Genomic DNA, 144,179 nt, shown 5'->3' with positions numbered 1-144,179 from the left:
ACAAGAACAATCTCATCGAAAGCCGGGCATAGCAGTTTACCTCCCTGGTGATCGTAACCCTAATCAATACCACCTCAACTGGACGTAGGCTTTTACCTTCACCGTAAGGGGCCGAACCAGTATAAACCCTCGTGTTCCTTGTCCCGCATTAACCCCTTCAAGCTTCCTAGTTGCGATGGCTCCACGACTAAGTCCTAGCTCGAGGACATCTGCCGTGACAATTCCACGACAGTTGGCGCCCACCGTGGGGCCAGCGCACGGTGGATTTGAGTTCTTGAAGGGCAGCTTCGAAGGGCTCAAGGGATACGCTGTGGGCCGGATGACCAAGAGTCGTCGCGGCAAGCTCTACATCGACGATGCAAACTGGGGCCCCGACGCCGGCTCAATTGAGTACGGGTACCGGGTCCCCTTCGGCGGAATTCATGTTTTCATTGGCAAGATTGGTGAGCCGGGCCCTGAGCCGGGTCTCTGCGCCGATCTCATCGAGACGGCTCAGCGTGCGCGACCCGCCCGGGCCCGGCCTGCCTTAAGGCATGCTTTTGTGGGGTGTATCCATGGAGGACTCTCTGATCGATCTGGATCTGGTGATGAGACGGCCGCCGGCTCTGACGGCGAGTCGGCCACCGATGAGTCAAACTCGTTATACCAACTTCAAGATGGCAAGCTCATGGGTTGTTCCGATGGTGACAGTATTCCGGACCTATTTGAGCCGCCAAGTCAGGTTGGAGTTTTTATGGCTGGTGCGCAGCCTGTTCAGAACCCCGCTGCTGGAGCGGGAAACCCGGTGCCTTCTCCGGCTCAGGTGCTGATGGATCTCACGGACAAGATGACGGCCCTGCTAACCGCCACGGTTGACCCGGCAGATCAAGCTCAGCATGATGCAGAGGTGGCACAGTTAAAATTGGATCTAATGAAAGCTAAAGAGGATCTTGCAGCGGAAGGGATCAGGCTGGCTGCGGAGAGGGCGGCTCTCGATGCCCAAACTCAGCTGATCCAGGCGCAGTCCTTCCAACTCACGATGGATCAGAACGCGGCCAATGAGGTCATGAGAAGGAGGCATCAAAAGACCCAATCTCGACTCCCTCCGGTTTACGATCCACGCAACCTCTTCAACACGCCAGGTGCAGGGTCTAGTAACCCGCCAGGGGTCATAGCGCCCGGGTCTGGACCCCTTATTCAGCCACGAGTGATGGGGCCTCCCCAGGTGCCCCCTGCCCCGCCTCAGTACGTGCCAATACCCCCGGGTCATTATAATAACCCGCTGGAGAACATGGTCGCTGCGGCAGCACGGCTGGCGGCTCTCCCAGTTGACGGCGACTCTCCGACGGCTATTGAAACCCGCCGGGTCAGGGAACTCCTTCAGACAGCACTGGCGCAGCAAGAGGCGTACTCCTACAGCCGGGACAGGATCCACTCGACCCCTCGTCCAGGCCAGAGCCCGAGTTACAGCCGGCACATGGTCTCAGCAACCGGCTCAAGTAACGTCCGACGCCATGACCCGCCCCCTGGCCATGGCCCGGCTCATAATGGAGCCTTTTACGCAGCAGACCAGGACAAAGCGCGGCAAGAGGCGGAGCAAGTGCCTCAATTGACGGCTTACCAGACCTCCCCCGGCTTATCCGACGACTTCCGTCGACGTGGGTATCCCTACCAGGACCGGGGTGTCCCTTGTTTAGTGCCAGCTATCCGTAATGAACGTCTACCTAAGGACTTCAAGGGCCCTAGGAAGGTGCCTAATTACACAGCTGACTTACAACCCGCAGCCTGGATCGAGAGTTATGAGATGGCTATGGAACTGCTGGAGGTCAGTGAGGCGGCCATGGCCAAGTATTTCACCATGATGTTAGATGGGACTGCCCGCACTTGGTTGAAAGGGCTACCACCGAATTCCATTGGGTCTTGGGCTGAGCTGAAAGCCCGGTTCATCCAAAACTTCAAAGATACCTGTAGGCAGTCTATGTCAATTGTGGATTTGACTAACTGTAAGCAGCAGGAGGGTGAGTCTACGACACATTGGGTTCGCCGGGTTAAGGAGATCATACACTCGTCAGACAAGATGGATGCCGGCTCAGCGGTTTAATGCTGGAGCAGAATTGTCGTTTTGTGCCCCTGAAGATGAAACTCGGGCGGCTTAAACGCGACTGCAGTGATATGGGTACACTAATGGCAGCTCTTGTCAAGTACGCCGATTCTGATGGTACCAAGGATCCCCCTTCAGATGATGAAAGGACAGGGAAGGGAAAGAAGAACGGCAATGGCAAGGGTCCTCAATTTAACCCGGGGAACCAAGGAGGAGGCAAGCGCAAGGCCGATGGTAGCCTAGAGTTTGTAGCCAACGCCAGCTCACAAGGTAATAACCAGCGACGCAAGGGGAGGCCCCCTCCCCGAGGCGGCGGGTCAGGTCCGACGCTGGAGCAGCTGTTGAATGAACCTTGTCCAAGGCATGGCTCTAGAGAGAAGCCAGCGACTCATCTGTGGAAGGATTGTGCGATCATGAAGGCCTTTAAGAATTACAATGGCCCGGGCGGCGGCTCAGGCGCCAGCGGCTTTCATGGCCCGGGCGGCGGCTCAAATTCCGGTCCTCAGAACGGTCAAGGGGGCTTTAATCAGCAGTCTGGCCAGGGTCATCAAGCAGCAGCAGGGGGGTTATCAGACCAATCCAAAGCAGCTCAGCGGTGGACAGTATCATGTGTTTACCACCAGCCTGTGTAAGCGAGATCAGAAGCTTCATAAGAGGGCAGTGAATGCTGTTGAGCCGGCGGTCCCACGCTACTTGCGGTGGTCTGAGCAGCCTATAGTGTGGAGTAGGGAGGATCACCCTCCCCGGGTGGATAACCCGGGCCACTTGGCCTTAGTGGTGGCTCCTCAAGTGGGAGGATATAAGTTCACAAAGGTGCTCATGGATGGAGGCAGCAGCATCAACATCCTTTATTACGAGACTTTTCGCCGTATGGGGTTGGTTGATAAGAACCTTAGCCAGTCAAACACTATCTTCCATGGTGTGGTACCTGGTAAATCGGCTTATCCAGTCGGCAAGATCGAATTGGAAGTGGCCTTTGGTGATGAGAACAACTACAGGGTGGAGAAATTGACCTTTGAGGTGGTCAAGATAAGAAGTCCATACCATGCTATATTTGGACGGCCGGCTTACGCCAAGTTCATGGCACGGCCGTGTTATGTGTACTTGCAGCTCAAGATGCCGGGTCACAATGGGACCATTACGGTTCACGGCAGCCGGAAAGTGGCTCTGGAGTGTGAGGAAGGCGATGCGGCTTATGCAGAATCTGTGTGTGCTACAGAGGAGTTGAAGTTTTACAAAGACAATGTTGACCCAACAGATATGACCTCTCTGAAAAAGCCAACTACAGAACAAGAGCCGGCAATGAAATTTAAATCGGCTGATGAAACTAAACTTGTTGATTTTGTTCCAGGTGACTCATCTCAGCAGTTTAGCATCAGTGCAAATCTGGATCCAAAATAGGAAAGCGCGCTCATCGAGTTCATCCGTGAGAATAGGGACATCTTCGCATGGAAACCTTCTGACATGCCAGGTGTACCTAGAGAACTCGCTGAGCATACTCTCAATGTTGATCCGAAATTTAAGCCGGTCAGGCAGTTTCTTCGGCGGTTTAATGAAGAGAGGCGGAAAGCTATTGGTGAAGAGGTGGCCTGGCTCTTGGCGGCCGGGTTTATCGTTGAAGTCTTTCACCCAGAGTGGTTAGCTAACCCGGTGCTCGTACTCAAGAAGAACGACACTTGGCGGATGTGTGTGGACTACACGGACTTAAACAAGGCGTGTCCGGCTGATCCTTTTGCCCTCCCCCGTATTGATCAAATAATTGATGCTACGGCAGGTTGTGCACGCTTAAGTTTCTTGGATGCTTATTCCGGATATCATCAGATTAAGATGGCAGTTAAGGACCAGGAGAAGACGACGTTCATCACTCCCTTTGGAGCCTTCTGCTATGTGGCTATGCCTTTTGGACTGAAGTGTGCACAGGCGACTTACCAGCGTTGTGTACAGAACTGTCTTCATAAACAGATTGGGCGCAATGTTCACGCTTACGTGGACGATATTGTGGTTAAGTACATAAAAGAGGAAACCCTGATAGATGATTTAAGGGAAACCTTTGATAATCTCCGGGTCTACAAGATGATGCTTAACCCAGCCAAATGTGTCTTGGGTGTTCCTGCAGGCAAACTCTTGGGTTTTTTGGTTTTTGACAGAGGCATTGAAGCTAACCCGAAGAAGATCAAGGCCATCACCTCCCTGACTAAGCCGGCGTGTATAAATGACGTTCAGCGTTTGGCGGGTCGCATCGCTGCTTTAAGCCGGTTTATAAGCCGTTTGGGTGAGAAGGCCATGCCATTATATCAGTTGATGAAGAAAACTGATAACTTTGTCTGGGATGATGCAGCTAATACCGCTTTTGAGGATTTGAAGAAGCAGCTGGCAGAGCCCCCAGTCCTTGCTGCTCCGGTTGATAAGGAGCCCTTATTACTGTATGTGGCGGCAAACGCACGAGCCGTCAGTGTGGCTATTGTGGTGGAGCGCAAGGAGGAGGGTAAGGAACATCCGGTTCAACGGCCGGTTTATTATGTCAGCGAAGTGCTCATTGAGTCCAAGCAGCGGTACCCGCATTGGCAGAAGCTTGTGTATGGTGTGTTCATGGCGAGCCGGAAACTTAAGCATTATTTTCAGGGTCACCCCATCACTGTGGTCAGTTCTGCCCCTCTTGGTGATATCATTCAAAACAGAGAGGCCACAGGGAGAATTGCTAAGTGGGCTATAGAACTTGGACCTCATGGTCTCAAATATGTGCCACGCACTGCTGTTAAGTCTCAGGCCTTGGTGGATTTCATCAATGATTGGACAGAGTCACAAGTGCCCGAGCAAAAGCCGGATAACACGTATTGGACTATTCACTTCGATGGGTCCAGACAGTTGGAGGGCTCGGGGGCTGGCGTTGTATTGGCTTCCCCTAAAGGTGACAAGTTCCATTATGTGCTACAGTTGATGTTTCCTTGCACTAACAATGCGGCTGAGTACGAGGCCTTGCTCCACGGTCTTCGGATGGCTAAGGAGATGAGCTTGAGCCGGGTAAGGTGCTTCGGTGACTCAGACATGGTGGCTCAACAAGTATCAGGCAAATGGGATTCTAAGGACCCTCTCATGGTGGCTTATCGCCGCGAAGTTGATGCGATTGTTGGGCACTTTCAGGGCTACCAAGTAGAGCACATTGATCGCAGGAAGAACGAGGCGGCTGATGCTCTAAGCCGACTAGGCTCTCAGCGAAAGCCGGTGCCGCCTAACACTTTCCTGGACGTCCTGTATAGCCCTTCGGTTACGTTGCCTACGGAGGAAGACTTGGCTGTCCCTGACCCGGAGGCACGACTGGTGGCGGCTCTCCATATTATACCAGACTGGACAATGCCATATCTGGCTTACATGACCCGGGGCGAGTTGCCTGAGGATGAAACTTTGGCCAGGCAAATAACCCGGCGGGCTAAGTCAATGATTGTTATCGATGGTGAGTTGCATCATCGCAGTGTTACAGGAGCATTTCAGCGTTGTGTCTCCCCTGAGGAAGGTCAAGAGATCTTGCGTGAGATCCATGAAGGGGATTGTGGCCATCACACCGGCTCAAAGTCCCTTGTGGCCAAGGCTTTTCGTCATGGTTTTTATTGGTTGACGGCTCATGCTGATGCAGAGGGCTTGGTCAGTAAATGTGATGGTTGCCAGAGGTTCTCACGACGGGCTCATGTGCTGGCTCAGGAGCTGAGGATGATCCCAATCACTTGGCCCTTTGCGGTCTGGGGGCTTGATATGGTTGGGCCTTTTAAAAGGTCCAAGGATAAGAAGACCCACCTCTTGGTGGCAGTTGATAAATTCACAAAGTGGGTGGAAGCTGAGCCAGTTAGCAAGTGCGATGCAGCCATGGCGGTTCAATTTATGAAAAAGGTGATTTTCCGCTTTGGCTTTCCGCACAGCATTATAACTGACAATGGCACCAATCTCTCCAAAGGCGCCATGGAAGAGTTTTGTCAACGCGAGCATATCCGACTTGATGTTTCCTCAGTGGCTCATCCTCAATCCAACGGTCAAGCTGAGTGAGCTAATCAGGAGATTCTGAAAGGTATCAAGCCCCGGCTTTTGGTCCCTTTGCAACGGACGCCGGGTTGTTGGGTGGAGGAGTTGCCCTCCGTGTTATGGAGCATCAACACTACTCCTAACAGGTCTACAGGCTTCACGCCTTTCTTCATGGTTTATGGAGCAGAAGCAGTCCTCCCCAGTGACATCCGTCATGACTCACGTCGAGTGGCGGCTTATGTTGAGGCGGATAATGAACTGGCGCGACAAGATGCTCTTGACCTATTGGACGAACAGCGTGATGTGGCAGCAGCTCGATCAGCGATTTACCAGCAAGACCTGCGCCGTTACCATAGCCGCCGGGTTAAATCTCGGGTCTTCCAGGAAGGCGATCTCGTGCTCCGGCTCATCCAGGATCAAACAGATGCACACAAGTTATCCCCGCCTTGGGAAGGGCCCTTTGTGGTCAGCAAGAACTTGCACAACGGGTCATATTACCTCATTGACATTCGGGAGCACAAAGATTCACGTAAGTCGGAGGAGGAGACCCGTCGGCCGTGGAACAGAGCTCAGCTTCGGCCTTACTACACTTGAGCCACCGGCTCTCGTGGTGTACATATTTCTCTCAGCCATGTATGTATTATGATAAGCAATAAAGCAGGACCTCTGTCCTTTTTTCTCCTCCAAATATGCACGTGTTGTTCTTATTGCAAGATTACATGGTGACTTAAAGGAGGATCCGGTTTATGATCGTATTCGAATCTAGCCGTAAGCAGTAAAGTCACTTGGGGGCTTCCTGTTCAAACATGGGTCGTATTCGAACCAAAGAGAACATAGCTGTCGATACCCATTTGATTGGCAAAGCGCCGAGCTCATTGGGAGGTTACCTTTGGTCATATTTGAATCATAGTTTAACCCCTCTGAGAACCGACGTGGATCGTATTCGAATCAGCGTGGTTAAACAATTCTTAAAATCACTTGGGGGCTTCCTGTTCAAACATGGGTCGTATTCGAACCAAAGAGAACATAGCTGTCGGTACCCTCTTGATTGGCATCGCCACACCCACTGGGGGCCATATGATCATATCCGAATCTTAGCTTAACCCCTTTGGGCCGGGTCTCTGGTCATATTCGAACCGGAAGCCCCTAAGTTCTTCTGCTTTATCACAAGTTTACTCTGATTATGTTAAGATGTGTACGGTCGGGTCTCGCTTTGCCGGCTTAACTTTGGTTTACAGTGTTAGTTGAACACCATGGGTGTTATTAAGACAAGTAAATCGGAGTTAAGATACCAACCTTGTGACCCGGGTTATCTAAACCGGAAGTATGCTTACTGGCCGCTAAGTGTGTTATTACGGCTGTGTTAAGGATATAATTGAGGACCAGTCTTTTTTGATTCATATTCCGGGTTATCTATCCAAAACACCTGATTCTCAGGGCGGTAAGCCGCCTCGAGACTTGTGATTTGCCTTTCTATGCAGGTTACCTAAAGGCACCTCTTTGAGGTTGAGAAAAACAAAGGGATGATTATGACCCGGAGAAACATCAAAGAGACAACTTCAAAAGACCTTGGCATTCAATACGTGCACGATGGCACGACAGAGATAAACTGTTGCACCTACTCTATTACAAAACTCATCAAGTCTAAAAAGGGTGGAGCATTGTTTGGTAAACCGTCAGCCGAGTTACGATGCCCGCTGAGTTGAAGTCTCCGGCTCGTTCCTATCCTCTCCTCCGGCTGATCCCAAGACCTGGAAGGTTGATGACTTCCAGTCGATGCCGCTGAGAGCTTCGAATTGGGCTTCCTCGTCAATTAACCCGGCCGAGTCAATCTCTGGGGCGAAAGTGTGCTGACGAGCCGGCGGGATCAAGTTGAGGGCTTCATAGCGAGGGGTTGGAATCCTCTGATTCTCCGCATCATAACCCGGCTGGTACTTGGTCAAATCTGTGTCGTTCCCGATAAGGGTGGCCACCGGGCGTACCGCCTTCACGCAAGCCGCGAAGTCCTTCTGATCGAAAGCTGAGCCGTCTTCCTTCAGGCTTGGATAGCCAAGGGCGATGTCCGTCGGGTCTAACTCCGGCAGGAATGCCTTGGCCCGGCTCAGCGCGGTGATCGCTCCGGCCCTCGCAGAGGCCCGTCGCAGCTCTTGGATCCGCTGAGGCAGAACGGCGAGCCGGCGCAGGACTTCTGCCAAGTGAGTCGGCACCTCGTTGGATAGGGCCACCACAGCTAAGGCACGCTGTGACCCGGTGTAGAGCTGCTCCACCAGGGTATACACGGCCTTTAGCTTGGTGACCACGCTCTGGTTGAGGTTGGCACTTCTGGGACCTGTTTAACAGAATCAGATAAGCCGGCGACAAGGATGAATCATGAGATATAAACATTCTAAACTTGATGAAAGCCGGTGAGGCGACTTACCGAAGATGGCGGCCACCATTTGGGAAACCTGGCGCTTTAGGCCAGAGAGCTCGGCGGTCTTCTCAGAGAGAGCCTTCTCCGCCTGTTCCGCCCGGGTCACCAGTGCGGCCTTCTCTTCGGCCCAGGCTTTCCGCTCAGCATCAAATTCTGTCTTCAGCTTCTCTTGAGCGGCGATGCTGGATACAAACTTGGCGTTTGCCTTCCGGGTCTCCATCTCCTGCGTCTTCAGCCGGCTCTTGAGATCCGCAAGGTCCGCCTCTAGCTTCTTGCCAACAGCCTGCATACATTTTCGGGTTATTAACATTCATTATATAAGTCCCAAGCGTTTTCCAAGCAAAGACACTTGGCACTTGGGGGCTAATGCATATTGAACGTATCTATCTACATACTGCCGGCTCAATTGAGTAAGCCGGAACCTAAGTCTACAACATATTCACTCATAAGTCGTCGACTTGGGGGCTATCATGGCAAAGGTAACTATGCAGTAAGTAAGAGGACAGCAGAATGATACCTCAGATTTTTGCTGGATCTGGTTCACCATGGCGACCTCTGCGTCCCGGCTCTTGTGCACTTGGCTGATGTAGCCAGAGACGAGCTCTCTAATGCTCAAGTTGGTGTAGTCGGAGAGGTCCAGGTTCACCCGGTGGGGCGGCAGCAACTCCCCCTTAGCGGAGCACTTGGCCAGCACGGTAGGTCTCCCCGGCTCAACGAACTCCGTCCGGGTGATTACCACGTCCGGGTCGTCTGCTGGTGGAGCCGAGCCGGAGGCCTCCGGGTTAATAGAAGCTTCGGTCGTTGCCTTGGTAGTCGGGGCAGTGGCCTCAGGTGCCGTGTCCATTGGAGTGGTGGCTTCGGGGGCGGAGGCAGCTGACGGTTCTTGAGCCGTCACCTCCGGTTCAGGCAAATCCGGCACTCCGGCTGACTTGGTCTTCTTCGCTCTTTTGGTGAGCTTTGCCTGGGCGCTGAAAGGACAGAAACGTTAAGCGCAAAAAGATTAAGTACAGACAAATATAATATGAGATGGTTACCCGGGCGCGGTCTTGAAAATCGGAAGACTCGACTGCATAGAGTCGCCCGAAGAGGGGGAGGTCTCCTGATAATTGGAGTGAGAGGAATTGAGTGGCTGACGGATAACACCCGCCAACGGATGAAAAGGGTACAAGTGGGAAATAACCTCAGTTCGGCGCTTCCTTGTTGCGTCGGGTAACCCGGCGGAGAAGCCGGATAACATTTTTGTTCTAGACTCAACAACGCCAGCGATTCGATCAAGCAGGGGGCTCCTAAGTCGGGGATGGCTCTGATTACCAACTTGTAACGCCCACGATGCGGCTATATCTCCCACGTGTCAAGGCACGACTTAGAGGCATAACCGCATTGTAGGTACTGTCGCAAGAAGGGTCATCTTCACACAATCCCATGTAATGAACAAGAATGGATAACGAGAGTTGGCTTACAATCGCCACTTCACACAATACATAAATTAATTCATACATCATCCAAAATCCACACATAGACCGACTACGGTCAAATCCAAATGAAAATAAGATAACCCCAAATGCTAGATCCCCGATCGTCCCAACTGGGCTCCACTACTGATCATCAGGAAACGAAACATAGTAACGACCACGTTCCTCGTCGAACTCCCACTTGACCTCGGTTGCGTCATCTGCACTGGTATCGTCGGCACCTGCAACTGTTTTGGGAGAATCTGTGAGTCACGAGGACTCAGCAATCTCACACCCGCGAGATCAAGACTATTTAAGCTTATAGGAAAGGATGGTGTAATGAGGTGGAGCTGCAGCAAGCACTAAGCATATATGGTGGCTAACATACGCAAAAGAGAGCGAGAAGAGAAGCAACGCAACGGTCGCGAAGCTAGAAATGATCAAGAAGTGATCCTGAAACTACTTACGTTCATGCATAACTCAAACCGTGTTCACTTCCCGGACTCCGCCGAGAAGAGACCATCACGGCTACACACACGGTTGATGTATTTTAATTAAGTCAAGTGTCAAGTTCTCTACAACCGGACATTAACAAATTCCCATCAGCCTCATAACTGCGGGCACGGCTTTCGAAAGATAATACCCTGCAGGGGTGTCCCAACTTAGCCCATTATAAGCTCTCACGGTCAACGAATGATAAACCTTCTCCCGGGAAGGCCCGATCAGTCTCGGAATCCCGGTTTACAAGATATTTCGACAATGGTAAAACAAGACCAGCAAAGCCGCCCGATGTGCCGACAAATCCCGATAGGAGCTGCACATATCTCGTTCTCAGGGCACACCGGATGAACACTACGTACAACTAAAACCAGCCCTCGAGTTTCCCCGAGGTGGCGCTGCAAGTGGCTCTAGTTTGGACCAGCACTCAGAGGAGCACTGGCCCGGGGGTTTAAATAAGATGACCCTCGGGCTCGCGAAAACCCGAGGGAAGAAGGCTTAGGTGGCAAATGGAAAAACCAAGGTTGGGCCTTGCTGGAGGAGTTTTTTTCAAGGCGAACTGTCAAGGGGGTCCCATAAATCACCCAACCGCGTAAGGAACACAAACTCAAGGAACATAACCCCGGTATGACGGAAACTAGGGCGGCAAGAGTGGAACAAAACACCAGGCATAAGGCCGAGCCTTCCACCCTTTGCCAAATATATAGATGCATTAATTAAATAAGAGATATTGTGATATGCCAAAATATCCAGGTTCCAACATGGAACCAACTCCAACTTCACCTGCAACTAACAACGCTATAAGAAGGGCTGAGCAAAAGCGGTAACTTAGCCAAACAACGGTTTGCTAGGAGAGGATGGTTAGAGGCTTGACATGGCAATATGGGAGGCATGATATAGCAAGTGGTAGGTAGCGCAGCATAGCAATAGAGCGAACAACTAGCAAAGCAAAGATAGAAGTGATTTCGAGGGTATGGTCATCTTGCCTGCAAGGTTCTCAGAGTTGTCGAAAGCTTGATCCTCGTAAGCGTACTCAACATGTTCCTCGTTCACGAACTCGTCTCCCGGCTCTACCCACAGCAAGAACACAAGCAATGGAACCACAATCAATCACTGGAAATAAACAAGCAACATGATGCAATACATGCATGATATACGAGATGTGATATGCAATGCATATGCGTGCTCCGGAAGAAAAAGGATGAACAGGGAATCAAATTGGCTAACCAAGTATGCCACTTGAAAGATGAGATGATTGCGGTCGAAATCGATATAAATATCACCGGAAACGGATGCACGGTTTGCAAATGGCAAGCAAAACAAGAATGACATAAATGTGCGATTAACAGCAGGATAGCACTTAGAATGCATCAAGTAACTATGCTACAGCGCCCCAACATAGCAACAAAGCATATGGCAGTAATCTACAAGAGATGCTTGACAAAACATGAACACTGAGCTACGGCTAGATCACAAAATAACAGATTCAAACAAACATGGCAAAAATGCAAAAGTTATCAGCTTCATAGACTTGGTGAAAATACTGAACATGGCTGAAACAGCATCAGGTAGCAATGTTCAGAGCAAGCAAAACACATGCTACAGGAACTTATCATAGCAAAACAAGGCATGGCATGAATCTACTAAATGCATAGAACAAAAGTCCCTTACTGACCATGAGCCAAAAAGGATCAGAGATATGACGGCACCCATGTAAACATAGCAAGTTTCGTTAACAGGTTTCAGACTTAGCAGAAAACAGAGCATGGCATTAACAGAAATATGAAGGCATCTTTGTGAGCTCGATTCACTCATCACAAAGCAATGCATGACAAAACAAGCATACCTACGGCAAGATGGCATGTTTATGAAGCTATCCATGGCAAGAGCAAGTTCATAGCATGTATGGATCAACTAGAACAACCTTGGAAAAATTGAATATCACGTTAACATTCTGCCAGGAACATTTTATAGCAAAAGTAGAGCAAGATTAAAACATACTAGGGCACTCCATAATTACAAATAGGGGAATGTATGGATAGAGCACAACTATATCTACAAAACATCCTTACTGAACATACCCAAAAGAAGCATGGACCTCACTGTAGACACATGGATACATGGCAACCAAATAACAGCAGTATCAGACTTGGGAAAATTCCAAGTCCTTGAAAATTGAAACATCACGAAGCCTAGTTTGCATGCTTGTCCTAGTCACCACATAGATCACAAAAATACATGGCATACACCCCTATAAAGATGGCATGGCATAGATCAAAACACCTGTAGAGCTCATGCCAATAAGATGCACACATCAAATGCAACAAAAATAACAAACATCAAGTTCTGATAAGTAACAGCAGTAAACATCATATAGCACTCTTGCACCAGAGATTTGGGCATCAAGACGGACTCAAACAAGCATGTCACAATGAAACAAAATGAAGAGCATCTCGTGACGAACATTTCGATATATCATGCACGTAAAACGAAGCGGTATGCAATGAGATATGCCATGATGAACAGAGCAACATAATGTGATAACTTCGGGACTTGAAGGATAATACGGGGACAACCTCGATCTAGGGTTTCGCGGGCATGGATGCCGAGGCAGCGGCGGCTCGCCGGAGATCTGGGCGGATCCTGGCCGGGACGAGGCGGCGGAGGCGGCGGTGGTCGGCGACGGCGCGGACGGAGGCGATGGCGGCAGACGACGACCGGGCGGCGGCGAGCGGAGGCGAGGCGCGGGCGGCGCGGGAACGGAGAGGCGGCGACTCAGGCGGCGCGCGGAGGCTGGTGGCGGCGGACAGCGCCGGCGGCGGGCGGCGCGCGGATGCAGACGGGCGCGGAGGAGGAGCTCGGGCGCGGGAGGCGCCGGGGGGCCCCGCACGGGCCTGGCGGGCCGACGGCGGCACGCGGTGGCTGGGGCCACGTGGCGGCGTACGGTTGGCTCTGGGCGGCGGCGGCGATTTGTCCGGCCGGACCGGACACGTCCGGCTGCGGAGAGGGGAAGGGGTTAGGGTTTGATCTCCGCGAAAATTCCGGGAGGATCACCTATTTATAGGTAGAGGGAGCTAAGAGACTCCAAATGGAGTGCGGTTTTCGCTCACACGATCGTGATCGAACGACCGAGAGCATGGAGGGGGCTTAGATGGGTTAGTGGGCTGTTTGGAGGGGTGTTTGGCTGCAACACACAAAAGGCCTTTGCGGTTACCCGGTTAACCGTTGGAGCGTCAAACGACCTCCAAATGGAACGAAACTTGACAGGTGGTCTACCGGTGGTATACCAAGGCCACTTGGCAAACCTCGGTCCATTCCGAGAATGTTTAACACCCGCTCACGAAAAGAAATAAAAGGGGTGCGCCGGTGCACGTGGGAGTGTCGGATTGCAAAACGGACAACGGGGAAAATGCTCGGATGCATGAGACGAACACGTATGCAAATGCGATGCACATGATGACATGATATGAAATGCGTGACATGGACAAAATGCAAAAACAAAGACAAAACCCAACGACGGAGGGAATATCATAACACATAGCCGAAAATGGCAAGAGTTGGAGTTACAAATATGGAAAGTTATATCCGGGGTGTTACAAGGCATCAACAAAACTGACATAATAGTTGTGACCACTAACAGATATTTGTGCCGGACCCCACACATCAGAAAACACAATTTCAAGAGGGTTCTTTACTTCTCTAGTAGATGAAACAAAAGGTAGCCGATGACTCTTGCCTTGCTGACAGGCATCACACACGGACATCTCTTTATTGCTAGACACTAATGGCAGCTCATGATGGTGGATTATGTGGCGAACGATGGGTGTGGCGGGGTGACCAAAGCGAGAGTGCCACTGGGAAGGCGACACACGAACACCGCTGAAGACGCACGGGGCGGATGGATCCTCTAAACGGTACAAGCCTTGGCTCCACCGGCCACTAAGCAGAACGTCCCGAGTTGCTCAATCCTTAATAAAAAGATTAAAAGGGTGAAATTCACGTAGGACATGATTATCAAGGGTGAAGTTAGGGACAGATAAAAGATTACGAGTTACCGAGGGTACCCGTAAAACATTACGAAGATGGAGCTTCCTAGAGGGATGACTAGTTAAAAGAGATGCTTGGCCAATATGAGATATGGGCATACCTACACCATTGGCGGTGTGAACCTGATCGTGCCCGTAGTAGGGCTGGTAGGTGGAGAGTTTGTTGAGCTCGTTCGTCATGTGATCCATGGCGCCGGTGTCCATGTATCAGGGTGGATCAACAGGTAGGATGGTGCGTATCCCTGCTCGACGCGCGGGTCCTTGCCCTTGGCGGCGATGTGGGCAGACGGGGCGGCAGCGATGTGGGCAGCCGGGGCGGCGGCGGGAGGACCAAAGTCTGCCATGGCAAACTGGCACTCGTTGCCCTTGCCGTCGTTGCTGATGCCAAGGAAACTCCTCTGAAAGCGGCGCTGACACTTGGAGGCGACATGGCGTTCACGACCACATAGCTGGCACACCACCCTAGTGTTAGGGCCCCCACCCAGGGTCGATGCAGGGGGCGGGGCTGCCTTGCCAGGTGACGGGGCAGGTGGGCGCTGGCCACGAGAGGCCCAGAAGGCCGCCGACTGGGCGGTGATGGTGGCGGAGGAGTGACGAGCCTCGACGCGTTGCTCGGTGAAGAGGAAGCGTGAGTAAAGCTCGTGAGGAGGCATCGCTGGCTTGGCGTTGTGGACGGCCTCGGCGAGATTGTCGTAGTCGGCGTCGAGGCCTTTGATGACGAAGCCGGCGAACTCCTCGTCGCTAAGCGGCCGACCAATAGAGGTGAGCGTGTCCGCCAGAACCTTCATCTTGTTGAAGTAGGTTGTAGCGGAGGAGTCCAGCTTCTTGATGTCGGCGAGTTCGCTGCGAAGGGCCATCGAGCGGGAGGTAGAGACCTGGGCAAAGGCGTGCTCCAGGGTCGTCCAGGCGTCCATGGAGATGGTGGCGAAGAGACAAAGGCCAGCGACCCCGTCGCCGAGGGAACCCTGGATGGCAGAGAGAATCGCCTGGTCCTGCTGCACCCACATACGGTGTTCCGGGTTGATGGCTGGGCCGTGGACGGTAGGGATGACCTGCGGAGGGCACGGTAGTGAACCATCAACAAACCCGAGGAGAGACCGGCTGCGTAGCAGCGGTAGGACCTTGGCACGCCAGAACAAGTAGTTGTCCGGCGTGAGTCGGATGGCGATCAAGTTGTCGAAGTGGAACGGCCCGGTGGGCGTGATTGCGCCAGCAGCAGGGACGATTGGCGGCGGAGCCGCGACAGGATCCACGACCGCGACCGATGCCGCGGGTGGCGGCGCGGGGACTATCGGGATCACGGCCGCGGGTGGCTCCGCGGGCAGCGTCTCCCCCGAGGTCGTTGGGATGACGACGAGTGTCGAGGAGGATCCAGAGGAGGCCATCGCGGGTGGCGGCGGCGCGACTGGTGCTGAGCCTGTCGCGGGCGGTGACGGTGGGATCGGCGCTGAAAACAGGGAGCCGACGGCGGTGGTGCCGAAGAACTGAGGCACTAACGGAGCCAGGGGGCGAGGTGGGAGGTTGAGGAGGGCGGCAAGCGTCGCGGGGATAGACCCGGAGCTGGCAGCGCCCGAAGCGGAAGCGGTCATGGCGCCGGCGGCGGCAGCCCTAGGGTTTCGGGTTTTGCTGCGGCGGCGGCGGCGGGTGGGGTGGAGGTGGAGGACCTAGGTTAGACTCGATGCCATGTAAAACGTAGGTTTTAGAAGAACTGGCTCAACCCTCAAAAGAGTGGTCTATCACATATATATAATGATGACATACAAATCCAATACCAATAAGGTATGATTTATAAAGTAGGGCTACAATATGAAGTCTAACAGTACAAGTACCCAACCGAAGTGCGACTTCAACTACTGTACTAGTATACCTTCGTAAATCTGAGAATTAGGCAAATTCCTGGCTCCATCGTGGATTAATCGGCTTACCAGCAGAGCTCAAAGGCGAAGCTCCTCGATCAGGCTTTACGAAGAAAGCTAGCTGCAGCAACGTAATTAGGGCTTTGCATGGGATTGGTTGGGCGGCTGTCATGCCCTCCCACGTGCCGCCACCCACCAACCATGGATCGCCGCCCCTTTCGCAATCTCGCGAGATGCCAATCAGCTCCCCCCGCATGCACGTGCCACGGTTGGCGCCAAAGATGTCTTGCGTTTGTCACCACGGCACCACGTACGCACGTAATCTAGCTAGCCTGACGGGCCGTCATGTACGTACGCGTACGTACGTCGCATGCAGATCAGCCGTAGCTGCAGGCCTGAACTCTGGACTTATTGTGTTCCAAAAAATAAAAACTCTCGACTTATGGCCGGTGTCACGTGCAGATAAAAAAAATTCTGTCATGTCAGTATGCTGTCAGAAAATTTAAGAAGAACACGACCCGGCAGGGCTAACAGGCTTGCAGCATGATGTGGCAAGGACGTTTATGTGTACAGTTGGCCCGGCCTTAACGATCTATAGCTAGCTTCTGATTTTGTGTCTCAAAATCCTTGCGTGCTTTTCTTTTTTCATCTCCCACATCATCTGGACCTGCAAATTTACTCTCGCATTTGTCCACAGACACGATGTAGTTGCCGGCCATCTAACGCTATTATGTATATGTCCGCGTAATTTTAAATTCAAATAATGTCTAATCCATAGAGCGTGTCGGCTCACACCAACGTTGGATCACAACAACTAAAAAGAGGCAAGTATCCTTAAGTTTTTACATGCCTGAACACAAAAGAATATCAGCCCAGCAGTCCATGCAAGAAATTCAGACTTTCTGCCCTATCGAACCGGTAATCTGAGCTTTCGTGCTCAAGGTTTCGTCGCCGTCACGTAGGCAGCCTCTGCCTCCGCCTCCTTGTCCGCCGCGTCCAACTCATCTTTCTGCCGTTTGCATCCAAAGAGTCCAAACTCAATGACAACATCTTGGTGTCTTCCGTATCGGCTGCGATCTTCACCCATTTTTTCCTCGAGCATCGTCTTCTTCTCCTTGAGCACGGCCTTCTTCTCTTCGATCATGGTCCTCTTCTCTTCGAGCTTGGGCTTCTTCTCGACCGCCTCCATCAATACTTTGAACCTCTTCTCCTTTTTTTCCTCCTTGTTGTCCGAGCGCTTGACGTATGCCTCCTTATTATTTGTCAAGATGTCCTCGAACATGTCCGTCGTCTTAGCCGCCGTACCTTCTTGCTTTGCCCTCTCCTCCTCCAACTTCTTTCCCCGAAAACCTCTTTTAACCTTCTTGGCGGTTCTTTTTGTTAGGTCGGTTGGGTCACCGGTTTCCTCTTTGGTGGATTGGGCGGCAGTCTTGGCTATGAATATGTTCCACTTCGGTTGTGCATTCAAATTCAACCAACAATGCATGACAGCGAAGTTTTTCTTCTCCAACCTCTTGAACACTGTAGACGCAAGAGAAGGCTACAAATTAAAACATTGTCAACAATGCATATCCGACAAGTGATCAACAAAATTATGCATATCCGGCTACAAAACTATGCATATACGACTGCCGATCAACAAAACTATGCATATCCTGCTACAAAATTTGCATATCCGGCTACTAATCAGCAAAACTATGCATATCCGGCTACAAAACTTTGCATATCCAGTGAGTGATCAATACACTATGCATATCCGACTAGTGATCAACAAAATTATGCATATCCGACCAAATGAAGTTACTTGCTCGGTGATTTGTGCACCACTAGTGATGCGACACCGTCTTCGGAGAAGAAGGTGTACATAGGGAGGTCCGATCTTCACGGTGTAGGATCGATAAATGGATGGGGATAACTAGCTGCAAGCAGTCGGAAAATGGAAAATAAGAGATTATGACCCGACAAGGAGGAGGCTCACCGAAGCTTGCAATCCGAACATTCGCCGATCCACAACCCCCAATACTACCCCACACAACCACGCTCAATTCGTGGAGCACGGGATAGGTGCAATTCGCAAGGGAAACCACGAACTCTAACCCACACAACACGATCTAGTCGTGGAGCACGAATTAGGAGCAATTTCTCAAGGAATCACGAGAATAAGGATAATAAGAGCTCTCCAATCTCGGGAGGAGTCTATGTCTTTAGTCTTTGATAGAAATGGCAAAAGTCCCCAACGAAGGGAAGAGCTAGCCTATTTATAATCGGGACAACCCCCTGGATAGGTGTGAAAGAGAATTAGCTTCTGGAACCAGCTTAGGTGTGAAAGTGAATCAGCTTTGTTTGACTAAATGGCTTCAAGACTTAATGAGGTAGCTTCTGGAAAACTCTCGTTGGAGGTGGTTGGCAGTTGCCGACCAAACATTATTCACTGGGGTCGAACAATGTTTCCTTCAGCACAAGACGCGAGTTTTGGGAACCTTTCGCAAGTTGGGATATCTAAACTCGTGCAAAACATTGTTTCATCATAATCGAAACAATGTTTCTTCAGCAGACAACTCATTTCTTCATAAACTCCTAACTTTGTTTCTTCGCCATAAAACATTGTTTTTCACGAACTGTTATGTGTTTGGCCTTCTTCGATATTGCACCTGAATTCAACCAACAACAAAGGAGGTGAAGGCACAACCATGTTTTCAAGGTCAAATGATAAACTTAAGTTAGCGTTCACCTGATCATGTATTTGCATTGCGCGACTTCTTCTGATTGGACCGTTGATGATTGTTGGTGTGGTATCCATGGTTGGGATATCCTCATCACCCCCCCCTCTTGAAAAGGAGTCGTCCTCGACTCTAAGGGTTGAATGGTTTTCATGTCCTTATCATCCTCCCTCTCTTGAAAAGGATTCGTCCTCGACTCTAGCTGGTCATCGCACAAAAGAAAATTGGCTAGTACAAATGTAACATCCCAAATTTTCAATTTGGAATGTTATACATAGATCATCCATGCATATCATATTTTACTGCTTTTCGTTTCGCGATCCTCGAAATCCTAAGCAACTCAAGAACCCTCGGAGAGAGTTGGGGATTTCATTGTTTTCATATTTGAATTTTATCAAATATTGAAACGAGGATTTTGATTTTAATTAGTTTTCTCTCCAAAAATATTTCATATTAAAATATATGAGAGGAGATAATATGACTTCTCCAAAATAATTGAAATATTGGAGGAAAAATATTAAAATCAAATATTTGATTTTATTCGGATTTTATTGCTATTTTATTTGCATTAGAAAAATTGCACGTTTTTCAAAATTGCATTTTAGGGCCAAGAAAATGTTCATCTCGTTCTAAATATTTTATTCAGATGGCGAAAATTTGTGTTTGGCATTTTTTGATTTTTGATTTATTTTCTAGGATTTATTTTAGTTCCGGCGAATTTATTTAAAAAAAATCTCAGCGCCCGACTGGGCCGAAGCCCAGCCGAGCCGGCCTGCTAGCCCCGCGCCGCCGTGTCCTTCCAGGAGACCGGGAGGCCGCTGCCGCCGCGACGCCGAGTCCGGCCAGGACTCCCGCGCCGCCTTGCCCCCTCCCCCAAGCAAGCACCCCCTCCTTTAAATACCCCGCCCCGGACCCCCACCACCACCAACCCCGCCGCCTGCCTCGCCCCGCCCCGCACCGCACGCCGCTGCCTAGCCGCGCCGCGCCGCCGCCCCTTGCCGCGCGCCGCCGCTCGCCGCTGCCGCCTGCCGCCGCCCCGCGCCGCCCACCGCCGCAGCCCCACCTCGCCGGAGCCGCCGGAGCCTCGCCGGAGTATACGCCGCCGCCGCCGCTCGGTTTATTCTAAAACCGATCCGGTTTTTTTTGAAAACCCTAGTTCGTTTTTTAGATCGGTTCGCCGGTTTTCGCGGTTTAGTCTATTTAGCGGACGTTCGTCCGTACGTTCGTTTTAGCGAACGGTTTTCGCTCGTTATTTATAGACAACAAACGTTCGTTCGTTAGCCTGTTCGTCAGTTTTATTTTTCTTAGATTTTCCGCGATTATTTCGATCGCGATTTCTGATCCGATTTTCGTTTTAGTTTATCTTTTCGCTCGTTTATCGGAATCAGGCGATTCAAGCGCCTAGATCTTCGTCTCGAAACCCTCTTTCTGTTTAACCAACTTAAACAAGATTTTGGTACTGTAAAATTTGACTTTAGTTCAGATTAGTAAACATATCTTGTTTCTTTCGCAGTTTGAGTTTCGTTGCTCCGTTTGATTTGATTCTTTTTGCAAACCGGAGTTCTTAAGTTGAACTTTCTGGTCAATTCTTCTTATTTGAATTTTGACCATGCATCTTTGCTTGATTGCTTATGTATGCTATTGTTTGTTTGCGATAGAATTCCCGGAGTGCGAAGCGTGCTACTACGAGTCCCTAGGTTTTGCGGATCGTCAGCAAGGCAAGTAACACATTGATCATACTCCTTTCATACCCAGTTTTTATGCATTAGTTCCAATCCTCAAACATTGCATGATTAGGATGTGATTAACATGTGGGTTGGGAAGTAGTTGATGAGGTAGAACCTATTGCCCTGTTATATTCAAACCCTTGGGAGTTACTTCTACGTATTGCTTATATTGCTATGCTATGCTCGTAGACGTGGTTTGGGTGAGTGAATCCATGACAGATGTGAGATTGTTAATTAATGGTTCAACTTAAGGTGGCAACTTTAATACACATCTGGGTGGATTGCTTGTCGGGCACCTGGAGAATCCAGTGTTGTCCTAGGATATCCCGGAGTACCCGTGTGATCATCCTAAGGTCCGCCACCCAGGCTCAAAGGGAACTGAGATATTTTCATGCTAGAAACTTCCGTGTGCAGCCACAAGCTATTATGGGCTCTAGCATAGTTGAGTAAGTTGCATGAGCTCTTGAAGAGGTGGATCAGCAGGTAGAGGGATGTAGGTTTGGTATGGTCTGCCCGGAGTAAAGAGTTAATGTTTCTGAAAGACTGTGTCTCGGTCATCCGTTTCTCAAACACCATGTAGTGCGAGAAATCCAACGGAGGAGATCGAGTCTTGTGGGGAAAAGTGCGCAAACCTCTGCAGAGTGTACAATCTAATCATGGTTAGCCGTGTCCCCGGTTATGGACAATCTTGAGTATCTAGTACTTGGAGTATCCTAAGTATCTCATCACTCTTAATTAATATTGTTGGGTTGATAATTACTTTAATTGGGATTGAGTTGGAGGAACCTTCTCAATGATGTTTCAACTACCATGATAGTTAAATAAAACTTATTCCTTTGTTGTAGGGAAAAATTGGCTTTTCGCAAAAACTATAACCATAGAGCTTTCCACCAGCCAAATATGCATGTAGTGATAGCATTATTCTGTTCTTGCTCTACTGTGTTATATTGCCAGCATATTCCATGTGCTGACCCGTTTTCGGGCTGCAACGTATTATGTTGCAGACTTTTCAGACGAGGAGTAAGGTTCGTTAGGTCGTTGCCGTGCAGCTCAGCTATGCCGTTGGAGTTGATGGACTCACTTTATCTTCCAAGCCTTCCGCTGTTATCGTATTAGATGGCCTTAAGCCATATTTATTGTAATAAGTTCTCTTTTGAGACATTCGATGTAATAAGTGTGTGATTGCTACTCTGTTATAAATCCTTCGAGTACTGTGTGTGTCAGCATTACCGATCCAGGGATGACACTGAAGCACAGAGACTTGACCGTTTGAGGTCGGGTCGCTACAAGATGGTATCAGAGCACACGCTGAGTGTAGGACACGACCACTAAGATAAGCCATAGGTCACTCTTCTCTACTCATTTCTGACTCCTCTCCATTTTCTACTCTTAGGATGGCGGATTTGAAGAACAAGTTTGCACAACCGGATGAAGACACACCCTTTGGACGCCACTTGAAGGAAGTCACTAGGTACCTGAACATCGGAATACCAAGCTTCACCGGGACTTACAACGCCACCTTACCAGAAGAGGAGCGCTGGATGATTCAAGTTCAAGTTCCAGGAAGGACGTTCTCGCCAACCACTAAGCCCATAGAATTTTCTTTTGAAGCACCCACCTGGAGTCTAGGCAAGAGCATGGCAGCCCACATTACCATGGGACGCATTGGAGAAGTCTACAACAAGGATCTCAAGGACACTATCTATCAGATATGTGGGCGCCGAGATGAGCAATGGGAGATGATCAGCACCAAGAAGGACAGATCCATTGCAGCTTTCATCCAGGAGTTAAACCAGCACATTCGACGCCAGGAGAATCAGATGTGCGCAGACATGATAGATTTGAAGAAGGCGAAGACAAGGATCATCGAGCTGGAAGAAGAACTTAAGTCTACACGCGATGGATATGAGGAGGAAATTGCAACACTATTGGAGAAGAATGACGACCTGATAAAGAAGATCGGAGTATTCATGGGAGATCCCGCGCCAGGAGGAGAGGACGACGATTCCACTTGCCCGGAGAACTACATCATCATCGACGACACCGACTCCGACCCCAGTGATGATGACTTTGAAGACGAAGCTGGAGCAGACATCATGGAGTCTTCCACCGATCAAAATTTCTAGATGACCACCAAATGATAGTAGTATTCCCCCATGTATATAGTAGTAGTTGAGCACTTTTACGATAGTTCTAGACCGTTTGTATGCCCTTGCTTGATTGATTGAGTGAAATGATTGTGTTTGTCTCATGTGCATATGGGTAGTGCTTTCTCACTAGACCCCTTTTCTATTCTAATCTCTCCCCTCTAAACCCGCCAGATGCCTCCGAGACGTGACACCGGATTTGCCTTCCCGCCAGAGCTTACTCAGTTGATCCAGCAGCAGAATGCCTTGATGCAATTGTTAGTCCAGAACCAAGGCAACAACAACAACAACAACAACCCGCCTCCAGTTGACAACTTAGCTCGCTTTCTGAGGTTGCAGCCGCCGGTGTTTTCCAGTAGCACCGAGCCTATAGTTGCTGATGATTGGCTACGCCGTATTGGAAGGGAGTTGACCACCGCAGGTTGCACAGATGCTGAGAAGGTGCGCTTTGCCGCACATCAATTGGATGGACCAGCAGCCTCATGGTGGGAGAATTATACGGCCACTTTCCCCATAGCCAACGTCACTTGGGATCAGTTTCAGCAAGCTTTCCGCACAGCCCATGTCTCAACTGGAGCTATGAATATGAAGAAGCGTGAGTTTCGCAACTTACGCCAGGGGAACCGTACTGTGGCTCAGTACGTGGATGAGTTTAGCAAGTTATCTCGCTATGCCCCTGATGATGTGGCCACAGATGCCGCGAAGCAGGAGAAGTTTATGGAAGGGCTGAATGATGAGATGAGCATGCAGTTGATGGTGGCAACATTCAACAACTACCAGGAGTTGGTAGATAAGGCTCTTATGATTGAAGGGAAGCAGCAGCAAATTGAGAGCCGTAAGAGGAAGTATGGGCAAGGGAGGTATAACTCAGGAGCTCAGCAGAAGCCTCGCCTAACCCCGAACTCGGGAGGACTTGTTCATAACCATGGAGGTCATAACCACACCGGAGGAAGTTCGCATAACCACAATGGTTCTAAGAATGGGACTGGGAACGGAACAAACAACAATCAGAACCGCCCCAATCCAGCCACACCCGCCAAGAGAGATCTAAGTCACATTACTTGCTTTAAGTGCGGGAAGACTGGACACTATGCCACGGAGTGCCCTGAAGCGAAGAATGGAAACGGCAATGGGAGCGCTGGGAAGAAGCCCAATCCATTCAACAAAGGACAAGTGAACCACGTTAACGTGGAGGAGGTTGAAGAGCAGCCAGACGCGGTTATAGGTAAGTTTTTGGTTAAGTCTTTTACCGCCCTTGTTCTTTTTGATACTGGTGCATCGCATTCATACATATCAAGGGGATTCGTGGATAAGTTTAAACTACCAACCCAAACCCTTAGGACCCCTCTGTTAGTGAGTTCACCTGGAGCAGAGTATATGGCTAGTCGATGGTGCGACCAGATACCCTTAACCATTGGTAGCCATGTTTTTCCGTCCGACCTAATAATCTTGGAGTCACAAGGATTGGATGTGATATTAGGCATGGACTGGATGTCAAAGTATGGAGGAAGCATTGACTGTGCTAGTAAGTCGATTTATCTCACCACCCCGGAGGGAAAAAGGATTAAGTATGTATCTAGGCATGCGCCTAGGAGGAGCCAAGTAAATACCCTCACGGGAGTTGTTCAGGAGGAAGTGCCTGTAGTGAAGGATTACCCGGATGTTTTTCCAGAGGAGTTACCAGGCATGCCACCGGATCGAGACATCGAGTTTTTGATAGAGCTATTGCCAGGTACAGGGCCAATATCAAAGAGACCCTATCGGATGCCCGCAAATGATCTGGAGGAGATTAAGAAGCAGATCAAGGAGTTATTGGAGAAAGGTTACATTCGACGGAGTTCATCACCATGGGGAGCCCCAGTGCTTTTGGTTGAGAAGAAGGATAAGTCTCTAAGAATGGTTGTTGATTATCGTGCGTTAAATGAGGTGACGATCAAGAACAAATACCCACTGCCGATGATCAATGATTTGTTTGACCAACTGCAAGGAGCTAAGGTGTTTTCAAAGATCGATCTGCGATCAGGATATCACCAGCTGAAGATTCGAGAGAAGGATATACCAAAGACAGCATTCACCACACGGTACGGGTTGTATGAATATACGGTCATGTCATTTGGACTGACTAACGCCCCTGCCTACTTCATGAGCATGATGAACAAAGTGTTCATGGAATATTTGGATAAGTTTGTTGTGGTGTTCATTGATGATATAATGGTATACTCGAAGAATGAGGAGGAGCACAAGAGCATTTGCGTTTAGTTCTCGAGAAACTCAGGGAACACCAGTTGTATGCCAAGTTCAGCAAATGCGAGTTTTGGTTGAAGGAAGTCGGATTCCTTGGACATGTTATATCAGGAGAAGGTATAGCGGTAGACCCCACCAAGGTTCAGTCAGTCACTGAATGGTTGGCACCCACTTCAGTTAGCGAGATCCGCAGTTTTCTTGGACTCGCGGGATACTATCGAAGATTCATTGAGAATTTTTCCAAGATTGCGAAGCCAATGACGGAGTTATTGAAGAAGGATACCAAATTTAAATGGACGGAAGAATGTGAGGCAAGTTTTCAGGAGTTAAAGAAACGTTTGACTACAGCCCCAGTGCTGATTCTGCCGGATATACGCAAGGATTTCCAAGTGTATTGCGACGCCTCTCGCCTAGGACTTGGAAGTGTGCTTATGCAGGACGGAAGAGTTGTTTCGTATGCCTCACGACAACTAAAACCGCACGAATTGAATTATGCCACGCATGATTTGGAGTTAGCAGCAGTAGTGCATGCGCTCAAGACTTGGAGACATTACCTTATTGGAAACCGTTGTGATGTGTACACGGATCATAAGAGTTTGAAGTACATTTTCACACAGAAGGAGCTGAACCTTAGGCAGAGGAGATGGTTGGAGCTTATAAAGGATTATGACATGAAGCTTCACTATCATCCAGGCAAGGCCAATGTCGTAGCAGACGCTTTGAGTCGGAAGAGTTATGCTAACACCCTAGTGAGCACGGGATTGCCAAAGGAGTTAGCAGAGGATCTCAGGGAACTTCGATTGGAGATTGTTCCTAGAGGTTTTGTTGCAACAATGGAGGTTCAGTCTACATTGTTAGGAAAGATTCGAGAAGCTCAGAAGGATGACAAAGAGATTGCCGAGATAAAAGAGAGAATGAGCAAAGGAAAGGCCAAAGGTTTTCGTGAGGATGAGCACGACACCTTATGGTTTGAGGACCGTGTTTATGTGCCCAATAACACAGAGATCAGGAAGTTAATACTTCAGGAGGCTCATGACTCACCATACTCGATACACCCCGGAAACACCAAGATGTATTTGGATTTGAAGGAACGTTTCTGGTGGACTGGTATGAAGAAGGATATTGCCGAGTATGTAGCCGTATGTGATGTATGTCAGAGAGTGAAGGCAGAACATCAAAAGCCAGCAGGATTGTTACAGCCTATGCCGATACCCGAATGGAAGTGGGATAAACTTGGCATGGATTTTATCACCGGATTGCCCAGGACCAAATCAGGATATGATTCTATATGGGTAGTAGTTGATCGCTTGACCAAAGTAGCTCACTTTATCCCAGTGAAAACAACCTATACAAGTGCGAAGTTGGCCAAGATATATATGACCAGGATCGTATGTCTGCATGGAGTTCCGAGGACCATCGTATCAGATAGAGGAACACAGTTTACCTCAAAGTTTTGGCATCAACTGCACCAGACTTTGGGAACGAGATTGGAGTTCAGTACAACATTTCACCCGCAGACGGATGGACAGACCGAGAGAGTCAACCAGATTCTGGAGGACATGTTGAGGGCTTGTGCGCTAGATTATGGATCTAGTTGGGATGACAATTTGCCCTACGCAGAGTTCTCATACAACAATAGCTACCAAGCCAGTTTGAAGATGGCACCGTTCGAAGCCCTGTATGGACGAAGGTGCAGAACACCGTTGATGTGGGATGAAGTTGGAGACCGACAGTTGTTTGGACCAGACTTGATCAAGGAGTCTGAAGAGAAAGTTAAGTTGATCCGAGATAGACTGAAGGTAGCTCAGTCCAGGCAGAAGAGTTATGCAGATTCGAAACGCAAGGAGGTAACCTATGAAATTGGAGACAGAGCATATCTGCGAGTATCACCCTTGCGAGGAGTGAAACGTTTTGGAGTTAAGGGAAAGTTAGCCCCGAGATTTGTAGGACCGTATCGTGTTTTGGAACGTATGGGAGAAGTTGCCTACAAGTTGGAGTTACCTGAAGGACTGTCAGGAGTTCATGATGTATTTCATGTTTCACAGCTGAAGAAGTGTCATGCTGAGATGGCCGATATACCGTTAAGAGATACAGTACCCTTGGAGGCGATTCAGTTGGACAGTGATCTGACCTATGAGGAGAAGCCAGTCAGGATTCTTGAATTTGCCAGCCGAGTCACCCGCAGCAAGGTTATCAAGTTTTGCAAAGTTCAGTGGAGCCACCATACCGAGGATGAAGCCACCTGGGAACGAGAGGATGATCTTCGCAAAGACCACCCACACCTATTTTCTAGCCAACCCGAATCTCGAGGGCGAGATTCATCTTAAGGGGGGTAGGTTTGTAACATCCCAAATTTTCAATTTGGAATGTTATACATAGATCATCCATGCATATCATATTTTACTGCTTTTCGTTTCGCGATCCTCGAAATCCTAAGCAACTCAAGGACCCTCGGAGAGAGTTGGGGATTTCATTGTTTCCATATTTGAATTTTATCGAATATTGAAACGAGGATTTTGATTTTAATTATTTTTCTCTCCAAAAATATTTCATATTAAAATATATGAGAGGAGATAATATGACTTCTCCAAAATAATTGAAATATTGGAGGAAAAAATATTAAAATCAAATATTTGATTTTATTCGGATTTTATTGCTATTTTATTTGCATTAGAAAAATTGCACGTTTTTCAAACTTGCATTTTAGGGCCAAGAAAATGTTCATCTCGTTCTAAATATTTTATTTAGACGGTGAAAATTTGTTTTGGCATTTTTAGATTTTTATTTTATTTTCTAGGATTTATTTTAGTTCCGGCGAAATTATTTAAAAAAAATCTCAGCGCCCGACTGGGCCGAAGCCCAACCAAGCCGGCCCGCTAGCCCCGCGTCGCCGTCTCCTTCCAGGAGACCGGGAGGCCGCCACCGCCGCGACGCCGAGTCCGGCTAGGACTCCCGCGCCGCCTTGCCCTCTCCCCCAAGCAAGCCCCCTCCTTTAAATACCCCGCCCCCGGACCACCACCACCACCAACCCCGCCGCCTGCCTCGCCCCGCCCCGCACGCCGCATGCCGCCGCCTAGCCGCGCCGCGCCGCCGCCCCTTGCCGCGCGCCGCCGCTCGCAGTTGCCGCCTGTCGCCGCCTCGCGCCGCCCACCGTCGCAGCCCCACCTCGCCGGAGCCGCCCCGCCTCGCCGGAGCCTTGCCGGAGTATACGCCGCCGCCGCCGCTCGGTTCACCGGTTTTCACGGTTTAGTCTATTTAGCGGACGTTCGTCCGTACGTTCGTTTTAACGAACGGTTTTCGCTCGTTATTAACAGACAACGAACGTTCGTTCGTTAGCCTGTTCGTCAGTTTTCTTTTTCTCAGATTTTCCGTGATTATTTTCGATCGCGATTTCTGATCCGATTTTCGTTTTAGTTTATCTTTTCGCTCGTTTATCGGAATCAGGCGATTCAAGCGCCTAGATCTTCGTCTCGAAACCCTCTTTCTGTTTAACCAACTTGAACAAGATTTTGGTACTGTAAAATTTGACTTTAGTTCAGATTAGTAAACAGATCTTGTTTCTTTCGTAGTTTGAGTTTCGTTGCTCCGTTTTATTTGATTCTTTTTGCAAACCGGAGTTCTTAAGTTGAACTTTCTGGTCAATTCTTCTTATTTGAGTTTTACCCGTGCTTCTTTGCTTGATTGCTTATGTATGCTATTGTTTGTTTGCGATAGAATTCCCGGAGTGCGAAGCGTGCTACTACGAGTCCCTAGGTTTTGCGGATCGTCAGCAAGGCAAGTAACACATTGATCATACTCTTTCATACCCAGTTTTTATGCATTAGTTCCAATCCTCAAACATTGCATGATTAGGATGTGATTAACATGTGGGTTGGGAAGTAGTTGATGAGGTAGAACCTATTGCCCTGTTATATTCAAACCTTGGGAGTTACTTCTACGTATTGCTTATATTGCTATGCTATGCTCGTAGACGTGGATTGGGTGAGTGAATCCATGACAGATGTGAGATTGTTAATTAATGGTTCAACTTAAGGTGGCAACTTTAATACACATCTGGGTGGATTGCTTGTCGGGCACCTGGAGAATCCAGTGTTGTCCTAGGATATCCCGGAGTACCCGTGTGATCATCCTAAGGTCCGCCACCCAGGCTCAAAGGGAACTGAGATATTTTCATGCTAGAAACTTCCGTGTGCAGCCACAAGCTATTATGGGCTCTAGCATAGTTGAGTAAGTTGCATGAGCTCTTGAAGAGGTGGATCAGCAGGTAGAGGGATGTAGGTTTGGTATGGTCTGCCCGGAGTAAAGAGTTAATGTTTCTGAAAGACTGTGTCTCGGTCATCCGTTTCTCAAACACCATGTAGTGCGAGAAATCCAACGGAGGAGATCGAGTCTTGTGGGGAAAAGTGCGCAAACCTCTGCAGAGTGTACAATCTAATCATGGTTAGCCGTGTCCCCGGTTATGGACAATCTTGAGTATCTAGTACTTGGAGTATCCTAAGTATCTCATCACTCTTAATTAACATTGTTGGGTTGATAATTACTTTAATTGGGATTGAGTTGGAGGAACCTTCTCAATGATGTTTCAACTACCATGATAGTTAAAATAAAACTTATTCCTTTGTTGTAGGAAAAAATTGGCTTTTCGCAAAAACTATAACCATAGAGCTTTCCACCAGCCAAATATGCATGTAGTGATAGCATTATTCTGTTTTCGCTCTACTGTGTTATATTGCCAGCATATTCCATGTGCTGACCCATTTTTGGGCTGCAACATATTATGTTGCAGACTTTTCAGACGAGGAGTAAGGTTCGTTAGGTCGTTGCCGTGCAGCTCAGCTATGCCGTTGGAGTTGATGGACTCACTTTATCTTCCAAGCCTTCCGCTGTTATCGTATTAGATGGCCTTAAGCCATATTTATAGTAATAAGTTCTCTTTTGAGACATTCGATGTAATAAGTGTGTGATTGCTACTCTGTTATAAATCCTTCGAGTACTCTGTGTGTCAGCATTACCGATCCATGGATGACACTAAGCACAGAGACTTGACCGTTTGAGGTCGGGTCGGTACAACAAAGAAACAATTCAAAGATTTTATCAAATGCTTAAGTTTAGCTTTCACCTTTGCGAACTTCAAATGTTCTATTCGACTCAACAATTATTTCCAGCTAACATTTGCATGGAGTACAAACTTGTAATCAGGCACATCCATGTTTGTATCATCCTCCCTCTCTTGAAGAAAAGTCGCCCTCGACTTCCTTCGATCTACAAAATAATAGCACAAGGCAAATACAAAATATCTTGGCCAAGTAAAAGTCGAATAAGCATAGTCAGTTTTTAGTTTTATTGGCTCCTTGATGGTTTCGTTATGATTAACAAAAGGATATTGTTTGATGGATGACATAGCAATCATATTTTCTCTAATTTCATCGCTCCAATGCTTCAAGAATTCATAAGTGCATACCTCTGGGTGCTTCAAGATGAATGATCTCTTTTCTTTTACCTCACTGAGTACCTCCATGCCTTTTTGAAGACCACTTACCACACATGATGTTTCTTTGATGGTGCTCCACGTGCGCCATAATTGTTCATGGATCTCATCCTCCCATCGCTGTAGAAGGGCAACTAGTATGATTTTTGCATCTGCGCATACTTCAAGGAAAGAGAGCTTTGTGAATGGTTAGTAGTTGAATAGTCTTCTCTCCTTTCATTTGGTGGATCACTCATCTCTTTGATATTGTGTGTAAACACCTCAAGCTTAGATTTGGTGGACTCACACAACTCGCTACTCCTCTCACTTTCATGGTGTGGTATAATATGTTGTGGTTCACTCATTTCTCTAATCTTGTGGCGGATTACCTCACCCTCATATTTGGTGGACTCACACAACTCACTTATCATCTCTCGCTGAATGTGAGGTATACATGGGTGGAGATATTCCATCTCTCTAATCTCATTTCGAACAATCTGATCCTCACATTTGGTGGACTCACTCACCTCAGGTCTCTTATCACTCTGATTATGTGGACTTTTGGGAAGTGAACACTCTTCCTCACATCTGGTGGAGTCACTCATCTCACATCTCTTATCATTCTCAATATGTGGATGTTTGGAAAATAGACATTCTTCCTCACATTTGGTGGAGTCACTCAACTCACCCCTCTTAGCACTCTCAATATGTGGAATTTTTGGAAGCGGGGCGCCCGAAACTAAGTGGATTTGGTGTTCAATGCCTCGCTTCAGTGGCAATCTGGGTGGCACCTCCTTGTGAAGCACATCCCCATACTCCTGCAAAAGATCCAATACAACACTAGGAAGAGTTGAGGGTAAGTCGTTAGTAGCCAATAAAGTTTCCTTGTACATGGGTACAAAGAATGGAGCATTAGGTTCTCTCAATTCCCGCATATCCCTTTTCCTAGCCATCATAATTAATCCCTGTTTTTCCCGGGGCTTGGTCATATTTGGCTGTGGAGCTTTTGGCTATGGAAACACTCCCTCACTATGTTGGTGGCTCACTCTTTGTGTATGATCACTCTCTCCCCTTTTCTTTCCTTTTCTTTTCATCTCATCAAGATAGACTTCCTCGGGTGTCATGGGCAACCAAGTGAACTTTTCTCCTTTATGGACAAAATATAAGCGATTCGCACGCCTGCTGATTTGCACATCACGGTCATGCAACAACGGTCGCCCAAGAAGCAAGTGACAAGCGTGCATCGACACCACATCACACTCAACATCATCCTGATATGTCCCTACTGAAATTGGTATTTGCACGCTGCTAATCACCTTAATTGCGCCGCAATCATTCAGCCATTGCATGCAATATGAGTGTGGGTGACGTTTTGTTTGCAATTGAAGCTTCTCGACCATCTCCAGACCTGCAATATTGTTGCAGCTGCCACTATCAATAGTCACTTGACATATCTTTGAGTTGATAAGGCAACAGGTGTGGAAAAGATTATGCCGCTGCCCCTTTTCCTCCTCCACAACCTGGGCGTTAAGTGAACGACATACAACCAAAGCTTCTCCATCAAGTTCCTCATGAGATAAAATAGTTCCTCCTACTTCCCAACCTTGCTCCTCTTCCACTTCATCATTGCCACCTTCAGGGTCACTTTCAGACTCCCATTCACCTTGTTCATTGATAATCATAGTTCTTTTGCTTGGACATTCCGAGGAAATATGACCTCTTCCTTTGCACTTGTGGCATTGAATGTCGCTGCTGCATCTAGAACTCTTTTCTGGAGGTGGAGCAGAGGATACTCCTGCTGTAGCTGATGACCTCTTATCTTGATTGCGAATAGTAGGTGAGGAAGCCGTCAAGGCATGTGGGTGTCTAGGTGGTGCACCCTCAAACTGAGAACCATATGGCTGTTGTGCTCGCTGCCATGAGCGTGTGGTGGTGCAGCCTTGGAAAGCACGAGTACGACAGTTATGCATATTCTTCTTCTCAACTCTTATAGCTTGATGTACCACATCTTGTAATGTATCATAAGAAAACACCTCCACAAAATCTGATATTTCATCATTCAGCCCATGTAAAAATCTTGCCATCTTCACCTCATCACTTTCACGGGGTCTTGTCCGAATTAGCAGCACCTCCATCTCTTTATAGTACTCCTCAACAGTGCGGGAACCTTGAGTGAGCCCCTGCAACCTCTTGTACAAATGCCTCTCATAGTATGACGGAACAAAATGGCGCCTCATGACTTCCTTCATCAAAGTCCAGCTGCGGATATGATTATTGCCTGACATCAACCGATCGCCTTGCAGCTAACTCCACCATGTAAGAGCATAACCAGAGAACTCCATAATAGCAAGATCAACTCTCTTGGATTCAGAAAAACCTTGGATGTGAAAGATTTGATCACACTTATCTTCCCACTCAATATATGCATCTGGGTCCTCTTTTCCCGTGAATGATGGCACATGTAGCTTCACTCTCGCTTGGTTGTCACGGTCATCCTGAGCACGACGGTTGTAATGATGACCATTGTGACCAAAAACAACACCACGGCGAGGCGGGGAGTAGGGTTCATAGTCCCCCATGCCTTCATCTCCGTCACCATGCTCGGAGAGATCTTCAAGGAAGATGGCATCACCATCATGTGCCGCTCGTCGCCGGTGATCAGTAGCAAACCCGCGGGGGTCATGGCCCTGCTCGCGAGCTTCTCCTCCTAGTAGCCCACCCTCGCGGGGGGCAGCAAAGTCGCCACGCCACCGTTCAGCACCAACAGCAGGAGCGTCGTGGGCAACAGCTCCTGCCGCTCTTCCATGACCAACATGGCGATCGTCGTTTCCTTGACGTTGCCGGTTGTCGGCGGCCAGCGAGGCTGCGGAGCTGTGTTGATGTTGATCCCCATTACCCGCGATAGGAAGACGACCACCGAACATCCTTCGCATGGCTGCAACTATACTCTCCTCAATCATATCACCAAGTGCTGGGCGAGTTTTTGGGAGATCATCTTCCACATGTTGATGTCCATGTACACTCGAGTTGGATCCTGTCATGTTAACTCTCGGAAACAAGTGGACAAAAGGAAAAATATATGTGGAAAACACTCAGCTCACCTTCTTGCCTACCCAAATTCTAATGATTCCTTGGCAGCTGTGCGGAAGTAGCAAATCAGGAGTGGACGAGCGAATGAAAGGAAGGAAGCTGATGGTTTCTAGGTGGATCTGGGTGGGGTAAAAGGGGAGGGCTAGTGCTGAGACCCAATCGATTCAAACCAAATGAACAAGAAAAATTTGTAGATCCTTGCACCATGTTTGAGCTACAACACTTGCCACTTCAACTTTCTGAAATTTCTCACCAAACTGAATATGATTCAGCAGTTGCTCAACACTTTCTCTCTCATTTTTTGCTCCTTTTCCCTCTCTCTTTTTTTGCTCTTTTTTTTGCAACACAATAGATCCAACAACAACACTCAAAGAAAAACAGTAGCAACTTTGGATAGAACTTGGTGCAAACACAAAGAAGAAAGCAAACAACTATATCTTAGCAACAAAGGCTTGGATTTTTTTGTGGCTTTTTGGCTTTGGACTCTAGGACGAGGAAAACCAAACTAAAAAGGATAGATCTAGCAACAAAGATACAGATCCTATCGTGTAAACCTTGCTCTGATACCAGATGATGCGACACCGTCTTCGGAGAAGAAGGTGTACAAGGGGAGGTCCGATCTTCACGGCGTAGGATCGATAAATGGATGGGGATAACTAGCTGCAAGCAGCCGAAAAATGGAAAATAAGAGATTATGACCCGACGAGGAGGAGGCTCATCGAAGCTTGCAATCCGAACATTCGCCGATCCACAACCTGCAATACTACCCCACACAACCACGCTCAGTCGTGGAGCACGAGATAGGTGCAATCTGCAATGGAAACCATGAACTCTAACCCACACAGCACGATCTAGTCGTGGAGCACGAATTAGGAGCAATTTCTCAAGGAATCACGAGAATAAGGATAACAAGAGCTCTCCAATCTTAGGAGGAGTCTATGTCTTTGGTCTTTGATAGAAATGGCAAAAGTCCCCAATGAAGGGAAGAGCTAGCCTATTTATAATCGGGACAACCCCCTGGATAGGTGTGAAAGAGAATTAGCTTCTGGAACCAGCTTAGGTGTGAAAGTGAATCAGCTCTGTTTGACTAAATGGCTTCAAGACTTAATGAGGTAGCTTCTGGAAAACTCTCATTGGAGGTGGTTGGCAGTTCCCGACCAAACATTGTTCACTGGGGTCGAACAATGTTTCTTTCAGTAGAAGACTCAAGTTTTGGGAACCTTTCGCAAGCTGGGATATCCAAACTCGTGCAAAACATTGTTTCGTCAGAATCGAAATAATGTTTCTTCAGCAGACAACTCATTTCTTCATGAACTCCTAACTTTGTTTCTTCACCATAAAACATTGTTTTGCACAAACTGTTATGTGTTTGGCCTTCTTCGATATTGCACCTAATTCAACCAACAACAAAGGAGGTGAAGGCACAACCATGTTTTCAAGGTCAAATAATAAACTTAAGTTAGCGTTCACCTGATCATGTATTTGCATTGTGCGACTTCTTGTGATTGGACCGTTGATGATTGTTGGTGTGGTATCCATGGTTGGGATGTCCTCATAAACTAGGCCACCGTCCGAGGAGATGCACCAAGTGGCTGCAATACATGGACACGGCCTCTTGGATGGTGTACCATTGATGGTTGAGGGACTTCGATTCACGGTTTCGGATGACCGCATCGAAGTAGGGCGTGAAATGCTTGTGTTCATGGAACCATATGTGAATGTTGGACCAAAATGTTGTGCCTTTGCTCCATGCCATGGATCGGATCGAGACTAGTGGCCAACCATGCATCGCACATCAGCTCATCTTCCCACATGTTCAAGCTTTGTCCTCTACCTTTCTTCTTCGGATCACCGGCAAAATCATCCGGATCATCATCCGCGTCATCCTCCTCGTCGTCCACTTCCTCCTGCTGCCCGGGGCCCCAATATTCCTGCTGTGTTCCCGTACCGGTCTAGGTGTACGACTGTTGCATGCCCACCTGGGTGTAGCCCTCATGCATGTGAGTGTAGTTTGTCGGACTGGGTGGGACCCAACTCTTCCACCTGCCCGTCCTCATAGCCACCTCCTCCTCCGCCTCCATCATGGATGCATGATGTCGAACATCTCCCTCTCCCCATCGTTATATGCCTTCTCCCTTGCTTTAGGCATAGCACCGAACAACGTGCAGGAACCCATCTGCTCCCCGCCTGTCGTCTGCGCCAGGATGAGCTGTGGCGAAGAACTCTCTGAGAAGAGCAACCACATCGCATTTTACGTCGATGATGTCTTGCTCGGTGGCGGTTGTCGTGGACTGCCTACCGAGCTGCTTGGCGGCATAGAAGTACAAATCCTTGTAATGCTCTAAAAAAATGGCTGTGGCTGTACAGTGGGAGATACCATCGGGCCATCGCGGCTCAGGCCGCGACCTCCACCACGTCCACGACCAGCACGTCCACCATCCCATCCGCCACCAGCACGCCCTCCGCTGGCATTCTGCTTCTTAAGTTTTTTCTCCTTTGCATTCTTCTGTTTCTTAAGTGTTTCCTCCTTTGCGACCTTCGCTTTGACGCGATGATTTTGCCATGTCACCGAGTTGATCTTGTAGGCAAGCGTGCTGCTTGAATCCTCCTGCACCTCCATCTCCGGTAGGTTCTCCTCCGGTTCCATGCATCGACAGCAGGAGTGAAGAAGAGAGTGGGGAAAAAGGGTAGGAATTGGGTGGAGAACAATAGGATGGAAGAAGAGAATGGAGGATTTTGGTGCGGAAACTGTGCTAGGAGCTAAGAAAGTGCGGGCTCGGCCTTCCTTTTGCGTGCGCCATGGGCGTCAGAGTCCACATGTCTCGTGTCCGAACTCCTCCAGAGCACCCAACACTACAAAAAAAAGACAGATCCGTGACATTTTGGGCCGAACGAATTTTTTTCAGTCATACTTATGACACTTCTATGACGATAATTGTGAAAAAACCCGGTATCATCATAGATGTGGTGGGCTACTACTTCTATGACAAAAAAGCATGACAGAAAATGGGCTTTTCGTCCTGGGCGGGCCGGAGAAGCAGCTGATGAAGCTATGTACCTAGGGCAGGGTTATAGGCCTGACCTAGACACCCTCTCCAAGGGCATCACCCTAAAGTCAGAAGCATTCGAAGGGTACCATCATTCACTCGACCAGAAACATTCCACTCGACCATAACAAAAACCACTCGACATACAGAAGATCTAAAGTCACTCTGCACAGCAACGGTCGGGCGTTTACTCATAGACTTAATGATCATTTATATCACTTTATTGTGGACGTTACCTGTAACGCTTCCTCTTTATGTACATTGAACTACTTGTAACATGGGCTGGCTGGGGTCCTGGCGCACTCTATATAAGCCACCCTCCTCCACAGGCACAAGGGTTCGCACCCCCTGTAACACACACACGCATAATTCAGTCGACCGCCTCCGGGCACCGAGACGTAGGCTATTACTTCCTACGCGAAGGGCCCGAACTCGTAAAACTCGTGTGTACAACTTCGCCATAGCTAGGATTTTGCCTCCTCATACCTACCACCATTCTACTGTCAGTCTTAGATCCATGACAGTTGGCGCCCACCTTGGGGCAGGTGCCTTAGCGACTTTTTGGTGAAGTTGCGTTTTCTCCGATTCCCATCATCATGGTTTCCCGCGGTGGATTAGCCGAGGGCCACGAGATACGTCTCGGCGCGCTCGTCTTCGTCGCCGACGACTCCGCCTTGCTTCAGGAGGCTCCACTTGACGTCGAGGCGTTCCCCGTCTGCGGGGCGACACACTTTCACGCGTGCGTCCGCGGCGTCCTTCTCCGGTAGCCGTCGACCCAGTATCAGTCGGCTCCTGTGGTGTCCTCGCTCCCGGCTGTTCGCCGGCGCAAGCGTTCCGGTCGGTCGCGGCTCCAGCGGTGTGTGAGACACGCGGTGGCCCGTCAGTTAGCCACCCCACAAGTCGCGGCAATCGAGCCCGACAAAACTCTCTACGGCCTGTTCGACTGGCTCCATCGAGACCGCGTCCGAGTGTGACAGCAGTGACCCCGCGGCGGAAGTCTTGATGGTCAATGGACCACGCAGTTCTCCTGGCGTCCCCCGCAACGACGGTGGTGATGGCGGTGGCGATCCGTCGCGCGCTCACGAGGAGTACTGCCCCGAGCCTCTTTCTTCGCAGCAGAGGGAAGAGCTCCGCCGCCGCAATATGGATGCACTTCACACTCCTATCGTTGGAGAAACCCCCGATGCCCGAGCCTTGGAGGAGGTGCGCCTGGCCAACTTGGCTGAGCGCACTCGACTGGAGAACCTCCAGCACGCACTCGACGAGCATGCTCGGCAGCGGATTCCTGAGTCCAGTCGGCGACAGCTTTTTCCGCCTCCAACTCAGCTATACCGAACTCCGATTCAGAATCTCACAACTGTAGCCCGAATAGCAGAGTCGATTCAGCCTTCCCAGTCAGAAGCTGGCAGAGGTTTGATGCAGATCCGGGCTTTACTCCGGGCAGCGGGAGAGCAGAACACAGTAGTATCTCAGTCGCGGAATAGGATTCATAGAAGATCTGTGATGGCAGACACAGTTCAGTCAGCCCACAGCCCAAGATCGCCCCCGCGGCGTGAGGGACGTGGAGACCGGCAAGATCAGTACAGAAACCGTGAGCAGTATGATCATCGACTCGACCACGATGACCGTCGTCGAGTGCCCATGCCTCCCCCGAGGAGTGGGTCATATGTGCCTTGGCAGCACGATGACAGACGCCCTCATAGTGGCGGGTGAAGAATTCCAGTCGACCCCAGAGAGCCGGGCTTTGATGTGAGATCTATTCTCGTTCAAGGTCTGGTTGACAGGAACAGAGCACACAGAGAAGGCCATGACAGAGATTATCCGACTGGCAGCAGAGTGCATGTTTCAGGTCCAGAGTGTTTCAGCAGAGCCATCAGGGCTGCAGTGATTCCTCCCAACTTCAGGTTGGCGACTGGAGTCAGCAAGTTCACTGGTGAGTCCAAGCCTGACACTTGGCTTGAGGACTACCGAGTGGCAGTACAGATTGGTGGCGGCAATGATGAAGTGGCCATGAAGCACCTTCCTCTGATGTTGGAAGGCTCGGCCAGAGCATGGTTGAATCAGTTAGCACCTGGCAGCATATATAGTTGGGAGGAACTTGCCCGAGTGTTTGTTAGAACCTTTGAAGGTACATGCAAACGACCAGCGGGGTTAACAGAATTACAGTCCTGCGTGCAAAAACCGAATGCGACCTTGAGAGATTATATCCAGAGATGGATCACATTGCACCATACAGTGGAGAATGTGTCAGATCACCAAGCAGTTTGTGCCTTCAAGGAGGGTGTTAAGTATCGAGAGTTGAATCTGAAATTCGGTCAGACAGGGGATATGTCCCTGACTCGGATGACGGAGATTTCCACCAAGTATGCTAATGGTGAAGAGGAAGACCGACTACGGAGTGGCAAACACAAAACAGTCGCCCGGGAAACCGGAGGAGGGAATTCTAGTCGGAAACAGAAACGCAAGGCCGAACCAGCGGCCCCTGGTGAGGCTTTAGTTGTGGCTCAAGGAAAGTTCAAGGGGAAGCCCAAAGGGCCGTGGAACCCCAAGAAAGTGAAAGATCAATATGGAAATGATGTGTTGGATTTACCATGCCACATTCATACCAAAAAAGATGAAGAGGGTAATCTCATTTACCCTAAACACACCACTCGACAGTGTCGGCTCCTGATCCAACAGTTCCGAGAGAAACAACCCAAGGAGAAGGAAAAGGAGTCGGACAAGGGTGAGGATAGGGAAGAAGATGATGATGGTTTTTCCCAACGTCAATTCCACTCCGATGATTTTTGCTGATGTTGAAAGCAAAAGTCGACTGAAAGTTATCAACACAGAGGTGAACATGGTTGCTCCGGCAACACCAAGTTATTTGAAGTGGTGCCAGACTGCCATCACATTCGACCAGTCCGACCGTCCTGCGCGTATAGCCATCCCTGGGAGGCAAGTGCTGGTGGTCGACCCAGTTGTTGAAGGCACTCGACTAACTAAAGTGCCGATGGATGGTGGTAGTGGCCTGAATATCCTGTACGCTGAGACCTTGAAGGGAATGGGCATTCCGATGTCCAAGCTTAGTGAAAGCAATATGAGTTTCCATGGCATTATACCTGGCAAGAAGGCTGAATCACTCGGCCAGATCACCCTTGATGTGGTTTTCGGTGATTCCAAGAATTACCGCAAAGAGAAGTTGACATTTGAAGTAGTGGATTTCCAGAGTGCTTATCATGCTATTCTGGGTAGGCCTTCCTATGCACATTTCATGGCTCGACCATGTTACGTGTACCTCAAGTTGAAAATGCCTGGTCCCAGAGGAGTGATCACTATCACTGGCAATCGACAGAAGGCAGAAGAGTGCTTCCAGAAGGGCTCAAAAATCGCCGATGCACAAATGGCAGCAGTCGAAATGCAAGAATACCGGAAGGGCGCATATCCGAGTGATTTGTTGCGCTCCAAGAAGCCTGCCACTGATTCTGCATTTCAGTCGTCCGGTGAAACCAAGCCGATTCATATTCACCCGACCGATCCTAGTGCTGCTCCTACTCATATTTCAACTTCACTCGACAGCAAATAGGAAGAAGCGCTCATCCAGTTCCTCCGTGAGAACTGGGACATCTTTGCATGGAAGCCTTCTGACATGCCGGGTGTACCCAGGGGACTGGCTGAGCTTCGTTTGCGAGTCGACCCGAAAGTAAAAGCAGTCAAGGAACATCTTCAACGGTCCGCCGTACAGAAGAGAAAAGCAATTGGTGGGGAAGTGGCTCGGCTCCTGGCAGCTAAGTTCATCTGAGAAATTTACCACTCCGAGTGGCTCGCCAATGTTGTCATGGTCCCCAAGAAGAACGACTCACTTCGCATGTGCATTGACTTTCAGCATATCAACCGGGCCTGCCCGAAAGATCATTTTCCTCTCCCCCGCATCGACCAAATTGTCGACTCGACTGCGGGGTGTGAGCGATTGTCTTTTCTGGACGCCTATTTTGGGTATCATCAGATCCGACTGTATGGACCCGATGAGATAAAAACGGCTTTCATCACTCCATTCGGATGCTTCTGTTATGTCACCATGCCATTCGGCCTGAAGAACGCCGGAGCCACATTCATGAGGATGATTCAGAAGTGTCTGCTCACTCAAATCAGTCGGAATGTGGAAGCATACATGGATGACATTGTGGTCAAGTCACGTAAAGGTTCCGACCTACTGGCTGACCTTGCTGAAACCTTTGCCAACCTCAGAAGGTATGATATCAAGCTTAATCCATCAAAGTGCACATTCGGGGTTCCTGGTGGAAAGTTACTCGGATTCCTCGTTTCTGAACAAGGGATCGATGGAAATTCAGAGAAAGTTGGTGCCATACTCCGGATGAAACGCCCTGTGCGTGTGCACGATGTCCAGAAGTGTCATGGAATTGTCACGGCAGATGTCCTCGTGCAAGGACTTAGTCGTGGAGCCATCGCAGCTTGGGAGCTTAAAGGGGTTAAGCGGGACAAGGAACACGAGGGTTATACTGGTTCGGCCCCTTATGGTGAAGGTAAAAGCCTACGTCCAGTTGAGGTGGTATTTCTTAGGGTTTCGATGACCAGGGAGCTTAATCGCTATGCCTGGCTCTCGATCTGTTGTGTCTCGTCCTGAACCACCACCGGGTCATCCCTTTATATAGAGAGGTTGACGCCCTGCGGCTCTCAAAGTCCCGGCCGGCTTATAACAGTATCCGGCTCGGACTCTTAACTACTCTTGCCTTACATTACAAGTCTTGCCATAACGGCGGGTTATCACTACGGGCCTTAAGCCGCCTCCGGGTCTTAAGCCCATTATTGATCCGCCATCCTCAAGCTTGGTACTGGGCTTCACGTGATGATCATTATGACGTAACCCGGCCCCTCCTGGGCGGGTGACTCTAATGGTCATATCCTCAACAAGAAGCTTACTGGTTGTTTGGCCGCCTTGAGTCGATTCATCTCTCGTCTCAGTGAAAAGGCCTTGCCTCTTTACCGACTGATGAAGAAATCTAACAAGTTCGAGTGGACTGGTGAAGCTGACGCAGCGTTTGTAGAGCTCAAAGCCCTGCTTTCCACCCAGCCGGTGCTTGCTGCCCCAATCAGCAAAGAGCCTTTACTGCTTTATATTGCAGCCACTGGACAAGTTGTCGGTACAGTGCTCACGGTCGAGCGGGAAGAAGAAGGAAAAGCTTATAAAGTTCAGCGCCCAGTATACTATGTTTCTAAAGTTCTGACTCCATCCAAGCAAAGATATCCACATTATCAGAAGCTTGTTTATGGGATTTACATGACCACGAAGAAGGTTGCACACTATTTCTCTGATCACTCCATCACAGTCGTTAGCGATGCACCATTGTCAGAAATCCTGAATAATAGAGATGCAACTAGTCGAGTGGCTAAATGGGCGATTGAACTCCTTCCATTGGATATCAAGTTCGAGGCAAAGAAAGCTATCAAGTCCCAGGCAATTGCAGATTTCCTTGCCGAGTGGATTGAGCAACAACTGCCGAATCAGATTCACTCGGAGCATTGGACCATGTTCTTTGATGGCTCCAAGATGCTGAATGGTTCAGTGCTGGGGTAGTATTGGTATCCCCCTGAGGAGACAAGCTCAGTTATGTCCTCCAGATTCATTTTGACTCCTCCAACAACGAAGCTGAATATGAAGCACTTCTGTACGGGTTGCGTATGGCCATTTCACTTGGCGTCTGTCGCCTCATGGTCTATGGAGACCCGGATTTAGTGGTTAATCAAGTGATGAAGGAGTGGGACGTCAGAAGCCCAGCTATGACTAGCTATTGTAATGAAGTGAGAAAGTTAGAGAAGAAGTTTGAGGGGTTAGAGCTCCATCACATACCCCGACTGAAAAATCAAGCAGCCGATGATTTGGCAAAGATAGGTTCCAAGAGAGAGGCCATTCCCAGCAATGTGTTTTGGAACATACTCATACACCTTCAGTTCAGGAAGATCCTTTCACTGAAGAGCCCCCACAACCAAAGAGTGCCACCGATCCGACTGAAGTTGAAGTCCCAGCTGTGGTCGACCTAATCATGGAGGTTTTGGTCATCACTCCCGACTGGACAGTGCCATACATTGCATACATTCTCAGGAAGGAACTCCCAGAGGATGAATAAGAGGCTCGACAGATCGTCCGTCGATCCAAAGCCTTTACTGTGATAAGAGGACAGCTGTTCAGAGAAAGTGTAACTGGAGTCTGCCAAAAATGCATAACACCAGAAGAAGGTCGAGTGATCCTCAACGACATCCACTCGGGGACCTGTGGTCACCATGCGTCCTCTCGGACCATTGTGGCCAAAGCATACCGAGCGGGATTTTATTGGCCACGAGCAAATGAAATGGCAAAAGAAATAGTCGACAAATGTGAAGGTTGCCAGTTTTACTCCAACATGTCTCACAAGCCTGCATCAGCCCTGAAGACCATTCCACTCGTCTGGCCCTTTGCTGTTTGGGGGTTTGATATGGTTGGACCTCTGAGGACTGGTAGAAGCGGTTTCACTCATGTGCTCGTGGCAGTTGACAAGTTCACCAAATGGATTGAAGCCAAGCCTATCAAAAATCTTGAAGCCAGTACTGCGGTCAGTTTCATCAGAGAGTTAACATTCAGATATGGTGTTCCGCACAACATCATCACTGAAAATGGGTGGAACTTCGATTCTGATGAGTTCAGAGCCTTCTGCGCTTCCCAGGGCACTCGAGTCAACTATGCTTCAGTCCCCCACCCCCAGTCAAATGGACAAGCTGAAAGAGCAAACGGATTGATTCTCAAAGGGCTGAAACCCCGGTTGATGCGTGATCTCAAGCACGCAGCAGGCGCCTGGGTCGATGAACTTCTATCAGTGCTTTGGGGATTGAGGACAACTCCCAATCGGTCGACTGGCCGAACTCCATTCTTCTTGGTTTATGGAGCTGAAGCTATACTTCCGAGTGACTTGCTTCACAATGCACCCCGAGTCGAGCTTTTCTCAGAAGATGAAGCAGAACAGGCACGGCAGGATGTAGGTTATCTCCAGAAAGAAGAAAGAGAGATGGCCCTGATCCGGTCGAGCATCTATCAGCAAGACCTGCGTCGATTCCACGCCAGAAACGTGAGGGGTCGAGCATTTCAAGAGGGAGATTTAGTTCTTCGAGTGGATCAGCAGAAACCACACAAGCTTGCTCCTGCTTGGGAAGGCCCCTTCATTGTCACTAGAGTGCTCCACAACGGAGGATACCACCTTTACAACGTCGAGCACAAGAAAGACGAGCCACGCGCTTGGAATGCGGAGCTGCTCCGCCCCTATTACACTTAAGCATTCAGACTGTTGAGATGTAATAAGAGATACATCTAGTTTGATTATCAAAGACACAATTTTACAGTCTCCTAAATGTTTGCTGTTTCTTTTTTATATGTTTCAAATCCCCCAGTGGGTGCCTTAGTTGCGAATCCGTTTCGCCTAAGTTTGAAAAAAATCATGTCGGGTGAAGAGCAAGCCTCTCACTCGGAGGCTTAGCTACGAATCCGTTTCGCCTAAGTTTAAAAAATCATGTCGGGTGAAGATTAAGCCTCTCACTCAGAGGCTTAGCAGCGAATCCGTTTCGCCTAAGTTTAAAAAATCCTACCGAGTGGTGAGCAAGCCTCTCACTCGGGGGCTTAGCTGCACTCCAGTACTCGCCTAAGTTTAAAAAATCCTACCGAGTGGTGAGCAAGCCTCTCACTCGGGGGCTTAGCTGCAGTCCAGTACTCGCCTAAGTTTAAAAAATCCTACCGAGTGGTGAGCAAGCCTCTCACTCGGGGGCTTAGCTGCATTCTAGTACTCGCCTAAGTTTAAAAAATCCTACCGAGTGGTGAGCAAGCCACTCACTCGGGGGCTTAGCTGCAGTCCAGTATTCGCCTAAGTTTAAAAAATCCTACCGAGTGGTGAGCAAGCCTCTCACTTGGGGGCGCAAGCCTCTCACTTGGGGGCTTAGCTGCAGTCCAGTACTCGCCTAAGTTTAAAAAATCCTACCGAGTGGTGAGCAAGCCTCTCACTTGGGGGCTTAGCTGCAGTCCAGTACTCGCCTAAGTTTTAAAAATCCTACCGAGTGGTGAGCAACCCTTCCACTCGGGGGCTTAGCTGCAGTCCAGTACTCGCCTAAGTTTTAAAAATCCTACCGAGTGGTGAGCAACCCTTCCACTCGGGGGCTTAGCTGCAGTCCAGTACTCGCCTAAGTTTGAAAAATCCTACCGAGTGGTGAGCAACCCACCCACTCGGAGGCTTAGCTGCAGTCCATTACTCGCCTTGCTACCTCTTGAGCACTGCGTTGGTTTTCCCTTGAAGAGGAAAGGGTGATGCAGCAAAGTAGCGTAAGTATTTCCCTCAGTTTTTGAGAACCAAGGTATCAATCCAGTAGGAGGTTACGCGCGAGTCCCTCGCACCTACACAAAACAAATAAATCCTCGCAACCAACGCGATAAGGGGTTGTCAATCCCTTCACGGTCACTTACGAGAGTGAGATCTGATAGATATGATAGGATAATATTTTTGGTAATTTTGTGACAAAGATGCAAAGTAAAATAAAAGCAAAGTAAAAAAGCAAAGGAAATAACTAAGTATTGGAAGATTAATATGATGAAGATAGACCCAGGGGCCATAGATTGCACTAGTGGCTTCTCTCAAGAGCATAAGTATTTTACGGTGGGTGAACGAATTACTATTGAGCAATTGACAGAATTGAGCATAGCTATGAGAATATCTAGGTATGATCATGTATATAGGCATCACGTCCGAGACAAGTAGACCGACTCCTGCCTGCTTCTACTACTATTACTCCACTCATCGACCGCTATCCAGCATGCATCTAGAGTATTAAGTTCATGAAAACAGAGTAACGCCTTAAGCAAGATGACATGATGTAGAGGGATAAATTCATGCAAAATGATAAAAAAACCCATCTTGTTATCCTCGATGGCAACAATACAATACGTGCCTTGCTGCCCCTACTGTCACTGGGAAAGGACACCGCAAGATTGAACCCAAAGCTAAGCACTTCTCCCATTGCAAGAAAGATCAATCTAGTAGGCCAAACCAAACTGATAATTCGAAGAGACTTGCAAAGATAACCAATCACACATAAAAGAATTCAGAGAAGATTCAAATATTGTTCATAGATAATCTTGATCATAAACCCACAATTCATCGGTCTCAACAAACACACCGCAAAAATAAGATTACATCGAATAGATCTCCACGAGAGAGGGGGAGAACATTGTATTGAGATCCAAAAAGAGAGAAGAAGCCATCTAGCTACTAACTATGGACCCGAAGGTCTGAAAAACTACTCACACTTCATCGGAGAGGCTATGGTGTTGATGTAGAAGCCCTCCGTGATGGATGCCCTCTCCGGCGGAGCTCCGGAACAGGCCCCAAGATGGGATCTCGTGGGTACAGAAGGTTGCGGTGGTGGAATTAGGTTTTTGGCTCCGATCTGATCGTTTGGGGGTACGTAGGTATATATAGGAGGAAGGAGTACGTCGGTGGAGCAACAGGGGGCCCACGAGGGTGGAGGGCGTGCCCTGGGGGGTAGGCGCGCCCCCTACCTCATGGCCTCCTCTTTTGTTTCTTGACGTAGGGTCCATGTCTCCCGGATCATAATCTTCCCGAAGGTTTCATTCCGTTTGGACTCCGTTTTATATTCATTTTCTGCGAAACTCTGAAATAGGCAAAAAAACAGCAATTCTGGGCTGGGCCTCCGGTTAATAGGTTAGTCCCAAAAATAATATAAAAGTGAATAATAAAGCCCAATAATGTCCAAAACAGTAGATAATATAGCATGGAGCAATCAAAAATTATAGATACGTTGGAGACGTATCACGCCTAAGTTTTAAAAATCCTACCGAGTGGTGAGCAACCCTTCCACTCGGGGGCTTAGCTGCAGTCCAGTACTCGCCTAAGTTTGGAAAATCCTACCGAGTGGTGAGCAATCCTCCCACTCGGGGGCTTAGCTGCAGTCCAGTACTCGCCTAAGTTCGAAAAATCCTACCGAGTGGTGAGCAACCCTGACACTCAGGGGCTTAGCTGCAGTCCCGTACTCGCCTAAGTTTTTTAAAAAATCCTACCGAGTGGTGAGGAACCCTCACACTCGGAGGCTTAGCTGCAGTCCAGCACTCGCCTAAGTTTGAAAAATCCTACCGAGTGGTGGGCAACCCTCACACTCGGAGGCTTAGCTGCAGTCCAGCACTCGCCTAAGTTTGAAGCACATCCCTATCCGCAAGGACGACGAGGTGCAGGTCGACTGCAACCTTCTCCTCGGAGCTGCGCCACAAGTATAACGTGCGCCCCGTCCTGATCCGCAAGGACGACGAGGCGCAGGTCGACTTCAACCTTCTCTTCGGAGCTACGCCAAAAATACAATGTGCGCTCCATCCCTGTCCGCAAGGACGACGAGGTGCAGGTCGACTGCAACCTTCTCTTCAGAGCTACGCCACAAATACAACGTGCGCTCCATCCCTATCCGCAAGGACGACGAGGTGCAGGTCGACTGCAACCTTCTCCTCGGAGCTGCGCCACAAGTATAACATGCGCCCCGTCCTGATCCGCAAGGTCGACGAGGTGCAGGTCGACTGGAATCTCCTCCTCAGAGCTGCATCTCAAGTACAAAGATTATTCCGAGTGAAAAACAAGTTCCACTCGAAGGCAAACACAAGCATATTCAGAGATAAACCAAGTTTAGATAAATCCTAAGGTTCCGGACCATGGATTAAAGTACTCGGGCATCAAGCCGGAAGGAGTTTAACAGTTACAAAATCACTCGGCATTCCGAGGCAAATTTAAGGTGAGGCATAAAAAGTTTGTTCACTCGGCAGGAGGAGGGCTAGCAGGCTCGACGAACTCGTCCAGGTCGATTCCATCAACAATTCGAGTGGCAGCAGCGATAAAGGTTTCCATGAAAGATTGGAAGTCATGCCTCTTGGTGTTGGCAACCTTGATCGCCGCCAGCTTCTCTTCTCGCGCTTCCTTGCAGTGGACAGAGCCACATCAGCGCCGCACTGAGCAGAAGACTTTTTCCATTCTTGCACTCGACCAGGAACCTCGTTGAGTTGAGTCATCAAAGACTCGAGGTCATTCTGGAGCGTCGCCCTTGGACAGAGTGCTGTGTCGATCCGCGACATTGCGAGTTTTAGTCGAGCAAGATAGTCGACAACACCAACAACGCGAGACTCCAGTCGGAGTACGTTCATGGCAGCTTCGTCCTTCATTGGAGAATGGATGGGGTCCAAGCTTGTCTCAACTCGCCCAGTCTCTTCCTCAAAGTTCTGGCAAAATTCTGCACGAACAATTCAAAGATGAGTCAGTGGTTGTGTGTCGAGTCGACAATAACAAGTCAGTCGGGCCGAAGAAAATACCTTCAAGCATGACGAACAGCTTCTTGGCAAGACCTCCCAGATAGTTCTCCAGATCGTCCCTCTTGCGAGCAATGCCTTCCATCTTGTCGGTCAGATTATTCTTGTCCTTCTTCAGGCGAGTCGCTTCCTTATTGGCTTCATCAAGGGCAGTTTTCAGCTTGGCATTTTCTTCTTCCAGTTTGCCGACTGAAGCTAGCTTCTGTTTAGCGAGTGCAATTTTCTCATCAGCTGCTTTCTGCGCGACTGCAAGGTCCTGATCCTTTTCAGCCAGAGCCTGGTTCAGAGTCTCTGAAAGAAATAACGTTCAGTTCAGAGAAAGCAAATAACATCCGGTTCAAAAACAAATCAGTCGACAAGGCTTTTCATACCAGCGGCTTCGTCCTTGGCCTTCTGCAAGTTTGTCTTGGCCAGCTCCAGGTCGAGGTTGAGCTGAATTTGCTGCTTCTCCAGGTCAGCAAAACGAGCTCCAAGTTCACAGGATTTCTATGATCAAAAGACAGTCAATCGACAGATTGAAAGATTGGTTACTTCAGAGCAATGATCTGATAAATTCAACAAGTTCTAAGACTACTGCCGAATCAAACATCCAACAGTAGTCTCGGGGACTACACCCAGTGGGTGCACTTAGCGTGCCCCCACTGGTTCAGGTTCCACTCGACGTGGTCTGTCCAGGCCGAGTGAGAAAATTCCAATTCTAAGACCACAGTCGACTGCCCGCAGTCAACTATAGTCTCAGGGACTACACCCTGTGGGTGCACTTAGCGTGCCCCCACTGGTCCAGTTTTCACTCGACATGGTCTGTCTAGCCCGAGTGCAAAAACAAAAGAGAGAGTTCTCAGACCATCGTCGATTGCCCGCAGTCAACCACGGTCTCGGGGACTACACCCAATGGGTGCACTTAGCGTGCCCCCACTTGTTCAGGTTCCACTCGACATGGTCCGACCAGGCCGAGTGAGGAAATTCCGATTCTAAGACTACAATCGACTGCCTGCAGTCAACTATAGTCTCGGGGACTACACCCCGTGGGTGCACTCAGCGTGCCCCCACTAGTTCAAAGATCCAACCGACACACTCTAGTCGACTCAAGATAAAAATTTGCTCAGTGGCAAGTCAAAACACCCAGTGGGTGTACGAATGCGAAACACAGACAGATGCAAAAATTCTTCAAGGAAAGTTTTCAGGTAGCATATCCTAACAGAACAAGCAACAAGCTAAAAGAGTCAGTCGGCAATCTGCTAACCTGGAAGTTGCTCTGGAGAGTGGAGCTGGCGTCATAAGCAGCTTGGCTGGCTTCCCAAACCATCTTCATCTGCTCCATCATAATGCCCGCCTGGCGTATAGCCTCTTTGGCAGCACCCACCTGGTCCTCTGGGACGTGATGTGCCGCAAAAAGTGAAGGTGGATCGGCTGGAGTCTGCGCGGCCGACGCTGAAGGCTGAGCACTCGACAGTGGTATCGCGAAGGTGACAGAAGTCCGATTGGCATCGCCGGCCTCCTGGGTTACCGGTTCCGCCAACGGTGTCGACTGAGGCGTCTTGCCAGTGGACGTTTTCCTGCTTCTTCTTCCCAAGGGCCTCAGTGGCTCGTCCTCGTCTGGGAGATTAATGACGTTGGGAGGAGCTGCAAAAAGATCAGTCGCCAAAAATTCATCCTCGTTGGTTATACCGCAGTTCAATCAACAAAACAAAGACAAGATCATGAAGGTTATACCTGGGTTGGAGGTGCCGCATCTTCTATGTCCTCATCCTAGTTTTTGTAAGCAGAAGTCCCAGAGGTAGCGGCACTGCTAAGTTTGAAGATTCATCCGGTCAAACCAAGGAAATAGTAGACAACACAGAACCTCGGGTAAAAATGAAGACAGAACACTCACGCAGAGGCAACAGGGATGTTGATTTTGATTTTGGGGAGCGCCTTCCGAGTCTTCTGCACTACAACCTTGGACTGCATCGGGGCCTTTTCAGTCGGCGCTGGAGAAGATGTCCGGGGGCGCTTTGACGACTGCCCGGTCTGCGCGGTCGCTTTGCCGCGGACGCTTGCCGGATCGTGAGTGAGCTTGGATCGCCTTTCCCTACGGGGAGGTGAGTCGACCTCTTCTTCATAACTCGGGTCGTCGCTCTCCTCGTCCTCTTCACCATCAGAATGCCACTCGCCGCTCTCGCCTCCGCTCGCCTCCCCCTCTGGGTCCTGCTCCAGCTCTCCGTTGGGCATCGAATACATCTCAGTAAGAGCTTAGAAGACAACAAGCAAGACAAAAGTCAGTCGGTTGACTACAAGCAGTTACATGATAAATCAAGATAACACTCGGCAATTCAGAGTTGGACCTTGTCTGTTTCGTACGAGTTGTCGAGTGGAGGAACTCTCCTGCCCCCTGGGGTTATCTTTGTTGCTAGTGATACCCCTCAACCACTTCTCCACCGTATCCTCGTCGTCTTCTTCTGGATGGACCCGAGTGGAATCGTCAATGCCCGAATACATCCACATCGGATGGTCACGGGCTTGAAGCGGCTGAATGCGTTGTCTGAGGAAGACTTCCAACAGATCCATGCCGGTCACGCCATCACGGATGAGCTGGACCACTCGCTCAACCAGCACCTTCACCTCCGCTTTCTCCCCCGGGGTCACTTTCAAGGCGGAGGGCTTCTCTACTCGAGCCATGGAGAAGGGGGGAAGTCCAGTCGACTGACCTGGAGTCGGCTGGTCTTTGCAGTAAAACCAGGTCGACTGCCACCCTTGGACTGACTCGGGAAGGATTATGGCTGGGAAAGATCTCTTACCCCTCATTTGAATCCCAAGACCGCCACACATCTGGATCACTTTTGTCTTCTCATCACCCGGATTAGATTTTTTGACCGACTGAGAGCGACACGTGAAAATGTGCTTGAAGAGGCCCCAGTGTGGTCGACAACCCAAGAAATTCTCGCACATAGGCACGAAAGCGGCAAGATACACGATGGTGTTGGGGGAAAAGTGATGAAGTTGTGCTCCAAAGAAGTTCAAGAAAGCTCGGAAAAAAGGATAAGGGGCAAAGAAAACTCGCGGTCGACGTGAGTGGCAAGGAGGACGCACTCACCCTCCTGCGGTCGGAGCTCAGTCTCGTCCTTCGGGAGCCATGCGGATTCGTGGGGGATCATCCCTCCTCGGCCAGATCGTCGATGTCGTCCTGACGAATCGTTGATCAGATCCAATCGCCCTGGATCCAGCCGCGTGGCACACCGGACCTCGACGAAGATCCACCCCGGCTAGACTTCTTCCCCTTCGCCTTCGCTGTCGCCTTCTTCACGCGCTCCAAAGCCACCGTCTTCTCCTTCCCCATCGCAGTGGATGGAGCTCGAACAGAGCGGCGGCGCCGGGCCGGGAGCGGATGCGGTGGAGAAAACGGAGAAGGAAGAGGAAGAATGGGAACGCACTGTTCAAAAACCCCAGTCCGATGCCTTATATGAGGTTGCTTCCGAGTGACTGACCTGTGGACCCGGGCGATCCAATCAAATCCCGCAATAGTCGCGCGTGCGATACGTGGCGAAAAAGGTGGTGCCGAAATCGAGGTGGCCCTGCCTAATCCAACCCAGTTACTGCAGCCTCCTCTGCCCCACGCGCTTCCCAAAATTTGAATCCCGCAAGATCCGCGGGCAACAGAGCAACTTGTCAGACGGAAGATTTTCTCCATATCAACGCTCGAAGCTTTTTAGTAAAAGTTCACTCAACAAAACCAAGAATGGATCAAGGCGACTGAAAAAGAAGTTGGTGTCACCGTGTTGATTTGTCGATCCCAACAAGACACTTCCGAAGCACGAAAATTGAATCGGAAGTATTTTCAACTCCTTCTCCACTCAAACCCTGAACCATTCGGGGGCTAATGATGAAGCTATGTACCTAGGGTAGGGTTATAGGCCTGACCTAGACACCCTCCCCAAGGGCATCACCCTAAAGTCAGAAGCATTCGAAGGGTACCATCATCCACTCGACCAGAAACATTCCACTCGGAAGAATCAATGTCACTCGACCATAACAGAAACCACTCGACATACAGAAGATCTAAAGTCACTCTGCACAGCAACGGTCGGGCGTTTACTCATAGACTTAATGATCATTTATATCACTTTATTGCGGACGTTACCTGTAATGCTTCCTCTTTATGTACATTGAACTCCTTGTAACGTGGGCTGGCTGGGGTCCTGGCGCACTCTATATAAGCCACCCTCCTCCACAGGCACAAGGGTTCGCACGCCCTGTAACACACACACACACACGCATAATTCAGTCGACCGCCTCCGGGCACCGAGACATAGGGCTATTACTTCCTACGCGAAGGGCCTAAACTCGTAAAACTCGTGTGTACAACTTCGCCATAGCTAGGATCTTGGCTCCTCATACCTAACCCCCATTCTACTGTCAGTCTTAGATCCACGACAGCAGCTGCATGACATTCTTTGGGCCATCCATGACGGAGAATTCCATGGTAGAAGCGAGGGCATGGAAAATATTGGGGGAGTTCCCGGTTACGGTGGGTGGTCGGGGGCCGAGCGATGCGTGTTTCTCTCGTATGTATGTGCGTGTGTGCGAGGCATTGCGCTCTAACTGAACGAGCGAGGCGTAGGGCTCTAACTGAACCCGAGCGATTGCACTGCAGGCTACGCGTTACTGAACCCGAGCGATCGATCGATCCCTTGCTGTTAACTGACCCGAGTGATTCCTTCGCTACTGCTGCTAACTGAAGCCGATCGAACACTGCTGCCTCCTTCCCTTGATGAACAGTGAGCGTTGTTGAGGGGGTTTGGATGAACAGTTCTCGGTGGGGGTTGGATGAACAGGATCCCGTGGTAGTAGAGGCCGTTGCCGCTGGATGAACAGTACCCGATCGATCGAGGCGGTGGATGAACAGGACCCCGTGGAGGGCTGAATGAACAGGCCGACCCCGTGGAGGGCTGGATGAACAGTAGCCGATGGAGGGCTGGATGAATAGTAGCCCGTGGAGGGGTGGTTGAACAGGACCCCATGGAGAGGGCTGGTTGAACAGTAGCCGGTGGAGGACCGCGCGGTGGAGGACCGCGCGGTGGAGGCTGGAGGAACAGGAGCCCGTGGATGAATAGTCGCATGTGGAGGCTGGAGGAGGTCGACAGTGGATGAACTCTAGCCCGTGGAGGCTGGAGGAGGTCGACGGTGGAGATGAACATTATCCCGTGGAGTCCCGTTTTGGGGTACGCCACACCCCTCCTGATGAACAGGACCCCCGTTTCAACCGTAGCGCTCCAACACAAATCCATTTCCTCTGTTTTGCGGTACGTCAAACCCCTCCCGATCAACAGGACCCCATTTCCACCGTAGGATGTCCGTTTCCTCCGTTTTGTGGTATGCCAGACCCCTCCCGATGAACAGGATCCCTTTTCCACTGTGGCCGGTCGAACACAAGGTCGTTTCCTCTGTTCTGCGGTACGCCAGGCCTCGTTTCCATCGCCTGTTCCATCCAAGCCGGTTGGCTCCCGATGAACAACACGCGTTCCGTTGCCTCCCGATGAACAAGACGCATTCCGTTGCCTCCCCATGAACATGATGACGACGCAGTTTCTCCGTTCCGACCTAGCCACGGCCATGTACACGAGCCCTGGCCATACATATGCGCGAGTAGGCGTTCGAGATCCCGCCCGTATGTACGTACGTGGACGTATTTACTTTCTTGCACCCTGGCCGCTGTACGTACGTGTACATGCTATGTGCGCGCCTCTACTACCACACGTGCCCTTCCTTACACGGCCATGGGTCATCGCTGCAGCCTGCTGACAGACCGATCATATGTACGTACACGTTCACCACCAGAATGACAATGCTACGTACGCTTCGACCAGGTGGGTCCCGACTGTCAGGCACTTCCTTGCGTGCGAAGATGTAGCTGGTGGGTCCCAGCAGCCGGGGGTGAATAATTTTTTTGCCCGTAATATGGACGCACTTCCTTGCGTGCGAAGATGTAGCTGGTGGGTCCTAGCAGTCAGGGGGTAAAGTTTTTTTTTTGTGAAATACGGTGGCCCATCCGGTGGTTCCCTGCTGTCAGGTGGAGGAATCATTATTTTCCGTGTAATAAGGAGGCACTTCCTTGCTGCGGCCGTGGACCCAGCTGTCAGCCTCTCCACGTACAGTACTCTTCCAAGTCGTTCGTTGACCACATTGACCATGTCGTGCCAAGAGCACCAAGGCGGTGGACGACGACGAGGCCTAGGAAGGGAATGACGCGGAGCCGGGGAAGACGCGGCAGTGGATGCCCACGCGAAGAAGAGTACAGGGGTTCACTGGTTCGGTTGCGGTGTGAGGCTGTCGTTGCCGCAAGGCCTGGCCAGCGGTGGGAGTAGTAAGGGGCTGTGAGGCCTCCGCGGCAGCACAGCCGGCCACGGGAGGTAGGAGCAGGCGGCACGACCGGCGCTGCTTTGGGCGGCTGGAGCAAGAAGACCAGAGGTTGAAGAAGCACGACGGCCGTTGGATGGACATCGTACGGTCACTGCAGCTAGAATCGTTTATATTGACTAAGTTGACAAAGCCCTTGGTACGCGTTAACTTAGTAGGCCCACAGGTCAGCCTCCGAAATGGTGCGCCCCAGATGTCAGTGGGACGAATCATTTTTAGGGGACGCGTCAACTTAGTAGGCCCACAAGTGTGTGGTAGAGAACTTATAGCCCATTTCAGATTTGTAAGAAATGTACAGCCCATTTTTGAATTCTAATGGAATTTACTACAGCCCATTTACAGTTTGTTAAAAGTACAGCCCATTTTCTAGCTAGGACAACGATTAATAATTTCAATCAATTGTTCAAAACAGAATTCAATAAAATTTCCCACATTTTGATGGGATCCGAAATATTTTTATCCCTAAATTTCTAGTTAGATTAAATACAATTTCAATATAAATTTGTCTTACGTAAAAATCCAACGAAACATTGCACGCGCAACAATTAATGAAATTAAAATTTTCAAAATCCAAAAATAATATTTTATAAACTAATTACATGTTTTGTGCATTTTTTTATAGTTACTGCCCAGTTTTTATAATTACATCCCATTTATTATTTCTTAAAGCCCATTTACTTGTTAAGCCTAATGCATCCCTCCTAGCAAAGATTTGCAGCCAGCAGGGCGGAGAATAACAAGTTGACCTTGCCTGGGTATTCCTCAAAAAAAGTATAGCTGGGCTAGCCATTTTCAGCTTGAAAAATAATAATATCTGGGCTGGCTATCTGGCCTGGGCTAGACGGGCCACAGCCCACCCAGTTAATACCCTGCTCTTCTCTGAACAACAACGAAAACATCGCTCTTGTCTAAAAAAACGAAAACATCGCTTAAGAAAAACTCTGCAATGCTCACACCTCAAAAACACAAATACTGCTCGAGCTGCTTGGTCCCAGCTATCGGCCGTTCCCAGCTATAGGTTGACAATGGTGTGGGACCGTGATGTCAGGAAACCAGGAGGAAGCAAAAAAATTACAGTTGTAGTATATAATAAGGAGGCACTTGCGGACGTGCGGCTATGGCCCTGGTGGGTCCCTACTGTCATCCTCTCCAAGTAAAGTCATCTCCTAATTCCTCATGTTTGTTGACCATGTTGACAACGCGAGACGGCGGTGCCACGGCGAGCGCAACAACTCGAAGGACGACGAAGAGGGCTTCGCGGGCCCTACGGATGGTCTGATACAGCGCCCGCTGCTCATTCGGGAAGCCAGGATCATAGGGCCACATGTCCGCAACGGCATTGTTGTTCACTTGTTCACCGGTGCTCGTTGACGAGACGGAGGTTGCAGCACAGGTCCTCCTGCGCTGCTAGCTCTTTCGCCATTAGGGCGTCGAAGTGCGGCCGCACCTGCTCTATGGTGAACACGGCATGAACCGGCTTGGACAATGGCGCCGGCTCCTGGTCGGAAGCTACGTCCATCGTCTGATTGTCGTCGCCCAGCTCGGCAAGCTCGCTTGCGAGCCAGCATGTCCGGCTGCTGGACCGACCTGCTGCCAAGCACGAGTCTGACTGCCCTGGCCCACCCAGACCGCCTTCCTCGCCCGCGCACGCTTTCTGCCCGAAACGGTCAGCGCCACCCGCCCCGCTTCCCGGTGCAGGCGATTGCTCCGCCTTCAAACGACACAAGTGTCGTCCGTCCGTCTGCTGCCCACATTAATGATACGCGTTTGCCGAGGCGGCTACTCCGGTGCCACACGTCCGTCCCTCTACCGCCCACCATTGCTATATAAACTGTTGCGCCGGCCATAGCCGCAGTCATCCGCCTCCATTCCCTTTCTCCTATCCACACCACTACTGCCCACCATGGCTTCCCCGCGCTCCAGCGCTCTTCGGGACGGACGGATGACGGACCACAAGGAGATGGCAGCCATTATTGCCGACTGCCTGGCCGGCAGGCAGCGGAGGACGACGACATCCCAATGGAGAACATGGTAGTCGATGATCCGGCGCCAACCCCCTCCTCCGTGCCATCCTCGCCGGTACATTGCACCATGACCATTGGCGAGGCCCGTGCCCAATACATGGATACGGTGAGGTAGAAGCGTCAGGAGCAGTTCCGGGAGGCACAGGCCGACACCGCCTACAACCACCATCTCCTCCAGGAGCACGTGTAGGCGGAGGAGCAGATCACCGCGAAGCGGGCGGAGCAGGAGGCGCTGCTCCACTCGTACCACTCCGCCCGCGAGGGCCGCCTCGAGCGCTGGCGGTACCGCATGCGGGTGGCGGAGGCTGCGGCCGCCTACAAAGAGGGCGATGAAGCGGACGAGGCACTATTTGGCAAGATCGAGGATGAGGCAGAGGACAATGCCAGCTCCGACGAGTCCGCGCTCTGCTGGCGTCGACGAGGCCCTGCTCCGCCGAGGCACCGCGGCGCCAACAAGGAGGCAGAGGACACCGCCGGCTCCGCCGAGACCCCGCCCGCCAACAACAAGGCAGAGGACAATGCTGGCTCTAACGAGTCCCCGCTCCACTGGCGTCGACGAGGCCCTGCTCCGCCGAGGCCCTGCGGCGCCAACAATGAGGCTGAGGACATCGCCGGCTCAGCCGAGGCCCCATCCTACCGGCAACAAGGGGGAGGATTTCCCCCGCTCCGCTGAGGCGCCGCCCCGCCGGCAACAAGACAGAGGGCATCGCCGGCTCCGTCGAGGCCCCGCCCCGCTGCGAATGAGGCCGCGCCACACAGAAAACGAGGAAGAGTAGAATACGGTAGGTCCCCACCACTCAGGTCCAAGTAAGGCCACCGCTGCTACCCTCCGGTTGAAGCCAAGCTAGGCGGGTTGACCATTAACGGTCGATTAGCTTCTTGGCGGCGACGTGGAGTTGGAGAGCTATGTTGGAGAAGGACGCTGCTTCAGTTACTTAACTGCTGGTGCAGTTGGGTCACTGACAAGTGGGCCCAACAGGCATCTGGGCCACATGTCAGTTACGCAACTCCACCTGCAGTTAAGTCACTGAAGCTTGATACGTCTCCAACGTATCTATAATTTTTGATTGTTCCATGCTATATTATATTCTGTTTTGGATGTTTATTGGGCTTTATTATACACTTTTATATTATTTTTGGGACTAACCTATTAACCGGAGGCCCATCCCAAATTGCTGTTTTTTGCCTATATCAGTGTTTCGACGGAAAAGGATATCAAACAGAGTCCAAACGGAATGAAACCTTCGGGAATGTGATTTTTGGAACAAACGTGATCCAGAGGACTTGGAGTCTACGTAAAGCAATCAACGAGGAGGGCATGAGGTAGGGGGGTGCGCCCACCTCCCCCAGGCGCGCCCTCCACCCTCGTGGGCCCCTCGTTGCTCCACCGACGTACTTCTTCCTCCTATATATACCCATGTACCCTGGAAACATCATATACAGAGCCAAAACCCTATTTCCACCGCCGCAACCTTCTATACCCATGAGATCCCATCTTGGGGCCTATTTCGGCGCTCCGCCGGAGGGGGCATTGATCACGGAGGGCTTCTACATCAACACCATAGCCTCTCCGATGATGTGTGAGTAGTTTACCTCAGACCTTCGGGTCCATAGTTATTAGCTAGATGGCTTCTTCTCTCTCTTTGGATCTCAATACAAAGTTCTCCTCGATCTTCTTGGAGATCTATTTGATGTAACTCTTCTTTTGCTGTGTGTTTGTCGAGATCCGATGAATTGTGGGTTTATGATCAAGTTTATCTATGAACAATATTTGAATTTCCTCTGAATCCTTTTATGTATGATTGGTTATCTTTGCAAGTCTCTTCGAATTATCAGTTTTGTTTGGCCTACTAGATTGATCTTTCTTGCAATGGGAGAAGTGGTTAGCTTTGGGTTCAATCTTGCGGTGTCCTTTCCGAGTGACAGCAGGGGCAGCAAGGCACATATTGTATTGTTGCCATCGAGGATAAAAAGATGGAGTTTATTTCATATTACATGAGTTTATCCCTCTACATCATGTCATCTTGCTTAAAGCATTACTCTGTTCTTATGAACTTAATACTCTAGACGCATGCTGGATAGCGGTCGATGTGTGGAGTAATAGTAGTAGATGCATAATCGTTTCGGTCTACTTGTCGCGAACATGATGCCTATATACATGATCATACCTAGATATTCTCATAACTATGCTCAATTCTATCAATTACTCGACAGTAATTCGTTTACCCACCGTAATAGTTATGCTCTTGAGAGAAGCCACTAGTGAAACCTATGGCCCCCGGGTCTATTTTCTATCATATTAATCTCCCAACAACAAGCTATTTCTATTGCCATTTATTTTACTTTGCATCTTTATTTCTCTTTATCATAAAAATACCAAAAATATTATCTTATCATATCTATCAGATCTCACTCTCGTAAGTGACCGTGAAGGGATTGACAACCCCTTTATCGCGTTGGTTGCGAGGTTCTTATTTGTTTGTGTAGGTGCGTTGGACTCGAGCGTGGTCTCCTACTGGATTGATACCTTGGTTCTCAAAAACTGAGGGAAATACTTACGCTACTTTACTGCATCACCCTTTCCTCTTCAAGGGAAAACCAACGCAGTGCTCAAGAGGTAGCAAGAAGGATTTCTGGCGCCGTTGCCGGGGAGTCTACGCACAAGTCAAGACATACCAAGTACCCATCACAAACTCTTGTCCCTCGCATTACATTATTTGCCATTTGCCTCTCGTTTTCCTCTCCCCCACTTCACCTTTGCCGTTTTATTCGCCCTTCCTCCATTCAATCTTGTGTTACCATGTGCCTTCTTTTTGCTTGCATCTTCGCTTGCTAAGAGTTTACGGATCCTCATCCACTTGCCAATCTCTTTAAGAGATCCAATTATGATGAACCTATTGCTAGTGAGTTGAGTGCACTAGATTATCTTTATGCGGTTTTGCTTGAAATTCGTGAATCTCAAATTGTGATGAAGTACTTTATGAAGCGATTCATGATAGATCTTTGAATAAAAAGCATGATTGCAATGATTTTATTATAAATTCTATTGATGTAAATTATGCTAATAATATGCAAAACCCTAAGCTTGGGGATGCTAGTTTTGCTATGTCCTCTACTTGTTGCAATGATCATGATTGGGGTGATTCTTCTTACGATCTTGAAAATTTACTTACTCCCCATGATGAATATGAGATTGATAATAATGTTTGCAATAATATTGAAAGTGGGTTTGGAAGAGTGTCAACTTTATATCCCACATATTTGGAAAATGTTCAATCTTATGAAATATTTGATAAGTGGGTTTGGAGAGGTCATGACTTTAGTTAATGTTAATCCAACTATTTTGGAAGAGTGTCAACTTTGCATACATGTGGATCATGTTAAGAATATGTTTTGTGATAGCTATATTGTTGAATTTGCTTATGATCCTACATGTAATTATTATCAGAGAGGAAAATATGGTTGTACAAATTTTCATGTCACTAAATTTCCTCTCGTTATGTTGAGATTACTATTGTTTCTTTCTTCTTCCTTGCATATGCTAGATCTTGCTTGTCTTGCTAATTTGTTTTCCTATAAAATACCTATGCATAGGAAGTATGTTAGACTTAAGTGTGTTTGTCACATGTTTTATGATGCTCTCTTTGTGCTTCAATTCTTGTCTTTCATGTGAGCATCATTAAAATTATCAATGCCTAGCTAAGGGCGTTAAACGATAGTGCTTGTTGGGAGGCAACCCAATTTTATTTTAGTTTTTTGCTTTTTGCTTCTTTTTAGGAATAAATATTTGATCTAGCCTCTGGTTAGATTTATTTTTATGTTTTAATTAGTGTTTGTGCCAAGTGAAACCTATAAGATCTTCTTGGATGATAGTTATTTGATCTTGCTGAAAATTCCAGAAACTTCCTGTTCACGAAAACAATTGTTAAAAATCACCAGAACGTGATAAAATACTGATTCCAATTGCAGTAGATCAATAAACAAATTATATAGGTCTTCCTATTTTGGTAGATTTTTCTGAGTTCCAGAAGTTTGTGTTAGTTACAGATTACTACAGACTAATCTGTTTTTAACAGATTCGGTTTTTCGTGTGTTGTTTGCTTATTTTGATGAATCTATGGCTAGTAAAATAGTTTATAAACAATAGTAATTGGAATACAGTAAGTTTAACACCAATATAAATAAAGAATGAGTTCAATACAGTACCTTGAAGTGGTGTTTTGTTTTCTTTCGCTAACGGAGCTCACGAGATTTTCTGTTGAGTTTTGTGTTGTGAAGTTTTCAAGTTTTGGGTAAAGATTTGATGGATTACGGAACAAGGAGTGGCAAGAGCCTAAGCTTGGGGATGCCCATGGCACCCCAAGGTAATATAAGTACACCAAAAAGCCAAAGCTTGGGGATGCCCCGGAAGGCATCCCCTCTTTCGTCTTCGTCCATCGGTAACTTTACTTGGAGCTATATTTTTATTCACCACATGATATGTGTTTTGCTTGGAGCGTCTTGTATGATTTGAGTCTTTTATTTTTAGTTTACCACAATCATCCTTGCTGTACACACCTTTTGAGAGAGACACACATGATTCGGAATTTATTAGAATACTCTATGTGCTTCACTTATATCTTTTGAGTCATATAGTTTTTGCTCTAGTGCTTCACTTATATCTTTTAGAGCATGGTGGCGGATTTGTTTTATAGAAACTATTGTTCTCTCGTGCTTCACTTATATTATTTTGAGAGTCCTACAAAACAGCATGGTTATTTGCTTTAATTGTGAAATTAGTTCTAATATGCTAGGTATTCAAGATTAGTAAAAACTTTCTTATGAGTGTGTTGAATACTAAGAGAAGTTTGATGCTCGATGATTGTTTTGAGATATGGAGGTAGTGATATTAAAGTTGTGCTAGTTGAGTAGTTGTGAATTTGAGAAATACTTGTGTTGAAGTTTGCAAATCCCGTAGCATGCACATATGGTAAACGTTGTGTAACAAATTTGAAACATGAGGTGTTCTTTGATTGTCCTCCTTATGAGTGGCGGTGGGGGACGAGCGATGGTCTTTTCCTACCAATCTATCCCCCTAGGAGCATGCGCGTAGTGCTTGGTTTTTGATGACTTGTAGATTTTTGCAATAAGTATGTGAGTTCTTTATGACTAATTTTGAGTCCATGGATTATACGCACTCTTACCCTTCCATCATTGCTAGCCTCTTCGGTACCGTGCATTGCCCTTTCTCACCTTGAGAGTTGGTGCAAACTTCGCCGGTGCATCCAAACCCCGTGATATGATACGCTCTATCACACATAAGCCTCCTTATATCTTCCTCAAAACAGCCACCATACCTACCTATTATGGCATTTCCATAGCCATTCCGAGATATATTGCCATGCAACTTTCCACCGTTCCGTTTATCATGACACGTTCATCATTGTCATATTTCCATGCATGATCATGTAGTCGACATCGTATTTGTGGCAAAGCCACAATGCATATTATTTCATACATGTCACTCTTGATTCATTGCCCTTCCCGGTACACCGCCGGAGGCATTCATATAGAGTCATACTTTGTTCTAGTATCGAGTTGTAATCATTGAGTTGTAAATAAATAGAAGTGTGATGATCATCATTCATAGAGCATTGTCCCAAAAAAATGACAAAGGCCAAAAGAAAAAAAATAAAAGGCCCATAAAAAAAGAAAATAAAATAAAAAGGGGTAATGCTACTATCTTTTTCCACTTGTGCTTCAAAGTAGCACCATGATCTTTATGATAGATAGTCTCTTGTTTTGTCACTTCCATATACTAGTGGGAATATTTCGTTATAGAACTTGGCTTGTATATTCCAACAATGGGCTTCCTCAAATTCCCTAGGTCTTTGTGAGCAAGCAAGTTGGATGCACACCGACTTAGTTTCTTTTGTTGAGCTTTCATGCATTTTTAGCTCTAGTGCATCCGTTGCATGGCAATCCCTACTCCTCACATTAACACCAATTGATGGGCATCTCCATAGCCCGTTGATTAGCCGCGTTGATGTGAGACTTTCTCTTTCTTTTTCTTCTCCACATAACCCCCATCATTATATTCTATTCCACCCATAGTGCTATATCCATGGCTCACACTCATGTATTGCGTGAAAGTTCAAAAAAGTTTGAGATTACTAAAGTATGAAACAATTGCTTGGCTTGTCATCGGGGTTGTGCATGATGAGAGCATTCTTGTGTGATGAAAATGGAGCATGACCAAACTATATGATTTTGTAGGGATGAACTTTCTTTGGCCATGTTATTTTGAGAAGACATAATTGCTTAGTTAGTATGCTTGAAGTATTATTACTTTTATGTCAATATTAAACTTTTATCTTGAATCTTTCGGATCTGAATATTCATACCACAATTAGGAGGGTTAGATTGAAAATTATGCTAAGTAGCATTCCACATCAAAAATTCTGTTTTTATCATTTACCTACTCGAGGACGAGCACGAATTGAGCTTGGGGATGCTTGATACATCTCCAACGTATCTATAATTTTTTATTGTTCCATGCTATATTATATTCTATTTTTGATGTTTATTGGGCTTTATTATACACTTTTATATTATTTTTGGGACTAACCTCTTAACCGGAGGCCCAGCCCAAATTGCTGTTTTTTGCCTATTTCACTGTTTCGAAGGAAAAGGATATCAAACGGAGTCCAAACGGAATGAAACCTTCGGGAACGTGATTTTCGGAACAAACGTGATCCAAAGGACTTGGAGTCTACGTAAAGCAATCAACGAGGAGGGCACGAGGTAGGGGGGTGCACCCACCTCCCCCAGGCGCGCCCTCCACCCTCGTGGGCCCCTCGTTGCTCCACCGACGTACTTCTTCCTCCTATATATACCCATGTACCCTGGAAACATCATATACGGAGCCAAAACCCTATTTCCATTGCCACAACCTTCTGTACTCGTGAGATCCCATCTTGGGGCCTTTTTCGGCGCTCTGCCGGAGGGGGCATTGATCATGGAGGACTTCTGCATCAACACCATAGCCTCTCCGATGATGTGTGAGTAGTTTACCTCAGACCTTCGGGTCCATAGTTATTAGCTCGATGGCTTCTTCTCTCTCTTTGGATCTCAATACAAAGTTCTCCTCGATCTTCTTGGAGATCTATTTGATGTAACTCTTCTTTTGCGGTATGTTTGTCGAGATCTGATGAATTGTGGGTTTATGATCAAGTTTATGTATGAACAATATTTGAATCTCCTCTGAATTCTTTTATGTATGATTGGTTATCTTTGCAAGTCTCTTCGAATTATCAGTTTGGTTTGGCCTACTAGATTGATCTTTCTTGCAATGGGAAAAGTGGTTAGCTTTGGGTTCAATCTTGCGGTGTACTTTCCTAGTGACAGCAGGGGCAGCAAGGCACGTATTGTATTGTTGCCATCGAGGATAAAAAGATGGAGTTTATATCATATTTCCCTCTACATCATGTCATCTTGCTTAAAGCATTACTCTGTTCTTATGAACTTAATACTCTAGATGCATGATGGATAGCGGTCGATGTGTGGAGTAATAGTAGTAGATGCAGAATCGTTTCGGTCTACTTGTCGTGGACGTGATGCCTATATACATGATCATTGAGGGTGTCCTGGATTAGGGGGTCCTCGGACAGCCGGACTATATCCTTTGGCCGGACTGTTGGACTATGAAGATGCAAGATTGAAGACTTCGTCCCGTGTCCGGATGGGACTCTCCTTGGCGTGGAAGGCAAGCTTGGCAATACGGATATGTAGATCTCCTCCCTTGTAACCGACTTTGTGTAACCCTAGCCCCCTCGGGTGTCTATATAAACCGGAGGGTTTAGTCCGTAGAACAACAACAATCATACCATAGGTTAGCTTCTAGGGTTTAGACTCTACGATCTCGTGGTAGATCAACTCTTGTAATACTCATATCATCAAGAACAATCAAGCAGGAAGTAGGGTATTACCTCCATCGAGAGGGCTCGAACCTGGGTAAACATCGTGTCCCCCGCCTCCTGTTACCATCCGCCTTAGACGCACAGTTCGGGACCCCCTACCCGAGATCCGCCGGTTTTGACACCGACATTGGTGCTTTCCTCGAGAGTTCCACTGTGTCGTCGCGATAAGGGCTTGATGGCTCCTCCGATCATCGCCAACGATGCGATCCAAGGTGAGGTTTTCCCCCCCGGACAGATCTTCGTATTCAGCAGCTTCGTACTGCGGGCCAACTCGCTTGGCCATCTGGAGCAGATCGAGAGCTACGCCCCTGGCCGTCAGGTCAGGTTTGGAAATTTAAACTACACCGCCAACATCCGCGGAGACTTGATCTTTGACGGATTCGAGCCCATGTCAGGTGCGCCGCACAGTCACGACGAGCACGACTTAGCTCTGCCGCCGGACGGTGTTCGGGAGATCACACCTATGCCTACTCCGGCCCTAGATCCGGAGTCGATTGCGCCGTCCGAGGACGGGTGGATGGACCCCGCCTCGGAGGCCACACACTCAGTGGCGATAGAGCCGAATACTGACTTCACCTCCTATGAGACCCGTGTCGCCGGATCCTCGGATCCATCCCGGCCACAGGCCCCGAACCGCCTGCGTCCATGCATATCGAATCTGATTGGGCGCCGATCATGGAGTTTACCTCCGCGGATATCTTTCAGCACTCGTCTTTTGGCGATGTGCTAAATTCATTAAGGTCTCTCTCCTTGTCAGGAGGCCCTTGGCCGAACTATCTCCGGCCCGAACGGGAAGCGGACGACGAAGAAATCCGTTCCCCACCCACCACCCACTTAATAGCCATTGTCGATGATTTAACCGACATGCTCGATTTTGACTCCGAAGACATCGACGGTACGGACGACGATGCAGGAGAGGAACAGGAACCACCGCCCACAGGGCGCTGGACAGCCACTTCATCACACGATATATATATGGTGGATACACCCAAAGAAAACAATGACAAGGAACGGAAGGATGCAGCGAAGGATAGCTCCCTCGAGAAGCAACCAAAGCGACGGCGTAGGCGCCGCTCCAAATCCCGCCTCGGCAAAAACAGCGATAACAGCGCAAGAAAAAATAATACCCCGGTCGACTCCAGAGGAACCGATGACCACATGGACCCAGCGACAGAGCAGGATGAACCAGCGGACGGTGAACATAGTACGAAGCCGCTGTCCGATCACGGCGACGCCGAGGATAAAGCTCATCAACCTCTCTCCGGAGAGGAAAACAGTCCGGACGACGATGCACACATCATGCCGGAAAGGCACTTGGAACAAGAGAACCTCTGTAGAAGGCTTATTGCCACCGCGAGGAGCCTAAAGAAGCAGAAGCAAAGGCTTAAGGCCGCGCAGAATACGCTCAACAGTAGATGGAACAAAGTGCTCGACACTGAAGAAAAGTATGGTGGTAGTCGCCACACAAAGAGCTATCCAAGGCGCAAGCTGTTGCCTGAATTCGATGATGAGGCCTTAGAGCCTACACAGCCGAAAAATAAAACTGCCGACCGGTCGGATCGACCACCCCGTGGCCGCGTAGGGCGGCTAACGAGGCCGCACATAAGTTAGCACACGATCCACGCGAGGACTTGCATCAAAAGGCCGGCGTGACCAAATCCATCTACGGATCTAGGAAGCGCGCTCCAGCGCATAATCAAAACCGAACGCTACAACCGTCAGAACGCCATGACACATCCAAATACAGGGGTGCCGCGCACCCCCTATGTTTCACCGATGAGGTGCTGGATCACGAATTTCCAGAGGGATTCAAACCCGTGAACATAGAGGCATACGACGGAACGACAGACCCTAGGGTCTGGATTGAGGACTTCATCCTCCATATCCATATGGCTCGCGGAGACGATCTTCACGCCATCAAGTACTTGCCCCTCAAGCTGAAAGGACCAGCTCGACACTGGCTGAAGAGCCTCCCCGAAAATTCAATTGGAAGTTGGGAGGAGCTTGAGGATGCTTTCAGGGCTAACTTTCAAGGGACCTATGTCCGACCTCCGGATGCAGACGATTTAAGTCATATAATTCAACAGCCCGGAGAGTCAGCCCGAAAGCTTTGGAACAGATTTCTCACTAAGAAGAACCAAATCGTCGACTGCCCGGACGCCGAAGCCTTAGCAGCTTTCAAACACAGCGTCCGAGACGAATGGCTCGCCAGACACCTCGGCCAAGAAAAACCGAGGACAATGGCAGCCCTAACAAGCCTTATGACCCGCTTTTGCGCGGGCGAAGATAGCTGGCTGGCCCGTAGTAGCACCAGCGACCCAAGCACATCTGAAGTCAGGGATGGCAATGGAAAACCATGACGCAGTAAAAGCAAGCGTCAAAATAATGAAGACATCCCAGACAACACGGCGGTAAACGCCGGATTTAGGGGCTCTCGACCCGGTCAACGGAAAAAGCCTTTCAAAGGCAACAGAGATGGACCGTCCAGCCTCAACAAGATTCTAGACAAATTATGTCAGATTCACGGCACCTCCGATAAACCTGAAAATCACACCCACAGAGAATGTTGGGTCTTCAAGCAGGCCGGTAAGCTAAAGCCGAACACAAGGGGAGGGAGACACCAAGTGAAGACGAGGATGAGCCTCGTCAGCAGAACACTGGGGGACAGAAAAAGTTCCCACCAGAGGTCAAAACAGTGAACATGATTCACGTGACGAAAAGGAGGAGCAAACACGCACTCCGAGACATATGCGCCATAGAGCCCGTCACCCCTAAGTTCAACCCTTGGTCGGCCTGCCCGATCACTTTTGATCGTAGGGATCACCCGACTAGTATCTGGCACGAAGGATTGGCTGCCTTGGTGCTAGACCCAATAATCAACTGATACCATCTCACCCGAGTCCTCATGGACGGCGGCAGTGGTCTTAATCTGATATATCAGGACACCGTCCGCAAAATGGGGATAGACCCAACGAGAATTAGCCAAAGCAATACTACCTTTAAAGGAGTAATACCAGGCCCAGAGGCCCGCTGTACGGGCTCTCTAGTACTAGAGGTTGTATTCGGTTCTCCCGACAACTTCCGAAGTGAAAAGTTAACCTTCGACATCGCTCCATTCCGAAGCGGCTATCAAGCACTACTCGGAAGAACGGCCTTCGCTCGTTTTAATGCAGTACCGCATTATGATTATCTTAAGCTCAAGATGCCCGGTCCACGCGGCATCATCATAGTTAGCGGAAGCGATGAGCGTTCCTTACGCGCGGAAGAATGTGCGGCAGCTTTAGCAGCCGAACACTAAATGGCCTCTCCAACTAGCATAAACGATCCGTCATCAAGACCGCGGACACGGCTAGACGAGTCCGACGCACCACTAGCTGTAACAGCTTAGATAAACCTAAGATGGGGTTGATGAATATACCCCCGTAGACGGTGCTAGGGGCTTCCCGCATGTAAAAAAACAAAGTCTACAGTTCGGCTCGACCTTATTTTGAATTTTAATGGTTTATTAAGAATAACCAATTTTTCGCACGACAAATTTCATCTAAGTTCTTCTCTTTTAACAGATGATAATCGTGCTACACCCTTCCAGGATACGGCACAACGGAGACACAGGCGCAGACGTGCAGCAGGGCCCCGCTCAAAGGTTTCTTTTTAGATTAAGACCCTGTGTAAACCTTTCTTACTGTCTCTTGTTGCTTCACACCCTCCGGATACTCAACACAACCGAGAGGGATGCTGGCGTTATTGGCATTTCGCCACGTCAGACTAATGCACGTACCTGGAAATTCAGGGTTCAAGGGCGTTACTCAGCCCGGTATATGTTGTAAAGACCGAATACCTTAGGGAGTGTTCGGCGTCGCGAGTTTGGCCTTATATGCATCAGCTCCGAATCATGTCTTTGGTCAAATGTTGGGTTTGCCCGGCTCCCGTGTTTTTTGCTACCTTACGTTCCGCTCTATCGGCTAAGGTGGCACCGGGAGAAATACTGCGATTGTGCCCTGGTTCATCTGGACGAGCACCTCAGTAGAGAAAGCCGAAAACTGACTGTCATGATAAAGCGCGAGACTGGTCAACCACTTGATGACTCATCGGAATCTTCGGGATTCCTCCGCATTAACGAAGGACCGGTTTTCCCGGTCATGTACGTACGCGCACCGTATTTGGATAGACGCGGAAATACCAGGGGCTATATAGTAGCCCCACTGTCAAACTCTTATGGTTAAGTGAAAGTGTTAAAGCAATATAGTCCGATTGCCTCGTTCGCCGCGCTACCACCTCCTTAATGGACCAAGACGTTGGATCAAGTGTGAACACGCGCTTTTGCGAACACCCCCGCATTATATGCGTGGGGGCTGAAGCCGACGACTGCAAACTTTCAGGTTATATATATATATATATATATATATATATATATATATATACATAAACGACCACACAGGAGGCATAATAATACTTTCAGGCAAAAGTATAAACACAACCTTTATAATTCAAATAACATTGTTCTTACAATTGGGATACATGTCACTAGAACATGATACTCTTCGAGCACTGAGCCTCTATTAAACGAGCGCCTTCTAAGACTTCTTCAAAATAGTGTTCGGCCGATACCCGGCATACGGCCGAACTCTGGGTTGCTATAGCGGTGGCCTCCATCTCTGCCCAGTATGTCTTGACACGGGCAAGAGCCATCCGCGCACCCTCTATGCACGCCGACCTCTTCACAGCGTCGATATGCGGCACATCACCAAGGAATCGTTGCACTAAGCCAAAATAACTATTCGGCCTTGGTCCTTCCGGCCAAAGATGATCCACAACAGACCTCATGGCAAGCCCGGACAACCTATGGACCTCGGCCCACTCGGCCATTTTCTCATTTAACAACAGCGGACGCACTGGAACATTGAACTGCGACCAGAACAGCTTTTCCACTTCGTGATCTTTTTGATCTTTGAAAAACTCGGTCGCATCAGCAGCACTCGCTGCCAAATCCAAGTATGCATCTGCAGAACTCCATAATTGATCCAGAAGGGCATACTTAGGATCTCCGAACTTTGTCCACAACAAAAAGGGCTTCCCAGCCGCGATATCTCCAGCTTGACGTAGCTCCTCCTTCGATGCTCTGATTTTAGAGTGGGCTTCCTTGGCTGCTACCATGGCTTTCTCCAGGTCCGCCGTCTTCGTTCGGCTTTCCTTTTCAAGAAGCTCATAATGGTCGGCGGCATCTTTCAACTCAACAGCCATCTTGGCTATTTTCTCTTTGCTCTGGCAATGCGCAGCCTGTTCGGCTCTTAGCTCTTCGACCGCCTTTAGGGCGGCCGCATCACTCTTCCTGGCTTGTTCCTTGGCTCGGGCAAGTTCCGCCCAAAGGGTCTCCACGGCGGCAGCTCCATCTACAGTCACAGCATATTACAGATACTAGCATCACGCTCCTCTTAATATATGTTGATCACCGGAGAATACATACCCTGTGCCTCGTCAAGCCGCTTGTTTACAAGCATGATATCGGCATCTGCCGCATCAAGTTGCTGCTTCATTTTGGCAAACTCACCAGTCCGGCTAGCCACCGGACCCTCAGCCGCCTGCACATGAAAGCAGCACGGTTATTACCTGGGACTATGATCCTCTGTTTGCCGCCTTTTTCGAGAGCAACCAGAGTCTCAGGGGCTACTATCTGCATAGGGCACACCCAGCGTGTGCGGTACCGTCAAAAAATATATATTACTTTGCGTACCTCAAAGCCTCTTAGCAGGCTCATAAAGGCTTCATGCAACCCACTTTCGGCGGATGAAATTCTCTCAAACACCGTACCCATTAGAGTACGATGCGCCTTTGAGATAGCCGCTTGCTCCAGAAGACTCATCGGTGCGTCCGGTCGTGCGCCGGATAGTCCCGGACTCTTTTTGTGGCTCTCCTTAGGAGCCGAATACTCCAGACTTCGGGTGGCCGAAGGGTAACCTTCTGGCCTTGGCGGATCAGGAGAAATCCTCCGTGACAACACCTCAGGGTCGTCCGCCTCACGAGGCGGGGAGGCGTTTCGCTCTCCATCATCTCTGGAAGAAGATCCCCTGAAGACGAACTCTGTTGAGAAGGGCTACGATCCGAACTACAAGACATATGTCTCGGTTATTGTTCGCAGAAATGAAGCAGGGTGTATTTACTATAAAGTACTTTTGTTTACTTACAGCTCGGTGGAGGGTTGGTCCCCTTGCGGGCACTGTGCGGTAAGGATGCCCTCCGGGGTAGGGCCCCCTGACAAAGGTTTCTTCCCTCGTTTGAAAACCATTGTTTCCAAGTCTTCAGAGGCGGCCCTCTTCCTTCCTTGGGGAGAGGGAATTTTAGATTCTTCTCCCCGGTTATCCTCCTTCGCGGAGGCACTAATTCCCCCGGTTTGGATGAATAATGAGTGAGGCTCGCTTTTGGCTTCTTTGTTCCGCCCTTTATCTTCCCCTGATGGCGCTTGATAAGGCGCAAGCTCAAGCATCCTGGCTAGTACAAGATCCGGTGAGCTTTTGGGAAGGGGACCAAACACCTGATCATCTTCGCCTTTTTTATCCAGTCCTGGTCAAAAGGCGACCTTTCAGAATGATGCTGTGATAAATTAAAAAAAACGTGTTCAGCCGCGGAATTACTTACTTGGGTGTCTGGACGATTGCAGTTCAGACCCGCATCCTCGGTGGTGTCCGGACACTTTATTCGTGATCCGAAGAACAACCCATACATCTCTTCGAGTGTCGCGCCGAAGAATTGCTGAATAGGTCGCGGTCCTTCCGGGTTGAACTCCCACATACGGAGAGGTCGACGTTGGCATGGCAGGACCCGACGAACTAGCATGACTTGCATTACCTTGACAAGGCTGACATCTCCCTTGAAGAGATCTCGGATGCGGCTCTGCAATGTCGGCACATCATTAGCTGGCCCCCAGTCCAGCCCTTTGTTGACCCATGACGCCAATTGTGGCGGAGGGCCCGGACGGAAGGCGGGGGCAGCTACCCACTTAGCGCTTCGGGGAGCGGTGATGTAAAACCACTCCCGCTGCCATAACTTGGATGTCTCCGGGAAGGAACCCTTTGGCCATGGAGCATCGGCGCCTTTGTTTATTATGGCGCCTCCGCACTCTGCGTGTCGCCCCTCAATCATCTTCGGCTTCACATTGAAGGTCTTGAGCCATAAGCCGAAGTGTGGGGTGATGCGGAGGAAGGCTTCACACACGACGATGAACGACGAGATGTGAAGGATGGAATCCGGAGCCAGATCATGGAAATCGAGCCCGTAGTAGAACATAAGCCCTCTAACAAAGGGATCAAGACTAAAGCCTAGCCCTCGGAGGAAGTGGGAAATAAATACGACACTCTCGTTGGGTTCGGGAGTGGGGATGACCTGCCCTTGAGCAGGCAGCCTGTGCGAGATTTCGGCGGTCAGATACCTGGCTTCTCTTAGCTTCTTGATGTCCTCCTCTGTGACAGAGGAGGCCATCCATCGGCCTTGAAGGTTGGATCCAGACATGATTGAAGGTCCGAATCGCTTAGCCTGAGCCTTGAGTGTTGGAATTCAAGGTGGGGGGAAGGGAAGGATCGAGCGCGAGAAGAAAAGGACAGGCCTTGGCCCCTTTATAAAGGGGGTGAATATCAAGTGTCCCCCGCGTGGCCGTTTGGAACTTGCCTAAAATCGAGGAGTCATACCAGCAGGCACGATTGGGTTACCCACACCCGTATTGATGAGAATCCCGTGAAAAGAGGGACATGATCTCTGCTTTGACAAGACGTGCCAACAAAACCGCCTCGCAACACGTGTGCAGTGGCAGGCTCGGAAAAACGGTTCGTCATGACCAGACCACGGCAGAACGTCACGTTATGAAAAGCTGTCAGCAGATTAGATTTGTGGAAATATTATTCTCTCTACGGTGGTATGTGGAATTTGTTTTGCAGAGTCGGACACTATCCTCGTGTTCAAAATCCTCTATGGAGTATTCGGAGGAGGAACCCGCCTTGCAATGCCGAAGACAATCTGCGCGCCGGACTCATCGTCATTGAAGCCTGGTTCAGGGGCTACTGAGGGAGTCCTGGATTAGGGGGTCCTCGGACAGCCGGACTATATCCTTTGGCCGGACTGTTGGAATATGAAGATACAAGATTGAAGACTTCGTCCCGTGTCCGGATGGGACTCTCCTTGGGGTGGAAGGCAAGCTTGGTAATACGGATATGGAGATCTCCTCCCTTGTAACCGACTCTGTGTAACCCTAGCCCCCTCCGGTGTCTATATAAACTGGAGGGTTTAATCCGTAGAACAACAGCAATCATACCATAGGTTAGCTTCTAGGGTTTAGCCTCTACGATCTCGTGGTAGATCAACTCTTGTAATACTCATATCATCAAGATCAATCAAGCAGGAAGTAGGGTATTACCTCCATCGAGAGGGCCCAAACCTGGGTAAACATCGTGTCCCCCGCCTCCTGTTACCATCCTCCTTAGACGCACAGTTCGGGACCCCCTCATTTTCCCCGAGGGTTTCCAATCAATGGGGGCGTAGTATAGGTAGTTAGAGAGTGTAGGCTCCCCTAGCTTGAATTCTTTTTACCCATACAAATAAAAAAAATTGAAGTATCCATGATTAGTACCAATGAATAGGATAGGCAGCCAGCTTAAAAACGCTAGCTAGCTACTTTTGTAGGACCAAAATCCAGCCGAGAGAGGGCAGCCTTTAGAAGCAATAGGTTGGGACCCGAGATCCGCCGGTTTTGACACCGACAATCATACCTAGATATTCTCATAACTATGCTCAATTCTATCAATTGCTCGACAGTAATTCGTTTACCCACCGTAATACTTATGCTCTTGAGAGAAGCCACTAGTGAAACCTATGGCCCCCAGGTCTATTTTCCATCATATTAATCTCCCAACAACAAGCTATTTCTATTGCCGTTTATTTTACTTTGCATCTTTATTTCTCTTTATCATAAAAATACCAAAAATATTATCTTATCATATCTATCGGATCTCATTCTCGTAAGTGACTATGAAGGGATTGACAACCCCTTTATCGCGTTGGTTGCGAGGTTCTTATTTGTTTGTGTAGGTGCGTGGGACTTGAGCGTGGTCTTCTACTGGATTGATACCTTGGTTCTCAAAAACTGAGGGAAATACTTACGCTACTTTACTGTATCACCCTTTCCTCTTCAAGGGAAAACCAACGCAGTGCTCTAGAGGTAGCAAAGCTCAATCCGCTGGAGAATAAGCTTCTGTTCGGCTCAGCCGGACACATGTGGGTAGATTCGGTTAATTAATTATACCTCCAGTGCACCCCTTTTTAGTTGAAGAATGTATGAAATGTAATAAAATCCGGCATGTTTATATGAAATCCGACCATGTATGAATGAATTTAGTTTGATTAGTTCAAATTCTTGTATCACTGCCATTGGATGAACATGCAAAACAATATGTACTAGGATTATTCCCAGGGTGATCACCTCGTTTGCAGCAGTTTCACATGTACTCCATCCAGTCCTTTTTAGTCTGCATACAAGTTTTGTCTGCAGTCAAAGTATCTCTACTTTGACCAATCTTTTAGAAAAAAGTATGAACATTCACAATGTAAAATCAACTGACTTGAAAGAAATCTAATATGCGAAGTAAAAAGGAACATAGGGAGTACAAAGAGTTTGAGCAGCTTTTTAGCGTTCCTGCACATTGCAATCAAACATACAGGCCTGGCAATTCATAGAGAACATTCAAAACAATCGATGATTATGCATCTCAGTGATTCACATGTCAGAGCCAATATTTACTTCACAACTAAAGAATAAAGAAAAACAGATCGACACTGCTGACAGCAAAGGGCGGCCCATTTGAAAATATCAAACACATGTCTTCTTGCTAACATCAATGAGCAAAATTTGACAAGGTTGTCCCATTCCAAAATGTCAAATGCTTGTTGTTTTTGTGCATCAATGAGCAAACTTTGACAAGGTTTTCCCATTCCAAAATATCAAATGCCTACGATTGTGGAATGGGCAGGGTTTGCCATTAGTTCGGACATTGACATGGCACCTCGTGCTAAATAAACCAGTTGTTCTCTTTGTGCAGTTCCACCAAAATCAACCAAATTCACGCGTAGCTTGTATGATTTCGCCCTTATATGTTGCAACGCCATGAACATATCGGCACCTCCTTTCTTGTGGTGGAAATGAATGATTCGATGTATTCATAAACATTTTGTGCAGTTCCCATTTAAATCAAGTTGAGCACCCCTGTTTGCACAAATACAAAAAAGTGATTAGTATAAAGCAAAGTGTACTATGAATTGACAGTTTAAACAGGCACCTACATGGTCCATGTAGAGCACACTTTAAAAAAATGGAACTCACCGAAAAGAATCCTAGAACAATATTGTACTTGCGCATCATAGCAAAAAGATGGAGATATGTGAGTCCTTCTGAGCTGAAGTTAGTTTGGTCTTGTGGGGAGTAATGTAACCATCCTTCAACTGCTCCTTCTGATGAGAAGATAGACAGGGCTTCTTGATCCTGGCATAATCAGAACTAGTCACTTCACGTACTCCGTATTCTTCTTCAGAGGAAGATGATCCTGTTGTGCAAATACAAGAGGACAACTAAATGCTAGCATCTCTGTTTTCTCAGAAAAAAGGAAAGGAAATATTTAAAACAGCACAGATGAAGCACTTCTCAAGGACAATATCACTTTCTCATGACAGTATCTAAATAGTAGCACAACACCAATAGAGATGACAAAGCTCAATCATATGGATGAAATCCGTGGGCGAGTACCAACCTTTGTCAGGAGGCTTATTGTGTAGAGCATACAAATCAAGCACTTCTCCGGAACCATCTGTTGTTATCTACTGTGGTTGCCATGCTTACTATATACTCCTCGATTAGTTTAATGTTTCCAACATCTTCTTGTGCAGTTCCACTAAAATATATGGTATCTTCAAAGAAGATCCCTGTTTGCACAAGTAGAGATAATTACATATTACATTAAGAGTGGCATCAAATCAGTGGCAAAACAATTGCTCGTTCCAGCCATAGCAATAAATTAAGATGCAAAACTATATCATTACTTGTGTCATCACAGTTCCAGTGCTTCATTACAGCACCGGGAGTTGATTTTTGTTTTTCTTCCGCTTGTTCTTCCCCTTCATCACTTGGTTCAATAACAGACAAGCTTCGCCTTCAATGTAAGATTTGGCATGTTAATTAGGGAGCACAAGTATAGCACTAAACAACGACATTAATTTTCTGATGAAAGTGGCAAAATACAGGCCAACAGTTGTGAAATATCCTTATCTTACCTCAATGGGATATTATGGTGCGCATACAGATTGGAAGTCTTGTCTCCATTTGTGCAGTTCACTAAAATCAAGCAACATTACCATACAAGTAGCACAACATATGAAAGCACACTGCACAATCATGTGAAAGAAAGCTAGTACTGACCTCTCATGACGCGGAATTCAAACAACTCACAAGAAGATCTAAACCAAATTTGCCAACACGGATAGGAAGTAAGATCTCCTCTTGCGCAGTTCCACTAATATCAAGCAATCAAGCAACATTGTCAGTGTGACATTTTGGTTGAACTGCACAAAACACTCACAGAAGTGTTTTGTGCAGTGCAACAAAAGGTCACATTAGCAACGAAGCGAAGCAGATAATCCTGTTTTACACAGAGGTGCACAGGAAACAACTAGTGGTCAATAACGGTGGATGACACAGAAGCCAAAAAAAGAAGCATCTAACTTATCTAAATGGGAAAGAAAGCAAGACAGTAGCATTTCTCAAACGGTGGCATTGATTAATATTAACAGAGAGATTATATTAACAATAAAATTTGTTAAACATGTAATTTGCTTTTAACTGTGGCATTGCATCAATTTTTCAGCGGCATTATAGAGGGTGTCTGTTTACAGGGACTTTTTGGTGTAGGGACTAAAAAAGTCCGTGTCAGTCCCATCTAAACCAAACATGAGGGACTTTTAGGGACTAAAAGTGGGCATTTGGGACTAAAGAAAGAAGGCCCCGAGGGAGAGTCTTTTGGGGACTTTTTCCAACAGTTGCCCCTGCCCCGCATCGCACCTTGTCTCTATTAGTTCATTACTAGGGGTAACATGGTCTTTTAGCATGTTATTTAATAACCTCTAGTCCATGTTTAGTCCCTGGAACCAAGCAGGTAGGGACTAGGGACTTTTTAACCAAACAGGGCCTTAGATTAACAACAGCTAAAGAGTTGCATAGGACAGTGGATGCACCAGCACCATGTGCATCTACCGATGTATGAAGGGGTGATGCACAGTCTGTTGCAACAAAGAACAAACAACCAAGGAGCATATTTGTGTTGGTCCCAATTTTGTTATCTTTAGACTCCTTTCCCTATGTGAGCGCAGCAAATCTAGTCATGCTCAAACTCTACAGCCTTGTCCCCCGAAACAAAAAGATCAGTTCGTTACAGATGTGTGTACTGCGTTTGTCATTGTTTTCCCTTTTCGACCAACGTAGTTGCTGGATAGCCAGTCTTTACTAGTACTTACCCCCCTTCCTTTCCTCTTTGAACCACGTCCTAGATTCATGCTATACAACTTTCCCCACTACGTTCCCCCATTCCTTTCCTCTTTAAACCATGTCTTAGATTCATGCTATACAACTTTCCCCACTACTTTCCCCCTTCCTTTCCTTTTTGAACCACGTCCTAGATTCATGCTATACAACTTTCCCCACTACTTTCCCCCATTCCTTTCCTCTTTGAACCACGTCCTAGATTCATGCTATACAACTTTCCCCACTACTTTCCTGTTTGATCCAACACCAAGATTCGAGTGCAGAAGCAGAAAAAGCCCACATGCAGCTAGAGCAATGCATGTGGACTAAGTAAATTATACCTTAAGGTTCTTCGTGTGTGGTTCGGTGGGCGACTGGAGGCCGTTCGGCCCACACTACGTACGGTGGCAAGGAAGAAGGGGTCAAGGCCCTCCCACGCCGCCACTGGGTGAAAGAGAACAGTTGCGTTGGTGGTGGATTCCCTCCCTCGCCGACGGCGACAGCGTTAAGCCTCCTTCCCTTCCTGGCGGACGGATCATGCCGGCTCTTTGACCAGCAGTGAGCGGAGAGAGAGAGGCCAACGAAGTCTTGTTTAGATCTGGAGAGGGTGAGAGAGTGTGAGGAGAGCAACTACAAGCGCTGAGGCTCCGGCGTGTATATATATACTGGAGAGAGAGTGTGAAGAGTGCAAACCCTAGAAAACAAGCGCCAAGGCTGCAGCGTATACATGATGAGGTGATTATACGGTCACTACGAGATCGTATAGCTCCGTATCCATCCATTTTGACCAGTCAAAGAATCCTCCTGGCACCGCCCTAAATCACTTTCTCTCTCTGTCATGTGGGGCCTACCTGTCATTGGGTGGAAGAAAGAAGTCGAACAAAAATAGAATTATGCTCAAGTGTAGTTATCCAACCCGAGACCTCAAGTTTGATGAGCGAACAGGCTAACCAGCTACACCACCCTCCCGTTATGTTCAATGAGAGGAAAATAACCTTTTATACATTCCTGCATTCGTGTGACAAGCATGCCGTGTTTTTTTTGTGTGCGAGTCATTGGGATTTAAATCATAATCGTGTCATATGGCTTTGGTGGTAAGGTCTTTTGGGATTTAAAGCAGTGTTGGTAGTACAGAAATAATGCAGCCTTAGTCACCTTACCTCTCTCCACATAGTACGTTGGGTCCCACCAGTCAAAGGGTGAAACAAACAAATTAATAAGAAAAATTAAAAGCGCCAGCGGTGTATCTTACCTCACACATCTCGCTACTGCTCATGAACACCGTCCAATTGATCCTCTGTTCGCTCACGTACTATTTTAAGTGAATCCTTATTATAACATGCACAATATTTTGGGCACTTGTATTCGACCTAAGTCAGTGTGCCACCATATCTCGTACTACTCCCTCCATCTAGGTGTAATAAGTCACGCTAGAAGGTGCAACAGGACCAAGGTGCAAGCAGATTGGAGGAGAAGGAGAAACTTGACCGGTCCTTCCTCCAATCAAAGCCCTGATTTCTGTCTCTAAACGCAACAATTAATCCCAACAACTAAGAGATGCCATTTTAGCTGCCATGCAGGGCCACGTATTAACTCGCATGCAAGCCGACTTTGATTTCTTTACTGATCAATGCGTAGTTGCGCTCCATGCATTGGGTTTCCGGGGGAGATAACAAGGCAGAGTAAGGAGCGTTTGGTTACATTGCTTAGGCTGGTCATAGTGGTGAGTAACTTGGACTAGTAACATGCACGATATTTCTATTCTATGAACCTGTGTGTGCGTGTGCGTGTGTGTGTTTAACAGCATGTGTGTGTTAGAGACAGCGACACATCGACCTACTCATACAAAGAGATGGTCTGTAGTGTACGATTTAGCTGCGAGAGTCGGTGCATCCTCTTCCGGGCGTCCGGTCGGGACAGACGAACTGCTGCCACCCCCTCACCTAACCAGCCTGGCCCACCCAAAGCCCCTCCATCGCCCGCGCGCGCTTCCCGCCCGAAACGGTCAGCGCCGCTTGCTACCTCTTGAGCACTGCGTTGATTTTCCCTTGAAGAGGAAAGGGTGATGCAGCAAAGTAGCGTAAGTATTTCCCTCAGTTTTTGAGAACCAAGGTATCAATCCAGTAGGAGGCTACGCGCGAGTCCCTCGCACCTGCACAATACAAATAACTCCTCGCAACCAACGCGATAAGGGGTTGTCAATCCCTTCACGGTCACTTACGAGAGTGAGATCTGATAGATATGATAGGATAATATTTTTGGTATTTTTATGATAAAGATGCAAAGTAAAATAAAAACAAAGTAAAAAGCAAAGGAAATAACTAAGTGTTGGAAGATTAATATGATGAAGATAGGCCCGGGGGCCATAGGTTTCACTAGTGGCTTCTCTCAAGAGCATAAGTATTTTACGGTGGGTGAACGAATCACTGTTGAGCAATTGACAGAATTGAGCATAATTATGAGAATATCTAGGTATGATCATGTATATAGGCATCACGTCCGAGACAAGTAGACCGACTCCTGCCTGCATCTACTACTATTACTCCACTCATCGACAGCTATCCAGCATGCATCTAGAGTATTAAGTTCATGAAAACATAGTAACGCCTTAAGCAAGATGACATGATGTAGAGGAATAAATTCATGCAATATGATAAAAAACCCATCTTGTTATCCTTGATGGCAACAATACAATACGTGCCTTGTTGCCCCTACTCTCACTGGGAAAGGACACAGCAATATTGAACCCAAAGCTAAGCACTTCTCCCATTGCAAGAAAGATCAATCTAGTAGGCCAAACCAAACTGATAATTCGAAGAGACTTGCAAAGATAACCAATCATACATAAAAGAATTCAGAGAAGATTCAAATATTGTTCATAGATAATCGTGATCATAAACCAACAATTCATCGGTCTCAACAAACACACCGCAAAAAGAAGATTACATCGAATAGATCTCCACGAGAGAGGGGGAGAACATTGTATTGAGATCCAAAAAGAGAGAAGAAGCCATCTAGGTACTAACTATGGACCCGAAGGTCTGAGGTAAACTACTCATACTTCATCGGAGAGGCTATGGTGTTGATGTAGAAGCCCTCCGTGATGGATGCACCCTCCGGCGGAGCTCCGGAACAGGCCCCAAGATGGGATCTCATGGGTACAGAAGGTTGCGGCGGTGGAATTAGGTTTATGGCTTCGTAACTGATCGTTTGGGCGTACGTAGGTATATATAGGAGGAAGAAGTACGTCAGTGGAGCAACATGGGGCCCACGAGGGTGGAGGGCGCGCCCTGGGGGGGTGGGCACGCCCCCCTACCTCGTGGCCTCCTAGAAGCTTCTCTTACGTAGGGTCCATGTCTCCTGGATCATGTTCATTCCAAAAATCACGCTCCCGAAGGTTTCATTCCGTTTGGACTCCGTTTGATATTCTTTTTCTGTGAAACTCTGAAATAGGCAAAAAACAACAATTCTAGGTTGGGCCTCCGGTTAATAGGTTAGTCCCAAAAATAATATAAAAGTGGATAATAAAGCCCAATATTGTCCAAAACAGTAGATAATATAGCATGGAGCAATCAAAAATTATAGATATGTTGGAGATGTGTCAAGCATCCCCAAGCTTAATTCCTGCTCGTCCTCGAGTAGGTAAATGATAACAACAGAATTATTGATGCGGAGTGCTACTTGGCATAATTTCAATGTAATTCTTCTTAATTGTGGTATGAATATTCAGATCCGAAGGATTCAAGATAAAAGTTCATATTGACATAAAAATAATAATACTTCAAGCATACTAACTAGGCAATTATGTCTTCTCAAAATAACATGGCCAAAGAAAGTTCATCCCTACAAAATCATATAGTTTAGTCATGCTCCATTTTCGTCACACAAGAATGCTCTCATCATGCACAACCCTGATGACAAGCCAAGCAATTGTTTCATACTTCCGTAATCTCAAACTTTATAAACCTTCACGCAATACATGAGCGTGAGCCATGGACATAGCACTATGGGTGGAATAGAATATGATGATGTGGGTTATGTGGAGAAGACAAAAAAGGAGAAAGTCTCACATCAACGAGGCTAATCAATGAGCTATGGAGATGCCCATCAATTGATGTTAATGCAAGGAGTAGGGATTGCCATGCAACGGATGCACAGAGCTATAAATGTATGAAATCTCAACAAAAGAAACTAAGTGGGAGTGCATCCAACTTGCTTGCTCACGAAGACCTAGGGCACTTGAGGAGGCCCATTGTTGGAATATACAAGCCAAGTTCTATAATGAAAAATTCCCACTAGTATATGAAAGTGACAAAACAAGAGACTCTCTATCATGAAGATTATGGTGCTACTTTGAAGCACAAGTGTGGAAAAAAGGATAGTAGCATTGCCCCTTATTTTATTTTTTTCGGGCCTTCTTTTTTTGGCCTTTTTTTTGGGACAATGCTCTATTAAATGATGATCATCACACTTCTATTTATTTACAACTCAATGATTACAACTCGATACTAGAACAAAATATGACTCTATAAGAATGCTTCCGGCGGTGTACCGGGATGGGCAATGAATCGAGAGTGACATGTATGATAAATTATGCATGGTGGCTTTGCCACATATACAATGTCAACTACATGATCATGCAAGGCAATATGACAATGACGAAGTGTTTCATAATAAATGAAAATGGTGGAAAGTTGCATGGCAATATATCTCGGAATGACTTTGGAAATGCCATAGTAGGTAGGTATGGTGGCTGTTTTGAGGAAGGTATAAGGAGGCTTATGTGTGAAAGAGTGTATCATATCACCGGGTTTGGATGCACCGGCGAAGTTTGCACCAACTCTCAATGTGAGAAAGGGCAATGCACGGTACCGAAGAGGCTAGCAATGATGGGAAGGGTGAGAGTGTGTATAATCCATGGACTCAACATTAGTCATAAAGAACTCACATACTTATTGCAAAAATCTACAAGTCATAAAAAACCAAGCACTACGCGCATGCTCCTAGGGGGATAGATTGGTAGGAAAAGACCATCACTCGTCCCCGACCGCCACTCATAAGGAGGACAATCAAACAACACCTCATGTTTCAAATTTGTTACATAACGTTTACTATACGTGCATGCTACGGGACTTGCAAACTTCAACACAAGCATTTCTCAAATTCACAACTACTCAACTAGCACGACTTTGATATTATTACCTCCATACCTCAAAACAATCATCAAGCATCAAACTTCTCTTAGTATTCAACACACTCATAAGAAAGTTTTTACTAATCTTGAATACCTAGCATATTAGGATTATTTAAGCAAATTACCATGCTATTTAAGACTGTCAAAATAATCTAAGTGAAGCATGAGAGATCAATAGTTTCTATAAAACAAATCCACCATCGTGCTCTAAAAGATACAAGTGAAGCACTAAAGCAAAACTATATAACTCAAAATATATAAGTGAAGCACAAAGAGTATTCTAATAATTTCCAAATCATGTATGGCTCTCTCAAAAGGTGTGTACAGCAAGGATGATTGTGGTAAACTAAAAAGCAAAGACTCAAATCATACAAGACGCTCCAAGCAAAACACATATCATGTGGTGAATAAAAATATAGCTCCAAGTAAAGTTACCGATGGAAGTAGACGAAAGAGGGGATGCCTTCCGGGGCATCCCCAAGCTTTGGCTTTTTGGTGTCCTTAGATTATCTTGGGGGTGCCATGGGCATCCCCAAGCTTAGGCTCTTGCCACTCCTTGTTCCATAATCCATCAAAATCTTTCACCCAAAACTTGAAAAGTTCACAACACAAAACTTAACAGAAAATCTCGTGAGCTCCGTTAGCGAAAGAAAACAAAAGACCACTTCAAGGTACTGTCATGAACTCATTATTTATTTATATTGGTGTTAAACCTACTGTATTCCAACTTCTCTATGGTTTATAAACTATTTTACTAGCCATAGATTCATCAAAATAAGCAAACAACACACGAAAAACAGAATCTGTCAAAAACAGAACACTCTGTTGTAATATATAACTAACGCAAACTTCTAGAACTCCAAAAATCAGCCAAAATAGGAAGACCTAGGAAATTTGTTTATTGATCAGCAGCAATTGGAATCAGTATTTTATCACGTTCTGGTGATTTTTAACAATTGTTTTCGTGAACAGAAAGTTTCTGGAAATTTCTGCAAGATCAAATAACTATCATCCAAGAAGATCCTATAGGTTTAACTTGGCACAAACACTAATTAAAACATAAAAACACATCTAACCAGAGGCTAGATCAAAGATTTATTCCTAAACAGAACCAAAAAGCAAAAAAATAAAAATAAAATTGGGTTGGCTCCCAACAAGCGCTATCGTTTAACGCCCCTAGCTAGGCATAAAAGCAAGGATAGATCTAGGTATTGCCATCTTTGGTAGGCAATCCATAAGTGGCTCTCATGATAGATTCATATGGTAATTTTATTTTCTTCCTAGGGAAGTGTTCCATGCCTTTATTTAATGGAAATTGGAATCTAATATTCCCTTCTTCATATCAATAATTGCACCAATCGTTCTAAGGAAAGGTCTACCAAGAATAATAGGACATGAAGGATTGCAATCTATATCAAGAACGATAAAATCTACGGGCACATAATTCCTATTGCAACAATAAGAACATCATTAATTCTTCCCATAGGTTTCTTAATAGTGGAATCCGCAAGGTGCAAGTTTAGAGAGCAATCATCAAAATCGCGAAAATCTAGCAAATCGCACAAAGTTTTGGGAATAGTGGAAACACTAGCACCCAAATTACATAAAGCATAGAACTCATGATCCTTAATCTTAATTTTAATAGTTGGTTCCCACTCATCATAAAGTTTTCTAGGGATAGAAACTTCCAACTCAAGCTTTTCTTCATAAGATTGCATCAAGGCATCAACGATATGTTTAGTAAACGCTTTATTTTGACTATAAGCATGAGGAGAATTTAGCACGGATTGCAACAAGGAAATACAATCAATCAAAGAGAAATTTTCATAATTAAATTCCTTGAAATCCAAAATAGTGGGTTTAGCAACATCTAGGGTTTTGATTTCTTCAATCCCACTTTTATCAATTTTAGCATCAAGATCTAAAAACTCCGAATTTTTGGAACGCCTTCTAGGTAAAGGTGGATCATATTCAGTCCCATCATTATCAAGATTCATATTGCAAAACAAAGATTTAATAGGGGACACATCAATAACTTTTAGATCTTCATCTTTATTTTCATAGAAATTTGAAGAACACGCTTTCATAAAGCAATCTTTCTTAGCACGCATCCTAGCGGTTCTTTCTTTGCACTCATCAATGGAAATTCTCATGGCTTTGAGAGACTCATTGATATCATGCTTAGGAGGAATAGATCTAAGCTTTAAAGAATCAACATCAAGAGAAATTCTATCAACGTTCCTAGCCAATTCATCAACTTTAAGCAATTTCTCTTCAAGCAAAGCATTGAAATTCTTTTGCGAATTCATAAACTCTTTAACACTAGTCTCAAATTCAGAGGCATCTTATTAAAATTTCCATAAGAGTTGTTGTAGGAATTACCATAATTATTAGAGGAATTACTAGGATAAGGCCTAGGATTAAAGTTTCCTCTATACGCGTTGTTACCAAAATTATTCCTACCAACAAAATTCACATCCATAGATTCATTATTATTCTCAATCAAAGTAGACAAGGGCATATCATTAGGATCAGAAGAAACACTCCTACTAGCAAATAATTTCATAAGTTCATCCATCTTTCCACTCAAAACATTAATTTCTTCTATCGCATGAACTTTTTTATTAGTAGATCTTTGAGTGTGCCATTGAGAATAATTAACCATAATATTATCTAGGAGTTTAGTAGCTTCTCCTAAAGTGATTTCCATAAAAGTGCCTCCCGCGGCCGAATCTAAAAGATTTCTAGAAGCAAAATTCAATCCGGCATAAAAAATTTGTATAATCATCCACAAATTCAAACCATGAGTAGGGAAATTACGTATCATTAATTTCATCCTCTCCAAAGCTTGTGCAACATGTTCATGATCAAGTTGCTTAAAATTCATTATATCGTTTCTAAGAGAGATGATCTTAGCAGGAGGAAAATACTTAGATATAAAGGCATCTTTGCACTTGTTCCAAGAATCAATACTATTTTTAGGCAAAGACGAAAACCAAGCTTTAGCACGATCTCTAAGCGAAAAAGGAAATAGCTTCAATTTAACAATATCATTATCAACATCTTTCTTCTTTTGCATATCACACAAATCAACAAAGCTATTTAGATGAGTAGCGGCATCTTCACTAGGAAGGCCGGCGAATTGATCCTTCATGACAAGATTCAACAAAGCAACATTGATTTCACAAGATTCAGTATTGGTAAGAGGAGCAATCGGAGTGCTAAGGAAATCATTATTGTTGGTGTTGGTAAAGTCACACAATTTGGTATTATCTTGAGCCATCATGACAAGCAAGCAATCCAACACACGAGCAAACAAAAAGCAAGCAAAAAAGAGGCGAACGAAAAAGAGAGGGCGAATAAAACGGCAAGGGTGAAGTGGGGGAGAGCAAAACGAGAGGCAAATGGCAAATAATGTAATGCGGGAGATAAGGGATTGTGATGGGTACTTGGTATGTTGACTTTTGCGTAGACCTCCCCAGCAACGGCGCCAGAAATCCTTCTTGCTACCTCTTGAGCACTACGTTGGTTTTCCCTTGAAGAGGAAAGAGTGATGCAGCAAAGTAGCGTAAGTATTTCCCTCAGTTTTTGAGACCCAAGGTATAAATCCAATAGGAGGCTACGCGCGAGTCCCTCGCACCTGCACAATACAAATAAGTCCTCGCAACCAACGCGATAAGGGGTTGTCAATCCCTTCACGGTCACTTACGAGAGTGAGATCTGATAGATATGATAGGATAATATTTTTGGTATTTTTATGATAAAGATGCAAAGTAAAATAAAAGCAAAGTAAAAAGCAAAGGAAATAACTAAGTGTTGGAAGTTTAATATGATGAAGGTAGACCCGGGGGCCATAGGTTTCACTAGTGGCTTCTCTCAAGAGCATAAGTATTTTACGGTGGGTGAACGAATTACTGTTGAGAAATTGACAGAATTGAGAATAGTTATGAGAATATATAGGTATGATCATGTATATAGGCATCACGTCCGAGACAAGTAGACCGACTCCTGCCTGCATCTACTACTATTACTCCACTCATCGACCGCTATCCAGCATGCATCTAGAGTATTAAGTTCATGAAAACAGAGTAACGCCTTAAGCAAGATGACATGATGTAGAGGAATAAATTCATGCAATATGATAAGAAAAACATCTTCTTATCCTCGATGGCAACAATACAATACATGCCTTGCTGCCCCTACTCTCACTGGGAAAGGACACCGCAAGATTGAACCCAAAGCTAATCACTTCTCCCATTGCAAGAAAGATCAATCTAGTAGGCCAAACCAAACTGATAATTCGAAGATACTTGCAAAGATAACCAATCATACATAAAAGAATTCAGAGAAGATTCAAATATTGTTCATAGATAATTTTGATCATAAACCCACAATTCATCGGTCTCAACAAACATACCGCAAAAAGAAGATTACATCGAATAGATCTCCACGAGAGAGGGGGAGAACATTGTATTGACATCCAAAAAGAGAGAAGAAGCCATCTAGCTACTAACTATGGACCCGAAGGTCTGAGGTAAACTACTCACACTTCATCGGAGAGGCTATGGTGTTGATGTAGAAGCCCTCCGTGATGGATGCCCCCTCCGGCGGAGCTTCGGAACAGGCCCCAAGATGGGATCTCATGGGTACAGAAGGTTGCGGCGGTGGAATTAGGTTTTTGGCTCCGTATCTGATCGTTTGGGGGTACGTAGGTATATATAGGAGGAAGAAGTACGTCGGTGGAGCAACATGGGGCCCACGAGGGTGGAGGGCGCGCCCCCTACCTTGTGGCCTCCTGGAAGCTTCTCTTACGTAGGGTCCAAGTCTCCTGGATCATGTTCGTTCCAAAAATCACGCTCCCGAAGGTTTCATTCCGTTTGGACTCCGTTTGATATTCTTTTTCTGCGAAACTCTGAAATAGGCAAAAAACAGCAATTCTGGGCTGGGCCTCCGGTTAATAGGTTAGTCCCAAAAATAATATAAAAGTGGATAATAAAGCCCAATATTGTCCAAAACAGTAGATAATATAGCATGGAGCAATCAAAAATTATAGATACATTGGAGACGTATCACCGCTCCAAAGAATCGGTACCGCATTCATGCCCGGGCAGAGCGGACGCGACCTCTCACTGGCGCCTGCGTTGAAGAGAGAAGCGGATTCAAGAGTGATGGTTGCTTCATCCGTCCAACTTACTGCTGGGTCTATGTGATTTGACGGCTCATTGGTCATTATTACTAAGGTGGTAGGACTGCTGGATGTCCCACGCTGTCGGCGAAAGGAGGTACTACTAGATTACAATTTTCTCCATTCTTACAGCGGAGGAGTGCGAGAGCAGTGAAAACACGTAGGCTCAGTGATTTCATGGCCCACCTCACATTATCACCATATTTTCTGGACACCGTGCGACACCTTACTCTTTACATGGTACTACTAGTATAGTATGTACTGTAATTTATTAGCGAGATAAATTTGTACAATTCTATGAAGCTTCCAGCTTCTGTTTCATGTATCTTGCGTCCAAGGTTGCCCGTTGCAACATTTCATCAAATACAAAGGGGACTAACATGCATGCTATTGCATCTCAATGATTGACAGATCATAGCCAATATGTACTCCCTCCATTCCAAAATAAGTGTCTCGACTTTATGCAAACTTTAGTACAAAGTTGTACTACTACTAAAGTTGCACTTATTTTGGAACAGAGACAACTAAAGAAAAAAATGATCCATGCAGTCCCTAGCCCTTGAACCGTAAACCCTAACCAGGCTTTAATTTGCAGGCAACGTTGGAGCTTCCGAAGAAATGAAGTTTGCAACCCTTTGACCGTCGGATCATTTTGTGCAGTTTCACCAAAATCAAGATGAGCATCCTTGTGGCAAAGAAATTGAAGAAGCGGGATTAGAATAAGATTGCTGGGCTAGTTGATGAGACACAAACTCATCACAAATCCAGTACGTAGAAGCCAATAGAGGTATGTGCGGGGCAAAGAAGTAGAGAAATATCCACATGGAGTGATGTGGGCAGTTGGAGCTGTGGTGCAAGCCGGCTGTAAAGGGAGTCGTACCTGAGGGATGTCGGGACGTAGCTCAAGCTAGAGGAGGGCGGCGGGAGGCGGCAACTGCCCACGTCGCGGCAGTGAGCAAGGGACGAAGCCAACCTCACCGGCTTTGTGAGAGAGAACGGCGGGGACCCTGATACGTCTCCAACGTATCTATAATTTTTGATTGTTCCATCCTATTATATTATCTATTTTGGATGTTTAATGGGCTTTATTATGCACTTTTATATTATTTTTGGGACTAACCTGCTAACCAAAGGCCCAGTGCAAATTGCTGCTTGATACGTCTCCAACGTATCTATAATTTTTTCTTGCTCCATGCTATATTATATTCTGTTTTGGACATTATTGGGCTTTATTATACACTTTTATATTATTTTTGGGACTAACCTATTAACTGGAGGCCCAGCACAGAATTGTTGTTTTTTGCCTATTTCAGAGTTTTGCAGAAAAAGAATATCAAACGGAGTCCAAACGGAATGAAACCTTCGGGAACGTTCCGGAACGAACGTGATCCAGAGGACTTGGACCCTACGTCAAGACATCAACCAGGAGGGCATGAGGTAGGGGGGCGCGCCTACCCCCCCCCCCCAGGGCGCGCCCTCCACCCTTGTGGGCCCCTTGTTGCTCCATCGACGTACTCCTTCCTCCTATATATACCTATGTACCCCCAAACTACCAGATACGGAGCCAAAAACCTAATTCCACCATCGCAACCTTCTGTACCCGTGAGATCCCATCTTGGGGCCTGTTCCGGAGCTCCGCTGGAGGGGGCATCGATCACGGAGGGCTTCTACATCAACACCATAGCCTCTCCGATGATGTGGGAGTAGTTTACCTCAGACCTTTGGGTCCATAGTTATTAGCTAGATGGCTTCTTCTCTCTTTTTGGATCTCAACACAATGTTCTCCCCCTCTCTTGTGGAGATCTATTCGATGTAATCTTCTTTTGCAGTGTGTTTGTTGAGACCGATGAATTGTGGGTTTATGATCAAGTTTATCTATGAACAATATTTGAATCTTCTCTGAATTCTTTTATGTATGATTGGTTATCTTTGCAAGTCTCTTCGAATTACCAGTTTGGTTTGGCCTACTAGATTGATCTTTCTTGCAATGGGAGAAGTGCTTAGCTTTGGGTTCAATCTTGCGGTGTCCTTTCCCAGTGAGAGTAGGGGCAGCAAGGCACGTATTGTATTGTTGCCATCAAGGATAACAAGATGGGGTTTATATCATATTGCATGAGTTTATCCCTCTACATCATGTCATCTTGCTTAAAGCGTTACTCTGTTATTATGAACTTAATACTCTAGACGCTTGCTAGATAGCGGTCGATGTGTGGAGTAATAGTAGTAGATGCAGGCAAGAGTCGGTCTACTTGTCTCGGACGTGATGCCTATATACATGATCATACCTAGATATTCTCATAACTATGCTCAATTCTGTCAATTGCTCAACAGTAATTTGTTCACCCACCGTAAATACTTATGCTCTTGAGAGAAGCCACTAATGAAACCTATGGCCCCCGGGTCTATTTTCCATCATATTAATCTCCTGACAACAAGCTATTTCTAGCGCCGTTTTTATTTTGCTTTCTTTACTTTGCATCTTTATCATAAAAATACCAAAAATATTATCTTATCATATCTATCAGATCTCACTCTCATAAGTGATCGTGTAGGGCTTGACAACCCCTTATCGCGTTGGTTGCGAGGATTTATTTGTTTGTGTAGGTGCGAGGGACTCATGCGTGGCCTCCTACTGTATTGATACCTTGGTTCTCAATAACTGAGGGAAATACTTACGCTACTTTGCTGCATCACCCTTTCCTCTTCAAGGTAAAACCAACGCAGTGCTCAAGAGGTAGCAAGAAGGATTTCTGGCGCCGTTGCCGGGAGTCTACGCAAAAGTCAACATACCAAGTACCCATCACAAACCCTTATCTCCCGCATTATGTTATTTGCCATTTGCCTCTCGTTTTCCTCTCCCCTACTTCACCCTTGCCGTTTTATTCGCCCTCTCTCTTTTCCGTTCGCCTTTTTTCGCTCGCTTCTTGTTTGCTCGTGTGTTGGATTGCTTGCTTGTCACGATGGCTCAAGATAATACCAAATTATGTGACTTTACCAATACCAACAACAATGATTTCCTTAGCACTCCGATTGCTCCTCTTACCGATACTGAATCTTGTGAAATCAATGCTGCTTTGTTGAATCTTGTCATGAAAGATAAATTCGCCGGCCTTCCTAGTGAAGATGCCGCTACCCATCTAAATAGCTTTGTTGATTTGTGTGATATGCAAAAGAAGAAAGATGTGGACAATGATATTGTTAAATTGAAGCTATTTCCTTTTTCGCTTAGAGATCGTGCTAAAGCTTGGTTTTCGTCTTTGCCTAAAAATAGTATTGATTCTTGGAATAAGTGCAAAGATGCTTTTATCTCTAAATATTTTCCTCCCGCTAAGATCATCTCTCTTAGAAACGATATTATGAATTTTAAGCAACTTGATCATGAACATGTTGCACAAGCTTGGGAGAGGATGAAATTAATGATACGTAATTGCCCTACGCATGGTTTGAATTTGTGGATGATTATACAATATTTTTATGCGGGATTGAATTTTGCTTCTAGAAATCTTTTAGATTCGGCCGCGGGGGCACTTTTATGGAAATCACTTTAGGAGAAGCTACTAAACTCCTAGATAATATTATGGTTAATTACTCTCAATGGCACACTCAAAGATCTACTAATAAAAAAGTGCATGCGATAGAAGAAATTAATGTTTTGAGTGGAAAGATGGATGAACTTATGAAATTATTTGCTACTAAGAGTGTTTCTTCTGATCCTAATGATATGCCTTTGTCTACTTTGATTGAGAATAATAATGAACCTATGGATGTGAATTTCGTTGGTAGGAATAATTTTGGTAACTACGCGTATAGAGGAAACTTTAATCCTAGGCCTTATCCTAGTAATTCCTCTAATAACTATGGTAATTCCTACAACAATTCTTATGGAAATTTTAATAAGATGCCCTCTGAATTTGAGACTATTGTTAAGGAATTTATCAATTCGCAAAAGAATTTCGGTGCTTTGCTTGCAGAAAAATTGCTTAAAGTTGATGAATTGGCTAGGAACGTTGATAGAATTTCTCTTGATGTTGATTCTTTAAAACTTAGATCTATTCCTCCCAAGCATGATATCAATGAGTCTCTCAAAGCCATGAGAATTTCCATTGATGAGTGCAAAGAAAGAACCGCTAGGATGCGTGCTAAGAAAGATTGCTTTGTGAAAGCGTGTTCTTCAAATTTCTATGAAAATAAAGATGAAGATCTAAAAGTTATTGATGTGTCCCCTATTAAATCTTTGTTTTGCAATATGAATCTTGATAATGATGGGACTGAATATGATCCACCTTTACCTAGAAGGCATTCCATAAATTCAGAGTTTTTAGATCTTGATGCTAAAATTAATAAAAGTGGGATTGAAGAGATCAAAACATTAGATATTAACGAACCCACTATTTTGGATTTCAAGGAATTTAATTATGATAATTGCTCTTTGATAGATTGTATTTCCTTGTTGCAATCCGTGCTAAATTCTCCTCATGCTTATAGTCAAAATAAAGCCTTTACCAAACATATCGTTGATGCTTTGATGCAATCTTATGAAGAAAAACTTGAGTTCGAAGTTTCTATCCCTAGAAAACTTTATGATGAGTGGGAACCTACTATTAAAATTAAAATTAATGATCATGAATGCTATGCTTTGTGTGATTTGGGTGCTAATGTTTCCACGATTCCAAAGACTTTGTGCGATTTGCTAGGTTTCCGTGATTTTGATGATTGCTCTCTAAACTTGCACCTTGCGGATTCCACTATTAAGAAACCTATGGGAAGAATTAATGATGTTCTTATTGTTGCAAATAGGAACTATGTGCCCGTAGACTTTATTGTTCTTGACATAGATTGCAATCCTTCATGTCCTATTATTCTTGGTAGACCTTTCCTTAGAAAGATTGGTGCAATTATTGATATGAAGGAAGGGCATATTAGATTCCAATTTCCATTAAGTAAAGGCATGGAACACTTCCCTAGAAAGAAAATAAAATTACCTTATGAATCTATTATGAGAGCCACTTATGGATTGCCTACCAAAGATCGCAATACCTTTATCTATCCTTGCTTTTATGCCTAGCTAGGGGCGTTAAACGATAGCGCTTGTTGGGAGACAACCCAATTTTATTTTTAGTTTTTGGCTTTTTGCTTCTTTTTAGGAATAAATCTTTGATCTAGCCTCTAGTTAGACTTGTTTTTATGTTTTAATTAGTGTTTGTGCCAAGTTTAACCTATAGGATCTTCTTGGATGATAGTTATTTGATCTTGCTGAAAATTGCAGAAACTTTATGTTCACGAAAACAATTGTTAAAAATTATCAGAACGTGATAAAATATTTATTCCAATTGATGCTAATCAACAAACAAATTATCTAGGTCTTCCTATTTTGTCTGAATTTTTGGAGTTCCAGAAGTTTGCGTTAGTTACAGATTACTACAGACTGTTCTGTTTTTGACAGATTCTGTTTTTCGTGTGTTGTTTGCTTATTTTGATGAATCTATGGCTAGTCAAATAGTTTATAAACCATAGAGAAGTTGTAATACAGTAGGTTTAACACCAATACAAATAAAGAATGAGTTCATTACAGTACCTTGAAGTGGTCTTTTGTTTTCTTTCGCTAACGGAGCTTACGAGATTTTCTGCTGAGTTTTGTGTTGTGAAGTTTTCAAGTTTTGGGTAAAAGATTTGATGGATTATGGAACAAGGAGTGGCAAGAGCCTAAGCTTGGGGATTCCCATGGAACCCCAATATAATCTAAGGACACCTAAAAGCCAAAGCTTGGGGATGCCCCGGAAGGCATCCCCTCTTTCGTCTACTTCCATCGGTAACTTTACTTGGAGCTATATTTTTATTCACCACATGATATGTGTTTTGCTTGGAGCGTCTTGTATGATTTGAGTCTTTGCTTTTTAGTTTACCACAATCATCCTTGCTGTACACACCATTGGAGAGAGACACACATGATTCGGAAATTATTAGAATACTCTATGTGCTTCACTTATATCTTTTGAGTTATATAGTTTTTGCTCTAGTGCTTCACTTATATCTTTTAGAGCACGGTGGTGGATTTGTTTTATAGAAACTATTGTTCTCTCATGCTTCACTTAGATTATTTTGAGAGTCCTACAAAACAGCATGGTAGTTTGCATTAACAATAATAGTCATCCAAGACTAGTAAAGAAAAAAGAAAATTCTTATGAGTGTGTTGAATACTATGAGAAGTTTGATGCTTGATAATTGTTTTGAGATATGAAGATGGTGATATTAGAGTCATGCTAGTTGAGTAGTTTTGAATTTTAGAAATACTTGTGTTAAAGTTTGTGATTCCCGTAGCATGCACGTATGGTGAACCGTTATGTGATGAAGTCGGAGCATGATTTATTTATTGATTGTCCTCCTTATGAGTGGCGGTCGGGGACGAGCGATGGTCTTTTCCTACCAATCTATCCCCCTAGGAGCATGCGTGTAATACTTTGCTTTGATAACTTGTAGATTTTTGCAATAAGTATATGAGTTCTTTATGACTAATGTTGAGTCCATGGATTATACGCACTTTTCCTCCTTCCACCATTGCTAGCCTCTCTAATACCACGCACTTTTCGCCGGTATCATACACCCACCATATACCTTCCTCAGAACAGACACCATACCTACCTATCATGGCATTTCCATAGCCATTCCGAGATATAATGCCATGCAACTTACCACTGTTCCGTTTATTATGACACGCTCCATCATTGTCATATTGCTTCGCATGATCATGTAATTGACATCGTATTTGTGGCAAAGCCACCGTTCATAATTCTTTCATACATGTCACTCTTGATTCATTGCATATCCCGGTACACCGCCGGAGGCATTCACATAGAGTCATATTTTGTTCTAAGTATTGAGTTGTAATTGTTGAGTTGTAAGAAAATAAAAGTGTGATGATCATCATTTTTAGAGCATTGTCCCAAGTGAGGAAAGGATGATGGAGACTATGATTCCCCCACAAGTCGGGATGAGACTCCGGACAAAATAAAAAAAGAGAAAAAAGGAGGCCATAAAAAAGAAAGAGAAGAAAGGCCCCAATAAAAAATGAGAGAAAAAGAGAGAAGGGACAATGTTACTATCCTTTTAGCACACTTGTGCTTCAAAGTAGCACCATTATCTTCATGATAGAGAGTCTCCTATGATATCATTTTCATATACTAGTGGGAATTTTTCATTACAGAACTTGGCCTGTATATTCCAATGATGGGCTTCCTCAAAATGCCCTAGGTCTTCGTGAGCAAGCGAGTTGGATGCACACCCACTTAGTTTCTTTTGTTGAGCTTTCATATACTTATAGCTCTAGTGCATCTGTTGCATGGCAATCCCTACTCACTCACATTGATATCTATTAATGGGCATCTCCATAGCTCATTGATACGCCTAGTTGATGTGAGACTATCTTCTCCTTTTTGTCTTCTCCACAACCACCATTCTATTCCACATATAGTGCTATGTCCATGGCTCATGCTCATGTATTGCGTGAAGATTGAAAAAGTTAGAGAATGTCAAAAGTATGAAACAATTGCTTGGCTTGTCATCGGGGTTGTGCATGATTTAAATATTTTGTGTGGTGAAGATAGAGCATAGCCAGACTATATGATTTTATAGGGATAACTTTCTTTGGCCATGTTATTTTGAGAAGACATAATTACTTAGTTAGTATGCTTGAAGTATTATTATTTTTATGTCAATATTAAACTTTTGTCTTGAATCTTTCGGATCTGAATATTCATACCACAATTAAGAAGAATTACATTGAAATTATGTGAAGTAGCATTCCGCATCAAAATTTTGTTTTTATCATTTACCTACTCGAGGACGAGCAGGAATTAAGCTTGGGGATGCTTGATACGTCTCCAACGTATCTATAATTTTTTATTGCTCCATGCTATATTATATTCTGTTTTGGACATTATTGGGCTTTATTATACACTTTTATATTATTTTTGGGACTAACCTATTAACCGGAGGCCCAGCCCAGAATTGCTGTTTTTTGCCTATTTCAGAGTTCCGCAGAAAAAGAATATCAAACGGAGTCCAAACGGAATGAAACCTTCGGGAACGTGATTTTTGGAATGAACGTGATCCAGAGGACTTGGACCCTACGTCAAGACATCAATCAGGAGGGCACGAGGTAGGGGGCGCGCCTACCCCCCCCCCCCAGGGCACGCCCTCCACCCTCGTGGGCCCCCTGTTGCTCCACCGACGTACTCCTTCCTCCTATATATACCTACGTACCCCGAAACTACCAGATATGGAGCCAAAAACCTAATTCCACCGCCGCAACCTTCTGTACCCGTGAGATCCCATCTTGGGGCATGTGCCAGAGCTCCGCCGGAGGGGGCATCGATCACAGAGGGCTTCTACATCAACACCATAGCCTCTCCGATGATGTGTGAGTAGTTTACCTCAGACCTTCGGGTCCATAGTTATTAGCTAGATGGCTTCTTCTCTCTTCGGGTCCATAGTTATTATGCTAAGTAGCATTCCACATCAAAAATTCTGTTTTTATCATTTACCTACTCGAGGACGAGCACGAATTGAGCTTGGGGATGCTTGATACGTCTCCAACGTATCTATAATTTTTTATTGTTCCATGCTATATTATATTCTGTTTTTGATGTTTATTGGGCTTTATTATACACTTTTATATTATTTTTGGGACTAACCTATTAACCGGAGGCCCAGCCCAAATTGCTGTTTTTTTGCCTATTTCACTGTTTCGAAGGAAAAGGATATCAAACGGAGTCCAAACGGAATGAAACCTTCGGGAACGTGATTTTCAGAACAAACGTGATCCATAGGACTTGGAGTCTACGTAAAGCAATCAACGAGGAGGGCACGAGGTAGGGGGGTGCGCCCACCGCCCCCAGGCGCGCCCTCCACCCTCGTGGGCCCCTCGTTGCTCCACCGACGTACTTCTTCCTCCTATATATACCCATGTACCCTGGAAACATCATATACGGAGCCAAAACCCTATTTCCATCGCCGCAACCTTCTGTACCCGTGAGATCCCATCTTGGGGCCTTTTCCGGCGCTCCGCCGGAGGGGGCATTGATCACGGAGGACTTCTGCATGAACACCATAGCCTCTCCGATGATGTGTGAGTAGTTTACCTCAGACCTTCGGGTCCATAGTTATTAGCTAGATGGCTTCTTCTCTCTCTTTGGATCTCAATACAAAGTTCTCCTCGATCTTCTTGGAGATCTATTTGATGTAACTCTTCTTTTGCGGTATGTTTGTCGAGATCCGATGAATTGTGGGTTTAAGATCAAGTTTATGTATGAACAATATTTGAATCTCCTCTGAATTCTTTTATGTATGATTGGTTATCTTTGCAAGTCTCTTCGAATTATCAGTTTGGTTTGGCCTACTAGATTGATCTTTCTTGCAATGGGAGAAGTGCTTAGCTTTGGGTTCAATCTTGCGGTGTCCTTTCCCAGTGACAGTTGGGGCAGCAAGGCACGTATTGTATTGTTGCCATCGAGGATAACAAGATGGGGTTTATATCATATTGCATGAGTTTATCCCTCTACATCATGTCATCTTGCTTAAAGTGTTACTCTGTTCTTATGAACTTAATACTCTACATGCATGCTGGATAGCGGTCGATGTGTGGAGTAATAGTAGTAGATGCAGGCAGGAGTCGGTCTACTTGTCTCGGACGTGATGCCTATATACATGATCATACCTAGATATTCTCAAACTATGCTCAATTCTATCAATTGCTCAACAGTAATTTGTTCACCCACCGTAAATACTTATGCTCTTGAGAGAAGCCACTAGTGAAACCTATGGCCCCCGGGTCTATTTTCCATCATATTAATCTCCCGACAACAAGCTATTTCTGGCGCCGTTTTTATTTTACTTTCTTTACTTTGCATCTTTATCATAAAAATACCAAAAATACTATCTTATCATATCTATCAGATCTCACTCTCGTAAGTGACCGTGTAGGGATTGACAACCCCTTATCGCGTTGGTTGCGAGGATTTATTTGTTTGTGTAGGTGTGAGGGACTCTTGCGTGGCCTCCTAGTGGATTGATACCTTGGTTCTCAAAAACTGAGGGAAATACTTACGCTACTTTTCTGCATCACCCTTTCCTCTTCAAGGGAAAACCAACGCGGTGCTCAAGAGGTAGCACTGTTTTTTTGCCCATTTTAGTGTTTCGCGGAAAAGGAATATCAAACGGAATCTAAATGGAATGAAACCTTCGGGAGAGTGATTTTTGGAACAAACGCAATCCAGTATACTTGGAGTGGACGTCAAGGAAGCGACGAGGTGGCCACGAGGCAGGGAGGTGCGCCCAGGGGGGTAGGCGCGCCCCCACCCTCGTGGGCCCTTCGTGGCTCCCCTGACCGACTTCTTTCACCTATATATACTCATATACCCCGAAAACATCCAGGAGCGCCACGAAACCCTATTTCCACCGCCGCAACCTTCTGTACCCATGAGATCCCATCTTGGGGCCTTTTCCGGCGCTCCGCCGGAGGGGGAATCGATAACGGAGGGCTTCTACATCAACACCATAGCCTCTCCGATGATGTGTGAGTAGTTTACCATAGACCTTCGGGTCCAAAGTTATTAGCTAGATGGCTTCTTCTCTCTCTTTGGATCTAATTACAAATTTCTCCTCGATCTTCTTGGAGATCTATTCGATGTAATTCTTTTTGCGGTGCGTTTGTTGAGATCCGATGAATTGAGGGTTTATGATCAAGATTATATATGAACAATATTTGAATCTCCTCTGAATTCTTTTATGTATGATTTGATATCTTTGCAAGTCTCTTTGAATTATCAGTTTGGTTTGTCCTACTAGATTGATCTTTCTTGCAATGGGAGAAGTGCTTAGCTTTGGGTTCAATCTTGCGGTGTCATTTCCCAGTGACAGCATGGGCAGCAAGGCACGCATTGTATTGTTGTCATCGAGGATAAAAAGATGGGTTTTATATCATATTGCTTGAGTTTATCCCTCTACATCATGTCATCTTGCCTAATGTGTTACTCTGTTCTTATGAACTTAATACTCTAGATACATGCTGGATAGCGGTCGATGTGTGGAGTAATAGTAGTAGATGCAGAATCGTTTCGGTCTACTAGTCACGGACGTGATGCCTATACACATGATCATGCCTAGATATTCTCATAACTATGCACTTTTCTATCAATTGCTCGACAGTAATTTGTTCACCCACCGTAGATGCTATCTTGAGAGAAGCCACTAGTGAAACCTATGGCCCCCGGGTCTATTTTCCATCATATAAGTTTCCAATCTATTTTACTTTGCAATCTTTACTTTCAATCTATATCATAAAAATACCAAAAATATTTATCTTATTATCTCTATCAGATCTCACTTTTGCAAGTGGCCGTGAAGGGATTGACAACCCCTTTATCGCGTTGGTTGCAAGGTTCTTATTTGTTTCTGTAGGTGCTAGGCGACTTGCATGTAGTCTCCTACTGGATTGATACCTTGGTTCTCAAAAACTGAGGGATTAACGATGTTCTTATTGTTGCAAATAGGAATTATGTCCCCGTAGATTTCATTTTTCTTGATATAGATTGCAATCCTACATGTCCTATTATTCTTGGTAGACCTTTCCTTAGAACGATTGGTGCAATTATTGATCTGAAAGAAGGAAATATTAGATTCCAATTTCCTTTAAGGAAAGGCATGGAACACCTTCCTAGAAAGAAAATTAAATTACCTTATGAATCTATTATGAGAGCCACTTATGGATTGTATACCAAAGATGATAATACCTAGATCTATTCTTGCTTTTATGCCTAGCTAGGGGCGTTAAACGATAGCGCTTGTTGGGAGGCAACCCAATTTTATTTTTGTTTCTTGCTTTTTGGTTCTGTTTAGTAATAAATAATTCATCTAGCTTCTTTTTATATGTGGTTTTACGTTTTAAATTAGTGTTTGTGCCAAGTAGAACCTTTGGGAAGACTTGGGTGAAGTCTTTATGATCTTGTTGTAAAAAACAGAAACTTTAGCTCTCACGAGATTAGTTGCCATTTTTTACTGGAGAGTGATTTTAAGTTGATTCTTTTTGCAGATGATTAATAGATAAATTCCTCATGTCCGCCAATCTATTTCAGAATTTTTGGAGTTCCAGAAGTATACGTTTGATACAGATTACTACAGACTGTTCTGTTTTTGACAGATTCTGTTTTTCTTGTGTTGTTTGCTTATTTTGAAGAATCTATGGCTAGTAACGGGGGGTATGAACCATAGAGAAGTTGGAATACAGTAGGTTTAACACCAATATAAATAATGAATGAGTTCATTACAGTACCTTAAGGTGGTGGTTTCTTTTCTTGCACTTACGGAGCTCATGAGATTTTCTGTTGAGTTTTGTGTTGTGAAGTTTTCAAGTTTTGGGTAAAGAATTGATGGATTATGGAATAAGGAGTGGCAAGAGCCTAATCTTGTGTATGCCCAAGGCACCCCAAGGTAAAATTCAAGGACAACCAAAAGCCTAAGCTTGGGGACACCCCGGAAGGCATCGCCTCTTTCGTCTTCGTCCATCGGTAACTTTACTTGATGCTATATTTTTATTCACCACATGATATGTGTTTTGCTTGGAGCGTCTTGTATGATTTGAGTATTTGCTTTTTAGTTTACCACAATCATCCTTGCTGTACACACCTTTTAGAGAGACACACATGAATTGGAATTTATTAGAATACTCTATGTGCTTCACTTATATCTTTTGAGCTAGATAATTTTGCTCTAGTGCTTCACTTATATCTTTTAGAGCACGGTGGTGGTTTTATTTTATAGACATTATTGATCTCTCATGCTTCACTTATATTTTGAGAGTCCTTTAGAACATCATGGTAATTTGCTTTGGCTATAAAATTAGTCCTAATATGATAGGCATCCAAGATTGTATAATAAAAACTTTCATAAAGAGTGCATTGAATACTATGAGAAGTTTGATACTTGATGATTATTTTGAGATATGAAGATGGTAATATTAGAGTCATGCTAGTTGACTAGTTGTGAATTTGAGAAATACTTGTGTTGAAGTTTGCAAGTCCCGTAGCATGCACGTATGGTAAACGTTGTGTGACAAATTTGAAACATGAGGTGTTCTTTGATTGTCATCCTTACGAGTGGTGGTCGGGGACGAGCGATGGTCTTTTCCTACCAATCTATCCCACTAGGAGCACGCAAGTAATGCTTGGTTTTTGATGACTTGTAGATTTTTGCAATAAGTATGTGAGTTCTTTATGACTATTGTTGAGTCCACGGATTATACGCACTCTCACCTTTCCATCATTGCTAGCCTCTTCGGTACCGTGCATTGCCCTTTCTCACCTTGAGAGTTGGTGCAAACTTCGCCGGTGCATCCAAACCCCGTGATACGATACGCTCTATCACACATAAAACTCCTTATATCTTCCTCAAAACAGCCACCATACCTACCTATTATGGCATTTCCATAGCCATTCCGAGATATATTGCCATGCAACGTTCCACCGTTTTCATTTATTATGACACGCTTCGTCATTGTCATATTGCCTTGCATGATCATGTAGTTGACATCGTCTATGTCGCAAAGCCACCATGCATAATTTACCATACATGTCACTCTTGATTCATTGCCCATCCTGGTACACCGCCGGAGGCATTCTTATAGAGTCATATTTTGTTCTAGTATCGAGTTGTAATCATTGAGTTGTAAATAAATAGAAGTGTGATGATCATCATTAATAGAGCATTGTCCCAAATAAAAAAAGAAAGGACAAAAAAAAGAAAGACCCAAAAAAAGAAAAGAAATAAAAAGGGACAATTCTACTATCCTTTTTTCCGCACTTGTGCTTCAAAGTAGCACCATGATCTTTATGATAGAGAGTCTCTTGTTTTGTCACTTTCATATACTAGTGGGAATTTTTCATTATAGAACTTGGCTTGTATATTCCAACAATGGGCTTCCTCAAATGCCCTAGGTCTTCGTGAGCAAGCAAGTTGGATGCACACCCACTTAGTTTCTTTTGTTGAGCTTTCATACATTTATAGCTCTAGTGCATCCGTTGCATGGCAATCCCTACTCCTTGCATTGACATCAATTGATGGGCATCTCCCTAGACCGTTGATTAGCCGCGTCAATGTGAGACTTTCTCCTTTTTGTCTTCTCCACATAACCCCCATCATTATATTCTATTCCACCCATAGTGCTATATCCATGGCTCACGCTCATGTATTGCGTGAAGGTTGAAAACGTTTGAGATTACTAAAGTATGAAACAATTGCTTGGCTTGTCATCGGGGTTGTGCACGATGACAGCATTCTGGTGTGACGAAAATGGAGCATGACCAAACTATATGATTTTGTAGGGATGAACTTTCTTTGGCCATGTTATTTTGAGAAGACATGATTGCTTAGTTAGTATGCTTGAAGTATTATTATTTTTATGTCAACATTAAACTTTTATCTTGAATCTTTCAGATCTGAACATTCATGCCACAATAAAGAAAATTACATTGAGAATTATGCTAGGTAGCATTCCACATAAAAAATTATGTTTTTATCATTTACCTACTCGAGGACGAGCAGGAATTAAGCTTGGGGATGCTTGATACGTCTCCAACGTATCTATAATTTTTTATTGTTCCATGCTATTATATTATCTGTTTTGGATGTTTAATGGGCTTTATTATAGACTTTTATTTTGGGACTAACCTACTAACCAAAGGCCCCGTGCAAATTTTTGTTTTTTGCCTATTTCAGTGTTTCGCAGAAAAGGAATATCAAACGGAATGAAACCTTCGGGAGAGTGATTTTTGGAACAAACGCAATCCAGGAGACTTGGAGTGGACGTCAAGGAAGCGACGAGGTGGCCACGAGGCAGGGAGGCGCGCCCGGGGGGTAGGCGCGCAACCCACCCTCGTGGGCCCCTCATGGCTCCCCTGACTGACTTATTTTGCCTATATATACTCATATACCCCAAAAACATCTAGGAGCACCACGAAACCCTATTTCCACCGCCGCAACCTTCTGTACCGTGAGATCACATCTTGGGGCCTTTTCCGGCGCTCCGCCGGAGGGGGAATCGATCACGGAGGGCTTCTACATCAACACCATAGCCTCTCCGATGATGTGTGAGTAGTTTACCACAGACCTTCTGGTCCATAGTTATTAGCTAGATGGCTTCTTCTCTCTCTTTGGATCTCAATACAAATTTCTCCTCGATCCTCTTGGAGATCTATTCGATGTAATTCTTTTTGCAGTGTGTTTGTCGAGATCCGATGAATTGTGGATTTATGATCAAGATTATATATGAAAAATATTTGAATCTCCTCTGAATTCTTTTATGTATGATTTGATATCTTTGCAAGTCTCTTCGAATTATCAGTTTGGTTTGGCCTACTAGATTGATCTTTCTTGCAATGGGAGAAGTGCTTAGCTTTGGGTTTAATCTTGCGGTGTCCTTTCCCAGTGACAGCAGGGGCAGCAAGGCACGCATTGTATTGTTGCCATCGAGGATAAAAAGATGGGGTTTATATCATATTGCTTGAGTTTATCCCTCTACATCATGTCATCTTGCCTAATGTGTTACTCTATTCTTACGAACTTAATACTCTAGATGCATGCTGGATAGCGGTCGATGTGTGGAGTAATAGTAGTAGATGCAGAATCGTTTCGGTCTACTTGTCACGGACGTGATGCCTATATACATGATGATGCCTAGATATTCTCATAACTATGCACTTTTCTATCAATTGCTCGACAGTAATTTGTTCACCCACCGTAGATGCTATCTTGAGAGAAGCCACTAGTGAAACTATGGCCCCCGGGTCTATTTTCTATCATATAAGTTTCCAATCTATTTTACTTTTCAATCTTTACTTTCAATCTATATCATAAAAATACCAAAAATATTTATCTTATTATCTGAATCAGATCTCACTTTTGCAAGTGGCCGTGAAGAGATTGACAACCCCTTTATCGCGTTGGTTGCAAGGTTCTTATTTGTTTGTGTAGGTACGAGGCGACTTGTGTGTAGTCCCCTACTGGATTGATACCTTGGTTCTCAAAAAGTGAGGGAAATACTTACGCTACTTTGCTGCATCACCCTTTCCTCTTGAAGGGAAAACCAACACAGTGCTCAAGAGGTAGCAAGAAGGATTTCTGGCACCGTTGCCGGGGAGATCTATGCCAAGTCAAGTCAAGTCAAGACATACCAAGTACCCATCACAAACTCTTATCCCTCGCATTAAATTATTTGCCATTTGCCTCTTGTTTTCCTCTCCCCCACTTCTCCTTTGCCGTTTTATTCGCCCTCTTTTTCCGTTTGCCTCTTTTTCGCTTGCTTCTTGTGTGCTTGTGTGTTGGATTGTTTGTCGCGGTGGCTCTGCCAAAAAGCGTAGATCCTCACCTTACAAGGTTGGAAGAAATTGCAAACAACGTTAGAAGTTTTATGACCTTGCAATTTGAGCATAATAATTTCTTCAGAAATGAGCTTAAAGAACAAAAAAGTTTTATGGAGTACACGAACAAAGAGCTCGATGATATGTCTAAAGAATTTTATGGTTTAAAATCTTAGTTCGCTCATCTTGAAAACTTAATAGCCCAAATTTCGGATAAGCAGGCCACCTTAGTTAATAAGATGGCCGCCAAACCGGAAGAGCTAGAGGGTAATAATGATGAAGATCTAAAAGTGATTGATGTGTCTCCTATTAAATCTTTGTTTTGCAATATGAATCTTGATAATGATGGGATTGGAGATTAGTCAACTTTAGTTAAAAGGCGTCCCAATGATTCAGAGTTTTTAGACCTTGATGCAAAAATTGGTAAAAGTGAGATTGAAGAGCTCAAAACTTTACATAGCAATGAACCCACTATTTTGGATTTCAAGGAATTTAATTATGATAATTGTTCTTTAATAGATTGTGTTTCCTTGTTGCAATCCGTGTTAAATTCTCCACATGCTTATAGTCAAAATAAAGCTTTTACCCAACATATCGTTGATGCTTTAATGCAATCTTATGAAGAAAAGCTTGAATTATAAGTCTCTGTCCCTAGAAAACTTTATGATGAGTGGGAACCTACTATTAAAATTAAGATTAAAGATCACGAATGCTATGCTTTGTGTGATTTGGGTGCTAGTGTTTCCATGATTCCAAAAACTTTGTGTGATGTGTTAGGTTTCCGTGAATTTGATGATTGTTCTTTAAACTTGCACCTTGCGGATTCCACCATTAAGAAACCTATGGGAAGGATTAATGATGTTCTTATTGTTGCAAATAGGAATTATGTGCCCGTAGATTTCATTTTTATTGATATAGATTGCACTCCTACATGTCCTATTATTCTTGGTGGACCTTTCCTTAGAACGATTGGTGCAATCATTGATATGAAAGAAGGAAATATAGATTCCAATTTCCGTTAAGGAAAGGCATGGAACACTTTCCTAGAAAGAAAATTAAATTACCTTATGAATCTATTATGAGATCTACTTACGGATTGCATACCAAAGATGATAATACCTAGATCTATTCTTGCTTTTATGCCTAGCTAGGGGCGTTAAACGATAGCGCTTGTTGGGAGGCAACCAAATTTTATTTTTGTTTCTTGCTTTTTGGTTCTGTTTAGTAATAAATAATTCATCTAGCTTATGTTTAGATGTGGTTTTATGTTTTAAATTAGTGTTTGTGCCAAATAGAACCTTTGGGAAGACTTGGGTGAAGTCTTTATGATCTTGCTGTAAAAAACAGAAACTTTAGCGCTCACGAGATTAGTTGCCATTTTTTACTGGAGAGTGATTTTAGGTTGATTTTTTTAAGATGACTAATAGATACATTACTCATGTCCACCAATTTATTTCAGAATTTTTGGAGTTCCAGAAGTATACGTTTGATACAGATTACTACATACTATTCTGTTTTTGACAGATTCTGTTTTTCGTGTGTTGTTTGCTTATTTTGATGAATCTATGGCTAGTATCGGGGGGTATGAACCATAGAGAAGTTGGAATAAAGTAGGCTTAACACCAATATAAATAAAGAATGAGTTCATTACAGTACCTTAAAGTGGTGGTTTGTTTTCTTGCACTAATGGAGCTCATGAGATTTTCTGTTGAGTTTTGTGTTGTGAAGTTTTCAAGTTTTGGGTAAAGATTTGATGGATTATACAATAAGGAGTGGCAAGAGACTAAGCTTAGGGATGCCCAATGGACCCCAAGGTAAAATTCAAGGACAACCAAAAGCCTAAGCTTGGGGATGCCCCGGAAGGCATCCCCTCTTTCGTCTTCGTCCATCGGTAACTTTACTTGATGCTATATTTTTATTCACCACATGATATGTGTTTTGCTTGGAGCGTCTTGTATGATTTGAGTATTTGCTTTTTAGTTTACCACAATCATCCTTTCTGTACACACCTTTTAGAGAGACACACATAAATCGGAATGTATTAGAATACTCTATGTGCTTCACTTATATCTTTTGAGCTAGATAATTTTGATCTAGTGCTTGAGTTATATCTTTTAGAGCACGGTGGTGGTTTTATTTTATAGACATTATTGATCTCTCATGCTTCACTTATATTATTTTGAGAGTACTATAGAACAGCATGGTAATTTGCTTTGGCTATAAAATTAGTCCTAATATGATAGGCATCCAAGATTGGTATAATAAAAACTTTCATAAAAAGTGCATTGAATACTATGAGAAGTTTGATACTTGATGATTGTTTTGAGATATGAAGATGGTAATATTAGTCATGCTAGTTGAGTAGTTGTGAATTTGAGAAATACTTGTGTTGAAGTTTGCAAGTCCCGTAGCATGCACGTATGGTAAACGTTGTGTGACAAATTTGAAACATGAGGTGTTCTTTGATTGTCATCCTTACGAGTGGTGGTCGGGGACGAGCGATGGTCTTTTCCTACCAATCTATCCCACTAGGAGCACACACGTAATGCTTGGTTTTTGATGACTTGTAGATTTTTGCAATAAGTATGTGAGTTCTTTATGACTATTGTTGAGTCCACGGATTATACGCACTCTCACCTTTCCATCATTGCTAGCCTCTTCGGTACCGTGCATTGCCCTTTCTCACCTTGAGAGTTGGTGCAAACTTCGCCGGTGCATCCAAACCCCGTGATACGATACGCTCTATCACACATAAACCTCCTTATATCTTCCTCAAAACAGCCACCATACCTACCTATTATGGCATTTCCATAGTCATTCCGAGATATATTGCCATGCAACTTTCCACCATTTTCATTTATTATGACACACTTCGTCATTGTCATATTGCCTTGCATGATCTTGTAGTTGACATTCTATATGTGGCAAAGCCACCATGCATAATTTATCATACATGTCACTCTTGATTCATTGCCCATCCCGGTACACCGCCGGAGGCATTCTTATAGAGTCATATTTTGTTCTAGTATCGAGTTGTAATCATTGAGTTGTAAATAAATAGAAGTGTGATGATCATCATTAATAGAGCACTGTCCCAAATAAAAAAACGCCAAAAAAGGCCCAAAAAGGAAAAGAAATAAAAGGGGACAATGCTACTATCCTTTTTTCCACACTTGTGCTTCAAAGTAGGACCATGATCTTTATGATAGAGAGTCTCTTGTTTTGTCACTTTCATATACTAGTGGGAATTTTTCATTGTAGAACTTGGCTTGTATATTCCAACAATGGGCTTCCTCAAATGCCCTAGGTCTTCGTGAGCAAGCAAGTTGGATGCACACCCACTTAGTTTATTTTGTTGAGCTTTCATACATTTATAGCTCTAGTGCATGCGTTGCATGGCAATCCCTACTCCTTGCATTGACATCAATTGATGGGCAACTCCCTAGCCCGTTGATTAGCCGCGTCAATGTGAGACTCTCCTTTTTTGTCTTCTCCACATAACCCCCATCTTTATATTCTATTCCACCCATAGTGCTATATCCATGGCTCACGCTCATGTATTACGTGAAGGTTGAAAAAGTTTGAGATTACTAAAGTATGAAACAATTGCTTGGCTTGTCATCGGAGTTGTGCATGATGAGAGCATTCTTGTGTGACGAAAATGGAGCATGACCAAACTATATGATTTTGTAGGGATGAACTTTCTTTGGCCATGTTATTTTGAGAAGACATGATTGCTTAGTTAGTATGCTTGAAGTATTATTATTTTTATGTCAACATTAAACTTTTATCTTGAATCTTTCGGATCTGAACATTCATGCCACAATAAAGAAAATTACATTGAGAATTATGCTAGGCAGCATTCCACATCAAAAATTCAGTTTTTATCATTTACCTACTCGAGGACGAGCAGGAATTAAGCTTGGGGATGCTTGATACGTCTCCAACGTATCTATAATTTTTTATTGTTCCATGCTATTATATTATCTGTTTTGGATGTTTAATGGGCTTTATTTTACACTTTTATATTATTCTTTGGGACTAACCTACTAACCAAAGGCCCAGTGCAAATTGCTGCTATTTTTGCCTATTTCAGTATTTCGCAGAAAAGGAATATCAAACGGAATGAAACCTTCGGGAGAGTGATTTTTGGAACAAACGCAATCCAGGAGACTTGGAGTGGACGTCAAGGAAGCGACGAGGTGGCCATGAGGCAGGGAGGCGCGCCCCCCACCCTTGTGGGCCCCTCATGGCTCCCCTGACCGACTTCCTTCGCCTATATATACTCATATACCCCGAAAACATCCAGGAGCACCACGAAACCCTATTTCCACCGCCGCAACCTTCTATACCCGTGAGATCCCATCTTGGGGCCTTTACCGGCGCTCCGCCGGAGGGGGAATCGATGATGGAGGGCTTCTACATCAACACCATAGCCTCTCCGATGATGTGTGAGTAGTTTACCACAGACCTTCGGGTCCATAGTTATTAGCTAGATGTCTTCTTCTCTCTCTTTGGATCTCAATACAAATTTCTCCTCGATCTTCTTGGAGATCTATTCGATGTATTTCTTTTTGCGGTGTGTTTGTCGAGATCCAAGATTATCTATGAACAATTTTTGAATCTCCTCTGAATTCTTTTATGTATGATTTGATATCTTTGCAATTCTCTTCGAATTATCAGTTTGGTTTGGCCTACTAGATTGGTCTTTCTTGCAATGGGAGAAGTGCTTAGCTTTGGGTTCAATATTGCAGTGTCCTTTCCCAGTGACAACAGGGGCAGCAAGGCACGCATTGTATTGTTGCCATCGAGGATAAAAAGATGGGGTTTATATCATATTGCTTGAGTTTATCCCTCTACATCATGTCATCTTGCCTAATGCGTTACTCTGTTCTTATGAACTTAATACTCTAGATGCATGCTGGATAGCGGTCGATGTGTGGAGTAATAGTAGTAGATGCAGAATCGTTTCGGTCTACTTGTCACGGACGTGATGCCTATATACACGATCATGCCTAGATATTCTCATAACTATGCACTTTTCTATCAATTGCTCGACAGTAATTTGTTCACCCACCGTAGATGCTATCTTGAGAGAAGCCACTAGTGAAACCTATGGCCCCCGGGTCTATTTTCCATCATATAAGTTTCCAATCTATTTTACTTTGCAATCTTTACTTGCAATCTATATCATAAAAATACCAAAAATATTTATCTTATTATCTCAATCAGATCTCACTTTTGCAAGTGGCCATGAAGGGATTGACAACCCCTTTATCGCGTTGGTTGCAAGGTTCTTATTTGTTTCTGTAGGTACGAGGCGCCTTGCGTGTAGTCTCCTACTGGATTGATACCTTGGTTCTCAAAAACTGAGGGAAATACTTACGCTACTTTGTTGCATCACCCTTTCCTCTTCAAGGGAAAACCAACGCAGTGCTCAAGAGGTAGCAGACCCTGATCGGGACGTGTCGACAGTGGGTTGTCGCCGTCGGCGACGGCGACCGCATCTACACTAAGCATCCACCTTGTCCGCCAGGATGTTAGAGATGTGGCCACAGTCGTTTTGTGCGAGAGAGTGTGAAGAGAGCAACCCCAGCAAGCAACCGTGTAGGCTCGTCCTGCCTATGTATATAGTGGAGCGGTTTCCTTTTCTCTCCATATGAACCTATTTATATTGCGTACGTGCCACTGAAGAAAAAAAACTTTATTTATAAATGACGCGGCACCTACTACTCGTTCTCCTATAAACATTGCGCTTGGCATCTCCAAAATATTAACCTTGCGATTGGCTCTTCGCCTCTTCGGGAAGTCGAGCAATAATAGTACTGCAGTAAATATCGTTCTGGCTGTATGAGACCGAATGAATTGCTGCACGTCCACCACGTGGGTGAGGGTCGAGGGGCGAGGGAGAGTGCGTACTATTACGTCCGTTTCAATATGGACTACATACGGAGCAAAATGAGTGAATCTACACTCTAAAATACGTCTATATACATCAGTGTTTGGAGTATGTACTAGTAGTTCATATTGAAATCTAAGGACATATATTCCAAACAATATGATTATCTCTCTAACCAAGGTAGGGACGAGGAGTAAACGGAGGGAGTAGTATAATTTTCTCCTCGTCCTGCGAGCCACTGCGCGCGTGGGCGAGGGAGCGGGCGTAACGTGTAGTACTACTACCTCCGTCCTGGTTTATAGGTCACCTTTGTAGTTCGTGCCAAATTTTTACCAAATATTTAGCTAACAAAATGTTAATGCATGTCAACAAAAATTATATCGTTGGATTCGTATTTCAACATAGTTTTCAATGATATAATTTTTTGTAACATGCACGACGTTTTGTTAGTTCCATCTATAGTCAAAATTTGACACAATATACAATGGGGACCAATAAACCAATATACAATGAGTAGTAAGCAAGCTTCACCTCGTCCTACGAGCCACCGCGCCCGTGGGCGGGGGAGACGGCGTAGTAAGCAAGCTTCTCCTCGTTCTGTGAGTTGACGGGACACATCAAAAGTAATACGTACAGAGCATCTCGAGTGTATAGAACCTTGCCTCTAAGGTAGGCCCCACATGGTTTGCCTCTTTTTTAACATAACACGTCAAGTCGCAATTTGTTTGTCCACCCGTGGTAGACGATCCTCCATCAAGTGGACAACCAGTACACGTGTCAAATTACCACGTGGGCTGCCTTTTCCTACAGAAATGAGCTCCACCGTGTACCCGCGCGGGTGTGGTTGGGAAAGAGACGGGTGTACGTGCGCCGTGCGTGCACCTCTTCTCTTCGTGCACGTCCCGCACCTACGTGGGTGTGTGTGAGAGATACAAACCTAGAAAGATGGCGTGTGCGTTCGTGAGTGTTTTTTGTTTTGGGGGGGGGGTGATTTCGTGAATGTATATGTGGGAATATGTGTCGATGACATCTCAAACAAATTTTTGCATGCAATGTGTGTGAAATAGAGGCTTATCCATATCATATATAGAGGGGGTGATCCACGAGAAGAGAGGGAGGGGTCATATATCTCGATAGAGTCGAAGAGAGGATCAAGTGGGTGGGTGCGAGATCGATGAAGAGAGCCATCGAAATTGTGTGTGTGCAAGTCAAAGATATTGGGCGACTGGCCTACTGGAACGTCAGAGGGCACAGGGCAAGTTTGTGTGTGGCAGGGAGACATGACTAGAGCACTCAATGTATCGGTGTGTGTGGGGGGAGGGGACGGGGAGGCAGAGACCTAACTAGAGAGGTAGAACGACTCGTATATGTGTTGATAAGGAGAGACACAGCTATGTCTTGAAGGAGAGCGGTTGACATCCATACATAACTGAAGGACGGGAAATAGGTTGGGACAGAGAGAGAGAGAGAGAGAGAGAGAGGAGAGAGAGAGAGAGAGAGAGAGAGAGAGAGAGAGGAGAGAGAGAGAGAGAGAGAGAGAGATAGAGTGCTGGATGGGTGATGGAGTTGCTTCTTGAAGATGGTGGCAGAGGCCTACTAGACAAACTGAGGGTAGAACTGCAATATTATCAATAAGAGTGGCGATGTGTTTCTGTGTGTGCCTGTGCGACGCATGCATGGATGATGAAGGGGAACCATGTTGAAAGATCGTGGATGTCGCCTAGAGGGGGGGTGAATAGGCGCTTTAAAATAATTACGGTTTAGGCTTGAACAAATGCGGAATAAACCTAGCGGTTAATTTGACAAGCACAAAACCTACAACAACTAGGCTCACCTATGTGCACCAACAACTTATGCTAAGCAAGATAAACAACTAAGTGATAGCAAGATATATGACAAGAAACAATAAGGCTATCACAAAGTAAAGTGCATAAGTAAAGGGTTCGGGTAAGAGATAACCGAGACACGCGGAGACGCCGATGTATCCCGAAGTTCACACCCTTGCGGATGCTAATATCCGTTTGGAGCGGTGTGGAGGCACAATGCTCCCCAAGAAGCCACTAGGGCCACCGTAATCTCCTCACGCCCTCGCACAATGCAAGATGCCGTGATTCCACTAAGGGACCCTTGAGGGCGGTCACCGAACCCGTACAAATGGCAACCCTTGGGGGCGGTCACCGAACCCGTACACTTTGGCAACCCTTGGGGGCGGTCACCGGTACCCGTCAAATTGCTCGGGGCGATCTCCACAACCTAATTGGAGACCCCGACGCTTGCCTGGAGCTTTACACCACAATGATTGAGCTCCGAACACCACCAACTGTCTAGGGCGCCCAAGCACCCAAGAGGAACAAGCTCAAGGGCACCAAGCACCCAAGAGTAATAAGCTTCTCAACTTGTAACTTCCACGTATCACCGTGGAGAACTCAAACCGATGCACCAAATGCAATGGCAAGGGCACACGGAGTGCCCAAGTCCTTCTCTCTCAAATCCCACCGAAGCAACTAATGCTAGGGAAGAAGAAGAGAGGAAGAACAAGAAGGAGAACACCAAGAACTCCAAGATCTAGATCCAAGGGGTTCCCCTCACATAGAGGAGAAAGTGATTGGTGGAAATGTGGATCTAGATCTCCTCTCCCTCTCTTTTCCCTCAAAAACTAGCAAGAATCCATGGAGGGATTGAGAGTTAGCAAGCTCGAAGAAGGTCAACAATGGGGGAAGAACATGAGCTCAAAAGATAAGGTTCATTGGGGAAGAAGACCCCCTTTTATAGAAGGGGAAAAATCCAACCGTTATGTGCTCAGCCCGCACACGAGCGGTACTACCGCTCCACGAGCGGTACTACCGCTCTGGCGGAAGAAGCAGGGAAAAGGAGCAACCAAACATGAACCTTGGGGCGGTAGTACCGCTTATAAGCGGTACTACCGCGCACCCCAGCGGTACTACCGCTGGAGGAGCAGAACACGGGACCAAAAATGCAGTAGCGGTACTACCGCCCGACCGGAGCGGTACTACCGCTTACAGGCGGTACTACCGCCCATCGGGGCGGTACTACCGCTTATAGGCGGAACTGTCGTGCCTTACCGCCGTGCAACTACTGCAAAACTCGACACGAAAAATGCAAGACCCAAAATCGAGGCGGTACCAGCGCGGAACCGTAGCCGTACTACCGCTTATGGCCATAGGCGGTACTACCGCTTTGAACAGCAGTACTACCGCTTGGGGCGATAAGCGGTACTGCCGCTCTGGCCGCGGTACTACCGCAGGGAGAAAACCAGAACTGCCATAACTTCTTCATATGAGCTCCGAATTGAGCAAACTCAAGCTTGTTGGAAAGAGGAAGACGAGTAGCATCAAAACAGCGACCGAGAGTAGAACCTCCAACCGAGACAGGGGAGGTATGCCAACAAATAGAGGAGTGAAACCTCCAACCGAGAAGAACCGGCATAACCTCCAACATCGAAAACATCATAGAAGATGCGAGTGAACTCCGTTTTCGATGAACTCGAGCTTGTCATCAAGATGACCATAAGCTCCAAAACTCACAAAGAGAAGAACCAAACAGGAACCAACAAAGATGATGCAAGGATGCAATGGTTTGAGCTCTCTATGAACGATACGATCAAGCTACTCATCGAGAGCCCCCCTTGATAGTACGGCAATCGATCCTATAACCCGGTCTCCCAACTTACATCATGAGACCGGTAAAATAGAAAACCTATCAAGAGCAAACCTTTGCCTTGCACATGGTCCACTTGAGCTAGATGATGACGATCTTGACTCCCTCAAGTTGGACCACCTTTCTTGGTTGTGTTGGCTCGATGAAGACTAGTTGATTGCTCCCCCATACTCCACTATGGGTGAGCCACTCTTCCGCACATCTTCACAAGTCCATTGTCACCACAATGGACGGCAAGCTTCAAGCATTTGATCTCGTCATGATGCTTCACTTGAACTTGCACACCGCAACATCTTCACAAGTCCATTGTCGCCACAATGGACGGCAAGCTTCAAGCATTTGATCTCTTCATGATGCTTCACTTGAACTTGCACACCGCAACCTAACCCCACAAAGAACTCTCACGAAGATCATGGGTTAGTACACAAAGCGTAATTGACAATGCTTACCACACCATGGGATCGCTTGATCCCTCTCGGTACATCTTGTGCGCTTTGTGTGTTGATCAACTTGATTCACTCTTGACTTAGTCTTGATCAACCTTGACTCTTTCCAACTCTCTTCATTTGGATGATGTCTTGAAGGTAAACATGAATGATCACACAATCTTCTTCTTCAAGACATGCTTGCAATAAGCTCTACTCTCACATGACCAATCTTTGGATAATTCCTTAATAACACCTTGGTCACCACATAAACTCCTTGAAACCAACACATGGACTTCAAGAAATGCCTATGGACAAATCCTTCAAATATAACTCAAGGCAACCATTAGTCCATAGAGATTGTCATCAATTACCAAAACCAAACATGGGGGCACCGCATGTTCTTTCACATGTGTTTGGTAAGCAAACCTAACTAGATCGGTAGATCAATTATTGTTTGTCGGAGGAAGGGAGAGACATAACTAATGAGGTAGATCGATCGACGCGTGGGAAAAATGAGTTATAAGGACCTAGCTAGCTATATGTATAGAGGGAGATCGGTCGGTGTACATCCATTTGTTTGAGGCAAATAAGGCCCAGCGAGACGAGTAGACAGAGAGAATGGAGCTATAGGAGGTGGTGCGAGAGGCCGGGCTACTAGCTAGATAGGGGGAGGAGTGTGCGGTTGTGAGATCGATGAAAAGAGGGGCGAGAGTTTACACGTGTGTGGGACCGTATGAGAGACACGAGGCATGGACACAAAAAGGAGGAGATGGAAGGTGCGTGTGTATGTTGTAGGCAGACATCGCTAGAGAGGTTTATCGATCAGTGTGTGTCTGTCGGGAAGGAGTTGTGGAGACTGTGGGAGAACGGCCTAAAGAAAAAAATGAATGTGCGCGACGAATAGAATGCTAAGGGAGGGGGAGGGGGAGGAGGGCGTGTGCGTGCACGAGAGAAAGTTAGTGCTAGCTACAAAGGTTAGAGGATTGTGTGGGTGTAAGAGACTAACAAAGATGATAATTTGATATGAAAGTGCATTCATATATTTGAATAGGAGATCATAGTGTTATAAACATATATGCATGCATGAATATAGCGGTGATACGCGTGCTATGGTTTTGCACATGTTATACCATAATGCGATAATGCATGGCGTTTGCAACTCACAGCTAAATGTCGAATAATCTAAACCATACTATACATCGAACAATCTCACATTTTATTTGAATTTGTGATAACGTGTGGCGTTTGCAGCTTACAACTAAATATCGAACAATCTAAACAATACTATATATCGAACAATCTCACATTTTATTTGAATTTGTGGTAATGTGTGGTGTTTGCAACTCACATCTAAATACTTAGGCGTAGGGGCGGGGCACCATACATTATGTGATAAACACATTATACACATGAGACATGGTTTAGATTATGAAGATCTAGCTAGAGCTTGAAATGTACTGTGATTTGAAAACAACATAAAGTGGATTCAAAAAATCGAGTTTGAGTTCATATAGTACAAATAGTTCATATCTAACTCGAGAGTAATCATGTGGTGTGCTGTGAAGATAATACACAAATGATGGTTTAACTTGACAATAATGATGATTGTAGATCTTATTAAAATAGAGAAACGAATTCAAATGGTTTGACTTCACAACAATCATTATTGTAGATCTTATTCAAATAGAGAAACGAATTCAAATTTAGTTCATATTGAAGCGGTAGTATATACGTTTGGAATGCACTAAAATGTTCATGCATTATACACGTAGCGAAATATTTTAATTGAACATAACATGAATTCAAAGTTTTGAATGACATTTGTAGTGCGAATTGATTTGGTACAGTACACGGGACTAGACTCTCTTGTGTGCCGTGAATTGATTTCTTTTTTTTCCCGAAATATTTAAGATATATCTTTGTCTCGTTGTGCTCTGACAACTCCCTCCATCTCAACCCGTGCCTTGCTATTCCAAAATTACAACGCGCGCGAAAACTCCCACCTCCTGTGAAATCCCGACACGTGAAATGCCCGTGATACCCTGAACCGAAAGAACCGCCTAGCTCAAATCGGTGGGGGTACTTTCGTAACTTACCCCACATTTCAGACAAGCGCGCCCCTAAGCCATGGTTCCCCACTCCCATCCCATCCGCCCACCCATTCGTACACCGAGGCCACGAAAACCCGCGAAGCCCCACACCCTCCTCCGTCCGCCACCCAGCCGGAGCCTCTTCCCTGACGACATCATCCACAGCAACACCTCAACGTCCCCACTCCACCGTACCGGATGAGGATCCGTCGTCGATCTCGTCGTTCCGCCGGTTCAGCCACCCCGTCCTCCACCTCCAAGGAGCTGCCCCGACGTTCGCCTCGTCTTTCGTGCCACCTCCATTCCCACACCGCCGTCTTAACCTGGACCACCAGAAGAGCATCATCATCACCATTTCCTCGGATGAAGCTGAGGCCTAATCGGCGCCACCAAAGAGGTTGTACAGTAATCATCGCATTTTCTTCTTGATTCGATCTCACGGTGCTGCCGGCGCTCGGTCCCAAGCCAACACGGCGAGGCTCCATCCACGGCGGCGTCGCCGGCCACTTCCTCCATGGCATCGCTCCCTCAGCGGCAACGTCCACATCAGTAGGAGCTGCTGCTGCTTTAGCTCTTGCTCGCGCTGCTGCTCTGCTCTTGCTCTCGGTCCCCTGCTTGGTCTGCTCTTGCTATTGCTGTAGCTCGTGTTGCTGCTCTCGCTCTTGCTCTTGCTTGCGATGCTGCTCCGATTTAGCTACACTTCAGTCGACTGAATCGACTTTCGGGTCAGTCAATTTTCAGGGGGTGGGGGACTCGCCGGAGATAAGGAAGAACCAGCCGTAGCGGGGAGGGGGGCTTGCCGGAGAGGTACCCCAGTATCTATCTTAGGGTTCAGGGTGGGGGCGGTGGTTGTCGGCGGTGGTGGGGCGGTGGCGTGGGGATCGCCGAAGAAAAAGCTTGGCACGGGGGGGCTAGAGGGATGGCCGGGGCGGCGGCGTACCGGTGGTGGGGACTGCTTTCGGGGCGGGCGGGGCGGCACACCACCGGCCGCGGGCGGGGGGCGGTTGTTTGTCCGGTGGTGGCTGGCGGCTCAGGGTAGCCTCACCTGATGCTGCTACACGACCAGCTGCCCCAGCTCTCGCATGCGCTGCTGCTGCTACTGCTTTTCTGCTACTAGCGCGTTCAGTTTCGATAGAAAAATTCAGTTTCGACAGTTAAGTTCAGTTTCGACAGTTAAGTTCAGAGATGAGCGGCTGATGTATTTTACATCTAGCACTTTGTGGTTATGTATTTTACGTTATCTATTGGAGATGCTATTAGAATTCCACTCGGGTTAACGTTGTCTCTCTTGTCCTGCTTCAGCCTCGGGGTCGTACAACTCACCGGAGCTGCTCCAACGACGAAACCCTCCATCACAGCGGAGCAGTACCCCGGGCTCCATCTCTAGACGCCTAAGATCTTCTTCCCCTCCTCCGACAGCCAAGTCAGCCGGATCATCCTCACCGACCAACCCAATCACGCTGAGATCGACATGGCTTCGCCAAAGAGGTTGTACACTTGTTGCATCTCTTTTTTACTCTACATGTTATATATATTGTCCACTGAGCACACGCAGTAACGTGAAATACGAATAGTTTCTCCTACTATATGACAAGCAGTGAGGTACCATGCAACTTAGCTATCCGTGATGGACTCTCTTGAACGCCATCATTATTTATCTCTGCGCGTTTGAGCTGTGCATTTGTCGATGGGCCTGGGAGTTGAGCTAGTAGGGCAGTGACCTGGGTCCAAAGTAGTAGAAGTAGCACAAATTTTTTTTGAGTGTAGGCTTTTCCTTGCTCAAGCCTGCCTGCTAGAATCGCCAGTGCTTGAAAGGAAAAGTGAAGGAAAAACATAGGAATTGGAAAGTTTCCCATGGTACTACTATTCATGCATTTGGTTCAAAGGAATGGAGCAAAGGAAAACTGTAGGATTTGTTCCTTTAGTGTCTCCTTGAAAGAAAAACCATAGGAATTTTAATATCCACTTGTCCTCCTTTTCAAATTCCTATTCATGTACCACAAGACTAAGAGATAGTAGCATAATAACATTATAACCATGCATTTTCTTGTGGTTTGACTTAATCTCACCATGCTTCTTTGCATCCTGTGATCTTCCAATTCTTGTCAACCAAACACCCAGATTGGCAAAAATCATGTGTTTTTAAATTCTCTATTTTGCACGTGCATTCCTATCCTATTACTGTGTATTTCCTATCCCTGCGTTGTTAGAATCCTCCAATTCAAACGAGCCCTTACAGAATTACTTCTCTTATAGATAGTTGTCAAAGAAAACCTTGTGTGGTTTTGTCCCGCTCCTGTTGCGCCGTCGTCCACCCCAGCTCAGCTGCTCCAACATCAGAAGGGTCCAGCACAGCAGGAATCCAGACTCCAGACTGTCTTTCGCCGCCTCAGATCTTCTTCCCCGCCGCTGGCAGCCATGACAACTGCATTACCATCATCAACCAAGAAGATGACCTCGAGGACTACACGGGTCCGCAAGAGAGGTCGCACTCTTTCGTTTCTGCTTACGTTATGCATCGCTTAATATTACATGCTACTTTATCGTCCTGTTCACCGATTAGACTCTGAGTCAGCTCCAAACTAATGGTCAGACTTGAGTTTTAAAATGGTTGTGGGGTACATATCGGGGCCGCAATCAATAGTATCTATCTACTATCTGGTTAATCTCTGGTGTCTACTATGAGTTTCATGTTGGGTGGGAAATAAACACTTAAGAAGCCATTATCTGTATTTTTTTAATTGAAGCCATTATCTGCCTGCTATCATTGGTTTTGGGTCTATCCACAGGTTGCTACCATCACTCTGGATTTCTGCATGCACTCCTTACATAATCTCACTATGTTTTATTCCTATGCATGTCAGTCATTGTACACAATGGAACTGAACATGTAGAGCAAAAGAGACGAGCCTTGCGTGGCAATAAAATTCCATGCAGACGTCGCTCAATGGTAGGCGCAAAGGCAGCCCCCCTCCACCCATTTCGGATTGTAATCGAGAGGAAGATATCTGTTCTGAGGGGGATTCAGAAGGAGAAGACCACTCCTATTTACCCCATGAGGTCTTCGCTCTAACTTGGCATGCTGATGTTGGTTATATCATGCATATGGTGCCTTGCATTGCTTACTTTATACATCAAATATGTCATCTGCTTAGTTTAGATATGCTTTGTGTGAATGCCATCTGTTTAGTTTATTCATCGTTTATGTCAATTATGCAACGCCATCTTGTTTAGCCAGGCATCATATATGTGAATTTTGCAATGCCATCCTGCTTATCCAGTCATCTTATATGTGAATTATACCAGGCCATCCTTTTTTCTGTTACGTATTACATTTGTCAACAATGTTAGTACATTCAACTACTCTTCGTGTGCATCATCCATTTGACACGGTGATGGAAAATTCTGGAGTGAAAACAAGGTCTTCAGAGCAGACTATGCTATCAGACGAAGCGCATATCTCGCTGGTTACGGATAGCTCCTCAATGGAGGATTCAGAGACAGATGACTAGTCCTATTCCCCCCCCCCCAAGGTGTATGATCTAACTTGGCAGGGTTATGTTGCTCATATCGTGTGTATGGTGTCTTGCATTGCTATGTGAAAGTGCTAGTTATCGACTAGAGGGGGGTGAATAGGCGATTTTTATGAAAGTCTTCAAAACACGGGGGCTTTGAAGACAAACAGTAGAAATGAACCTATTGATATGCAGCGGAAGGTAGACTACACTAGACAAGCCATAGTCAAGTAAGCAATAAAGTGAAAGCACGAAGACTATAAGCAGCTAGGTAGTATGGATCAGGATGGAAGATAGTATGAAGCCAAACAACAACAGTCTTCACACAGTGAAGCCAATCAGATCATGCAAGCAGGAAATGACTTCACGAAGACATACTGTAAGTAAAGAGAGGTAAGATATAGAACCGGTTGCTTGGTGAGGACAAGGATTTATTGGAACAATTCCAGTTGCTGTGACAATTGTACGTCTGGTTAGGGAGGCTAAGATTTAACTCACAAGACCGCGTCTTCACCTTATTCCCCTTGAGCTAAGAACACTTAGTCCTCGCCAAATCACTCTGGTAAGTCTTCAAGGTAGACTTCCAAACCTTCACAGACTTTGTTCACCGGCAATCCGCAATGACTCTTGGATGCTCAGAACGCGACGCCTAACCGGCTAGAGGATTTACAGTCCTCAAGTGTAACAAGTCTTCGGATCACACAGACAGAAAGACTTCAGTGATGCCTAACACTCTTTGGCTCTGGGTGTTTTGGGCTTTGTCCTCGCAAGGATCTCTCTCTCAAATGCTTCGGAGGTGGGTTGCTCTCAAACGACAAAAGCCGTGCACTAACTCTGAGCAGCCCCCAATTTATGGTGTAGGGGGTGAGCTATTTATAGCCAGGAGGCAACCCGACCTGATTTGTCTGAAATGACCCTGGGTCACTAAGGAACTGACACGTGTCCAACGGTCAGATTTCAAACACACGCAACAGCTTGACTTGGGCTACAAGTAAAGCTGACTCATCCAGCTCTCGATAAGATTTGCTCTCATTGTCTTCGCTCGAAGACATAGGATTTGGTTGAGCATCACATCAGTCACTCTGACTTTGTTCACTTGGACCCCACTTAACAGTGCGGTGGTTCCTATGACTCAACAAAGAAGAAAAGGAAACTACGAAACAACTATGTCTTCGCACTCCATGGTCTTCTCGTGAATGTCTTCTCAAGTCATAATCAAGGTTGTGAATATCTTCACAAACCACCATTGTCTTCAATATCTTCACACATTTTAGGGGTCATCTCTAGTAGGTAAACCGAATCAATGTGGGACTACTACCTGTGTTATCCTGCAATTCTCACAAACACATTAGTCCCTCAACCAAGTTTGTCGTCAATACTCCAAAACCAACTAGGGGTGGCACTAGATGCACTTACAATCTCCCCTTTTTGGCGATTGATGACAAACTGGTTGAAGTTTTCAACGGGGGTAAAATTATGTGAAAGTTTAAGGATTAAAGCATTGTCTTCATAAGTGGCAAAAGGCTCCCCCTGAAGATGTGCATATAAGTAGTTTGCTTTTGAATACAAATGCACATGGTAGGTTTTACTTTCTGGAGATCCTCTTCAACTTATGAAGACAATTCATCATGCATATAAAGATATAACAAAGATAATGACATGCATAATGAAAAATGGACGTCTACGGAATGACTTCATGCGGAATTTATCATCGCATCACAAACAGACAGAAAAAGTAGTATACGGCCATCAAGTTTAAGTGTTACAACCCAAAGAACCAAATGTATCAAAAGACGAGAGTTGTAAACACTTGGCAAAACATAGCAACCACCCATAAGGACCCGCTTGAAGACTATCAACTCATATGCTTCTCCCCCTTTTGTCAGTAAGGACCAAAAAGGTTTGAAGACATAGAGCATCTACTCGTTCCCATCAGGAGTAGATGAAGGTGTTGGGTCGATGCTTGAGTTTGGTGGTGCAGAAGGGCCTGGTGCAGTGTCGAGATGCAGTGCAGCCATGGTTGGTGAAGTGGCATCATCTTCTTCATCGATGACTCTCGCAACAACAGTTGCAGCCGAAGATGAATACTCAGAATCTTCTATTGATGGAGTGCGGCGTCAGCTTGCATTGCATGGAGGTCTGGAGTCAAATTTGAAGCCTTCTGTGAAGCCATCTTCGCGAAGATCTTCTTCAGGGCATAGCAGTGCGAGACTCTTCCAAGACAGTCGACAGGCTTCATGAGCTACGAATGAGTTCTTAGTGGCCAAGTTTCTGATGTGATTGACGCCCACCATGATACTCTGCATCTGACGCTTTAGACAGTCATGATGCTTATCCTGCTTCTGATGTAAGGCAAGAAGTTCTTGGTCATTGAGTACACGAGAACGCTTCCGAGGCCTTTGAGCAATTGTACTGTCAGTGGCTCCGGTGTTTGCACGATGAGGCACACGCATATTTCCAGCCAGAGGATAAGCGGTAGTGGCAGCATTGGGAACATGAATTCCTTCTATTGGCTACGTGAAGCTTGGACGATCAACATTATGAAGATATAGGGGTTCTTTGGCAGGCTCAGGGTAGATGGCTTCAACTGACAGATCAACCTTAGGCAGAAAAACAAGATGGTTGCGCGCTGAGGGCTGATAGTCAACAGATGAATGGAGTTTGAGCAAGCGCATCACCCATGGACATAAAACTTCTAGCCAAACATATCAATCCCAGATGCAGCAAGTTGTCTGATGAAGAAATCCTAGGTATTGAATCTGATGCCATTGACAATATAGAATACCAAAGTCTTCATCATTCCTTCTAGTTTGGTTTCAGAAGAATATCCCTTGATTGGCCATAGAGTACGCCTCAGTATATGATGCACTGTGCGGGGCAAGTACTCGAGGTCTTTGACAAAGTATTCCTTGGGATAGTCAGCATCTTCAGGCAATGGCTTCATCATGCTGAGCATCTGGCTCATATTCCGCTCAGGCTTCTGGAATATACTCTGCAGTTCATTTTGGTGTAGCTGACAACCAGGCTCATAGAGCTCACCTGGAGTGGGCAGGGAAGACAGCTCGATGATGTCTTGAGCTTTGGCTTCATGATGCACATCCCCTGACATCCACTCAAGGATCCATGTCTTCGGATCCCTGTTGTATCCATGAATATGAAGAGTGGCATAGAACTGCAGCAGAAACTCTTCATTCTAGTGCTCCTTGTCCGTGACAAATGGCAGAAGACCAACCTCCCTAAAACAGTAAAGGGCTTCTTCAAGACAGGGCAGCCCAGCAATAGCTTCACAGTCAAGGCACATGTGTGGAAAGATTCACCCTTGATTGTATAGTATGCAGGAGTAGTAGCTGCGCAGCTGATAGCTCCAAAATCGATCAGATGAGATCTTTGGCTTTAGGTAAGGATTCTTGGTGCTATCGAAGAAGGTGTTGTGGGCTCTGAAGCTGTTGACGCTGAAAGATCCTGGCGATGTAGCAGCACATGGAAGCCTTGGCAGCCTTGGTTTTGGCTTCTGAACTTGTGGCCTCTGCTCCACATGATAGTCATATTGAGGTTCGGGAGCAGTGGGAGGCACCATGATGGGCCACCGAACTATGACAAGTTCACCACGATTATAGGCCTATTCAATGGTGTGTGGCCTTGGGGTGGAGCTGAGGCATCGGCATTCACATTGGCTTCTGGTTGCTCATGAGATTCAGGCACCACATTATCTTCAGGCGCCACATGGTCTTCAGCCATGACAGTGTCATTGGCTTCAGCATCATTGTTTGTGGCCGCCTCAGTAGTTTCAACCTCCGTTTGTTCAATGACAGGAGGGTCGGGCACAGTCACATTCTCCTCGAGAATGACTTCATCAGTGGCGGGGGGTGTGACAACTCTTTCTTCTTCTGTTCTTTCTTGTTCTTCATTGGCTGATGCAGCCGGAATGTCTTCAGCAGCGTTAGCTTCAGACTCGGAAACATTCGCAGTAGGGGTGGCTTCAGGAAACACTTGACGTGCTACCGAGCTTTGTTGCGCTTCCCCTTCCGGAATGCTCGACATGGTGACCTATGGCCTAGGGCCTTTGCGAAGCCTGCGGAAAGCGGACGACGCCTGTGGTGATGGAGTGGTCTGCACCATGTAACTGTCGTCGTCAAGCACCGGAGCGGTGACTTGAGGTGGTGGAGTTATGGGTGTCTCATCATGAATGGGGGTGTCTTGTTGAGGGCGATCAGCTCACGAATCATCCTGAGCAATTGGCGTCAAAGGACGACCAATGCTGATGAGTTTGATGTTCGTAAGAACAGGCGATGATACCAGTTGGTGTTCGAGTTGAGGAAGGACTTCATCATCTTCTACATTGTCATCACGACCAATGTCTTCAGCTGTGATGGGGTCAACAGCTGGTACTTCTTCATCTTCAGGAGCCTCTGTGAAAGCAGGCTCGTAGATCACAAGGCGACGTTCTTGGTTGGTGGAGGCTGGACGGGCAACAGAAATGGGCTCAACAACAAGGGGCTCTGTGGCAGCAGCACGCTCTTTCTTTGAAGACTTTGTCTTCAATTTCTTCGTTGATGGGGCACCATCAGTAGCATTCTTGTGCTTGCGCTTCTTGACTTCGGCTTCAGCCGCCCTTGTTTTCTTCAGCTCTGAAGCTGCTGAGGGGACCTTAGGCTTCGAGCCTGTCATGCTGGCAGGGAAGACAATGCGAGGTGTTTCCTGCCTTGGTGCTTCAGTTTGGACTTCAGCAAGCTTCTTCTTTTGTTTGGCAGCCATCTTGGGGTCGATGCCAGGACACCCAAGAGCCTTGCGCTTTTCAGCCTCATTATGTGCTTGAACACATTCTCTGCGAAGTATTTCATCCGCTCTCATGAGCCTTTAGCTTCATCACGTTTCTTGTGAAATTCTTCCTTGAGGTCATGCAGCATCTGCTTGAAGATCTGAACATCTGCCACGCTGAGCTTGGCCATGTTCTTCTTGAAGTGAACCTTCTCATAATCAATTTTGTTTTTGAGCTCAACAATCTTCTGAGCCGAGGCCAATTCATTAGCAATGGCTCCGTGGAAGGTGACGCTGATGTCAACTGGCAGCTGAAGATCATCTATGTTGAGGCTCGGGTCATCAAACCACTCGTCGATGAAGTTGTTCAGAATATCCACGTCAAAGAGGAGCAGATCGTTGAAGATCTCCGCCTCTTGCTTGCTCTTGATCAGTAGCTCAAGGGCATCATCACCAAGATCTTCATCGCTGGACAGATCAATGGTGTCATCTTCATTGCGCAGAACGGCACCTGGAGTAACTTCATGCCCAGAAATCTTCATGGGCTTCTTCTTCTTCTTTGACTTCTCAGTCTTCTTGAAGACATGAGATAGGTCTTCAGAATGCACACTGGGTTCAGGAGGTGCAGTGGCCAATGGCTTCACAGCCGAAGCTTTTGGTGCGGCAGAGGGCTTTGAAGCCTTTGTCTTCTTTGTTGGCTTAGGTGGAGTAGGCGCATCTTCCGAATCTGCGTCATCACCTGATTGCTCCACAGTGGCCCTATGAGTAGCTATATGAGAGAGGAGGCCATCGAAATTGTTGAAGGGGCCGATGACGTTGGGATCGGCATCGCGTGTGCCATCAGCCCTAGGAGCAGATGGACTAGGGTTGAAGTGCAGGCCCAGATCCTTCTTGTTCTTCACAGCAGAATCTTTTGCATACTGATAGTTGCGCTTGAAAAGATTGTCTTCACGACACCATAACATAGATGATGGATCAGCATTTTCTGGCTTCGGTCCGCGAACCATGCAGGGGTAGAAGCCTTGAGCAATGGCTTCAGACTTGGAGTTGGGTTGCAGATTTCTGTACAGAATATCTCCCCATGGGCGCTTGATAGCATTCTTCTCTGCATATTTAGGGGTTACGAAGTTGTATTTGAACCATTCCTCTGCCCAATATCTTCGAATCCATTGGATTCGAGTCTTGCGCTGGCCATAGCTCTCTTCAGGATCTGTCTTGTACATTTCAAATAGACCTGGAGGCAAATCCTTAGCTGTATCTCCATGGCGCTGCCTACCGCCCTTTCTAGCTGACTTCTCTATGGCCATTATATTCAAACTGAATGGCTTCCTTTTGCTGGTCAGACAGGAACTGGCTTCAGGAGAGTTGATGTGATGCTGTAAGAACTCTGCAAATGAATGCAGACTATGAGAACCAAGGGATTCTCCCACGGACATGTACCTGTGACAGCATTAGAGGTGCGAGGGAAGGGGAAGAGGTCATATGCATTCTCAAAAGATTTTGAAGATAAATCACTTTGAAGACATTAACCTCATAGTGCGAAGACATTCACTTATTTGATGAGAGTTGGTTCCAGATTTGTACGAATCCATGAATAAGTACAAGTGAGGAATCTAAATAGTTATGAAGCATAAGTGAATATACTTGGCATGATATGAGATGCAGAACGAGACAGATCCAGATTTGGAAGTCAAGAAACCACTTTTGGTTGAAGTGGATGGATTTGACGGATCAAAAAGGAAGTAAAAAGTAAGGTTTATTTACCGCTGACGAACTGCTAGACGAGGTCGAGGGAGAGAGGCCGAGCAGTTCAATCTCCCGCGCCCTAACTCGGCGGCGGAAGACACCTACGGCGGCGGCGGAGAGGACGAGGTCTGCGGCCGGCGTGAGGATGGCGTCAAAGAAGTCGCGGCAGCGAAGCGCTTCGTCCCCGGCGTCGACGCGAGCTAGCGGAGGCGCTAGGGTTTGTGCGAGGTGGCGAGCTGGAAGAAGAGATAATGACCGCGGTGAGTTGTGTATTTATAAGGAAAGGGACATCCCAGCGTAATTACGCAGGTGCCCCTGGCGGTTCACATCTGAAGGACACGTGGCGTGCATGCAACTTATTGGAAGTTGTTCCATGTTCCCACGCACACCTGGATTGTCGGGTGGTCGTTCCGGCTTCTCCGGTATTCAGGCAATCAGGATATGGCATTAAAAACAGATTTAAACTTTTGTCACTTTGTCTTCTGCTGACAAGGATTCGGAGAAGACAATTGACAGGTTTCAATAGAATGCATATGATTTGGATAGATAGAATTTGAGGTAGAAGCACAGAAAGGGTTAGGGTCCGATCACATTCACTTATATCAAGAAAATGAAACATGAAGACATAGCTATAAGTGAATGCTGTAGAGGACAGAACGCGAATATATGTATATATTAGCATAAGACCAAATCAACATTGTGAAGATAAACATGAAGTCAAATCAATGTTGAATACAAACCAAATGAGAAGACTTTGCTGTTATGACGCCAATTGAAACACTTCAGACAAGAAATTGGTGGTGGCGTTACCCACCGTATAGGAAGTATTAGACCCAGACACGGCGCACAATAATCGTGGCGCTCCGAAGTCAAATTCTGCGTTAGTGTATTCACACTTAGAGTGTATGTCTTCATTGATTAAAGATATATGTTACTTCGTGTGTTGCACATCTAAGTCATCAACATGCATAAGCGTTAGGATGTGTGTCCAATCACAGGACATTTGAGGATTCTAAGATATTTAGCTCACACCGCAACTTGCAAAACCTTTTCTCATCCAAGGGCTTTGTGAAGATATCTGCCAATTGCTCTTCAGTGTTGATGTGAATGATATCAATATCTTCCTTCATAACATGATCTCTGAGAAAGTGATGACGGATCTGAATGTGCTTTGTCTTCGAGTGCTGGACTGGATTGTTGGCAATCTTGATGGCGCTTTCATTGTCGCAGTAAAGTGGCACTTGCTTCAGATGGATGCCATAGTCCTTAAGAGTTTGCTTCATCCAAAGAAGCTGAGCGCAGCAAGATCCAGCAGCAATGTATTCAGATTCAGCAGTGGAGAGAGACACACAGTTCTGCTTCTTTGAAGACCAACAGACAAGAGATCGTCCAAGAAAGTGACATGTGCCTGATGTGGACTTGCGATCAACCTTGTCACCAGCATAATCAGCATCTGAGAATCCAACTAGATCAAACTCTGAGCCCTTTGGATACCATAATCCTAGTGTTGGGGTGTAAGCCAAATATCGAAGAATTCGCTTCACACCTAAGTGATGCGATTCCTTTGGTGCTGCTTGGAATCGGGCACACATGCAAACGCTAAGCATTATATCTGGCCTAGATGCACATAAATAGAGTAAAGAACCAATCATGGAGCGGTATACCTTTTGATCGAACTCTTTACCATTGTCGTCGGGACCCAATTGACCTTTGGTTGGCATTAGCGTCGTGTACCCTTTGCAGTCTTGCATTCCAAACTTCTTCAGGCAATCTTTGAGGTATTTTTCTTGAGATATGAAGATGACGTTGCTCTGCTGACGGATTTGAAGACCGAGGAAGAATTTCAGCTCACCCATCATGGACATCTGATATTGTTCTTGCATCATGTGTCCAAACTCATCACTGCATCTCTTGTCAGTGCAGCCGAAGATAATGTCATCCACATAGATCTGGCACATAAACAGTTCTCCATCATATGTCTTCGTGAAGAGAGTGGGATCCAGGGAACCATGTTTGAAGCCTTTGCTCTTCAGGAAGTCTTTGAGTGTGTCATACCAAGCACGAGGGGCTTATTTGAGGCCATACAGTGCCTTATTGAGCTTGTATACCATGTCAAGATGTTTTGGATCTTCAAAACCAGGTGGTTGTGCAACGTACACTTCTTCTTCAATCTTGCCATTGAGAAAAGCACTCTTCACATCCATTTGGTACAGGAGGATGTTGTGATGGTTGGCATAGGCTAGCAGTATGCGAATGGCTTCAAGCGTAGCCACCGGAGCAAATGTTTCATCGAAGTCAATCCCTTCAACTTGAGTGTATCCTTGAGCAACGAGACGAGCCTTGTTTCTGACAACTTGACCATGCTCATCTTGTTTGTTGCGATAGATCCATTTGGTGCCTATGATGTTGTGCTTGCGAGGATCAGGACGCTTAACTAATTCCCAAACATTGTTCAGCTCGAACTATTGAAGCTCTTCTTGCATAGCTTGAATCCATTCAGGTTCCATGAAGGCTTCAGCAACTTTCTTGGGTTCAGATATAGAGACAAAAGCAAAGTGCCCACAGAAATTTGCTAGTTGTGTTGCTCTTGAAAGAGTGAGTGGACCAGGTGCATTGATGCTATCAATTATCTTCTCAATCTGTACTTCATTTGCAACACGAGGATGAACTGGACGAAGATTTTGTCCTTGCCGATCATTGTCTTCGTCTTCAGCATTGGCTTCAGGCTGAGCAGTATCTTCAGGTTGACTCGGTGCAGAAATGATAAGTTCCTCTTCAGCCTGTGCCTCTGAAGGTATGATTTCTCCAGTACCCATAAGCTTGATCGATTCACTAGGTGGGACTTCATCTAGCACATTTGGCATGTGCTCTCTTTGCGAGCCATTGGTCTCATCAAACCACACATCCACAGTTTTCAACCACTTTATAGTGAAAGAGGTTGAAGACTCTGTTGGAGTGCGAACCTTTCTGTATCCAAGCATAAAACCTTCATGTGCTTTCGGTGCAAATTCTAAAGTGTGATGTGGATCCTTGATCCAGCACCTAGCACCAAATACTCTGAAGTAACTAACGTTAGGCTTCTTACCAGTTAGAAGCTCATAGGATGTCTTCTTTAGAAGCTTGTGAAGATAAACACGGTTGATGATGTGGCATGCATTATCAATGGCTTCAGGCCAGAACTTCCTTGGAGTCTTGTACTCATCAAGCATTGTCCGAGCCATCTCAATGAGGGTTCTGTTCTTGCGCTCCACGATGCCATTATGTTGAGGTGTGTATGGAGCTGAGAACTCATGACTGATGCCCAATGTATCAAGATAAGTGTCAAGGCCAGTGTTCTTGAACTCTGTGCCGTTGTCACTTCGGATGTGCTTGATCTTGATGCCATAGTTCATCATGGCACGACTGGCTAATCGTCTGAAGACATCCTGCACTTCATTCTTGTAAAGGATTATATGCACCCATGTGTATCTTGAATAATCATCAACAATGGCGAAGCCATAGAGGCAAGCAGTGGTAGTAAGAGTAGAGTAATGAGTAGGGCCAAATAAGTCCATGTGAAGCAGCTCGAAGGGACGAGATGTCATCATGATTGTCTTCGAGGGATGGTTGGCCCTTGTCATCTTTCCGGCTTCGCAGGCACCGCACAGATGATCCTTCTTGAACTTGACGCCCTTGATGCCTACCACGTGTTTCTTCTTCGCGAGTGTGTACAAGTTCCTCATGCCAGCATGCCCTAGCCTCCGATGCCAGAGCCGGCACTCTGAAGCTTTTGCTAGAAGACATACGGCCAACTGTGGTCCTGCTGAGAAATCTACCATATACAGATCATCTTTCCGATACCCTTCAAAGACTAGAGACTTGTCAGATTCCATAAGGACAAGGCAACGATATTTTCCAGATATCACAATCATGTTCAAGTCACAAAGCATTGAGACAGACATTAAGTTGAAACCAAGGAATTCAACAAGCATCACTTTATCCATGTGTTGATCCTTTGAGATTGCAACTCTACCTAGACCCAATACCTTGCTTTTAGCAGTGTCAGCAAATGTGATGTGACTTTTGTCAGATGGACATAAGGTTGAGTCCATGAGAAGACTTTGATCACCAGTCATGTGATTAGTGCATCCACTGTCCATAATTCACTTAGAAGCCTTTGGTATCGTACCCTATAGTGCAGTTAGGGGGATAGGCTTCACCAAGGGAAATGTGAAGCATAAAGATTTGACGAACAAGCATATTATCAAAGTTCAGATCCTGGTTAGGGCAGATAGGATGACTGTCAATGAATTCACGAACAAAATACATAGTAAGACCATTTGGGCATTTTATCTTGCGCCCCATAAGATGTTTTAGGTCCACAGCATAAGCATCGGACGCCTTTGATTTCCGGCTGGAGACCTTTCCCTGCAAAAGAGAGTTAATTTTTCTTAACCACCCACATCTTCAGGGGTGGCTTAGAAGCAATGAGTCTAAGTGCAGCATCTGAGAACTTAGGCTTTGGAGCCCTAGCAAATAGCCTTGCAGGTGGTGAATAATACTCACAAGAATAAGCAAAATAGTTCTTGGTCTTATGAACATAGCAGTTTGAAGAAACACGCTCATATTCACAAGTCTGAATATGGTTTCCCTGCAAAACATTGGCGTTAGGGTGACTCTGGTGAGTCCTCTGTCTGTACGAAGCCTTCAGACCATATGTAACACCCCGGATGTAACTTTCCATATTTGTAACTCCAACTCTTGCCATTTTCGGCTATGTGTTATGATATTCCCTCCGTGGTCGGGTTTTGTTTTCGTTTTGCATTTTGTTCATATCATGCATCTCATATCATGCCATCATGTGCATTGCATTTGCATACGTGTTCGTTTCATGCATCCGAGCATTTTCCCCGTTGTCCGTTTTGCAATCTGGCACTCCCACCTCCTCCGGCGCACCCCTCTTGTTTCTTTTCGTGAGCGGGTGTCGAACGTTCTCGGAATGGACCGAGGCTTGTCAAGTGGCCTTGGTATACCACCGGTAGACCATCGGTCAAATTTCGTTCCATTTGGAGGTCGTTTGGTACTCCAACGGTTAACCGGGCAACCGCAAAGTCCTTTTGTGTGTTGCAGCAAAACCCCCTCTCTAAACAGACCAAAACCCAGCAAACTCACTTCCATGCTCTAGGTCGTTCGATCACGATCGTGTGGGCAAAAACCGCACTCCTTTTGGAGTCTCCTAGCTCCCTCTACATATAAATATGTGCCTCCCCCGTCCAAATCACAGATGAAACCCTAGAAAAACTCCTCCCGTCGCCGCCGGACACGTCCCGCCGCCGCCGGACGGAATCGCGCCGCCGCCCTCGCCCAATCCCACGCTGCCACGTGGCCGAGCCCGCCACCCATACGCCGTGCCGCCGCGCGAGCCCGCGAGGCCCGCGGGAAGCCCTCCCGGCCCAGATCCCGCGCCCCCGCGCGCGCCTCCGCCTCCGCCCGCCGGGCCCCGCGCCGCCGCCGCCCTCCGCCGCCTGGTCGCCGCCCTCGCCGCCCCCTCGTCGTCTCCGGCGAACGCCGGCGCCGCCCGCGGCCGCCCGCGCCCGAGCGCGCCCGACGCCCGAAGCCGCCGCTCCGGTGCCCCTCCGGCCCTCCTCGCCCTCCTCCTCTCTTCCCCGCCGGCCGCCGTCCTCTCCATCGTCGTTGTCTCCCTCTGCTCCGGCGAAGCTCGCGCCTCCACCAGATCCCGATCCAGTCAAAGCTCTTGGTTGACTTCCTCCTCCCCCGTTTTTTTCTGTCCTATTATTTTTACAATATGTGCACCTGTTCATCGCATCATAACTCTCTGCATATAGCTCCGTTTCGCGCGTGTAATATATCGAAATGTTCGCCTCGTGATGCTCTTCATTTTGTTCCATTACACCATGTTCATTTGAGTCCATCTTGATGCCCATATCTCTGTTGCAAGAGTGCTAGTTGCTGTTATCTGCTGTTACTTATCAGAACTTGAGGTTTTGTTATTTTTGTTGCATTTAATCTGTGCATCTTATGGGCATGAGCTCTACATGTGTTTTGTTGTATGCCATGCCATCTTTCCAGGGGTGTATGCCATTTTTTTGTGATCTCTGTGGTGACTAGCACAAGCATGCAAACTAGGCTCCGTAATGTTTCTGATTTCAGGGACTTAGTAATTTCTCTAAGTCTGTGACTGCTGTTATTTTGTTGCTATGTATCCATGTGGTTACAGAGAGATCTATGATCCTTTTGGAGATGTTCAGTAAGGATGTTTTGTAGATATTGTTGTAATTGATCCATTCATGCCCTTTTTTCAATTATGGAGTGCCATAGCATGACTCAATCTTGCTCTACTTTTGCTATAAAATATTTCTGGCAGATTGTTTACGTGTTATTCAATTTTGCCAAGCTTGTTGTAGTTGTTTCATACATGCTAGGTACTTGCTCTTGCCATGTATAGCTTCATAAACTTGCCATCTTGCTGTAGGTATGCTTGTATTGTCATGCATTGCTTTGTGGTTAGTGCATCAAGCTCACCAAGTTGCCTTCATATGTCTGTTTCTGCCATGCTCTGTTTTCTGCTAAGTCTGGAACCTGTTAACGAAACTTGCTATGTTTACATGGTTGCCATCATATCTTCTGGTCCTTTTTCGCTTATGGTCAGTAAGGGACTTTTGTCATATGCATTTAGTAGAATACTGCCATACCTTGTTTTGCCATGTTAAGTTCCTGTAGCATGTTCATTTCGTGCTCTGAACATTGCTACCTGATGCTGTTTCTGCCATGTCCAGTAATTTCTCCAAGTCTGTGAACCTGTTATCTTTTGCACTTTTTCCATGCTTGTTTGAATCTGCTGTGGTGTGAACTAGCCATAGCTCAGTGTTCATCTTTTGTCAAGCATCTCTTGTAGATTACTGCCATATGCTTTGTTGCTATGTTGGAGTGCTGTAGCATTGTTACTTGTTGCATTATAAGTGCTATCATGCTGTTAATCATAGATTAGTGTCATTCTTGTTTTGTTTGCCATTTGCAAACCGTGCATCCGTTTCCGGTGATCTTTATATCGATTTTGACCGAAATCATCTCATCTTTCCAGTGGCATGCTTGGTTTGCCAAGTTACTGCCGTGTTCATCATTTTCCTTCCGGAGCACGCAAATGCATCGCATATCCCATCTCGCATATCATTCATGTTTTGCATCATGTTGCTTGTGCATTTCCCGTGATTGATTGTGGTTCCATTGCTTGTGTTCTTGTGTTGGGTAGAGCCGGGAGATGAGTTCGTGAACGAGGAACCTGTTGAGTACGCTTACGAGGATCAAGCTTTCGACAACTCTGAGAACCTTGCAGGCAAGATGACCATACCCCCGAAATCACTTCTATCTTTGCTTTGCTAGTTGTTCGCTCTATTTGCCATGCTGCGCTACCTACCACTTGCTATATCATGCCTCCCATATTTGCCATGACAGCCTCTAACCATCCTTTCCTAGCAAACCGTTGTTTGGCTAAGTTACCGCTTTTGCTCAGCCCTTCTTATAGCGTTGCTAGTTGCAGGTGAAGTTGAAGTTGGTTCCATGTTGGAACATGGATATGTTGGGATATCACATTATCTCTTATTTAATTAATGCATCTATATATTTGGTAAAGGGTGGAAGGCTCGGCCTTATGCCTGGTGTTTTGTTCCACTCTTCCCGCCCTAGTTTCTGTCATACCGGTATTATGTCCCTTGAGTTTGCGTTCCTTACGCGGTTGGGTGATTTATGGGACCCCCTTGACAGTTCGCCTTGAGTAAAACTCCTCCAACAAGGCCCAACCTTGGTTTTACCATTTGACACCTAAGCCTTTTTCCCCCGGGTTTTCGCGAGCCCGAGGGTCATCTTTATTTAAACCCCCGGACCAGTGCTCCTTCGAGTGCTGGCCCAAACCGAGCGATGTCCGGCGCCCCCGGGCAACCAGGGTCTATGCCAACCCGACGTCTGGCTCATCCGTTGTGCCCTGAGAACGAGATATCTGCAGCTCCTATCGGGATTTGTCGGCACATCGGGTGGCTTTGCTGGTCTTGTTTTACCATTGTCGAAATGTCTTGTAAACCGGGATTCCGAGACTGATCGGGTCTTCCTGGGAGAAGGTTTATCCTTCGTTGACTGTGAGAGCTTATAATGGGCTAAGTTGGGACACCCCTGCAGGGTATTATCTTTCGAAAGCCGTGCCCGCGGTTATGAGGCAGATGGGAATTTGTTAATGTCCGGTTGTAGAGAACTTGTCACTTGACTTAATTAAAATACATCAACCGCGTGTGTAGCTGTGATGGTCTCTTCTCGGCGGAGTCCGGGAAGTGAACACGGTTTGAGTTATGTTTGACGTAAGTAGGAGTTCAGGATCACTTCTTGGTCATTACTAGATGACGACCGTTCCGTTGCTTCTCTTCTCGCTCTCTTTTGCGTATGTTAGCCACCATATATGCTTAGTGCCTGCTGCAGCTCCACCTCATTTCCCCATCCTTTCCTATAAGCTTAAATAGTCTTGATCTCGCGGGTGTGAGATTGCTGAGTCCTCGTGACTCACAGATTCTACCAAACAGTTGCAGGTGCCGACGATGCCAGTGCAGATGATACAACCGAGCTCAAGTGGGAGTTCGACGAGGAGCGTGGTCGTTACTATGTGTCGTTTCCTGATGATCAGTAGTGGAGCCCAGTTAGGACGATCGGGGATCTAGCATTTGGGGTTATCTTATTTTTCATTTGGTTTTGACTGTAGCCGGTCTATATGTGTGTATTTTGGATGATGTATGTATTATATTTATGTATTGTGTGAAGTGGCGATTGTAAGCCAACTCTCGTTATCCCATTCTTGTTCATTACATGGGATTGTGTGAAGATGACCCTTCTTGCGACAAAACCACAATGCGGTTATGCCTCTAAGTCGTGCCTCGACACGTGGGAGATATAGCCGCATCCTGGGCGTTACACCATATGAAGCCTTTGGTCTGGGATTTTGTCTTCTTCCCAGGTGGTGTCATGATGACATTCACAGGAAGATTCTCAAGACAACTTTTGGGTACCCAGATCTTCTTCATAGGAGGTCCATTCCTGCAGTTAGTACCAATATACCTGGCAAACACTTCACCATTCTGATTCTTAAACAGTTTATAGTTTGCATCAAAGGATTCATCAATGATAATCGGGTTAGCACAAGTGAAGCCAGACAAGGTAGATGGATCCACTAAAGGTCCCTTTGCAGCAACCCATGTGGTTTTGGGGTACTGCTCAGGCTTCCAGTAAGAACCATCAACATTCATTTTCCTCTCAAACCCAACACCCTCTTTCCTAGGGTTTCGGTTCAGAATCTGCTTTTTGAGGACATCACATAGTGTTTGATGCCCTTTGGACTTTTGTACATTCCTGTCTCAAGCAATGTCTTCAACCTGGCGTTCTCATCAGCAATAGTAGTGGTGTCCTCAGTAGAGGGGTTAGTTACCACATCAGCAGTTGAAGATATTGCAACAGTAGCAGCAGTAGAACATTTAGCAATAGAGACAACGTTATCACGCTCAAGACATTTTAGACATGGTGGTTCAAATCCTTCCTGAGCGGAACTGATCTGTTGAGCGCGAAGTGACTCGTTCTCTTTTTTAAAATCTTCATGAGCCGCTCTCAAGTTCTCAAGTTCTTGCTTCCTTTGAATATAATCGTAGGAAAGCTTTTCATGAGTTGTTGAGAGCGTTTCATGACGACTTTCAAGTTCTTCGTACTTAACATGAAGATTTTTTATGTCTTCAATTAAGGTCTGAGATCGGGTCATTTCCGCGTCCAACAGGTCATCGCTTTTGTCTAACAATTTTTGAATATGTCTCATGGCATTCTGTTGTTCAGTTGCAATTTTAGCAAGTGTTTTGTAGCTAGGTTTAGATTCACATTCAGAGTCATCTTCACTTGATGTTTGAAAGTAAGCATCGCGTGAGTTTACCTTGGCACCGCGTGCCATGAAGCAGTAGGTGGGTGCAGAGTCATCCTCATCATTAAAATCAGCGTTGGTGATGGGTCCATTGTCTTCAGTGTTGAAGATGGACTTGGCAACATAAGCAGTAGCTAGAGCCAGGCTCGCCACGCCTGAATTAGACTCCACCTCTGCCTCCTCAGAAGCAGACTCCTCCTCTGAATCTATCTCCTTGCGAACAAATGCACAAACCTTGCCAGATGAGATCTTCTTGTATGATGAAGACTTTGAGGATCTCTTCTTCTTCTTGTAATCAGAATCATATTCCTTGCTCTACTTCTTCTTCTTGGTCTCATTGTCCCACTGTGGACACTCAGAGATGTAGTGACCAGGTTTCTTGCACTTGTGGCATGTTCTCTTCTTGTGATCACGAGGGGAAGCTTCATCATTTCTTGAGCTAGATCTTGAAGACTTTTGAAGCCTTTCTTCTTGGTGAACTTCTGGAACTTCTTCACAAGCATAGCAAGCTCCTTTCCAATGTCTTCAGGATTCTCAGAGCAGCTGTCAGATTCTTCTTCAGAAGAGGAAACAACCTTTGCCTTCAAAGCGCGAGTATGGCCATAGTTGGGACCATAGATATCTCTTTCTCAGATAACTGGAACTCATGTGTGTTGAGCCTCTCAAGTATGTCAGACGGATCGAGAGTCTTGAAGTCAGGGCGTTCTTGAATCATCAGGGCCAGGGTATCAAATGAGCTGTCAAGCGATCTCAAGAGTGTCTTGACGATTTCATGCTTGGTGATCTCTGTGGCGCCGAGTGCGTGAAGCTCATTTGTGATATCAGTGAGGCGATCAAATGTGAGATGGACATTTTCATTGTCATTTCTCTTGAAGCGGTTGAAGAGGTTGCGAAGAACACTGATTCTTGAGTCTCTCTGGGTTAGGACGCCTTCGTTGACCTTGGAGAGCCAGTCCCAAACTGCTTCGCAGTTTCCAGAGCACTCACACGACCATACTATCCTTTGGTCAGATGACCACAGATGATGTTCTTGGCAATCGAATCCAGTTGAATGAACCTCTTGACATCAGCAGGAGTGACACCTTCACCGGCCTTGGGAACACTGTTCTTGACGACATACCAGAGGTCGACATCAATGGCTTCAAGATGCATACGCATCTTATTCTTCCAGTAGGGGTAATCAGTGCCATCGAAGACAGGGCACGCAGCGGAGACTTTGATTATCCCTACAGTTGACATAGATAAAACTCCAGGTGGTTAAACCGAATCACACAGAACACGGGAGTACCTAGCTCTGATACCAATTGAAAGTGCTAGTTATCGACTATAGGGGGGTGAATAGGCGATTTTTATGAAAGTCTTCAAAACACGGGGGCTTTGAAGACAAGCAGTAGAAATGAACCTATTGATATGCAGCGGAAGGTAGACTACACTAGACAAGCCATAGTCAAGTAAGCAATAAAGTGAAAGCTTGAAGACTATAAGCAGCTAGGTAGTATGGATCGGGATGGAAGATAGTATGAAGCCAAACAACAACAGTCTTCACACAGTGAAGCCAATCAGATCATGCAAGCAGGCAATGACTTCACGAAGACATACTGTAAGTAAAGAGAGGTAAGAGATAGAACCAGTTGCTTGGTGAGGATAAGGATTTGTTGGACTAGTTCCAGTTGCTGTGACAACTGTACGTCTGGTTAGGGAGGCTGAGATTTAACTCACAAGACCATGTCTTCACCTTATTCCCCTTGAGCTAAGAACACTTAGTCCTCGCCCAATCACTCTGGTAAGTCTTCAAGGTAGACTTCCAAACCTTCACAGACTTCGTTCATCGGCAATCTACAATGACTCTTGGATGCTCAGAACGCGATGCCTAACCGGCTGGAGGATTCACAGTCCTCAAGTGTAACAAGTCTTCAGATCACGCAGACAGAAAGACTTCAATGATGCCTAACACTCTTTGGCTCTGGGTGTTTTGGGCTTTGTCCTCGCAAGGATCTCTCTCTCAAATGCTTCGGAGGTGGGTTGCTCTCAAACGACAAAAGCCGTGCACTAACTCTGAGTAGCCCCCAATTTATGGTGTAGGGGTGGGCTATTTATAGCCAGGAGGCAACCCGACCTGATTTGTCTGAAATGACCCTGGGTCACTAAGGAACTGACACGTGTCCAACTGTCAGATTTCAAACACACGCGACAGCTTGACTTGGCTACAAGTAAAGCTGACTCATCCAGCTCTCGATAAGATTTGCTCTCATTGTCTTCGCTCGAAGACATAGGATTTGGTTGAGCATCACATCAGTCACTCTGACTTTGTTCACTTGGACCCCACTTAACAGTGCGGTGGTTCCTATGACTCAACAAAGAAGAAAAGGAAACTACGAAACAACTATGTCTTCGCACTCCATGGTCTTCTCGTGAATGTCTTCTCAAGTCATAATCTTCGTTGTGAATATCTTCACAAACCACCATTGTCTTCAATTTCTTCACACATTTTAGGGGTCATCTATGGTAGGTAAACCGAATCAATGTGGGACTACTACCTGTGTTATCCTGCAATTCTCACAAACACATTAGTCCCTCAACCAAGTTTGTCGTCAATACTCCAAAACCAACTAGGGGTGGCACTAGATGCACTTACACTATGTCATTTGATTAGTTTAGACATGCTTTGTGTGACTACCACCTGTTTAGCGTCTAATTACCATATTTGTGAATTATGCATTGCCATCTTGTTGCAAGACATTATATATGTGAATTATGCAATGCTATCTTGTTGCAAAGGCATTATATATGTGAATTATCCAATGCCATGCTGTTTAGCCAATCATCATGTATGTGAATTATATCATGCTATCATTTTTTTGTATTACGTGTTCCATTTGTCGACAACATTTGTATATTCAACTACTCTTCCTGTGCATCAGCCATTTGAAGCGGTGATGGAAGTATCTGGAGTGAAAACAAGGTATTCAGAGCAGACGATACTACCTGCTGAAGCAGACATCTTGCTGGTTACAGAGAGCTCCTCGGAGGAGGATTTAGAGACTGATGACCTGTTGGGGATATACCCCGTGGTATGACCCAGCCGGATATATGACCCGGCCTAACTTGGCGTTTCATTGGCGACCCGCCAGAAGATTGGCGACTCATGTGTCTGGCGGTTCACTAGCGTGACGACTCACGAGCCTGGCGACTTAATGATGGCCCCGACGGCGGGTCACGCGGACAACAAGGGCCCATGGCCCAGTAGGCCGGTTCATGTTATGGTGGGCCGGCTTAATACGGAAGGCATGAGGAATATTTCCTTTACGAGGAAGCAAGACCCGTACTTGTATCCGACTTGTAATAGAGAATAAGTTAGTTCTAATCTTACTAGGACTCTACATGTAAGCCGCCTCTCCAAACTTATATAAGGAGGGGCAGGGCTCCCAAAGAGGGACAAGCAAGAAGAAACAATCTCTAGGGCTAGACAAAAAGAGCCGTCTTACCGGCGACTCTCTCATGAGCATAATGAGACCTAGCCACAAACAGCATGTAGGGCTATTACCGGATGATGTTTCCCGGGGCCCGAAGCTATCTAAATCCTTGTCTTGTGTTGCGTCTCTCGATTCCGCCCAACCCCTCTCAAGCTACCACATAGATGCGCTGGCCTCGCGACTAAGTCCTGACACCAAGGACATCTGCCGTGACAATTCCACGACAGTTGGCGCCCACCATGGGGCCCGCGCACGGCGGTGTTGAGTTCTTGGAGGGATTCTTCCCAGGGTTTCGAGAAGTTCGTGGTTTTCAAATGAAGCAGAGCCGGTTTGCGTCTATGAGCATCAGGCGATCCGTCATGGCCGGATCACTTTCCGCTGCACCGTCGTAAGAAGCCAAGGGCAGAAGGGATTCTATCAGTACGTATCAAAATCATCAAATTACGGTTGTTTTGATCTGATTTGGCAAGTCGCCGCTGTCGCATCGTGCGTTCCGCTGAGTCCAAGACAAAGACTGCAGCACAGGTGATTTACCTACGGCTTTGCAAGTAATTGAAAAAACAGAAATTTTGGAGCCGATCGGTCGGCTGGCCGCTGCCTTCGCGTCCTATATGCAGCACTGGAGATTGATCCGAGACTACCGCTTAATCCGCCGAGTTTCCACTGCTACTCCACGTCCACAAGTTCCAGGCCGTGGAAATCAATCGTCTGTTGCTACCTTTTTTCCCGATGTGAAGAATAGTTAAATCTGAAAAATCAACTAGTACTTGCACTAGTACGTGTTACAAGAGCGGCAGCCGAGTCAGAAGTCTAAGACTAGTACTACTCCACGTCCACAGGTCCAAGACTAGTACTACTCCTACTTGAGTGCTAATAGATCAGATTACTACCTCCATCCGAGTCAAAAGATTCCAAAAGCGGCAGCCGGATCATCATCAGGGAAATTTTCAAAAAAAAACAGAGAAGAGAGCCAGGAGCCCATGACCCAGGAACGGGTCGTCCACGGGCTCCGACTCTGTCGTTGACCCGGACCCCGAGCCTCGTATCAAGCCAGCGGCTCGCCTCCGCTGTCGCCGTGGTCTTCGCCGCCCCTGTCTCAGGAGCAGGCCGCTTCCACCTCGCGCAATTCCGCGTCATGCAGGCTCTGCTCCCTCCAAGGCGCCATTGCGGCCTTGAGCCGCTGCCCATCTAAACTGCGGTCGTAAACCGCCTGCGCCTCGCCTCCTCGAGCCGGCCACAACCGCCGCCGCTTTACAAACACCACGGTCGACTCGCCCGTCCGCTTTCGCGGCCGACTCACCCGTCCGCACCGGTTTACAAACGCCGCGGCCAACTCGTCTGTCCAACAAAAAATACCAGGTGCTATCCTTTCTATGTATTTTGTCAGCACATATTAAATCATCCAAGCAAAACTACTTTGCCCTGTTGTATTTTGTATGCAGGGAAATTACCCGTCGCAAAGTGGCATTATACCACGGAGATGGAGACACACCAAACGTTATTTGGCACAGGTGGTTGTCCTTACTCAACGGATTCCCGCACCGGCTTACAATGCCGCGGCCGACCCTCCTGCCCGCACCGGTTTACAGTGTTGCGGTTGACTCACCTGTGATTAACTTCATGGCGGATTACTTCCAGCTTAGACACATCAGGTGTTATTTCTCCTATGCATTTTCTTAGTATACTTTAATTACTATGAGCACAACTACTCTGCTCTACGGTATTTTTGTATGCAGGAGAATTATCCGTTACAAAGTGGTGTTATGCCACGGAGGCACGTTCGGCGGTACCGCGCGGCTTCATGGACTGGTGTGTCATGGTCCGGATTACATCAACGCGCCGGCCGACTCGCCCGTCCGCGCCACATTGCAGCACCACAAACGACTCGCCCGCCCTCGCGACTGGTTCACGCGTCCGCATCGGCTTACAACGAGGAGGACAATTTGCTCGTCCGCACCGGCTTACCATGCTGCGACCGATTCATCTGTCTGCTCCTGCGGCCGATTCACCCCCCGCGGCCGACTCGCCCGTCCGCACCGACTTACAGTGCCGTGGCCAGCTCATCTGTTGCCCTGGCGAATCAGGTGATATTCATCCAAGTTTGTTCTTAACACATAGTATTTTTGTCAAAGAGCAGTCTATCTTTGCCTTGGTCTGCACTATTGTTGATGCAGGACATGTGTTCACTACGTCAAAACAAACATGGTTGACTCGCTCGCACCGGTTTATAGCGCCGCAGCCGGTTCATCTGTTTGAGCTGCCTCTGACGCGGCGGTCGTCTTTTCCATCTGTCTATTGCTGCCGGGTCTACATCGACACACCAGGACTGCACCTGTCTGCATGAGCGGATTATTGAATATGAGCAAGGCACTGCTTGGGAAGCCCGGTTTTTCTTCCAACAGCTTGGAGGAAAATTGTCATGTGTTATCAGCCGTCGTCGGCATTGGACGGCTCAGTGGGCATGCGCACAACTCGTCGCCACTACAGTTTGGTTAACTTCAAAACATCCAGTTGGAAGGAACCATTGGCCGAGTTGCTGACACGGCTCATATGGGATCATTTATAACCCGCCGCAGTCACCTCAACCTTCTGTGGATTCACATCGCGCTGTCAACACCAATGATATACCCCTTATGCTATGGTCATATGGAGAATCTCAAAGCCAACTCCTCGAGTCGTCTTGAGACTCGAGGCTACAATGATATGACTCGGCATCATTGGTCGGTTTCAATGCATTCAAGAACTCCGGGTCGTTGGATGGAATGATAACCCGGTTCCAGAGGCTACTACCATATTGATGAAAATTTAAAGGCCGTCAGAAAATTGCCGGTTCAAAATAAAGATTCCGGTTTAAAATCCGGTTCAAGAGATATCTCTCTCTCGCAAAGTTTTGAAGCTCTCAAATCTGGTTCAAACATCCGGCTCAAGGTAAATTTATATCTTACAAAGCTTTGGAGCTCTCAATATCCGGTTTACAAATTTCCGGTTCAAAAAGAAGTTATCTCTCGCAAAGTTCGAATTCTCGGGAAAAATTAAAGGGACCAAAGAGAGTCGGTTACAAAGCACAACTCAAACATAGGTACCCTGCTTTAATGGCCTTTGGGAGCTGATCGTATTCGAATTTAGTTTAACCCTTTTGGTGTGACCCTGATCGTATTCGAATCAGAGTCGTTAAATATTCTCATGATCACTAGGGGGCTTCCTGTTCAAACATAGGTCGTATTCGAACCAAAGGGAACATAGCTGTCGGTACCCTTTTGATTGGCACACTGCCGAGCTCACTAGGGGGCTTCTTGATCATATTCGAATCATAGCTCAACCCCTTTTGGGAACTGTAACACCCGGATGATTAAGCAACAGTGATCACCTCGGTTACTGTGGCTAACCTCACGTTGATTCGAACCCGGTCTACAAATAAATTCGAAACAAAACCAAAAAAAAAAGGGTTTCAAAAACTAAAACTAAAATGTTCGGGGGTTGTCTAAAATAGCAAACCTAATTATGGTGGGGTGCACAAAATTTTGTAAAATGTTTTGGCATTTTAATTAAACTAAAACAGAAAGCAGAAAAAGAAAAATAATAAAAGAAAAGAAAGGAAGAAGAAAAGGGGAGGGAACCTCCCCTGGCCCATCTGGGCCAGCCCTTCCCCCGGCCCAGCCAGCCCCCCCGAAGCCCACCCCACCTGGCCCCTGGCCTGGCCCAACTCCCCCCCCTGGGCCGGCCCAACCGGCGCCCCCACTTAACCCCCCCCCCCCGGCCGAACCCTAGCCGCCCCACCTCACTCGCCCCCCCCCGCCCCGATCCCCTTTCCCCTGCCCCCGCCCCGATCCAGATCGGGGGCGAGACCCCCGTCGCACCCCTCGTCGCCGGCGGCCCCCGCCGCCCCAACCGGTCGCCTCCACACCCCCTCCTCCCCTCCGTCGCCCCCACACGCGGGGCACCCGCCACCGCGGGGTCAACCCCGGCCTCCCCCGCCTCACCGGACGCCCTCCCGACGCCGGCGCACGCCTCCCCGCCCTCCTCCTCGCCGGTCGTCCTCGACCTCCCCCGAGCCCACCGGCCGAGCCCCTGCCTCCCCCTGTGAGGCTTCCCTCTCACCCCCTCTCTTCCCCCTCCCCCGTCGGCGACGGTTCCGGCCTCCGCGCCGCACCGACGCCCCCCTCCGGCTCCCTCCCGCTCGTCGCCGTGGCCCCCGACCGGCCCCGTCGCCGGCTCGGCCCCCCCGCGGCTGCGCACCGACGCGCCACACCCCCCCCCCCGATCCCTCTCCTTCCTCCCCCCTGCCGGATCCGGCCGCCGTGGCCCCGAACGGCCCGGCCACCGCGTGGCTCCCTCTTCCCCCTTCCTCCCCTCCGACGGCGACCCCCTCGCCGGCGCCCTAGCGGCGCCCCCGAGCCCCTCACTTCCCCCCCCCCGTTCGGCGCCTCGCCGCCCCCCCCCCCCGACCGAGGCCTCGATCCCCCCCCCGCGCACGACGCTCGGCCCCGGCCCGAGCCCCCACCCCGTTCGCCCTCCCCGACTCGCCGGCGTCGCTCGCCGCCGGCGGCCGCGTCGTGGCCTCGGCCGCGCCGGCCCTGTGCCTCGGGCGCCCCCGATCCGCCCCTGGGTCGCGCCCCGACCGGCCCTGGTTCGTGCCCGATTCGGGCAACGCCCGCGTCGCCCGCACCCACCGCCCGTTTGGCCTCAGGCCACTGACGTGGGGGCCCCCACCCCACCCCCAAATTAAAAAAAAACAAAAACAAAGAACGTTTTAAATAAAAACAGAAGCTAAAATGGAAAT

The sequence above is a fragment of the Triticum aestivum genome, chromosome 3D, assembly GCF_018294505.1.
Source record: "Triticum aestivum cultivar Chinese Spring chromosome 3D, IWGSC CS RefSeq v2.1, whole genome shotgun sequence".
NCBI classification, from domain to species: domain Eukaryota; kingdom Viridiplantae; phylum Streptophyta; class Magnoliopsida; order Poales; family Poaceae; genus Triticum; species Triticum aestivum.
Note: the sequence above shows the minus strand (reverse complement) of the source record.